The sequence below is a fragment of the Lissotriton vulgaris genome, chromosome 4_1, assembly GCF_964263255.1.
Source record: "Lissotriton vulgaris chromosome 4_1, aLisVul1.2, whole genome shotgun sequence".
Classification (NCBI taxonomy): domain Eukaryota; kingdom Metazoa; phylum Chordata; class Amphibia; order Caudata; family Salamandridae; genus Lissotriton; species Lissotriton vulgaris.
The window spans coordinates 818,034,147-818,178,325 of NC_141691.1; positions in this window are offsets into that span (position 1 = coordinate 818,034,147).

Consider the following 144,179-nt stretch of genomic DNA (forward strand, 5'->3'; position numbering starts at 1 on the left):
CCACTAGGTACCTCAGTTAAGTGCCATTGCAGAGAGGTGTAAAAAGGGGCACGGCCTGCACCACCTCTCTGCAATGCAGCACAGTGGCGCTTACTGGAAGCACCTGGTGGGCTAGTTGGCCCCCAGGGTCCCTCTCTATTGAAGGGGAATTATTTCCCAACTTAAAACGCGCCACAGGGCGTGTTTGCACATGTCACCTCAGGCCCCGTCCCTTCACCAGTGTGTGAATGCGCCCTGAGGCCATTTCTAAGTTGAGAGATTAAGTCCCTTGAATCCTAAGGGTCCCTAGGGTCAAACTAGCCCACTAGGTACCTCCAGTAAGCCCCACAGAGCTGCCTTGCAGAGAGGTGTAAAAAGGGGTGTGGCCTCTGAACACCAGTCCGCAATGCAGCTCCCTGGCACATCATGGGGATACCTGTTGGTCTAGTTGGCCCTCAGGGACCCTCAGTATTGAAAGAAAATTCATTCCCCAACTTACAACTCACCACGGGGCCAGTTTGCACAATGGTGAAGGAATGGGGCATGGCCTGAGGTGACATGTCTGCAAACCCACCCTGTGGCACGTTTTAAGTTGGAGAATTAATCCTCCTCCATCATGAGGGTCCCTGGGGGCCAACTAGCCCACCACGTACCTCCAGTATGCACCAGAAAGCTGCATTGCAGAGAGGTGTTCAGAGGCCACGCCCCTTTTGACAACACTCTACAACACAGCTCTGTGGCAAATACTGGAGGTACCTGGTGGGCTAGTTGGCCCCCAGGGACACTCAGGATTCAAGGGAGTTAATCTCCCAACTTAAAACGCACCAAGGGGCGCGTTTGCCCAGTGGTGAAGGGAGGGGGTGGAGCCTGAGGTGACATATGAGCAAACACATCCTGTGGCGCATTTCAAGTTGGGGAAATCAATTCCTCTTCAATACTGAGGGTCCCTGTCGGCCAACTAGCCCACCAGGTACCTCCAGTATGCGCCAGGGAGCTGTGTTGCAGAGAGGTGTTCAGAGGCCATGCCCCTTTTTACAACCCTGCAATGCAGGACCCGCACACCCTGCGCGGATTTTGCTGATTTAAAAAAAACAAAAAAAATTTTGGGGGTCCTGGGAGTCCTTGTGGGACCCCCTAAGGAGGCCTAGGGTGTCAGGGGGTTTCTACCCTGCCCCCTTTTTGTGTTTTGCGCCTTAGTTTGACTGATTTCTTGTGCCTCAGTTTTACTGAAGCACAATATGGCTGCCAACACTTCCTGGTTTAGAGTGTTGACAGCCAATTAGCATAAAGCTTAATTTCTAATTTCTAATTTAAAATGCTTATAAAGCGCAGCATACACCTTGCGGTTTCTTGGCGCTGAAGGTTCAGTGGCTGAGGGGGGGGAAGACCAAGGAGAAAATTTAGGCGGGGAAAGCCTGGCTAAATAGGAAGGTTTTCAAGTCTCCACGGAAGGAAAGGTACTGAGTTGCGGAGCGGAGGTTATCAGGGAGAGAGTTCCAGAAGGAAGGGGCCAGAGTAGAGAAATTGGATCCACCCCACTTTTTGCGCGAGAAGCGGGGGATCAGGAGAAGGGACTTGGAGGAGGACCGGAGATTTCTTGCGGGGACGTAGGGTTTGATAAGTGAAGTGATGAAAGCAGGGGCAGTGCCCTGACGGGCCTGGAAAACCATGCACCCGATTTTAAAGAGGGAGCGTTGTTTCACGGGGAGCCAGTGGAGTTTCTTTAGAAGGGGGGTGGAGTGGTGATGACGTGGAAGGCCAAATATCAGTCTGGCCGCCTGGTTCTGGATGGCTTGGAGTCTACGCAAACTATAGGCAGGGATGCCATGGAAAAGAGCGTTGGCGTAGTCCAAACGCGAGATTACCAGGGCGGCCATGATGGTCTTGAGGGCCTGAGGGGTGAAGAAGCGGGAGACAGAGCGGATGGTTCGAAGAGTGAGGAAACAGGAGGAGACCATGGAGCTAATGTGTGAGTGAAGAGTGAGCTGATTGTTCATTTTGACACCCAGTGTTTTGACAGTGGTGGAGGGGGCGGGTGCAGGGCCAAGAGAGGGGGGCCAGAAAAGAGAGTTCCAGGGGCTGGACGAACCACCAGTGAGAACCAGCTCAGTTTTATCGGGGTTCAGTTTAAGATGGTTGTGATTCATCCAGTCCCTGATGAATGTCATAGTAGACTGGAAATTGGAGACCGAGAGAGAAGAGGGGGACAGATCAAAGATGAGCTGGAGGTCGTCCGCGTAGTTGAAGACGGTGACCTCCAGCTGCTGGAGAGCGAAGATGAGAGGAAAGATATAGAGATTGAAAAGAAGGGGAGAAAGAGAGGAACCCTGGGGAACACCGCAAGTGACAGGGAGGGGGGTGGAGGTGAAGTCGCCTAGACGGACCGCCTGGGTGCGGTCCCTCAGAAAGGAGGAGAGCCAGACAAGGGCTGATCCCCCGATGCCAGCCGCCTTGACACGGGTGAGTAGGATGGTATGGTCCACCGTGTCAAAGGCGGCGGAAAGATCGAGGAGGACCAGTGCCTGGTGGTTGTTGTCATCCATGCCCTTTCTGAGGTTGTCTAGGACGGCGACTACGACCGATTCTGTTGAGTGCCTGGGGCGGAATCCTGCCTGACGAGAAGCCAGCCCCCCATTCGCCTCAATGTGAGTGCTCAGAGCCGCGGTAACATGGCGTTCCATCACCTTGCCCAGAAAGGGCAGCAGGGAGATGGGGCTTCTGATCGGGAGGGTGGTTGCACGCAGGGTGCGCACAGGGTGCGCGGATCCACTGTGGGCATAGAAATCCCTATCTTTATTCCTTAATTTCGTAAAAACTACTGAACGGATTTACACCATTTTTAAAGAGGTCCCTTTCTGAGCAAGCAATACATTTTTGCCAAATTTGGTGTAATTCCGTACAGCAGTTTTGGCTATAACAGTGTCTAAAGTTTCCTATAGGAAAATGATTTTGTCACCAAGTGTTAATTTCACAATGCTTTTCGATTTCATCCGAAAACTTTTTCATGTGAAACGTGCCAAGCAACAAGGCAGTGAAAATATAGCCATAGTGAACATAAATAAAGGACACAGTTAAAATTGCGGCAGACATATTGGAACGGTTGAATTAATCAATCAATCAGAGATTTGTATAGCGCGCTACTCACCTGTTAGGGTCTCAAGGCGCTGGGGGTGCGGGGGGCTACTACTGCTCAAAGAGCCAGGTCTTGAGGTGCCTCCTGAAGCTGAGGTGGTCCTGGGCCAGTCGTAGGTGGGTGGGGAGGGAGTTCCATGTCTTTGCTGCCAGGTAGGAGAAGGATCTTCCTCCGGTGGTGGCTCTGCGGATCCGTGGGATGGTGGCGAGGGCGAGGTCGGCTGAGCGGAGCTGGCGAGCAGGGGTGTAGAGCGTGAGTCGGCTGTTGAGGTATTCCGGGCCCGAGTTGTGGAGTGGTTTGTGTGCGTGGGTGAGTGGTCTGAACGTGATCCTTTTGCTGACGGGGAGCCAGTGGAGGTCTCTCAGGTGGGTTGAGATTAAGTATGGGCGGAAAATCCGTTACGCTCGCGGATTTTGCGGATTTTCGGTAAATTCGCAATCCGCGAGATTTGCGAATTTCCCGCAAAATCCGCAAATTCGCACGCAGCGGATTTTTTTTGCGGCGCGCGGCGTTGGTGATACAATTTTTGCGGCGCGCGGCGTTTATCATCGTTTGCCGAGTTGTTTTTCTCGATATTTTGCGAGTGCTGCGCCATTTTAGATCTTGCTGTGTGATCCCGCGGGAATTTGGCGAGCGCGATTACGTCATCGCGGCTTGCCAACTTGCACAGCGAGAGTTTGTCAACGCGAGTACGGCGAGATCACGTCTTGCGGTACTTCACAATTGCGAGATTTGAGATGCGGCGAGCAGCAACAATCTCGCACAAGCGAAAATATAAAATTTGCAATTCTGCACAAGAAATCCACCAGCAAGCAGCATAAACCTTCTTGAAATGATGATTTTTATCTGAATAACTCCTTAGGTTGACATTTGCCTGCACTTTTTTAGCGAGGAGTCCATTTTGGGGAGGGGGGGAGGGGGGTGGGAGGAAGGAAGTGCCCCACAGTCTTCAACTTCCTGTTCCTGTCCAGCAGGCTCCTCCCAGTGCTTTGTCCATCTCCTGGTCACTTTTCATTTGGATCTGGAGCTGGAAGGATTACTTTTTGTGGATGCTGCTGGATATTTGGATTTGAGGCCTTTTTGACTTTCTTTGGATCACTGTTGGATTAGAAATTTTACAAGTAAGTTTGTTTGGGGCATTACAGTTGCTGCAACTACAATTTTGGAATTTTCGATTTTTGGGCTGTTTTGGGGCCTTTTGCCCAGGGGTACTCAGTGGTGGGTGGACCGAGTCTTTCTGTGGGTTGTCTTGAACTTAAACATCATGGAGGGCATGGATGGAATGGGATTGTGCTGATTTTTCAGTGATTTTCGTTTTTTGGGGCTGTACTTGTGAGTTGTGGCCTTTTCACCAGGGGTATTGAGTCTAGCATGGGCCTAGTGTTTTTGTGGGGTGTCTTGAACTTAAACATCATGGAGGGCATGGATGGAATGGGATTGTGCTGATTTTTCAGTGATTTTCGATTTTTGGGGGTGTTCATGGGGAGGGACAGGCCATGTGGCTGGGGGCCATTTTGAGTGCTGCTACAGGCCCTGGCTATGTGCAGGGAGGCAAGTGGCCATTTTGAATGCAGGCATTGTTGTTAGGCCTGCAACCATTTTGCCTACTTTTCAACCTTTATGCCCAGGGGTAGTGAGTCTTGCATGGGCCTAGTCTTTCTGTGGGTTGTCTTGAATTTAAACATCATGGAGGGCATGGATGGAATGGGATTGTGCTGATTTTTCAGTGATTTTCGTTTTTTGGGGCTGTACTTGTGGCCTTTTCACCAGGGGTATTTGAGTCTAGCATGGGCCTAGTCTTTCTGTGGGGTGTCTTGAACTTAAACATCATGGAGGGCATGGATGGAATGGGATTGTGCTGATTTTTCAGTGATTTTCGGTTTTTGGGGCTGTACTTGTGGCCTTTTCACCAGGGGTATTGAGTCTAGCATGGGCCTAGTGTTTTTGTGGGGTGTCTTGAACTTAAACATCATGGAGGGCATGGATGGAATGGGATTGTGCTGATTTTTCAGTGATTTTCGATTTTTGGGGGTGTTCATGGGGAGGGACAGGCCATGTGGCTGGGGCCATTTTGAGTGCTGCTACAGGCCCTGGCTATGTGCAGGGAGGCAAGTGGCCATTTTGAATGCAGGCATTGTTGTTAGGCCTGCAACCATTTTGCCTACTTTTCAATCTTTATGCCCAGGGGTAGTGAGTCTTGCATGGGCCTAGTCTTTCTGTGGGTTGTCTTGAATTCAAACATCATGGAGGGCATGGATGGAATGGGATTGTGCTGATTTTTCAGTGATTTTCGTTTTTTGGGGCTGTACTTGTGGCCTTTTCACCAGGGGTATTGAGTCTTGCATGGGCCTAGTCTTTCTGTGTGGTGTCTTGAGCTTAAACATCATGGAGGGCATGGATGGAATGGGATTGTGCTGATTTTTCAGTGATTTTCGTTTTTTGGGGCTGTACTTGTGGCCTTTTCACCAGGGGTATTGAGTCTTGCATGGGCCTAGTCTTTCTGTGGGGTGTCTTGAACTTAAACATCATGGAGGGCATGGATGGAATGGGATTGTGCTGATTTTTCTGGGGGGTTTTTCGATTTTTTTGGGGTGTATAACTGAACTGATGTTCCTCTGTCTTCCATTGTTTTTAGGTGCACAAGACTCAAGAGAACCACCAGTGCCAGGAAGAAGTCCTGCAGCGGTGTGTGTGTGCAGCATAACGTCACGCGACGTCACGTCTGGCCTCGGACAACTCTACAATTCGTGCAACTGCGGCCTGCTGTCTGACCTGCTCTGAAGAAGATGGCCCCAAAAAAAGGTCTCCGTAGCTCCTCTAGCAAGAAAGTTGCTAGTAAGGAGCAGAAGAAGCAAGTTACCAAGGAGGCTGGTGTGCCAACCGCCACGTTTTTTGGGAGCAAAAAAAAAAGTATGCCTGCAGCAGCAGGATCTGCTGGGGACCAGGCTGGGAGCAGCACCCCGCTCCATTGGGTTCAGTGCCTCCACCACCACGCCAACTTAAGTCAAAGCCCTTGAGTGCTTCAGAGGCAGTCAGTGTACTTCTCCAATCACCATCGACCAGTGATGTTGGCTCATCGCAAGAAAGTAGCAGCAATGTCCCTGAATCAACACAGGTTGTTGTAACTCATCTGACAAGTGTTGAACAACCACAGCCGCAACAACAACATGTGCAAGTAGTACAAGCCCAATTACATGTGGAAGGAGAGGCAGCGCAAGGAGATGCGCAAGCAGAGGTGCATGGAGGGTCACAACAAGTTCCCACAATAGTTGTCCCTCCCGAAGTAGGGGCACATCAGGAAATTGACAATCAGACCGAGGTATCATTTGAGGAAGCCACTCCTCCTGATGATCATTCATTGTCTTCCACATCCCTAGCAAGGAAAAGATCAAGGGGTGTGTCTACATCTTCTTCAAGCCCACCTCCTACTGATGATCTGGATGACGATTGGGTACCACCACGGCAGCCTGAGAGTGAGGCACACCATGATCTGACAAAGATACCTAAGCGTAAAAGGAAGGTAAACTCATAGCTATGGAGTGTGATGAGGCTCAACAAGAAGTGACGCATACTGCTGCTGATGAAGCCCTTCACGACGACGATCCAGTCATCATAATGGTCACTGCAGCCCCAGCGGGCATGCAGCAAAGAGACATTTTGACCCTATCCCGAGAAGCTGCTGAGCGTGATGATGATGTCGACGAGGAGGCAATGGAAGAAACACCACAATCATTGGAGTTAACTAGTACACCAACACCTACCGCTTCCATATTTGTTAGTCGCCAGAAGGGACCTCCATCCACCTCGACCTCAATTCGTGGTGGTGAAAGTGCAAAACGTACTGAAGTTCGGCAATCCACATCCTCCACTTCATCTGGCATTAGCAGCAGGACCACCACCACCAGTATCGCCGCCTCCTCCGGCCCCCAAAGACATTTCAAGTCTGCAGTTTGGGACTTCTTTAGTGTTTGCCCAAAAAATGAAACCGTAGCCATTTGTAGCATGTGTAAGCTTCGAGTTAGTCGTGGTAAGTTGGGTTCCAACTATGGTACCGGAGGCCAGAGAGGTCATCTTGAAAGAAAGCACGCTGTCAAATGGTTTGCGCACCTACAGGCGATCAAGGAAGCCCGAATTGCACGTAATGCTGTTTCATCTGATGATGACGAGGAGGAAGAAGACGTGTCAAACCCTTCACTTACACCCAGTACCCCTGTCAGCAGCACACCCCATGTGAGCCACACTAAGAGTGTGGGAGAGAGTGATACACCATTGCGAAAAAGTTCATCAGCGAGCGTAACTGGGTCGAAGATATCATCATCATCCCGTAAATCTTTGGTCCAGGGCAACATTAAAAAGATGTTGTTTACAGAAGCGCAATATGAACGCAACCACCCACTGACGCGTCTGTATAACACTAAGCTGGCTAAAATGCTAGCTCTGGACCTTCTCCCTTTTTCTTTTGTAGAAGGGGTTGGTTTTCTAGAATTAGTGGCAGCGCTCTGCCCTAAATGGAAGGTTCCTAGCCGGTTCTATTTTGCCCGAGTTGCGGTTCCTGCACTACATGAAGATGTTCTGAAGGTGATTGGGGCAGCTTTGCAGAAGAGTGCTGTTCACACTATACATCTGACAACAGACATGTGGACCAGTGGCGCAGGCGCTGATTACATGTGCATCACTGCACACTGGGTCTCTTTTTCAGGGGCTAAAGCAAAGCTAAACACAGGTGTTGACTCGGACATTGTTTATAAAGCTGCTCGGAAACATGCAACACTAGCCATGTTTGGTTTGGAGAAACGTCACACAGCAGAAAACATTTTGGATGTCTTTAACACAAAGGTCCTTAACTGGCTGTCCCCACTAAAACGCCAGGTTGGTTATGTGTCCACGGACAATGGCGCCAATATAGTTAAGGCCATGAGGCAGGGTGACTATTTCAGAGTGCCGTGTTTGGCGCACTGTATAAACCTGGTTGTCCAAAAATTCTTGGGTAATAAAGGCAGTGCAGCGTACAGAGTATTGGACACCTGCCGAAAAATGTGCAACCATTTCAGCCATTCTTTTAAGGCCCGGAAGCAGCTGAGGAGCCTGCTATATCAACATCAAATGCTAGTGAAAGCACTCATCCAGGAGGTGGTAACACGTTGGAACTCAACCTTCTACATGCTTGAGCGTCTGTATGAGCAGTATACGGTACCCGATCAATATTTCTTGACAGAGGGTACAGAGGACCTGAGGATGGGTGCGGCGCAATGGAACATAGTTCAAAGCCTGACACGCATGCTTCGTCCTTTTGAGTTCTTCACGCGTGCAGTCAGCAAGGAGGACTGTAATTTGGGAAAAGCTATCCCATTGTTGTACATGCTGGAGGACCAACTGAAGGAGGTGTGTTCTGTGTTTGAAAAAGATGTAAAAAACCAAGACTCTTTTGTTCTGGCTGAGAAATTATTAGAGCTCCTACTAGGTGATGAACGTCTTAAAAAGATCCACTCAGAAGAGCATTACATTTGTGCTACTATTCTGGATCCACGCTACAAAAAGGCGCTGGCAGGCCAAGCATTCTTTCCTTTTGATGATGAACATGTTCCAAAGTACAAACATTGGCTAGCCTTGTCAGCCAAGAGGTTTGAAATAGAACGGCTGAAAATTGAAGGAAATGGCAGTACATCAGCAGGGTATCCCCAGTCAAAACAATCCACTTCTGCACCTGTGGCTGTGGCACAAGTGACCTCTCAGCCGTTAAAGACACCGGCAACCGGATCATCTGCACCAGACACAACAGAAACATTGGAGGCTGAAGAGGATTGGCTAGCTCTGCGTGGGTTTGGTTCTCAAAAGGTCAGAGGCACAGCAAGAGCTAAGCAAAGTGGAGGAACCTTGGATGAGGACCTTGAGTCGATGGTGAAGGACTATCTGAATGACTCAACAGAGGTCTATGTTAATTCTGACCCATTGGCGTATTGGCATGGGAAAAAAGAATTGTGGCCACAGCTCACCAACCTGGCTTTAAACTACTTGTCTTGCCCACTCGCAAGCGTGCCTTCTGAACGTGTTTTCAGTGCTGCTGGTGGCATTGTAACTCCCAAACGGAGCCGCCTCTCGCCCAAAAATGTGGAGAGGTTAACAATGATCAAGATGAATCAGCACCTCATACCACCAGATTTCAGAGTACTAGAAAGCGCGCCGGATGAAGACGAGGTGGCCAGCAACATAGATGAGGGAATTTCTACTCTGTCAGGTGACACTGAGCTCACCCTGCCTGAATTCGCAGAGTATGATGACGAAGCCTTATTCTCATTCCTGGACCGTGATACCGAGCCCTGAAAATGAGACAACGAATCAATAACTTTCTTTTTCGTCCTTATTCACTTTTATTCCTGTGTGTCTGTCTTTCTTTGTTGTGCACAGTTAATATATTTCAAACTTTAATCAGATAATCACAAAAACAAGCCCATCAGCAGAACTGTCTTCACTGGTTTGCTAATTGATTTGAAGTTGCCGCAGTCTTCATTCCTCAGGTTCACAAGTTCAGAAGAACATGCTCCTCTATCCTCCTCCTCCAGACTCCTATTTCCATCAAACCAGAGGGCTGGTTTACGCCCAATGAAGAAAGACTCAGCACGTGTGGGGGTGTTGTTCTACCTCTTTGCAGGTGAGTTGACGGCGCTGGGGCCATTGCTGGGAAGCTCTAATACCGGATAAAAGTGGTTTGGACCAAATCTCAGGCGGAATTTTTTTTGTGTTTTTGATGACTTGCTTGCCTTTGAGGTGCTTTTAGGGGGGGTTCCGTCTGTTTGTGGGTGAGTTTCGTGGTCTGGGAGCACTGCTGGGACACTCTAATCTTGATTGCATTTGCTTTTCAGGAAATCCGTGGTGGCAACCCCGACTTATGGCCTAGCTATGCAGCGCGTTTGGACCGAAGGCCGAGAAATATTGCAAGTATGAGATTTTGCTTTTGGCCTGTTTGGGGGTGTTATGCTTTTTGGCGGGTGGGTTGGCGGGTCTTGGGGCATTCCTGGGAAGGTCTAATACTGGGTAGAAGTGGTTGGGACAAAATCCAGGCCGATTTTTTTTGTTGCTATTTCTGACATTTTGCTCAATGTAGCGTTTTCGGGGGCCTGTTTGGGGGGCTTCCTGGTGTTTGTGGGTGGGTTTCGGGGTCTGGGTGCACTGCTGGCTATATATACTTTACTTTGCAAGAGGTTTGAAGCAAATCCATGGTGGCAGAGGGGAGTTAGGGCCTAGCTGCAGAGCGCGCGCGGAGTGATTTGGGAAATTTGGGAAAAACTGACAAAGTCCCAATTTTTTACTTTTGCTCTTTGGCTGTTTGGGGGTCTTCTACTCATTTTCTCCTGGGTTGACGGCGCTGGGGCCATTGCTGGGAAGCTCTAATACCGGATAAAAGTGGTTTGGACCAAATCCCAGGCGGAATTCTTTTGTGTTTTTGATGACTTGCTTGCCTTTGAGGTGCTCTTAGGGGGGGTTCCGTCTGTTTGTGGGTGAGTTTCGTGGTCTGGGAGCACTGCTGTGACACTCTAATCTTGATTGCATTTGCTTTTCAGGAAATCCGTGGTGGCAACCCCGACTTATGGCCAAGCTACGCAGCGCGTTTGGACCGAAGGCCGAGAAATATTGCAAGTATGAGATTTTGCTTTTGGCCTGTTTGGGGGTGTTATGCTTTTTGGCGGGTGGGTTGGCGGGTCTTGGGGCATTCCTGGGAAGGTCTAATACCGGGTAGAAGTGGTTCGGACAAAATCCAGGCCGATATTTTTTGTTGCTATTTCTGACATTTTGCTCAATGTAGCGTTTTTGGGGGCCTGTTTGGGGGGCTTCCTGGTGTTTGTGGGTGGGTTTCGGGGTCTGGGCGCACTGCTGGCTATATATACTTTACTTTGCAAGAGGTTTGAAGCAAATCCATGGTGGCAGAGGGGAGTTAGGGCCTAGCTGCAGAGCGCGCGCGGAGTGATTTGGGAAATTTGGGAAAAACTGACAAAGTCCCCATTTTTGTACTTTTGCTCTTTGGCTGTTTGGGGGTCTTCTACTCGTTTTCTCCTGGGTTGACGGCGCTGGGGCCATTGCTGGGAAGGTCTAATACCGGATAAAAGTGGTTTGGACCAAATCCCAGGCAGAATTTTTTGTGTGTTTTTGATGACTTGCTTGCCTTTGAGGTGCTCTTAGGGGGGTTCCGTCTGTTTGTGGGTGAGTTTCGTGGTCTGGGAGCACTGCTGGGACACTCTAATCTTGATTGCATTTGCTTTTCAGGAAATCCGTGGTGGCAACCCCGACTTATGGCCTAGCTACGCAGCGCGTTTGGACCGAAGGCTGAGAAATATTGCAAGTATGAGATTTTGCTTTTGGCCTGTTTGGGGGTGTTATGCTTTTTGGCGGGTGGGTTGGCGGGTCTTGGGGCATTCCTGGGAAGGTCTAATACCGGGTAGAAGCGGTTGGGACAAAATCCTCGCGGAAAAGCCTTTTGGCACTTTTTGTAACTTAGGGTTCGTTAGGGTTAGCCCTAGCAGCAGGATTGCATGTGTTTCGGGGTGTTCTAGATTTTTGCAACTGAGTTCTGGGGTCTTAGAGCACTCGTGAGAATGTGTAATTTTGGTTGCAAGTCATTTGAAGAAAATCCATGGTGGGAAAGGGGGGATTTGGCATAGTTAAAGAAAGCCTTTGCCACTATTCTTAACTTAGGGTTCGTTAGGGTTAGCAGTATTTCTATTGCATGTGTTTGGGTGGGGGGGTTTCGAGTCTTGGAGCGATGCTGGCTATGGATACTTTTGCTTGGTTGCTTGCAAGTGGTTTGAATGCAATCCACGGTGGGTAAGGGGTAATTAGTAAGGGGGTACTTCGGCCTACTTTTACTTTCAAAGTAAGTTTTGTCACCAGTTTTCTGCTAGGCCTCGTTTTTTGAGATTTGATTGGGGGTCTTCTACATTTTTGCGACTGGCTTTAGTAAGGGTCTGGGTGGGAGCACTGCTGGGAAGATCTAATTTTGTTCTAAAACACAGTTTACAGTACACCTAGCTTGAGGGGAAAGATCCGCTACATTAATTTGCCCCTACTTATTTATCCTTCAAAAGGTGACTCAGACAGAGTACGCACTTTCAAAAATATTGTACTGTCTACTAGGAAAATCAAAGTGTGACTTTTTGCACTCCACAGCCTACATACCTTATATTTATTTATCAGTGGTGTTGTAATATTATATCACTTCCTGTTTTTCGTTGAATAATTACAGGCCGGGTTTCAGTCTCTGCAATGGGGAAAAAAGGATGGAGTCAGGCTTCACATTAGCGAGCCACAATTCAGCATCAGGCAGGCAGTGGACAGGGTGTCTTCTGGTCACCAACATTGATGGACGAAGCGTCAGCTGCAATGGAGGAGTGCCGCTAAAGAGAGGAATTTTGTTCTGGATGCAACTTACTTACCAAATTCAACAGGACAACTACAACAACATACAGATACAGTATCCTTAGTGTTTTTCTCTGACTGTGACTGCATTTCCTGGATCTCTCTCTGCTTCTAAATTGATCCCTTAACACATCACTTAGTCCACTCCACTATCACATCTGCACCACACATAGTCATTTGTAAGTGCTCCTACGTAATTCGCAAGTCGCAGCACGCCCCAGCCGGTAGAGGACTGGGATGGCCCCAATGATGAAGCATGTCACCAAGGGGCAACCCTGGTGAGTGTGGGGACACCTAGAAAAAAAGCAATTTCTCCTTTTCTATCTACTATACCTTCCAGACCAACCCCATTGAGTGTTGTGAATGGATTTATAGTGACCAGCAAGGCTCTCAGGTATCTGGCTACAGAGACCTTATGTTGAATATAGTTATCAATATTTCCACACACGCCCTGTACTGTCGCATTCTTTCTTCCACAGTTGTCGAAAGTACTACTTACTTTTCACTGACATGCATGCAGTAGTGCATGCACTTTCAAAGATTGATGGATAGGTTTGTACCCAAAGATTTGTTTATGTTCAATTGTTTGTCCATGCTGTGCTTTTTTTACAGGGTGTCTTCTGGTGACCAACATCGATGGACGAAGCGTCGGCTGCAATGGAGGAGTGCCGCTAATAAGAGGATTTTTTTTCTGCAGGCAACTTACTTACCACTTTCAACAGGACAACTACAACAGCATACAGATACAGTATCCCTTGCCTTTTTCTCTGACTGTGACTGCATTTCTTGGATCTCTCTCTGCTTCTAAATTGATCCCTTAACACATCACTTAGTCCACTCCACTATCACATCTGCACCACACATAGTCATTTGTAAGTGCTCCTACGTAATTCGCAAGTCGCAGCACGCCCCAGCCCGTAGAGGACTGGGATGGCCCCAATGATGAAGCATGTCACCAAGGGGCAACCCTGGTGAGTGAGGGGACACCTAGAAAAAGAGCAATTTCTCCTTTTCTATCTACTATACCTTCCAGACCAACCCCATTGAGTGTTGTGAATGGATTTATAGTGACCAGCAAGGCTCTCAGGTATCTGGCTACAGAGACCTTATGTTGAATATAGTTATCAATATTTCCACACACGCCCTGTACTGTCGCATTCTTTCTTCCACAGTTGTCGAAAGTACTACTTACTTTTCACTGACATGCATGCAGTAGTGCATGCACTTTCAAAGATTGATGGATAGGTTTGTACCAAAAGATTTGTTTATGTTCAATTGTTTGTCCATGCTGTGCTTTTTTTACAGGGTGTCTTCTGGTGACCAACATCGATGGACGAAGCGTCGGCTGCAATGGAGGAGTGCCGCTAATAAGAGGATTTTTTTTCTGCAGGCAACTTACTTACCACTTTCAACAGGACAACTACAACAACATACAGATACAGTATCCCTTGCCTTTTTCTCTGACTGTGACTGCATTTCTTAGATCTCTCTCTGCTTCTAAATTGATCCCTTAACACATCACTTAGTCCACTCCACTATCACATCTGCACCACACATAGTCATTTGTAAGTGCTCCTACGTAATTCGCAAGTGGCAGCACGCCCCAGCCCGTAGAGGACTGGGATGGCCCCAATGATGAAGCATGTCACCAAGGGGCAACCCTGGTGAGTGAGGGGACACCTAGAAAAAGAGCAATTTCTCCTTTTCTATCTACTATACCTTCCAGAACAACCCCATTGAGTGTTGTGAATGGATTTATAGTGACCAGCAAGGCTCTCAGGTATCTGGCTACAGAGACCTTACGTTGAATATAGTTATCAATAATTCCACACACGCCCTGTACTGTCGCATTCTTTCTTCCACAGTTGTCGAAAGTACTACTTACTTTTCACTGACATGCATGCAGTAGTGCATGCACTTTCAAAGATTGATGGATAGGTTTGTACCCAAAGATTTGTTTATGTTCACAATTGTTTGTCAATGCTGTGCTATTTTTTCTTGTCTCCCAAAACCTTTCCCAAAAACCCCCGTACCCATCAATTTTTCAAACCCTAACCCTCTTCCCCCGGGCTGTGTGGTTTTGATTGATGTGTGACTAAATTACAGCAATAAATCCACACACTTGCTGGGGAGGATAAGGTGATAGCAACAGGCTGGTGAAGAAATCCGAGGATATATTCTTACTCTGCTTGACAAAGACCCATGGCTAATGTCAAAGAACTTCAACCGAATTAGTAGTTATACTTTACCATTTGTTAGGCTACAATGTGGCACTGTTCTAGTGTACTTCTGTCGCCTGCTATATTCTCTATTGTACCGTTGAATTGCTCAGGAGGACAAACCAGATTTAATGTTCTTTTTTTTCATAGGCATGCAACTGCCACTGTGTCACACCACTAGTACCACCGCTATGAGGAAATTTTATCCAACCAAGATTGCCAACCTTATTCGCTGTTTCCCGTGGAGCCAGCCCTGGGTCTAGCCCTACTTTCAAACACAAATTACAGGTAAGATAAGCGTTTGGTGGTTTGGGGGTATAATGGAGTATTAGGAGAGAGACGAGAGACTGACGGTAGTACTACTAAAGTCCTAGGACTCTTGAATTCACTTCACTTACTCTGTGAGAGGCACTTAGTGTTGAAAACATTTGGGCATTTACACTTAAAGGAAGAAAATGGAACTAAACTTTCAGGAAAACAAAGTCACTGTTAAACCCCCACCCACCAGGCAAGCAGTAAAAAACAGGTATGCTCATATAAAGTTTGAAAAAGTATATTTATATCCCTAACAAAATAATCTCCCGCAAGACCCTCCCTAACCCCAACGATTGTCCTTCAAAAGTCCCCAAAAACCCAACTCCCAATTCCCACCCGCCAAAAGTCTCTAAAAAAGGGGCAAGGGACACTATGGGTGGATGCTGTCTACTTTGTGGGCCAGGGCATCATGCTCCTGGCGGAGCAAGGCGTGCTCTACGCGGAGCCCCTCCAACACGTTTGAAAAGTGGTGGAGCTCCTGCTGAAGGCGGGACACCATCAGGGTACTGCGGCGCAGGCGTGCCTTCACTGCCTTGCAGGTGCAACGGCTGTGAGAGGAAGCTGTTGTCCTTGCTGCTCGGCGGTGGCGTTTGGCTTTGGCAGCCCGGCTCAGTCTGGGTGGACCACTGTGCTGGGTGGCAGCCCGTGGGGGCACAGAGGCCGATGCAGACGACGTTGTTGTGGTCGACTGCACACTTTCTTCGTCCTCCAGGGCCACCAGCCGCCGATATTCGGCCACAGTGGCATCGATCCTCCGTTGCCGGGCCGCTCTAGCCAGCTCCTTCCTCCTTGTTCGTTTGGAAGGAGCATCTATATGAAGAAAGAAAGACATAGTCTGTAACCAATGCTCTTTAAGATTAACTCAATCATTCAGCAGAAATTTGTGTTGCAGTACAACTAGCAACTTGCAAGCGCATTACATAACTATTGAGGCCAGTATCTATCTAACCTCACACTTCTTCATCCTTGCTCTAACATTAGTGGGAGTTTAAGGAACAAATTCTACGATCACTATGGACTTCCATTGGAGTCGACTATGAAAGTACACCAGTCTTAATCTTCTTCTTGTCTCTTGTTTAGGAAAATTGGTACGTTATCTTCTGCAAGCCGGCATAATGCCAGCGCAGTAAACTTGCACCCGAGAAAAAGAGACGCACGCCATGATGAGTGACCTAGACTTGCGTTGCGTTACTGTACCCGTCCAGTACATGCAGGTGGTGAAGCTCTTACTTTTCTATTACGGGTGGCACTGAGAATACTCTGTTACAAGGGCTACTGCTTAATTAATTTAACTTTCACCCTACAGTGCAAATGAGTACTAGAAATGGAAAATTGAAGAAGATAAATAATCTGATTATCTATCACTTCACATGGGATGTTTTTGCTTATATATGGGATGACTTTAGGTGCTTTGCTTTTTATTGAGTGACCAGTGATACATCCACACATGAATGACTGAGTACTACTAAACTTATTAAGAGAGGTAGGGAGTGGCCACCGTAATAACCGGATCTATGCTGTGCTTGCAATACAAACTACTGCTACTATTGATGGTAGTATTTGGACAAAATTAAAACTTCTTTTCCTTGCTTTTCCTACACTGGAACGGACGTGCGGGTGCAGTGTTACATGCTCTTCAAAGTTACACTTAGTTCATCCACTGACCGTCTACTCTCTCTAGATCATGGGTACTCACAAACTTTCTCTAAGGGGCTAAATTTACAGTGTAGTTTGTGGCCGAGGGCCGCACTGGTGGGGGCGGAGTCAGAGGGGGCGGGGCTAAAGCAAAACGAAAACTTGTGACCATGAGGTTGCACACAGGTCCCTGCAGCAGATGCCTTCATCCACTGAGCCACCAGACCCAGCATTTACATACATCTCTCTCACTCATGCTCTCCCTCCTGCCCTCCCTCTCCATATCTCTCTCTCTCCTGCCCTCCCTCTCCCTCCCCCTCTGTCATCTCACTGTGTGTGTGTCTGTCTGTGTCAGCCTTCAGCCCGGGCTGAGACAGCTTCCTCAACGCGCACACACAGACAGCCACACCAAAGTACTTAACAGGTCTTTAAAAGACCATTAACATATTATTGAGGCTTTGTTTGTTGTAGCGCCCCTGCATCTCCACCCTGACAATCACTGCTTGCCCGGCCCCACAGAGCAGAGGCTTTGTTCTATTTCACCTCTTTGTGGCCCCGCATCTCCACTCTGCTCTGTGGGGGCCGGGGGAGCAGTGATTGTCTGCAAGGTCTGCACACCGCCAAGAAAGGCTTGCCGGGCCGCCACCGGCCCGCGGGCCGTACTATGAGTACCCCTGCTCTAGATACACATATGCTATCTAAGAGTCAGATAGTAGCATGATCCAGATATATGGACACATACAGTTTCTGTGTCACCCACCCAGGCTGTTGTCCTTCCACCAATCATTGCTTCATCATTCACCCAGCCATGCATCTCATATTCTTTCCTTCCCAGCCACGTCTTCAATCTCAATAAGTAAGGAATATATAAGAGCTTACCTCTGCCCGCCACCACCACCGTCTGAACTCTCACAGCCGGCACTGGAACCGCCGCATCCTCCCCTGAGGAATTGCCCTCCGCCTCTGTGTCGAGCACCACCACCTCCGCGTTGGCCCCGCCACCAGATGTTCCACCTACAAAGTACATTTAAGAATGTTAGAATAAACCACTCACTAGTATTTGGTCTAGGAATGAAGACATGTGAAAACAATGTAATGCAGCACTTTTTGGCACAACTGATGAAGGCTGGCTTTTTAACACGCACCATTTTTTTCCACACAGACAGAAGATGGACTTCTAACAACAAGATCAAGTTGAAACAAGGTGAGAGCTCGGCTCGACCACAAGAAATGTCTTCAATTAATCGTCAGCACTAACCACTTTTACATTCTCAGTTAAACGTTTCGTTTTTTTATTATGACTTCATTTTAATAAATGTGTTTACTTTTAATAAAGCTTTTAAACTTAGAGAGACTCTGTGTTTTTTGGTTCAGAGTGACTAGAGTGACTGAGCGAAAGGTTTTGCAATTTTTGCAAGCATGAGTCCGTGCCTCTGACACTTCTTGACTCTGACTCCGTACTCTTCAGCTACGTTGGATAATAATCATCATTGGGGATCAATGATCGATGAATTCGGGAGGTAAATGACTGTGCCACACTATGTAGTCAGTCAGTAACGACATTGGGGGTTCAAAGTCTGTTATCACAGAGGTATGTGGAAACTCTAACAGCGCCTATTGTAATTGATAAGCAATGCACTATTTATTGTCCATAGTTCTGTTTCTGCAGAAGAATTGTCCACGCCACTGTAGTGGTATGGATTGTCCTCCTATCCAAACCAAAAGGTAGTATCTTATTCTTTCTTGGTGGTCATTCACATTTTAAAGTTGGGAATTTTCAAAGCAGATAGAACACTTCAAAAGACATTATGGACAATCCCAGAGGACTGCACTAAGTTGATAGAGCTATTGCTGACTAGAATGGGAGTTTCGCCAACCGTGCAATCTTAGTTAGCTACACAGACAGACTAATAAGAATAATCTAGTTATACCACAGGGAGTCATAGTAGAGGCAGGATAAGAATTTAGATACAGTCTACAAGAAGATCAAGGACGATTTTGAAAAAATCAAATGAGGAAAGCTAGGAAAAATAGGTACTAGTCTAAAATGAAAACTTACTAGGGCCAGCAAAGGATCCCTCACCTGCCCGATCCTGGCCCTGTTCAACAGCATTCGCCGCCTGCTGCTCCTGTGTCCTCCCCTCGCCCCTGGGGGGAGCTGACGTACAACATGAAAGAAAGAACAGAAAACATGGATGATTGTTGCTTGTCAATGTCAACCAAATCAAACATTTAAAAAGAACAATAACAAAATATTTCCGCGAAATTATATTGATTAGGGTTAGTTTTCATTTATTTGCGGACCTGTGACTTCGAAAGTCACGTAACTCACTAAACAAAGTACTGAAAGGTTCACCTAGGACTGGCAGGCAGCAGTCCGCAGGCAAGACGCAAAGTGACAGACAAACTCCATTGTGATTTCAGTCAGATCAGTGACAACACTAACAGTTGCCTGCTACATTACCAGTCATTTAAATAGTCAAACTATCAATCCACCGCCACTATTTTTCTTATTGTCAGGGGTACAAAGGAAGGGGCAGATTTAAGCCCCTTGCGGCTCTTTTGCTCCGTTCTTGCGTGACTTTTGTGACGCAGCAGCTAAACAAAAAAGGGTGCCATGGTGCGGCGTATAATATTATAACAACGTGACGCATTTGGGAGATGCATCCCATTATAAAGCCCTGCGCCATCAGGGGGCGTTCCGGCGCAAGGGAGGGCATTCCTGCTCTGGAACACATCATAAAAGTGGCTGAGGGAAATCTACAAAATTTCAATCAGTCACCTTTAGGACAATGATGCGTCACACAAACCCTGCACCTGCTTGAAGCAGACGTACGGCTTGACCCAGCATTGGGGAGATAGGGTACACCAGAGCATTGCTGGAGCTGCGCCATCATTGCGACGCAACTCCAGCAGTAAAGCTTCGGTGACGTTTTGGGCCCATGGTGCGCCGCATTGCAAATATGCCGCACCATGTTTGGTGGTGGTAGCGGGCTGCCCAATTAATGGCGCATCCCTGCTACTTTGCAGGGATGCGACGGTAATTGCAATTCTTACTTACGCGTTCTGGCGCATCTCCAGAGATGCGCCAGATCAAATGCGTCACGCAAAACTACCCTTGCGACACGGCAGATGCGCCTCATTTACAATGCGGCGCGCCCTGGCGCAAGGGTAGGCACTTGCGTGACGCATCTCGTCACGTAAGAGCGGCGCATCGCTGGAGTCACGTCGCCAACGCAATGCAACTCCAGTAATGCTCAGGGCCACCCAATACTTAACATGCTGTGTCAGTCCTTACGCCTGCTTCAAGCAGGCATAAGGAATTGAATTGACGTAGCAGCGTCGCAGAAGTGCCTGCGTTAAATCTTGTAGATTTCACGCAGGCAATTTTGCGAGGCGCACAGCCGCCGGACCGCCCACCCTGCGTACTAGGAACGCACCCATTGTGGTGCAGGCCCATGGCTTTATAACGTGACGCATCTCCCTAGATGCGTCATGCTGTAAATGACTCGCAGGGATGCGCCACGTTTACGCCGCTGTTGCGTCACGCAAGGCAACGTAAACGTGGCGCAAGGGGCTTGTAAATGTAATCTGCCCCCTAGTGTCTAGCATTACGCAGTTTTGTAAATTAGACTCATACATAATAGTTACTCAGGCCAATGAGACCACAAAATAGAAAACAAATAAGCATAGTAGCAACGCCACTGAGAAGGAGAGCAGTGCACCTGAAATGCACAGAAGATTTTGAAATATAATTTAACTACAATGTAATCGTCATCAGCGGCATTATTGGCTTGCTCCATGTAAAAAACAAATATTTGCAATACAACAACACAGAGCAGGAGAAAACATCATAGTAGTGAGTGATGAAATAGCTACTACTACTCACCAAGCCCGGGGATCTCCAAGCCGAGCTGGTCCAGCAGGTCGCGCTCCCGGTCCAGGAGGTCCGTCCAGCGATGGGTGACCTGGCTGTAGGTGCGCTGGACCCCGTAGAGGTGGGATATGGCCCAGCACACCTTCTCCCACCGCTTCCTGCGCTCCCGGATGTTGTAGCCGCCGGCCGCGATCCTGCCGCCTCCCGCGATGGTCCTGGGCAGGCGGCGCTGGACGAAGTAGACCAGCGCGCCCACTTCCTCCGGGCTGAAGATCTCCCGTCGCATCACCTGCTCCCCCCTCAATCGACCGCATGGTGTCCTGGCACTGGGTCCAGGACTCCTCCTCCCCGCCGCCGCTGCCGCCCTCAAGTGCCTGGGCAGCTTCACGGCGCCTGGCTTCACCATGGTCTGGGCAGGTAAGGTAGGAAGTAGAAAATTAAGAAGGAATAGGATAGGGAAGAAGAAAAGAAAAGAGTTTAAAAAAGTAGTTTAAAAGTAAAGAAAAATAGCAGAAAAGACAAAAATATACAGCTAGGAAAAGAGAGGGATAGATAAGAAGCAAAATCGTTCAAAAAAAACTGAAAACAAGCAAAGGATGGCAAAGATAGCAAGAGGATTAAACACCATGCCCAGACACAGGAAATGAATGAAAAACAAGATGGCCGGCGCCCGTTCACGAGCGCGAAAGTAAGTTCGCATGAGATTTTCCTCGCGATCTCGTGCGAACTTGTACTCGCAATGCGCTTACTGCGCAGGATTATACATAGCGGGCGGAAACGGAAATACGTCACGCAAACAAAATGGGCGCGCCCGTACTCGACCTTGGGGTAAATTCGCGTGTTGCGCTGCAAGCGGCTCGCGAATACTGCAAAAAAACTCGCGAAACAACAAGCCGCAAAAAAATATAAAGCTCATTCGCACGAATTGGCGGCTACCGCGGTCGGTTTCGCACGACGCCGCGCCCCGCGAATAGCGCGAAAAAAACGAAAAACGATTTCTGCAAAAGCAATGAGCAGGTGCAAAAGGTCAACCTCATGATTTGTAACGATTCCCTGTAGTGCTTCCTGAGGAGGCCCTCCAGAATTCGGTTGCCTGCTTGCAACTATTGTGTGACCCTGCTCTGACCTTAACTGTATGCCACAAAGGTCCTGATTTACAGCTAAGGGAGCAGACAAGCAGGTGCCAGGCTGGAACTTCAAATTCAGTGACACATTAATTAGCCCCTAATTCATTATTGTCAGTTGGGGCAGGGCAGGTGTTGTTAATAAACTAACCCCAAATTAATTCATGTCAGTTCAAGCAGGGCAGGTGGGCTTGCTTTTCCACCCCATCTTCTACAGTGATGATGAACCAGAGGGTGGCATTGATGTAACAGAGGGTGGCATGGGTCAAAGAGAGGGTGGCAGTGGTGAAACAGAGGGTGCTGGGAGGCTGTGATGATGAACCAGACGTAGAAACAACATAGTCGCGACCGTTGCGAGCCGACAAGTAAGTTCGCAATTGCGAACTAGTACCAAATCCTCGCAAACTGGCAGAAACACTTGCGAACACAAAAAAAAATCCGCAAATTCGCGGGAATTCGCGGATTTTGCGGATTGCGAGTTCGCAAATCCGCTAAATTCGCGAACGTGAGATTCGCAAAATTCGCCCATACTTAGTTGAGATGTGGCTGTGGCGGGGGATGTTGAAGATGAGTCGTGCGGAGGCATTTTGTATGCGCTGGAGACGGTTCTGGAGTTTGGCGGGTGTTCCAGCGTAGAGGGCGTTCCCGTAATCCAGTCGGCTGGTGACGAGGGCCTGGGTGACTGTTCTTCTGGTTTCGGTGGGGATCCATCGGAAGATCCTCCGGAGCATGCGCAGGGTGTTGAAGCATGAGGAAGAGACGGCGTTGACTTGTCTGGTCATAGTGTGCGAGGAATCCAGGATGAAACCCAGGTTGCGTGCGTGGTCTGTGGGTGGGTGTGGGTGCGGTGCCCAGTGCCCCGGGCCACCAGGAGTCGTCTCATGCTGAGGGGGATTGTCCGAGGATGAGTACCTCCGTCTTGAGTTTGAGACGGCTGAGCTTCAACCAGTCAGCTACTTTTTTCATTCCTTCCTGGAAGTTGGATTTGGCGGTGGCTGGGTTCTTGGTGAGGGAGAGTATCAACTGGGTGTCGTCAGCGTAGGAGATGATGTTGATGTCGTGTTTTCGTGCGATGGTGGCAAAGGGGCTTATGTAAATGTTGAAGAGTGTTGGGCTGAGAGAGGATCCTTGGGGTACGCCGCAGATGATTTCTGTTGCCGAGGATCGGAAGGGGGGGGAGGCAGACTCTCTGCGTTCTGCCGGTGAGTAACGAGGTGATCCATACTGAAGCCTTCCCATGGATGCCCGTGTTGTTGAGGCGGTGTACTAGGGTGCAGTGGCATACAGTGTCGAAGGCTGCGGAGAGGTCCAGTAGGATGAGGGCGGCTGTTTCTCCGTTGTCCATCAGGGTTCTGATGTCGTCAGTGGGTGCGATGAGGGCGGTCTCGGTGCTGTGCTTTGCTCGGAATCCGGACTGGGAGGGGTCGAGCAGGTTGTTGTCCTCGACGAAGGCGGTCAGTTGTTTGTTGACGGTCTTCTCAATTACTTTGGACGGGAAGGGGAGAAGCGAGATGGGCCGGAAGATCTTGAGGTCCCTGGGGTCACAGTCACACAATCAGAGTATAGAGTGGAGAACTTCACCAGGAAAGTATTAATGTGCAGCTATCTATGCATAATGCGTGCGCAAGTGTATCACAAGGATCTGGAAACAAACAGAAAATAACAAAAATAACAATGATCTCCAACTGCGGCAAGTCTCACCGTAATTGAAGCGTGTATATCTGCCTTCAAAATCATCAAGCTTTAATGACCTCCTATTCACGGACACGCTCAGGATAAATATGAGCCTGGTTAAGACAGCAAACCTGCAAGTAACCGAATGAAAGCTACATTGCTAAAGCCGTGGCAAAGGGTGAATGTTGAGTGCGTGGGTGGGAGTCAGACTAGCTGATTTACACCGGGAAAATGAGGCACGACGAGGCTAAAATGACATGCTTGTAGGTGATGTGCCAGTCCAAGGTTACATTACATGGACGATATAGTTAGGCTCACATTTCACTTGTACCAAGGCAGTGAAATTCCGTAGTTATAGTTACCTGAGCTAACTATAACTCACAGCCCGTAATGCACTGCTTATGACCTTACATATTACATCACTCATAACATGGTCAGTGATATCACTGATACCATCACAGATCACATCTCAAATTGCATCACTGATGACATCATCAAGTGACTGTAAGTGTTTTTAAGAGTTTATGGGTGTTAAACATATATACTAATCTACAAAAGTATACTAGGTGTACTACAACAGAGTGATGGTACTTCTAGCATATATTATGTGAGTGGCTATGTGACTGTCTGTATTCTTGTGTGTCCGGGTGTGTGAGTTGCTGTATGGTTGTACACGTTTGGAAGTGATGTCATCAATTATGTCACTGACCATGTCATGAGAGATGCAATATGTGAGGTCATAAGCAGTACATTGCGGCGCCCTAAATTACAGTTACAGATAACTATAACTGTGGAATATCACTGGTTTTCTATCAGTGAAATCTGAGCCTAACTACAACATCCATGTACCGTTTGGTTATTTCTGTGAATATATATATTGGAGATGTCATCAGTGGTGTCATAGCCATGCATTGCAGAGTCGTGAGATATAATTAGATCAGGTAACTATATCTCCTGAATTTCTATGGTTTTATACGATGAAACCTGAGCATAACTATAACGTCCCTGTAACCCTTCGTTTTTTCTGTGAATTTCAAATATATTCTTTATTCTATTTCTTAACTATAACGTCCCTGTAAACTTTGGCTTTTTAAGGGAAATTCTAAGGTTTTTCTAATTCGATTTCCTAACTATAATGTCCCTGTAAACTTTGCTTTTTTAAGTGAATATATATACAAGCGTGTTTGTATGGGTGTGTGTCTGTGTATCAATATATATGTGTGTGTGTGTATATATATATACGTATGTGTGTGTCTATATATATATATGTGTGTATATATATATATATATATATATTCTCCTAAAAAATACTTATGTGTGATAAAAAAGATATGTGTTGTTTTTTAAACACCACTGAAATTCACAAAAAAAAACAAAGGTTAAAGTAACGTTATAGCTAGCTGAATTTGTAAGTGACAAAATTAATGTTTTGAACTGGAAAAACACAGAAATTCACTTTCTTCAGTTAGCAGTGATAACTATAATTTGCGTCCCCAACATGCAGTGCTTATGAACTCACATATGACATTGCTCATCATATGTTCTATGACATCATTTATGGTATCACTGACGACATCTCAAATTACATATTTTATGACATCACTGATACTACTAATGCTGCTCTCTTCATTTGGGAACAGAATTTTGGTTTAAAGTCCGCTCCCACTGGACGGGAGCATTTTCAAAGCTCCCGCCCACTAGCAATGGACTTGGTTTTTGCTCATGCTGGGCAGGAAATTTAAAAAATGCTTGTACCAAACGAGAACAAACGCAGATTTCCCTGCCCGTGGCACTGCAGGCAGGAAGCCGCTTTGTCCTGGAGGAGGGCTCCACGGGGCATAGCTTGCAAGCCGGACCTAGGGAATTGGGTCCCTTTGGCCATTAATGGCTCAGGTAGGGGGGCTGTGCAAACTCCTACTCCTTAAAGTAACCAGTTCCGGGTTGGGCTCTCCAGGGCCATTTGAGGCTCAGGGAGAGGGCAGCAGACCCCCTCCTATTTTTGCTACATTTCGGTCCAAAGGGTGGGCTTTCCTGACCTTTAGAGGCACGCCCCCCTCCCCATACAAAGAACTTCTCCTGATTACAAATAAAACACTTTCCCGAAATAGAAAAGAAAGAAGTGATATTTCCAAGTCCACCTTACACTCCCCAACTGCTAAAGGGTCTTATCCCAAAGAAATTCTGGCATATGTAAAGTAGTACTCCTATAGTACTCTTTTACGGACTCTTACATGCCTTTATGAATTGGCCCAAAAACATCTAAAACGTGAATTTTTTGTGAATATTTGTATTCAGTAAATAGAAACAGAAAGGGATATTCTCCCTTTGCACTTTTACTAAGAGGTAGTTGGACATTTCTGGGCAGATTCGAAAAGCATGAAAGAGTATGTAAAAGACTCTCCTATGTAAAGAGTACTCCTTTAGTACTAGTTTCTTAATCATAAATATTTTTGCTAATCTGCCCCAAAAGCCCTAAAATGAACTGATGTCATGAACTATCACATGGGGCCTAGAATGACCCCCTCCACATCCCCTGGAATTACCTCTAAGTAATTCCAGGGGGAGGAGATTACAAAGGATTATGAGGTGTACCCTGGGATACATTCAGACATGAGGAACTACTGGTGGAATATGGAGTACTGCATCTGATTCCCTGAATCCCCCATTTCTCTCAGAGATTCCCCTGACGGATCAGCTGCTTTCAGAATCCAAACAGTTGATTGGAAACTCAATGGATCCGAGAAGTTACCCCAGATTTTGTAATCCTGATGAGGGCAGTAGCTTTTGTAACCAGCCTCGCCAGCCACTCAGAATAAGCCACATAATCCTGAACTACTTAGCTAGCTATGTGTGTGTTATCCGCCGCTCAGTATCAGCTTGGTTCAAAAAACACACACCTACCACACATAGTTGACTTTACTCTTTTATAAAACAAACAGCTATCACCCCCCCTTAAACTTTCACAAGTATCACCCCTCTCAAAAGTATGAAAACAAAGAGAAGAACAAAAGATGCTTGTCAGACGTGGGACATAAATATACCTTCTCTGCTAAATGCAACATAAAACTCCACAGAGAGCAAAAAGTGAAAAAAGCAAGCAGAGAGGAGCTAATGATGCATCGCTGAGTATCATTCAGTGTTGCAAAAGGGTTTTCAAGTGCACTTGACCCCGTAATAAAAATATTAGTAACTGTTCAGTTTAGGACCGCATACATTATATAACATACATGTTCTGAGATCTACTCCCACCCTCTGTATAAATTCAAACACCCTACTTAGGTTTCAACATCACAACAGAACCTCCTTTGAAGAAAAAGAGAAAACTTTATCGGATCTGCTTGGCAAACAAATAAATATGGCGACATGAACAATAATAATGACTCATTTATGAGATTAAAATTAGGGATGTGACAAATCGTGCGACTTTTTGGCACAGTACATAAAACTGAGTGAATCTAGGCAAATGCCACACGGCTCAAAAGGGCTTGCTGTTACATCGCAAGAATTGTTCACAAAGCATCCCTCTCATCAAAAAGGCATGTGACATATTAAGAGTTAGCAGAAAATGTTGCTTTGTGAGACATTTTATACTCGAATCAGTCTCCCACTAACAACAAGCATTTGCAATGCAATAGGTCTCGCATTAGGAAAGTTTGAGCTATTGGTATTGTAAATGACACATTTTTTATTTATGTGTTGGTTTTTAAAATAGCAAACTTAATAGCTTTGTCGTTTACAATGCCAATAGTTTTAACTTTCGCAAATGTGACACTTATAGTATTTGTAATGCAATATGTGTTGTATTTACGTGACATTAAAGGTGCTATTTTTGGTTGGCGAGGGAGGGAGATGGTTTTAATTTTTTGGCCACTGGGTGGCAGTAGACTTCACTTTGGCAGCAGCCTGCCTTGCTTAATACTTTCTTCCCTGGTTGAGCACTCTATTGTCTGTCCCTCAGTGCACACAGGGGGCTGGAGCTGCTGCTGTGACCCGGTGAGTCTCTCTCCTTCTGCATATTTTTCTATTGGGGCAGAGAGGCACAGGCACCCGATTGCTCCCAGTGTTGCATAGGCACAGGATCATTGTTCGGGCACATTCTGTGTAAGGCGGCGCTGGCCGCATGCAGGCTTCTCCCTCCCCCTCGCAGCAGGCCAAATGTTCACGGGCTGCGGGGGGGGGGGGTCACTCAGATCGCTGGAGGCAGTCCTGTCGGCTGTTGCTCTCCCCGCCCGCGGAAGCCCTAGACTTCACTCGTTCCGCGAGGCGGGGGAGAGCCGGCGCTGCAGCTGAGGCACTGTTCGTCCTCCGTGCATTCTCCCCCCCTCCCTGCAGCAGCTTCTTCGTCCACACGCTGCCGGGGGGGGGGGGGTGTACACCGGGTCGCTGTGTGTTCCGTGCTGAGCGGGTGGGCTCCACTTCAGCCGTGTGTTGGAGGGTGTTCAATGCCCGATTCAGGGCACCGCTAGGCAGTGCGGGCGGCAGTTACTTCTCCCTCTGTCCTCCCTGCCCGCGGCGGCATCTAGCAGTCCTTGCGCGGGGGGGGTGATGCTGGGGTCTTCGTGTCTTGTTGCGGGTGGGCTCCGCTTTTACTACGGATTGTCTGGCAGGGGGTCGCTGCACTCGCGGGTGGGCTCCGCTTGCAGTAGACCTTAGACAAACGTTGCGAGGGGGGTCGGGAGGCGGTTAGCTACTCCGCTCCCTCCCCCTCGTTATTCTTCTTGATTGCGGGTCTGGTCACCCCTTCCCACGCCGTCTCTAGTCTCTGTGCCCCGCCGCTTCCACTCACACACGCGGCGGGGGCAGGGGACGACTCGGGCAGGCCGCGGGTGGGCTGCCTTTTCGAAAGTAGTAATGAGGCGGCGGCGGAGGCGGGGGCGGGGGGGAAGGGGGTCGGGTTTCAATGTGTGTGTAAGTGCGTGTGCGCGCGTGTGTGTCTGTGTGCATGCACTTGCGTTAGGCTGACTTGCTGCCAATGTGGACGGAGCCGACGTGCGCGTGCACACAGTGAAATCCAGATGGAGAGAAGCGCGTGGCAGTTTCTTGTCCTTCATTCCCCCGAGTCAGCTAGCTATAGTTCTCCACCTGGACCGCATCCTTCGTATGCGTATTCCCAGGCTCGACCTAAAAATGACTAAAAACATGCATATTACTAAATTCCATGAATTTTGCATACCATAAAATTCATGAATTATGCGATCATAATGAAAAATGTCACCAGGTCGTACCATTTTGATTTCTGGAAACGTTCATTTTTGTTAACTATATTACTATGGTGATTTCATTCAATGACCTTTGATGGGCATTAATTGCTATTTTAGTTTGAGTTATTGCTTGGCAGAATGCTAGAGCTTTGTGTGCCTTATGTCACAGAGCTACACATCCTTCATGGCCTTCTGTCAAGTTTAACTAGTTTATCCAATCCCTTTTACATTCTGCTTATTATCGCTTTTCTGTTCTCATTCTAAGTTACAAAGGCTAAAATCTAAAGAAATAAGCATTTGCAATGCAATAGGTCTCGCACTGGCGAGAATTTAAGCTATTGGCATTGTAAATGACAATGCCTTTTATGTATCTGTTTTGATAATTAACCCCTTCGATGCTCATGACGGAACGGTTCCATCATGAGGCACAGTGGAGCTGTGCTGATGACGGAACCGTTCCGTCATGACCACTCCCATTATCATTATACTCTAGCACCGGAGGGGAATATGTCTAGCAGCGATGAGGTTAACACATACATACAAGGCATTTTCGTTTACAATGCTTATAGATGAAACGCTTGTAAATAAGAGACCTATTTCACTTCAAAGAAGCGGCCACCATTGTCCTGGGCTGCTTGGAAAGTGAAAGCATGCATTTGACACTGAGTGGCTTATTTAAAAGAACCTTGCGCCACCAATGCGTCACTTTTGCCATGTTAGAAATGACGCAAAAGTGGCGCAAGAGGCTTGTAAATAAGTCCCTGAATGTTACAGGAAAGCATATGGTGCCTGCAGTAGGAGAAACAAACTGTGCTATTATAGTCTTCAAGTGAGAAGAAGAAACCCTTTTTCTGAAAAGGGAAGGGTATTATGCAAGTAAAAGTAAGAGTTCCCTATTCATACAATTAAAGAAAAGACTTAAGTCTCTAGGGGGTTCAGGGAAAGGAGCATGGGGTGAGCCAACAACCGTATTTAAAGTTGCAAATGGATTAACAAATTCACAATCAGTTGTAGTGAGCATTAATAAACATCATTTTGCAAATCAGAGCAGATCATACATTGATGAGAATATAAAAAATGGATATACATTTTCTTTAAAAAAAAAAATTTTTTTTATTTTTAGTTATAATTATCTGTTCATACCATCTTTTCACACAAATATGTACATTTATGTATTAAAAAATGTATTATTAAAACATTTGATATAACATTTTATCACACAAAATGACAATGCAGTTAAATTTTTTTTGATGCAACGAATTTATCAAACAAAATTATGTCGACGCGGCGTTTCGGTGATTTATGTCGTCACCTTCTTCAGGACAGTGTGTATGTTAAAATCACTATAGATTTAAAAACAAAAAGGATAACATGTTATCATTCCTCTATCATTAGTTGTGTTGATTCTTTAACAGAACAGAATTTAACTGTAGTCATCTATATTGTACAATAATCTTTTGATTATGATCTCTCTGATACCTCCTATGTAACAAGACATTCATATTCATTAAACCGTCTAGGGCATAATTGCTCACACTAGTATAATCAGGAGGGTTGTTATAATCAGCCCAGAGTGGAGCCTCGCTCCACTCTGGGGTGTGTTAGTATCATACATACCTCAGCCAAACCTGAGGTATGTATAATACTAACACACCCCAGAGTCAAGTAAAGGCTTAAACGGTTAAAGAATATAATAAACCGAATACCATTGCTTTAGCGAGGCGAGAACATAAGCAAAATATGGGAAATAAAATCTATTTCCCACCAGGTCATAGTCAAGTCAAGTCAAGTCAAGTGATTTGTATAGCGCGCTACATACCCAGAGGGTCTCAAGGCGCTTGAAGAAGGGTGGGGTGTTATTTGTCGAATATCCACGTTTTGAGTTGCTTTCTGAATGCTAGGTGGTTCTGAGTAAGGCGAAGGTGAGTGGGAAGTGAGTTCCAAGTTTTAGCTGCTAGGTAGGAGAAGGATCTACCTCCCATGGTGGTTTTGTTGATGCGAGGTACAGTGGCAAGGGCTTGGTTGGAGGATCGTAGTTGGCGTGAGGGGGTATAGAAGGATAGTCGTGTGTTGAGGCATTCGGGTCCGATTTCGTAGAGTGCTTTGTGTGCGTGGGTTAGGAGCCGGAAAGTGATCCTCTTATTGACGGGGAGCCAGTGGAGGTTTTTCAGGTGATCAGAGATGTGTTCTTTACGCGGGATGTCTAATATGAGCCTGGCTGAGGCGTTCTGGATGCGTTGTAGTTTTTTCTGGAGTTTTGCGGTGGTGCCGGCGTAGAGGGTGTTTCCGTAGTCCAGTCGGCTCGTGACCAGAGCGTGGGTGACTGTTTTTCTAGTTTCGGTAGGGATCCAGCGAAATGTTTTTTTGAGCATGCGAAGAATGTTGAAGCAAGATGAAGAAACAGCTTTGACTTGTCTGTTCATCGAGAGTGAGGAATCCAGGATGACGCCCAGGTTCCGTGCGTGGTCCGTCGGGATGGGTGCTTTTCCAAGGGCCTCTGGCCACCAAAAGTCGCCCCCATGCGGAGGGGGAGGTACCTAGGATGAGGACTTCTGTTTTGTCTGAGTTCAGTTTCAGACGGCTGTGCTTCATCCATTCGGCTACTTCTTTCATTCCTTCGTGTAGGTTGGTTTTGGCTGTGTTAGGGTCTCTGGTGAGTGATAGGATCAGTTGAGTGTCGTCGGCGTAGGAGATGATGTTGAGGTTATGTTGGCGTGCGATGGCCGCGAGGGGGCTCATGTAAACGTTGAAGAGGGTGGGACTGAGTGAGGACCCTTGAGGTACACCGCAGATGACTTCAGTAGCCTCTGACTTGAATGGTGGAAGGCGGACTCTCTGGGTTCTTCCGGAGAGGAACGAGGTGATCCATTCCAGTGCTTTTCCTTGGATTCCGATGTTTTTGAGGCGCTGTAGAAGGGTGCTATGGCAGACTGTGTCGAAGGCTGCGGAGAGGTCGAGGAGGATGAGGGCGACTGTGTCTCCATTGTCTAGTAGAGTTCGAATGTCGTCGTTGCTGCGATGAGGGCGGTTTCGGTGCTGTGCTTGGCTCGGAAGCCGGACTGTGAGGAGTCGAGGGATTTGTTGGTTTCGAGGAATGCGGTGAGCTGGTTGTTGACAGCTTTCTCGATGACTTTGGCCGGGAATGGAAGGAGTGAGATAGGGCGATAGTTTTTGAGTTCGGTGGGGTCAGCTGTGGGTTTCTTCAGGAGGGCGCTGAGTTCGGCATGTTTCCAGCTTTCCGGGAAGGTTGCGGAATTGAGGGAGCAGTTGATGACGTCTCGGAGGTGCGGTGCAATAATGGAGTCTGCTTTGTTAAAGATGTGGTGAGGGCAAGGGTCTGTGGGGGATCCTGAGTGGATAGAGTTCATCAGACGGATGGTGTCCTCAGTGGAGATTGGCTTCCAGTCCTTGAGGATGTTCAGGGGGGTGGGGGTCCTGCAGGGGATTGGGTGGGTTGTTCTCCGGGTTGGTTGTCGAAGCTGTTGTGGATGTCTGCAATTTTGGTTGTTGTGGAAGAATGATGCTAGGGAGTCGCAGAGGGCTTGAGAGGGGGTGATGTCGTTGGAGTTGGCTGAGGGGTTGGTGAATTCTTTGACGATGTTGAATAGTTCCTTGCTGTTGTGGGCGTTGTTATCTAGACGGTCCTTGAAGGCTGCTTTCTTGGCATTTCGGATTAGTTGGTGGTGTATGCGGGTGGCGTTTTTGAAGACGTCCTTGGTGCTGGTGGTTGGGTCTTTTTTCCAGGCCTTCTCGAGGGAGCGACAAAGTTTCTTGGATTTCTTAAGGTCATCGTTGAACCAGGAGGCTTTCTTGCTGCCTAGTTTGATTTGTCGTTTTTTCAGTGGTGCTAGGATATCGGCGCTGTTGGATAACCATTGGGTGAGGTTGGTGGCTGCTTGGTCTGGGTTTGAGGAGTGGGCGGGGGGCTTTTGAAGAAGCGATGAGGAGATCTGGTCGATGGTGATTTTGTTCCAGTTTCTTTGCAGAGTGGGTTGGGGGTGGTTGTTGGATGTGGGCTTGTTGTAGGTGAAGTGAACGCAGCTGTGGTCAGTCCAAAGGAGAGCTGTGGTGTGGCTGAAGGAAACATGCTTGCTGGAGGTGAGATAGGGTCGAGTGTGTGCCCTGCGATGTGGGTGGGGGTAATGACAAGTTGTTTAAGTCCGAGGTTTGCGAGGTTGTCCAAAAGGGTGGTGGTGTTGCGGTCGTTGTTCTTTTCAAGGTGAAAGTTGAGGTCTCCTAAAAGGATGTAATCCTCGGAGGGGAGCGCGTGTGGAGTGATGAAGTCTGTCTTCACTAAATTGTGCGCGGGGTCCTGGTGGCCTGTAAAGGAGGGTGCCTCTGAGTGTGGTCTTGGGATCGATGTGGATCTGGAAGTGAAGGTGTTCAGAGTTGGCGAGATTGACGTCTGAGCTGGTTGAGATGCGGATGGATTTCTTATGGACGATAGCGATGCCTCCTCCTGTGTGGCCGGTACGGTCCTTGCGAATGATCTTATATCCTTCCGGGATGGCAATGGTGATGTCTGGGGCTGAAGAGGCATTCATCCATGTTTCTGTTAGGAAGGCGACGTCCGGAGAGGTGGTGTCTAGTAGATTCCAGAGGTCGATGGCGTGCCTGTGGACCGATCGGGTGTTGAGCAGGATGCATTGTAGGTGGTTGGGGTCGGATATCTGTTGTGTGATCGTAGATGAGGAGTTGTTCTTGGTGCCGTCGAACTTGCAGGAGTTGCAGGAAAAGGGTCCATGGGTGTGGCCAGGAGCAGCTTGGACGCAGTTGAGGGAGTGGCCGGGGTTAAGGGCTAGGAGGGTGGTGGCATCGTAAGTAATGCGGGAGGGGTGGACTTTACGAGGACCAGGGGCTCTGGCGCTGGGCGCGGGCCAGGCGCGGACGGGCGTAGACGGGCTTACCTTTGGCGCACCTTCGGCGCGGCGGCAGCGCGTGGACGCTGCGTGTGGGACCATCTGGCTTAATTGGTTGGTGGTGGGGGCGGAGCGTGGGAGGGTCAGCTGGGAGGCGGGATCAGAGAGGCGGGTCAGGGGAGAGGAAAACACAAAATGGAGGGCAAAAATGAAAGTAAAAGCAGCAGCGAGGGCACAGCACAATGCTCGTAAACAGGCAGCCAAAGGCTCTCAATTCCAGCACAATACCTCTGCCAAAGCGCCACTCAAAAACTATCCACGTTGAAGCACAACACAGCAATGAAGTGCACGTTATGAACACAGAGCGCCAAACAAAATTGAAACAACCAGGATTCAAAAGCGCCAAGCGACAATCAGCTTCAAAGCGCTAATGCTGAAGTTAAGATAAACGCGGTTAGCTTCACAGGCAATGAGGCACAGAGCGAGATGCAGATAATTAAAGTACAACAAGCACAATTCAATTATGGGAAATGAAGTACTCAAAGCGCAGCGCGAGTAAGAGCTTCAGAACGCGATGACTTTTGTCAATGACAACGATACCAGGCGCAGTCAGGAATACTCGGGTGCAAAGGGCTTCAGCTGCGATGCAGGTGATGTCAATCAAAGAATCTGGCAGGAGAGCGTGGGGGAGCGACCGTTCAGGAAGGAATCCCGGCCCCCGAATAAAGGCTTGAAGAGATGCAATTGTAAGGGTGTGACCAAACTGAAGTTGCGGGATTCACAAATACTACATAGGCTTGTTTCCAGAACAGAGTACCCCCAGAGTTTACAAGCACCCTGATTATAACAACCCTCCTGATTATACTAGTGTGAGCAATTATGCCCTAGACGGTTTAATGAATATGAATGTCTTGTTACATAGGAGGTATCAGAGAGATCATAATCAAAAGATTATTGTACAATATAGATGACTACAGTTAAATTCTGTTCTGCTAAAGAATCAACACAACTAATGATAGAGGAATGATAACATGTTATCCTTTTTGTTTTTAAATCTATAGTGATTTTAACATACACACTGTCCTGAAGAAGGTGACGACATAAATCACCAAAACGCAGCGTCCACATAATTTTGTGTGATAAATTCGTTGCATCAACATTTTTTTAACTGCATTGTCATTTTGTGTGATAAAATGTTACATCAAATGTTTTAATATTCATTTTTTTAATGAATAAATGTACATATTTGTGTGAAAAGATGGTATGAACAGATAATTAGAACTAAAAATAAAAATAAAAAATTCTTTTTAAAGAAAATTTATATCCATTTTTTATATTCTCATCAATGTATGATCTGCTCTGATTTGCAAAATGATGTTTATTAATGCTCACTACAACTGATTGTGAATTTGTTAATCCATTTGCAACTTTAAATACGGTTGTTGGCTCACCCCATGCTCCTTTCCCTGAACCCCCTAGAGACTTAAGTCTTTTCTTTAATTATATGAAAAGGGAACTCTTACTTTTACTTGCAGTAGGAGAAACTCATTAAAGAAAATAGTGCTTGCAGACTAAATAAGACATGCCTTGTAACAGCAGAAGTAAAAGGGCCAGTCCTCATGGGAGGTAACAAATGAAGACAAGGCAGTACTAAGAAGGGACTAACAAGTCTAGTAACAAATCTAAAATATGGGCAGAGGGTGGTGGAGCTTCAAGTCCATACTCCAATACAGCATGCCTCACACAGCAGCACTTGTGCTGCCCAGTCTGAACCTAAAAAACAAGCATTTGCAATGCAATAGATCTCGCATTAGGAAAGTTTGAGCTATTGGTATTGTAAATGGCAAAGTAAATGGCTAAGTTTTTATTTACGTGTTGTTTTTGAAAATAGCGAAATTAATAGCTTTGTCATTTACAATGCCAATAGTTATAGCTTTCGCAAATGTGATACCTATAGCATTTGTAATGCAATATGTACTCCTCTGTAAATCTAGTATCTTATTTATCATAAAATGCAACTGGTTTCCCTTCTTTAGACCTCTGCCTAACATATATATCATATGGGGAAATGCAGAGCTAACCAGAACTGCCGGCGTACATACCACACATCTACGGGTGTGCTTTTAACTCTCACATTCCATTCCATCACAATGTTAAGCACACGAGGGAGAGTGTTGTACAGGTATTGGAAGGCGCAGGTAATCTGTGACGGAGTCAAGTCTGACCGTCACTGGGTTGCAGCGGCCGTGGCACCAGCAGATTAGGAATCCCGTTGAAGGACAGCCGCCACTGCAGCCTTGATTGATAGGACTGCCCTGGAGTGGTTCGAACTTCTCTCGTGACCTGAGGTGAGCCAGATGCCTTGAAGAGAGTCACCGCCGATGTGCCAGTCATGCAGCGATATCTGGCTGAGTCGGATCATTCAAAACTCAAGAACAGTAAGCGTTGTTGTTTTCCAGCTACTTGTTGCCGCCCACCCCGAGTGTGTGACAGTCTGTGTAATAATAATACAAATTATTCGGAGTGCGCAATCAGGGGAGGCTGCTGCCACTCCGGCAGTCTGAGAAAGTGTGCGTGCTCACTTAGACACGTGGCTCCTCATCCGTGACAAACAGTCCATGATGCTGTTTGTAATATTCCAGCGTTTCCTGAAAAATTGAATATTTTAGAGATTTAGCAAGTGCCATTGTTTAAAGTCGGGAAGGGTTGACAGGACGCAATGAGGAACAGAGGAATGGGGTCGTCGGGTGGAGCTGGGGTGGTAGAAATTTACCCCTCGCCCAAAATGGAACAAACTGAAATTACAGACTCAGAATGTCTGCGCAAAATCACCTCGGAGGCTAGATAAACATGCAAGCTAATGCTTTAGACAGCGGAGGTACCCCTATAAAACCGCCATTCCATGGTTTAGCAGCTGATTTAGGACTTGAATTCACCATAAAGAAATGCCCATCAGCTTAAACAAGTCTGCTAGGAATTGGATTACAGAAAGCATTTGGAGGATTCGCACTCCTCACGCCGGCCTGCGACCAGGAAGTCAGGCAGGCCGGGCGGGACAACCGGAAACAGGAAGTAGGTGGGCGGGAGCCTACCCCGCCTCCCACGGAAGAGCCGCAGCTGTTTGGAGCACCTGAGCAGGCAGGAGCCTACCCTGCGCCCCGGTGCCGAAGAAGGGAGGAAGAGTCCTGCTGCCAGGCCCTGCAGCTGCCGATGAGAGGAGCCGCCCCCGCACCAAGGAAGCCGGTGAGTGTGGCTTCGCCTTGTTGATGATCTGCGAGGGTGGGGGGGGCATGTGTGTGTGCGCGTGCGGCGGCGGTGGGGGGCTGTGTATGTGTGTGAGCGTGCGTGCGTGTGTGTATGTGTCTTGGAGTCTGTGTGTGTGACTGTGGGGGGGAGAGGGGGTGTGTGTGAGCGAGTGTCTGTCTGTTTGTGTATATGCGTGCCTGAGCTGCGAGGGCGGGGGGGCATGTGTGCGCGTGCGGCGGTGGGGGGCTGTGTATGTGTGTGAGTGTGCGTGCGTGTGTGTATGTGTCTTGGAGTCTGTATGTGTGACTGTGGGGGGGGAGAGGGGGTGTGTGTGAGCAAGTGTCTGTCTGTTTGTGTATATGCGCGCGGATGTGCACGGCGCGGGACGGGTGCGGTACGGAACGTGCGCGTTCGCGCACCCAAATCTGCCTTCAAAAGCTTGTCACACTTTCTTGTCCTCATTCCACCGAGTCAGATAACTATAAGTCTCCAACCTGGACGCATCCTTCGGATGCGAATTCCAAGGCGAGACCTAAAAACGGTTGGATGAGCCACCTGAAAGCAACCAGGATTGCATAGGCCTAGAGAGCCGGCGCCATAACTAACGACGTGCCCCCGGACAGAACCCCTGTTTGTGGTGCACAGAAACGCCGAACAGTAAGAACCCCTCCCCCCCCCACCCCCCGCGCGGCGGCTGCCAGATGCCAGAGAGGCGACGGCCCCCTATTTAGCCAATGGTGGGATACAAACCCCCCAATAGAGGAGAGCACCTACCTAGGCGGGAAAGCCAGTGGGGGGGGATATAAGCGTTGCTTCCCCAGGTAAGCTCCTATCTTTGTGGAGTGGGGAGCAGCATCGGCGACGGAGGTTTTTGTCCCACCCACCCACACCTAAGGAACAGCAATTTCGCAGGGCTGAGAAACAGGCAAGGCTTGGCGAAGAACTACGCGGATAAGGGTTGGTACGGAGGCACACCGCAGGGTGGTGTGCCGGAATATGACCACTCAACTTGGGATGCCTCATGGCTGGGTTAGTTGGCCTAAGGACGGTGTGTAGGACCACTTACTTTGGGATGCCTCACGGCTGGGTGAGTTGGCCTACCAAAAGGGGGGTAGCAAATGGAGATGGCGCTCGCAGCCCTGCCCCCGCCGGATGGCAGGGCACAACAAGAGTCAGACAAAGTAGCGAGTTGTGGCCTAACTCCGAGACAGAAGCTACCCCCCCCCGCGCAAAGAGAGCGCAAACCCAACCAAAGGAACGACCCAGAAGGGCCAAGAGACAATACAAGCCTGCAAAGAAGCTAACAACGAACTGTCAGTCTATTTTGCTATGGGGACAATGTATATATATGACTTATGGCAGACTTGATGTATGATGATGTGCATATGAGGCATGACGCAAATATGGCAGTTCACCAAGGAGTTTTTATGACATGACATGCAAAGTACGCAAAGTATAGACATGTATTCCGTGTATTCCTGATAAACTGCGGCCAACAAATGTTACCAAAAAGGCTAGTGTGTACGTTGGCTTATTCATGCTAAGGAATACAGTAGGGGGAATGTTACATATAAGTGGGAGTGGGGCAGAGTGCGGGGGTTATGTCAGTTCACAGTTGGAGAATTTTTCGTAACCAATCCGCATCTAAAACAGAAAAACCTTTTTTTTAAATAATATTTTGTGTGTTTTGATATTCAGCGATGGATGTGAAGGAGCCAGTTTCCACGACAATGCTTCAGAAAGTGAGCCAAAACATGAGCGCTCCAGCAGATTTCTTAAAGTTCAAAGGCAATGGATGCTAAGCAGATACCTGATTGCAGCCCCACTGAGGACCCTTATCAGAGCAAAGCGACCAGTAACGTGCATGGAAAAAGGAAGAAAGCACACGCACCCCGACGCGCAATCTGCACCGTTATCTGGTGTTATTCTATTTTATAACGGAAAATCTGACTGAAACTGACTTTCCTTCAGGGTGTCGCAAGAGAACTTCTGCCCGGCTAAAGGGTGGGAAAGCGCTATATCAATGCTAATATAATAAGACATAGCTCTGTCCTTCCAGTGTATGTTGGAGGTTACTGTTACAGCACTTACGCCCCATTTTACAGTGAGTAAGCAGGAACGAAGCAGCTTAATTTATATTTTATGTTTGTATTGCTTGTGCTTGAGGACAATTGTCAGGAGAACTGATGGGGATTGATAGGTAAGAGAGGGATGTGGCTGTGGGGCAGATAGGGTGCACGTGCAAACACTGCTTTCCCCAGTTGGTGGTGTGACTGCTCTTGGCACCAAGATTGGGCAACAGATGTTTTTCTAGATTGCACATCTCGAAATCTGAGTTCTCACAGAATTCTTAAAAGTTGTGGGGGAGCCCCTGCAACAACACAACACAAAGAGGAGGAAAGTGGTGCAAACAGCAGCAAAAATCAACTTTCGTGCAAAATCTATTTTGCACCAATAGTTAGCTTTTGCACAGCACTCCAACAACCCCGCTAAGTTATGCACTGGGGCATGTGAGTAGCTTTTGGCACAAATCCATAACTGCTAATGTAACATAATCTGTTTTTTTTTAAACGGACTTCAACGCCAAGTTAAAGAAGGTAAAAGCAAGAGATCGAGTGGTATATTATATTGCCTGCTGAATATTGCCTGCTTGCAACACGTGTTCTTTACCCTAAAGCAGTAGTCTTCAAACTTTTTCCACAATTATTTTATTACATTGCAATGTTTAAATATGTCTATACATATTCGAACATTGCAATTGCGTTCTGTCACTGTTTTAAAAATGCAATCAATTATGATTTATATTGAAGAATATTTGGGGCAGATTTACAATAACTGACGCATCCCCAGGGATGCCCCAGTTATTGTGCGCCGCAGCTCCGCCACCCATGGTGCGCCGCATTTACAATGCGACACACCATGGGGCAAAAACGTCTAAGATGCGTGACACATCTGAGCAGTAAAGCGGCGCATTGCTGGAGTTGCGTCGCTAGCGCGACAAAGCTCCAGCAAGGCTCGGGGGTGTCCTATCTGTCCAATGGTGCGTCAAGCCTTACGCCTGCTTCAAGCAGGCGCAGGGTTTTGACGCAGCATTGGCCTAAAAGTGACTGAGTGAAATCTTGTAGATTTCACTCAGCCACTTTTGCCAGGTGCACCTGCCCCGGAACGCCCACCCTGCGCCGGAACGCCAACATGTGGGGCAGGGCTTTACAACGTGACGCATCTCCCTAGATGCGTCACGTTGTAAATGCCTCGCAGGGATGCGCCACGTTTACGCCGCTGTTGCGTCACGCAAGGCGGCGTAAACGTGGCGCAAGGGGCTTGTAAATCTGCCCCTTGGTGTCCCTTCCCTTTTGACACCTTCTCCCAGCCAGGAGTTAAATGACAACCGATGCTAGTGATGGCCCATTACAGAGCTGCTTGGTGCCCTCATTTTTTTCAGCTTAAAACAAAGCACAATACTTCTTTTGGCCAGAGCTTGGCGCATCCCCCCCCGGGATCCCTTGAGTCCCCCACTGGGGGGCCCACCCCCCAGTTTGAAGACCTCTGCCCTAAAACATGCATCTTACATGTCTGACCCCTGCACTCTTGCCTCCAAGCTTGAATTTGTGCAGGACAGTTAACCTCGAATGCAAATCCCAAACCAGGCAATGCTCGCTCACTATTGTGTCATTTCCCAAGGCTTCCCTGTAAATAAAAAAGCCATTTCTAATGCAAGAGCCTCCAATGATGTCATTGGTTGGTCAACAGTTGCTAAATCTGGTTATGCACTATTTTTTTATCCTTCCCACAACGCAACGCTACACATTTTCACACACCTCTGTCACATAAAGGGCAGGTAATCAGGGCGCATGATTCTCACATCCTTCTTAAGGGGTAGGGCGAAGGCTCTGAGGGCAGTGTAGCTAATGCTGCTTTTATGCAGGGACAGCGGCGTGCATACGGCCCTCATTATCAGAGGTCCAGGTGTATGGGATGTTAATACCTCATCAAGTAGAGGTTTTGGTAATGCAAAGTACCGCTAATACTAGGAGTTCACAAACTTATCCTGTATCTCCAGCAGTGGGAGTTGCCGGGCCCATCGTATGTATATAACTAGCAGCCCGCCCCAGCGTTGCCTGGGGCAGAAGGGGGCTCGGGCAGTATTTATAGATACATCGGGTCAAAATAGTTTGAATAATAGGGAAATTATTAAGTCAACATTAATATCTGCCTGAAGACAACCATGTATTCCTCTAAGGGCTTCTATAAAAGTGCATCTATCTAAATCTAACTCGCACATTATAGCAGACCGTTTTCTAAGCGTCCATCAGATATGTGCCCGCCCAGATTACGTGCATCCTTCTGCTTACACTTTTCAAAGGTGTGTGAGTTTTGTGTCTCTTGTCCATCATTTCTAGGATCATTGTCGTTAACATGGCACTTGGTGTGGCTTGCCGTGATTTCGCATTTTCATTGGCACACACCGCTTTTATATTGGTTCAGCATTCAAATACAGCCCCGACATTGCCCAGACGGCCTCCCGCCTCCCGCCTTTGCCTTTGCCTTACCTGAGCCGCCGCTCTTCCCCGCGCTCCGGACTTCACCGCCACTCCTCGCTGCTCGTCACCGCTCCTCCCCGCCTGTCGTCATCACGCAGCCGGCGCTACTTTTAGGGGACTATTTTGTTTTTAAAGTTTAATTTTTTAATTTACTTTTTTATTTTATTTTATGCAGCCTATCTCCATCTACACACCCTGAGGATTACAACAATGTATTGGGTGTGTGGATTGGCGCTGTGGTTCCCGAGTTTACCTTGCCAAAAGGTTTCTGTTCTCTCTTTATAATAGTAGTATAGATTATACAGGTATAATCATATAGGTATATTGTGCCTCGTATTAGGACTCTCTATCTGCTTGAGATCAAGCAAGCAGACAGACGGTCTATATACTACTTTTTAGCATGCCTCTCAACCAATCCCGATTCTTGGCTATACACCAGGAGAGGTGGTAAAGACTGAATAATGTGAGGTCTAGAAAGACTGGTCCAAACCACTGTAACCAGGCCCCAAGAGGCGCTACCATGTAATCGACCCGCCCACCTGTTAGCCAATGGAGAGCCTTTCGCACAATTAATATTTCAGAAACAAAGACTTAATCTAAAAAGGCAGGAGGTGGGGCGGTGGGTGGGAGTCAAGGGACAGTATAATATTAGACTGCTGACTGAAGGGTAATCAATGGTTAGGGGGGAGCGAAAGGTGGAAGAAAACAGACAATGAAAGTGGACGAAAGTGGATGGGGAGGAGGAAGGGAGGGAGCAGAGTGAACAAACGGGCGAGAAATCGGAAAAGAGTAGCAGTGAGTTAAAACACTGCAAATGAGACAGGTTTAGAGCAAAGCACGTTGGCGAGGATGGAGAGGGCCTCATGAAGAGAAGGACAGCCATTTTGGTAACACAGAAAAATATTTCAGCCCTCATAGCAGAACTAAAGTCTTTACCACAAGTGAGTCTGAAAAAGATTTTCCTCAGCGAGACCCAAATGGGTGCCAATGACTGTTTTTGGTGATAAATGCAAGGGAGCTAACAGTGGCCTTGGGGAACTGTTTAAAAGGGCAGGAGAGAGTGATGACCTATTAGAAGGCTTGCAAGCTTACTGGAAGGGTTCGTAATACTGTACGTTGTGCAGAAAGGTCATGCTATGAAAAATCTCATGCCATCTTGAGAAATGGCAGAATTATTAAGGGACCACATTGTGGATGTGTTGAAGCTCATTACTAGGCACAGCAGACAATGAGATGGCATGTGGGCCACTGTTGATGCATCAAAAGAGAAATATGTGGTTGGACTCTAGGGCTAAGTAAGGATTATTATGATACATAAATGACTACTGGGTGCTGCTTGCAGCAGACTTTGAGCCAACAAGTTGCTACAATGGAGGTGAAAGGAAAAGAGTGCACTAACAAGTGTCTTACACTATCTGCCTCCTATTCACAAAGGTAAATTCAAGCTTAAGTATAACTTTACGACAAAATGGATATTTTTTATGCTTAATAGAAATTCACAAAGTGATTTGTGACAGTCGTTAGCCCATTTTCGTGTGCAGAGTTCTCACTCACATGAACTGAGTTTCACTTAGCCATCATTCCCTCTGGCGAGGTGGGTATATGGGCTTACGAAGGCATTGCAAGGCATGACTAGTTATTAACAAACTCCTCTTGTTCCACTTTTCATTCTGGCACACTGCTGGCATAAATCCCTTACCAGGGTGGGAAGAGGAAGGAACTGCCCTCATATTTTAGGGAGTGGAACGTATAGTGTCTAGATAGACAAGTATGTGTCTCCCGACACATATTTTGTTTCCCACCACTCCCTGAGGTCTGGCTTTACAGCCACCTCCGCCAATCCAATACAGTTGTCACAAGCTACGTGACCCTGTCAATAAAAGGGCCTGGGCGCTCATGGCAAGTTCTAGTACCATTATTCTGGTGTCTGTGCCCTCCGTTTATCTAGCATGTGGGCCTACGGTCCAGAACCCCACACCACATGGGCAACAAGGATTCTGACCCCATGCTGTGCCACATTGCAGTTCACCTCTGTGATTGGTGGGGAGATCGAGATCAGCATTGTGGCTGCTGGGAAGTGAGCATGTTGCTCCAAGAAGGGGTAAAACGTTTCCTCGCCGTGAACGAGGAGAGAGCGGAGACTGTTTGTCTCCAACACCTCATCGCAACTACTGCTCAGTGATGGTCTGCGACCGGCAAGGAGCACGAAGAAGCCAAACTAACGCCTGGACACTGATGACAGCCACATCCTGGAGCATGAGGGTATGCCAGGGCCCAGAACAGGCCATCACCATGCCTGGTGAGGCACCCATAAGCTGCCCCCGCTTGCTACCACCTGTCCCAGTGTGAGGAGGAGAGAAAAGCGCTCCTGTAGTCGACCGTGGCACCCCAGCAGCAGGGGGGAATGACTGAGCCAGCACCAACACTGAATGTCCCTCCACATCTGCACCAGCAGGGGTACATGTTTGCATTGTCCAGCATTTCGTCCATCAATTTTTTCCTTTGCTTTTACAAAGTTGCACAATGCAAAGCTAAAATCACATGGAATTCACTACCATTTATGCACATGAGGCTGGGCATTGTGCTGCTCCGGTACCATGCTGCATGCTCAGCTTGAGTGTTTGAACATTGCATTTTTTAGCTGCCTTCTTTAAAACAGGTTATAGTTTAAAAAATGGCCAATGCAAGGTCACGGGTAAAAAAAAATGTGTATGGCATTTCTGGGCTCCAGATGTGTACTTAGGCAAACTTAAATAAATGTACCTTGTAGCCTTTTCCGAGTTTCCCGTCCCTTGTCACCTCATCCCCTGTACAAATACTAGGTATTAGAACCAGGCTTTCAGTCCATCCTAACATCCGCTGTAGAGATATTTGCGGACAGAACACTGATCTCTCCTCTTTCCTGGACTTAATGGAAGTCCACCTCCAAGATCCTAGTCTGATGGTAGGATTTTTAGTTTGCACAGGGCCCAATTTAAATAGTCTGCATGGTGGATGATGTTGTCCACTTCATTCCAGTTCTTGAGGACCAGGGCAGCCTGCTCTCACTCGCAGGGAATGTTCAATAGCATCAAGGATCCCTAAGGCCTATACTCTTGGCAAACATGTCCCCATATTTTTATGACAATGGTTGGCAGTTTGCTAGGGTGTTGTATATACTGAGGTTCATGGTTGTTATAAAAAAAATTGGGTAACCTGGTCCCTTCCTTTGGAAGGTTGTGTCAAGGTACATGAAACCTTGACTTGCAATCTGCATTTTCTTCCAGTTGGAAATCAAGGTCAGCAGCTTGATAGTGGACAGAAGCAGTACTGCGATCTTCAAAAATTCATATTTAAATCTGCTTTTGGTCGAAATATTTTATTCCCCTTGGAGTTTAGAAGTTCCATTTGGATAGTTGCTGCTGGTGGGTACGCGAGTGTAACTCCAGAGCCTGATATTTTTTGAATCAGTGATCATGGATGAACAATTGTTTTGCCTGTGGGACAGTAAGGGTTTATGGCGCCCTTCTGGATAGGTTCACTGGGATGTATGACGTTACGACGCATACTTTGGCATGCATTGTAAAAGCATCTGCGATGTAATGTCATGCGTTGTGAAGGCATTCGTTGTAAAGGATCCTGCGTTGTAGTAGTTGCGTTGTAAAAATAGTTTGTTGTAAAAGTTGCGTTGTAACGGTTGTACACCGGTTCACTGGCTTTCAAGGCAGGAGGCCTTGGGCTCAGTATAAAGGAATCATAAATCTCGTGTTCAGGATTTGCAAGGAGCCCCTAGTGTTTATTCTCTACACTTCTAAAATCTTCACAAAACATTTGTATACACCTAAATAGGGCATGTGGGACATATGCCAAGTATGTGTGAATAACTTGCATCACCAAGCTCTCCAGACAGAGTAAATACTCTAGAGCTCATCGCTTAGAATGCTGTATCATCTCCACAACCATCACTTTCCTTTACTCAGGCAACATCTGCAGTCTCCAGCATGTTAGACACAATGGGCCGACGTCCATGGAATCTTCACTTGGTGCCTCAAATTGTGGATGTTTCTATCTCTGTAGTCAGCCATACAAACCTCTTGGGAAGGACTCCACTCCATGCCTCACTGACTCATGTGGATCTTTGAAAAAAGTATTTTGAAATGCACTGCCCCATGCTGTGCTAGACATACACACAGACATGCAGATGCTGATGCACTTAGCTCCCTACTTGGGGAAGCCTGTGATTTAGCTATTCACGACTTACAAAACAACAGTTTTGCTCACTTTTGAACTACTGGGTGCTCATCCAGTCATTGGGACAGACACAGGCACTCACACAAACTCATGTACACAGACACTCACATGCACACCTTCTTTGCACACATTCATAATGTGTATTTGCAAAAGCACACATACCTAATGTGTATTTGCAAAAGCACACATTGACCCCATGGGGTATCTTGGCACTGAATTAAGAATGTATATTTAGGTCCAACCTAATACAACCCATTTTTTCATCTCAAGAGGATGAAAGGCTGATTGAAGGTGCTGAGATTTGGAGACATATTTCTGCATGGCCACAGGAGCACATACACACAATCATGTGCGCACATGCACATGTGCACACACGTATGTGCACCGACACTCATAAGCACACACTCTTTGCACACATAGTACTCACTTTCTCGACCTTAGAACGAGGAAAGGCTGTGTGAAGCTGCTGAGATTCAAACACATATTTCCAAACATGTGCACAGACACTCATGTGAGGCACACACACACTGACAAACACATTCACACTCATGACACACACGTACACAATATCATGTCCATACATACTTGTGCCTACACATACTCCTGAGCACACTCTAATGCACACACACTCACAAACTCAAGGGCACATTCACCTGCACGCATGATTTAATGCGTGCACACTCACATATGCACACACGGGTGCGTGCATTCAAAAACTCACATGCACAAACACATATGCACAAACAATCGTGGACACACACTCATGGGCTCTCATGTTCACACACAGATGTTCACACTCACATGCATACACTTGTTCTCACACACATGCATAGACACTCATACACATTCAAACAACAATAAATATGTTTACTTGCTGTAGCAGATATATGTTTTCTGTGGGGACAAAGCAGCAGCCTCATCAACATCCCCAGGCACCAACAGGCAGGCCAAGCACCCCACTGCTTGAACACAGCAGGGCGGTCGACTATGCTGATAACCCGACTGAATGTTAGAACAGGGGGATGCAGAAACAACACAAGAGGATGGGTGACTCATACAATGACTCACTAGATTGGGCTCAGACAAAATCCTGTGTTATTATGTCTTCCCGAGAAAAGTTATATTGGTGAGAAGTAGAGGAAACCCAATCAAGCAAATAGGTTTTGTCTGTGACTCCGACCATCAGAGGTGAATTCCATGGGGTCAAGGTGACAGGGGCCTCTCCATGCACAGCGTTGATTTCAGGCCACACCTACGCCTTGCCTTGAGATCTTTCACAGCATCATACTCTTGGACAGTTGAACTGGGGTGGTGTGGAGTGCAAAAAACGATGGATTTAGGCCCAGATCTCTGTACTGGGGTGAATGTATGACATTGTTCTGCATTCTGTCCATCAACTGTTATTTTTGCAGTTGAACAGTCACCCTGCACATACCGGACACAACCAGTAGGCCAACTGGGGCGCATTACCCAACTGGCAGTAAATATTGGTGGGGTGTTCCACCTCACACATCCCCCTAAAGCTATGCCCTCTGTAATGGTATTTAATACATGTGCTAACCACTCCACCTCACTCTGCACAACTCATCATCAGAGCCCAAGAGGAGAGCTATGGACACGATTGATCAGGGTGGAAGTTTAAATGATTTGATGGAGTATAAAGACTGCTCCTGCCTTTCAGCATCTTCTACAGGGTACCAAAGCCCACGCTCATATGTTGTTTTGCAAGTCAGCAACGAACAATGTCTCTTTGTCGAGTGACATTTTGTATCTTTGTATTTAAATACGATTGAAGTAAAAGGTAGCCAATGCCTAGCTTAGTTCATAGCCTAGTGGGTGGTGTACGTGGTACCTGCAATTGATCAGTGGCTGAGGCGTACCGCTTGAAGGCCTGCCTGAGCCATGTTAACTAGCTGGCAGATGTGGCCTTTGTGCAGACTCTAAGAGGTGGAAGTCAAGAGCCATTGACGTGACTTGAGGGAGCGCTGGTGGCTAGACCATGGTAATCAGCACTTATCGGTAATCCAGTAGGTTATGTTCAAGCAGGTTGTTTGGAGTGGTATTCAACCAACTTACCGGACTGGTCAGTTTGAATATTGTGATCTATTTGTCAACATTCTTGGTGGTTGATTCAAAGTAAGACAACCTATACTAGGGGGTTTGACTTAACTATTTAGCCCTCTAAATCAGAGCGCTTGGACTGGAATAGGGCCTTGTTAAATTCAAGCCAGATTTGTAAATCTTGACTGTCTCTGAGCTCAATTTCAAGCTGGGTGTTTTCCATGATCAGATGTCATCAATGTAACAGTGTAGGGGAAAGGAAAACAATGCAATCTGCACATGTGGTCCGCCTCTCCCTCAATTTCAGTAAGATATGCTGTGACAGTTAAAACCAACCATGTGATGTTGCCGTAATGTGTCTATTGCCTACTGAGGCAAGTGAAACTATGAGTGCTTGACATGCAACTGCTCGCTAAGCAGAACAAAGGATGCGACCCATGGATAGCATCCTGCCAGAGACTATGCACATGCAAGGAGGATAGACAGCCTCAGTGAACTGAGCATGAAAGACTACCAACCTTATTGTTTTGACACAGTGAAACAGAAATGACCCAAATGTAGATGCTGTCCACCTACAATGTATATAGACATTATTAGTAACTGAAAACAGAAGGCTGCCTAGTTTGCATTTTTCAGATCCTGCTTAACCGCAGGATCCTTAACCACAATGAATGAAGCTCAGCACTATTGGGTTCACTTCTAATGTATTTCTGTACCAACCAATAAACAACAGTCCTTGAAAAAGGTCTGGGGACGAAACACATGTTGGTTAATAATCAAATTTGTGAAGATCCTTCATTGAAAACAAAAAGGAATGAAGAAAGATGAAGCATAGCACTCAGGTCGTTATATACATATGTTGGACAATTTGACTTATCAATCTTAAATCTTGCTATAATGTAACATTGGTGCACAAACAACAGATATTGTCAGTTTAAAATTAAGAGTGTGTTTTCTACGCGTTAAAAATTAATGTTTTTCAAAGAAGTCCGTCAATGTACCACGTTTTTAGGTCTCGCCTAGGTAGCGCTTGCGGTGTCTCATCGGGACATGCTGTATTTAGGATATGGGCATAAATCTCCACCCAATTTCCACCCATCTTTTTAATTGGCTCCTGTCCCTTGTAAATGATTGCTTTTCATTTGTCAATTGGCTTAGTAGTCCCTCTTTAATGCTGCCTTGTCTCTTCTTGTAACCTCCCATGAGGACACCCACCAATAACAAGTGTTGTTACTCCCTAGGTTTTAATTACTGTGCACTATTTAATTACAGAGCATTACTTTACTCACTAGCACATCTCATATTTATATGAGACCTTCCATAAATTTCCCTTTATCAGCTATACACAGAGTACAACCTGATCTCGAATTAATATAATAATTATTTTGTCACATTTCAAAGCTACTAATTGTATATATGAACATAGCTATTTGGGTGTAGTTGTGGTATTGTCTTGCATGCAATGCATTATGGGTAGGGTGGATTTACCATATCTTCAGCAGGGTGCAGTCCGATTTGTGACTAAAAGCTGTCACATGGTACCTCTTTTGGCCACATAGGGTACTGCACCTTGCAACATGACTCGGTAAAACACATTGCCATTTATAATGCCAATAACTCCAATTTTGCAGGGTGAAGTACTATATGTGGCCAAAAAAGGTCCCATGGGACCTCTTTTGGCCACATATGGTACTGCACCCTGCAACATGGCTAGGTAAAAACATTGGCATTTATAATGCCAATTACTCCAACTTTGTAGGGTGCAGTACTATATGTGGCCAAAAAGGTCCCATGAGACCTCTTTTGGCCACATATGGTACTGCACCCTCCAACATGGCTAGGTAAAAAACATTGGCATTTATAATGCCAATAACTCCAAATCCAACAAATTCGAGACCGATTGCATTTCAAATGCGATAGGTCTCACATTTGTTAAAGTTAGAGAGCTATTGGCGTTGAAAATGACAATGTTTTTTACTTTTGCTTTTTTATGCCATTGGCATTAGTGATATAACAACTCTACTGCAAATAAAAAAGTAAAAATCATTGTTTTTTTTACACCAACGGATCTAACTTTAACAAATGCGAGACCTATTGCATTGCAAATGTGTGTTAATCTTTCTAACGCTGCAATATTCTGATCGAAATTTAATGTATCATAGATGTTAGCAACTCGGCTTGGAAGACTATATCCATATATCAAAAATACATGGCTCTGTGCTGTGGGCTGTGTTTTCTTGATTTTCGCATTTTCATTTGTGGTGCTTTCTGCACACTTCAGGCTGGATACGACCCCCTTGGGCCCGAGAGCATGTGTTGAGCTACAGTGCCTGTCAGTCATGCTGCCGTCTGAGTTATACCTGAAAGCGCTTGGTAATGTAAGTACCTTGCTTGCAGTACATCAGTTACACTCTGAGGACACTAACGAATTCTGCAAGCCCGAACGGCTGTTTTTCATGGCTTCCTTTGCTTTTTTCGAATGTTTTTGTTTTCCCTTATGATTTATTCGCCTCTTCACAGAATGATCGTTCCTTCTCCCCGTGACCTCAAAGGTCAGCTATTTATACATGTGTCTGTTTGGCCCTGTGGTGGAGCTGCGCGTCTCTGCCTCCGAGACTCTTTCCATCTCTTTATGTAATGTCAGGTGGCGGTTCGGCGCAGCAAGTTACTGCAAGCTTGCCCACTTCCTTCACCCACATAGACAGCGAGGCAGTTAGCAGGCAACATCAATCAGAGAAAACCCACAGACACGGCTCACCGTTAGGGCAGGTGCAGAAGGGTTGCACCACGTGATCGAGGTATCCTGTCAGAGAGCAGGTAGTTATCGTTGGTGTCAGTCTGGGCGCACCCGCCTGCCGAGAAGAAATACGAGATAGTAATCTATGTTTAATTTACGAACACGTTTAGGCCTGGGGTTCCAACTGAGAGGATCTGATAGGAAGCTTAACGTTTACATGTGCGTGCGTGTGCATGAGCGTGTAGGGTCGCCTGAGGCAACTTTGCCACTCCCTGCAACCCTCCGTCCCTAGGCCCCTGTTAAAGGGCCAGGTTTGCCCGATCTTTTAGTGACACTTTGCGACCGAGGGGTTGAGAGTCTGAAGTGTGCTTGCAATAGAACCAGCTGAGCTGTAATGCTTGTGTCTTGTGTATTAAACAGCAGCTGGTGTGTGTGTGTGAGTGAGAAGGAGGAAGAGGAGAGGGGAGATAGTAAGATAGAAGCGTTCCGAAACAATGTGAGAGTGAGAGAAAGAGAAGAGGAGAGAAGAGAAGAGAAGAGAAGAGAAGAGAAGAGAAGAGAAGAGAAGAGAAGAGAAGAGAAGAGAAGAGAAGAGAAGAGAAGAGAAGAGAAATGAAATGCTGAGAGCTCAGGTCGAGAAAGGAAGAGAAAACTAAAGACAGAGTGGGGAACAAAAAGAAAAAGGAGAGGCAAAAGAGGAAATTAGAGACAGAGAGGATAGAGAAAGAAACAGAAGTAGGAGCTAGACGGTTAGGGAGAGAAAGTAAGAAAAGAGAGGAAGAAGTAAGGCAGTGGAAAAGACAGAGAACAGGGATATGGAGGAAAAGAACAGAGAATTAGAGAGAAGAGACAAAAAGAAAAGACAAGGACAGAATGCAAGATGGAGAATGTCAGGGGTGGTGTGGGGTGCATGTTTGTATTGCTCTGCATGGCATAGACCCACTGCCTTGTCTTCCTATTGCACACAGTACTTTGCACTAGGTAAAGGAATTTGTTTTCTGCCCCAATATGGGGGATTGCTCAAACATCATGCAGTTGTGCCCTACAGACTCGGCTGTTGAAAATTAGGAAAGTATAATTTGTGCGCAGGCATGGACTTTTTAAGTCGAGCCTAGAGCCAGCGCGCATGCGCTTCATAGAAGCCCAGTCCACTCTCCGCCCATATTTGCCATTGGCTTGTGCCATTGTCTGTCCTAAATGCTGGCTTCTTATTTGTCAGCAGGCTTGTTAGTCCCTGCTTAGTTTCGCCTCTTCTTCATTTGTCACCTACCATGGTGACTAGCCGCTTTACTTCGGTTTGTCACAAGGTACTTGTTATTTAGACTATGAGCACTATTTTCTTTAATGAGATTCTCCTACTGAAGGCACAACATGCTTTTGGTGCCTTCTTTACTCCCCCCTCCCTCATGTTGATTCTCCCCCCCGGTTGTCCATGCCTTCTCCCCCGCCTGCCCTCCCATTGTCCGTGCCTTCTCCCTCTGCCCACCCTCCCATTGTCTGTGCCTTCTGACCCCACCCTCACTCCCGCCCGTTGTCCGTGACTACTCCCACCCTTCCATTGTCCGTGATGCCTACCATTTTCAATGCAATAGGTCTCACGTAAATGCGAGACCTATTACATTCCAAATGCTTGTTTCATGAATACGTCAGGGGGCACACAAATAGTGCAGGAGAAACAAAGCTAATGGGGATAATGACCCGTATACTTGCCCCAAAAAATATCACACTCCTGTGCTTCCTATTTTAATGTCCAGGTCATTATCACCTATCAGTATCTACGCTTTGTTTGTATCATTGTCTAGTAGCTTTCGAATAAAGTTTTTTCTATAAGTCATACCAGGACAATTTTTAACATCACTTTTGCTTGCACTCCACACCCAAAAACTAGCTCCACTGTAGTCAGGTGTTGCAGCACACCCGGATGGCGCTCGGCCATCTGGGTGGACCCAGATGATGAAGCATGTCACCAACCAGGTTGGTGAGTGAGGGGTTTCTAAACAAAAGGTCAATACTCTTTTGCTTCCTTTTTTGACATCCCATTCAGAACCTCCCTAGGTTCTTCTTTGGTGATACTCCTCTTTTTATTTTGTTTATACCATATCTCAGTCCTGGGGACAAGGAGTACCATCCGCTCACTGCGGTGAAGAATCCCTCACTCTCTCTTTTGTTGCTACGCACTGAAAATAGGTACCATGATTACAGCAAATGAGCTGTACCAAAAGTGGAGTGAAACGTGCAAAGTCACTGAAAATTCGCTGAAGGGGTCCATCCCAGAGGCAATGCAGCTCGGCAGGGCAAATGTCATATATCTAGGGGCCTGGAAGAAATCCTCATGGTGGGACACAGTGGAATAGGAAAGTGCTGTGAATGGCGAAATGGCTAAGAGGGGCACTGAGAAGGGGCCTTACTAAAACACAGATCTAAAGATGGGAAAAGGAGAGAGGGGTCAGAGACTAGTTGGAGTCTGTGCCGTGAAGCTTGTTGAGATAGAGGGTAGAGACTGCTCAAATTATTGCTGGATAGTTGCAATCAGGGCGGTGGTGGTGGGGAATGCATGGGAATAAATAGAGGAGGGATGAATGTCCCTGAACAGTTTAATGGCAAAGGGTCAAGTAAGACCAGAGCAATGAAGCAAGGGTCTGGGCAGTGATGAACTCATGTGAAAGGATGGTATTTTGAAAAGCAGCAGACAAGGGTGTGGCATAATTGATGGGAGAATGTTACCTTATAGGTTAATTTTGATAAGCCTCTATGGGCACCTAATGACATAAGCATACAAATGGTAAGGGCAACGCAGTAGGGTGAGCCCTTTGAGGTATTTAAAGTAGCTTCATGCAACACACAGAAAGGGCTTCCGCCTATATACTTAGGGTACCAATGGTACACTTCATTAGCAGGCATCAGCTCTTCTGCATCCTGTCCTGCTTGGATAAGAATGACATACCAAATAATTAGATGAGTCTAATGGTGACTGGAATGCAGTATGTGTAAGTTTGAACCTGGAATGGTAATGTCAGCTTTTAGGTTTTACATTGAGAGGTCACTCTGGTACCAATAAAAGGAAAGAGATAGTGACTAGAGCAGCAACAGTGTAATGCCATTGGCACAAAGTATACTGCTGGCTGGAGTTGGATGAGGTATGCTGATGGCTTTCGTACCTGGTTGCGTTACTGGTTAAGACAACTAAAGAATTGTGACACATACAACATGTACTGTGGGTTGTGGGCTGTATCGATATCATACTTTTAATATTTGGACTGGGAAGTATTTGGGGCCACAGGATGGTACTTAGGACTGGTGAGAAGATGTGGTATGGGGCAGCTAGGCACAAAGTTAACTAACAACGTAACTACTATGCACAGGAGAAGCACATGTCTGCTAGTGCATATTCTCAAGTTATGAAGTATAGAGGAAGACCATACAGCTGGAGTTGCTGTGTCAGGCATTGGGTTAGCCCCTGGTCAAGGGAAGTGGCACATTAAGGGCGGATGGAGATAGGGCTACTAATGGAATTGATTAATTTGAAACCTCCAGTCAACCATCACTTGTATATTACACTTAGTTAACTTTTCTTTCACTAAGAATTTATTTTTCTTTCAATAAAAAGAACACTAATCATTTCAATATACCAGTAATGGAATGGTATAAATGTGAACATATTGAATAGTTCCAAACTTTCAAAGCCCACCAGCAAGTTATAGTGTTGAGATAGGAATGTCCCCTACATGTTAAATGGATTTGGTTGTGTACCCCTGCCCTGAGTGCCTGACTGCATGCGAATCCTGGTACCCTGACTTTTATTTTGGCCCTGGCATCACACCAATTTAGTGTGAGTGCAGAGGCACTGAGCTGCCATTGACAGTGTAAGGCCCAGGACCTGTTTTGTAACCATGAAGGGTGCACCAAGCATGCCCTCATGGTGGAAAGTGGATGTCGATCCCTGTCCTAGGTATAACACATATACAATGGTGGTGGCAGTGTATCATGTTTTATGATTTTGTGGTATGAACAGACATTTTCTTTGTGCTATTGAAAGTTCCACTGTCATATGAGGCCCAGACTCTTTAGCTGACCTCGTGTGTGCATGTTGAATTTGTGTGCATGCACAGTGAACTAAAATCCATCTGTAGCAGAACTATGTATGCATGTGTGTGTCTGAGTTTTGAAACCACTGGTATCCATTTAGGATGTTCCTGGTTTACTATAGCACAAAATGGAGGATGAGGATAGCCTCTACAGACGGCAGAGGTCTATTGCTTTTTTACCTGGCTCGAAGGTGGCGATCCAGGCACCAAAGTGAGGAGAATGGAGGCAGGGCTACCGGGAGCTATTCCATGAAGACTTTATTAGCAGGGACTGCTGATTAGTGTTTCCTGAGCACTGCCATTTTGTTGATGGTAGGAGATGGGAGTTCTGTTGCTCAAAATGAGGACGTTTTTGGACCAGGGCTGCCCTTTTCTATCTAATTACTGCTTCAGAAAGGATGATGACAGCTGGGTCCAGAGAACTCACACTTCATTGTGCCCAAGCTTTGGTTACTTGTAGCCAGCCCCAAGCTGGCTCCAAGTTGTGGGAACCCTCACTCTACAGAAAGGCTGTCTGGAAAGCAGTCAGTCAGTAAGTAATATTTGAAAGTGAACCAACCCAAAACAGTTTTGAAACCTCAGTCAATGGATTCAGTTCTCCTTTCTGGAAAATGTGCATAAAAGTGGTATTCAAACCACCTCACTTCGTGCAAGTTCTTCATGGCCAAAGAAGGGGGTTTTCAGAAGAATACTTGAAGGGCTGCTGCATGACTAGGCTGAAGGCTGTACTTTCTGCTGGAGGAGTTGAGGGTCTGCCATGTGCCTAAAGGCTTGTCTGCCAGCTGACAGAGGGAAGGAATGTCACAGGCCATGTCACAGGCCGTGCTGCAGGAGAAACTGTCCAGGAGGGCCCAACATTTGCAACACCCAGATAAAGCAGACTACTTGAGAGAGCAAAGCCAGTTGTGGCACCACTGCATTAACTATTATGGAAGATATATCGATCATCTCCTTTTTTATTTGGACAGGCAGTGAGACGCAACTTTTGGACTTTTTTTCTTATATGAATAATAACTCATACTTGACCTATCAAGAGAGCCATATTGGGATGTTATATCTCAACCGTTAGATAAGAAGTTGTACCACCAGTTTAGAGTGGGCGCTCTGCCCTTGAACACTTTTCTAAACAAACGGTCTACAGGGATATCGCCCTACTGTACACGCTGCCCAGGTCATATTGAATCTGAAGGACATTTTCTTTTTGCCTGCCCAAGGTACGGTGCACCCCGAAAGAAATGGTTAAAACCTTTGTTTCAAAAACTACCATTTAAAACAGCGATGGAAGCCATATGGTTGCTTAGGACTAATACCTCAGAACTCTTTGTGGTAACTTTGGCAAAGTATCTGGGATGGGCTTGGCTCCTAAGGCTAAAAACCAGCATGCCTTAGCACCAAGTACAAAGGTGATCTGCAATTGATCATAATCTGTTTGATTATGTATCTGTTAACTATTCCATGACTTAGTTTCATCATCTGTATCCCTTGTTTCTTTTCCTGCCATACAAAGGGTCCGTTTACAATGAATTTGAACTGTAATGTCGACCTTTTAATGCAATGTTATTTATTTTCATACAAAATATTCAGGTTTCTTTATTCACTAATTGAAATTTAATCCTGTTTTATCCATTTGTCATAAAATGTCCTTTATTCTCATTTGCATACTTATTTGTATATCCTTTGTTAGTGCTTAAACTTCTTTTTATAGTATTGTTTTTTCGGTTGTTTTGTTTTAATTTTAATTGAATCAGTCACATTCTTTTGTATTTTAATGTGTCTTTTACGATTTGCTAAAAATCGAAATAAAGACTTTAAAACCTGAACCTGAAACCTGAATAACTCATACAACGTGACTTTTACCATCAACTACAGCCAAACTGAAATAGTCTTCCTTGACTTGACACTATATGTACATGATGGCAAACTATACAGTAAATTGTTTAGGAAGGAGACATCATGTAATTCAGTTTTACACAGTAGTAGCTCACACCCGAAATCCCAGATCAATTCAATCCCATATGGGGAGTTCTATAGAGCCCGACGTAACTGTACTGAGGACACTGAATTCCTAACTTGTGCCACTGATATTGAAAACAGATTTTTGTCTAGAGGGTACAGACAGGATGTAGTTAAGAGGGCTAAAAACAGAGCTCTGAAGCTAAAAAGAACTGAAACTCTGCAAATAAAATCTAAATCTGTTAGAAATAAGAATCCAGTTAGACTCATTGCAGGCTATAGTGTTTGGTCAACACATATTTACCAAATTTTAAATAAATATTGGTTTATGCTTACATCAGATCCCTCCTTAAAAGAACGCATATTGGGGCACATGCATCAACCTATTTAGGAAGTGCAAACGGTGCGAATCGGTAAATTCGGCCGTTTGCACTTCCTAAATATGTGTTTGGGATGCATCAAGCATTTTTGAGTAATTCGGTATTTTTACCGAATTCCAAAAATGCAATTGCTTTTAAGGAATTGCAAATTTGCAATTCCTTAAAAGCAATGCACCATTAAAAAAAAATTGTGATTATTCAAATTGGAAGTGCAAATTACCACGAGGTTCAACCTCGTGGTAATTTGCGAAATTGTTTAAAAATGCTTGAAAATGCATTTTTTAAACTGTCCAGTTACAGACACACATGTCCTTAGGACATGTGTGTGTGAAACATGCACTTTCAATTGCATTTCAGGGGTGCAGGGGGGGGTCCTTTGGACCCCCCCCTGCACCCATGAAATTTTCTAAGTGCCACTCGCAATTTGCTACTGCCTTCCAATTGACTACATTGATTCATATGGGCCTCTAGGCCCATAGGAATCAATGTAATGCCATTCCTTAATTGCACTTCGCAATTAAGGAATCGCAATTTCCGAAAATTAAGAAATCCTAAAAACTTTTAGGATTTCTTGATGCATAGCATTTTGCATTTCCTAAATAGCGATTCCTTAATTTTCGCTATTTAAGAAATGCAAAATCCTAGATTGATGCATGTGGGGGATTGCCTCATCCATCGATTACATATCGTAGGGGTACTACAATTAGAAATATGATCAGTCCCAGCTACCCTAAAAATAATTATAAACCATATTGGCTACATACCCTGAATAAGGGCTCTTTCCGTTGTGGGAATTGTAGTATGTGCAGAATGTCCCTTCATGGTACTCGATCTTTTGAATACAACGACTCTGGCACCTACCATATTAAAACACACATAGACTGCAATACAACTTATGTTGTATATGCCATCCTATGCAAATGTAAGAAGGTATATATAGGAAGTACCATTAGGAAACTCAAAGATAGGGTCGGTGAACATTTTAGAGCTCTAAAAAATAGAGATGATAGAGTTCCAATAGCAGTGCATGCTATTAACTGCACGTCTCAAACTGATCATTTGACAATGTCATTTCATGGCATAGAAACTGTACCCATGGATGATAGGGGTGGAAACCGTGAACTCAAATTGAGACAACAGGAGGAACGCTGGATCATGCGGGTCCATGCGGTGGAGAGGGGGTTAAACTTTGATGATGAGATGCAATATTTCTTATGTTGATTATCATTGGGACCAATGTAATCTTCACTGTGACCCCTTACTGCATGCTTTTTTGAGAATCAACCAGCTTGGCTTAAATTTCAAACCTGTTTTTGTATACCCCTTTTTTATTATTGGATCAACTTACTTTTTGATGAAATTCATTTGTATGACTCATAATATTGTTTCTCTAATAATGTTATTTACTTTACTACTGTGTATTATTGACTTATTTATGCATATGATCTTTTTCTCTGCTTTATTCTCTTCCTTTTCTGTCTTTTTATTCTAGTAATGATATTTCGTCCGTTATAATTATTGACTATAAACATATGATCGGTCCTTTTATTTAATATAACATCCTTATATCACAACTGATCTAAATATTATTGCTCTTTCTGAAGGTTATTTACAATACATCGTTTTGAACAATCACTATACTCCAACTATAATTGGGTTACTCGTTTGGAATGCTGGCCATTATAGTATTTGAACGGTATGTCCTATACATCTATTCTTTCAATCGGACATTCATCTTGTAAATAATAAAAATACATTTTAGTTGTTCTTACTTACGTATCCGTTTCAACAACTATATGAATATTTATTTACTTAGGAATATTCATACTTATTTTAAAATTGTCATTTTTTCATTCGTTTGAAACTTAATTACATCCTATATTTTTGCGGTGTAATGATGTTTTATCAGCTAATACAGGAACTGACTTGGTTAGTTTAAGCAATATAAACATACTACAAGATGGTAGAAGGTCTTTTTACTCATAGTATTAACCGCTTACAAGGACTTCGTCAGTCCTCTTTTCATGTCTATTATCATAGAATGGAAACTAATAGGAGCTGACTAACATGGCGTGTTTGCTGAACGCCGTCTGTACCGGATTACTAGCGGGCTTTCTCTGTACTCGGAGGTAAGGCCAGCATCGAATGTTCTGTGCTTAATATTCTACGTGCATACTTTTAGACTTGTTAAACTTGGGAATACGGGTCAGAACCGTTGCCCCTTTATGTCGCGTTTTTAACTTAATTATGGTTATGTTACTTTGCTCTTTATTTAAGTGGTTTTAAGATTGATGGCTGTTAATGGGGGCCGATTATTCTCATGATAGCAAGCAATACCTAATCTTTCAAACGATTGAGGCTTTGTTACTATTAATACGGACGCAATATTTAAAATTGGATATATTCTTGTACTTTTAGGACACTGCTGGACTCCAAACCCCATTACGGGTAGCTTCAATATACTTAAACCTCTGTTGGCACAATAATAACTTCTTGACTTTGAAGATCGGTTATTTTCTATATACTTGGGAATTTTGAAATACCATTTGGAACGTGGAAACACTTATGAATAGTGAGTGCTCCTTTTTATTTGGTCTGATTTATTATCACTTCTATGTATGTACACTGACACCCGTTTTGGGGCTTGAAAATAAAACTAAGCTCATGCTGTAGACCTCGTTTAGACACGATGGATGAACAAAATTATACGATGATATATTACTCCCTTTTTGTTCCAGATTATATTGGTGGATGTCGTGGACCTATGTAGGCACACCTTTTGCTTCTCTAGTATATTTTGATTCTAGCCATAGGTGAGCAACGTGTGCTTTCTTCTTTACTGTTCTTCTTTTCTTTTATCTTATCTGTTCACCCAACTCTTCAACTATGATGGTTAATTTTCTACTACACTTTTCGGGTAACACAACTTTCGGTGTCTTTTGTACACGTTTACGGTGTTTAATAGGAATATGTGGCTTTTTGGTTACTATTCTTATGTATTCTAACTTTCACGTTCCGGTAGGGTTACTATTTTTATGACCTTGCCTCTTCTCTTATTTTAATCAATCTCCTGGGATCATATGTGATTTTTCCCTTTTTTTAAAGTTAGTAATTGGGGGAATATAGAATGACTTTTAAAATTATTGTATGATATTAATACATATATGACCTATAACTTTGAGACTGTTATATTGTTGACTATGTCTGTGCAAAGGATCCTTGATGGACCTTATTAATTGAGTTTTGAGGTCATGGTATGTATATACAAAATTGTTTTGACCTTAATTTGGCCACTTTGTCTTGTACGGATTGTTCTATATATTGGATTATGTGACGCAACATGTATGGTTTCTTTTTGAGTAGACTTGTGATTATATTTATTGTGACATTTCTAGCCCTGAAGAAGTCTTTTGGTCACCAGACCAAGACGAAACACGTGTTGGCAACGGCTAATGTATGTTCTCTTGGTGAAGACTGGATTACCTAATGAACTGGAAAATAAATGAAGATGAAATGAAGACAACCTGACTCATTGGATTTAATTGATAGACTATGATATTGATTTTTTAGCTCAGGATATACCATTTGTTCCCCAGTTGTGGCCCACATTGTCAGTTTCGGTTGAGAACTGCAGCAAAACACTTCACAACTACAACTACCATCCTATCCCAGGCCAGCCACTGAGGGCCATGATCTAGTGCTACTACCACCTACAGAGAAAGAAGACACTTTGATGATAAAATGGATGCTGATCAGGTTGGAAAAGCAGCAACAGCTGAAGACATATCCCTGCTGAAGGATTGTCCAGAGGAGCACAACTTCCTTGCTGTAGAACCGGTCTTCCCGTGGTTGGGATGTCACAACTGCCAAAGATGCTTTACTACTATGTCAGGACCTGCTGTACTGAACTCATCTGCTGATTTCTGCTCTGAAAGGATGAAAGCTGCACCAAATGCCCCTGCGCCATGTGCAGATCTATTTAAGCAGGCAGAATAGGTCGTAGTCTGCAGATGAAACAGGTGGACTACAAAGCTCACCAAGGAATCGAGTGCAGAGACTTTAGAATTTCTGCCCAAATCTAAATTTGGATCATAACTACTAAAGTGAATTGTGCATCTAAACCTGTAAGAGTCCTTGTAAAGTAATGTTTACCTAATGAATTAATTTGTACTAGTATTTACTAGTATCAGCAAGGGAGAGGAAGAGTACTGGGAAAGGAGGGGTGTAGCATTTAATTGAGATTGTAACAGGCCGATCCGAATACATTGTGTAATATTTAGTTGTACTGTGTGATAAAAGTACTTTCTATTACATTAAAGAAAGCCACTGACTTGGATATGAAGTTAGTGTGTCTCTTGGTTGACTGTTCAGTTTTTGGCTCTTGCTCCCCACACCACCGCTCTGAAAAACCTTTGACTGCTACCCTGAGTACCAAGTGCTGAAAGGTTTGTTTTTGGGTCAGTTTGCTGAGCCATAGTAGAATGGACCCCAGTACACCACTGGGAAAGGACCTTAGCCACCACAGTTGAGGGCCTTCAGGCCCTGACTCCCCTTTGAAACTCTCTCAACATTTAACAATTCCTGAAAATTGGTATAACAAACAATAATGCAGAGATACAGCCATAAAACAAAAGGAATCCATTACACCTTAGCACAGAGTTCAAAGGACCAAATATAGAGAACTGTTGTGAAGCATTTTAGAATCCAAGCGTAATTTTCCGATTCATGCCCTTATATAGGTATATTTCACATTGCCCTTATATAGACATAGAAATCATAGCCATATTTAGACATAACCCATCCAGTCCAAATACAGGCATGGCTACTTCTACTTGTTCCAAAAAGCCACAACGATTTCTTGGAAAACTCGGCTTCAGCAGTCAGGGACATCCCATTGCTTGAATATTGATTTGTCCTAGAAATCATGGAGTTTTCAAAGAACTACCAATCCCTTGGGGCTCTTTGATGACGTTATTATGTCCGACTTTACGTCAAACTAGGCACCTTCAAGGTATAAATATGACTCCACTTGCCCTAGCAAACACCCGGTGGTTCGGAGCAGCTCGACTATCTACTTGCCCGATGCAGCTCGCTACAGCAAGTGCCGAAGTAAGCCGACCCTTCAGCTGACGCACTGATCGAGAAGCTATCCTTTCTCTCGCTGACAATCCAGCTCCAGTGTTTCCAAGCTCCCCTCGTGGGGTGTTGGGAAATCAAGTCTGAGACAGAGATACCAGACCTCCTTCATTCTAAAACCAATGTACGGAGCTGATTAGACCCTAAGAGAAATCTTGGTTAGATTCTTGGCAAAGAAAAACTAAACCTATGCTACACCTCACTTACTTCTTCCCTCATACTAGACTTAGGTTAGGTACATTGGGGTAGGCGTATTTTAGAAGCACCAGTTGAGTACTTTTAGCCTTTATTATTTATGTATGTATTTATCTATAGTTTAGAAACCATACAATGCTTTTACAGTATTATTTGATAATAATCTTATTACTGTACGCATTGTACTTTGCAACCAGTATTACGATTGTAGCAGTTCACTTTACTTGCATGAGAAAGAAGACTGTTCAATAAACCCTTTTATTGAAAACGCCCGTCTCTCTATTTCTCTGCACCTCTGATGAAACGAAGCATGCACGATTGACTGAGTAAAATATCTATCTATTGTTTCCACTACTCTGAAGATCAGTTTTATTCTTGGGGAAACAAAGTTGTCATGTTTATGCGGTTGTCAGAAACAAATCCCTTCTTGTGTATTCGAGAAAGTTTCTGTGACCTCTGAGCTAGATGGCACTCACAATTAAGTCTAATATATTCGATAGAGACCTGGTCGACCTAAGTCCTACGTCAAATCTATAGGATATATTATTCCAATGCGCAGAGCCTATTGGGAATATAGGAACCACACTACATGGCGTCCAATGTTTGGTAAGGCACTAATTTAAAGCTAGATGCTAGAGTAACTCAGTCGTCCTTTTCACAGAGACTCCCTTTTCCCTTAAAATACTCCAATAGACATCTGGGGTGGGTAAAAGGATAAAATATCCCCCATAACTGAGTAGGACGAAAATCCTATGTATTAGTTTTTGGTTTGATTAAACGTTGGAGGATACGGTGTTCCAAAATAATGTGCACCTTATCCTTGTTTCCTTGAAACTTGTTCTGCAAACTTTCATTTAACAATGTCGCTTGACGGCAATAACGCAACCGGTGGAGCTGCAGCAACTGCAAACCAACCGGGTTTAAACATTACAGGCTTCCAAGAAACCGACCCGGATGCTATAATCATACCGGAAAACCTAAGGAAAACCATCGCTATAAAGCTTATAACAAATGGCCTTTCACCTAGAGGTGGTAGGGTAATTTTGGTCATAGAGGCACACGAATATCGGCAGACAGAAGTATTCTCTTCATGGATAGTCTTCCCTGAAGCAAATGCAGTATCGCATGTGTTTCACTTCTACAAAGTAGAGGATAATCCAACGGAATACGTTCCTTTCGAGGACATTGAAATTCCACTAACTTACCAAGAGCATCAGCTCTGGTTTAAAGGCGCCCTACAACATCAAAATCACATTACCAGGCTCGGTCCACTAGGTAGACCAGGAGCAACATGGCCGGTACTAGCCAGCGATACACCTCATCCTGACATTGAAGAAATGCCAAGGGAAAAACTATTAGTTCAACTAAAACAACTAATAAAAATACATAGGCTATTGGTTCAATATGTCTTGCAGACTCTAACAGTACAACCTCCTACAAGGAATCCACAACAAACCCCTCATCAGGGGAACACAAATAAAATCACACCACATACTATACAATCAGTAATTGGTAAATTACCCACCAAAAATGGAACCAATTCCATTCTGGATAGCTCAAAAAATTACTCAAACAGAGGCAGTATTTCCTGACAGCACACCTCATGAGAAACACAGAATTTTAACAATCTGTTTACCATTGGGGATTGCACCACACCTGGAAGACTGCGACACTTGGGGTACAGTCTTTGCTGCAATCTACACAAAAACACATGGTGATCCATCTATGGCGGTGATACCAGATGTCCTGAAACATATTCAAAATTAATATGGGGCAGAGCCTGCTTAAACTCTGGGTATGAAGTTATTGAAACATTTCAAACAGGTCTCAGCTATAATATTAGCTAATATTAAAGGTGAAGCAGCATCCTTGGCGATTCAAGAAAAAAAAAGATAAATTGATATGATTGAGCAACCAGTTGTGGCCCACATTGTCAGTTTCGGTTGAGAACTGCAGCAAAACACTTCACAACTACAACTACCATCCTATCCGAGGCCAGCCACTGAGGGCCATGATCTAGTGCTACTACCACCTACAGAGAAAGAAGACACTTTGATGATAAAATGGATGCTGATCAGGTTGGAAAAGCAGCAACTGCTGAAGACATATCCCTGCTGAACGATTGGCCAGAGGAGCACAACTGCCTTGCTGTAGAACCGGTCTTCCCGTGGTTGGGAGGTCACAACTGCCAAAGATGCTTTACTGCTATGTCAGGACCTGCTGTACTGAACTCATCTGCTGATTTCTGCTCTGAAAGGATGAAAGCTGCACCAAATGCCCCTGCACCATGTGCAGATCTATTTAGGCAGGCAGAATGGGTCGTAGTCTGCAGATGAAACAGGTGGACTACAAAGCGCACCAAGGAATCGAGTGCAGAGACTTTAGAATTTCTGCCCAAATCTAAATTTGGATCATAACTATTAAAGTGAATTGTGCATCTAAACCTGTAAGAGTCCTTGTAAAGTAATGTTTACCTAATGAATTAATTTGTACTAGTATTTACTAGTATCAGCAAGGGAGAGGAAGAGTACTGGGAAAGGAGGGGTATAGCATTTAATTGAGATTGTAACAGGCCGATCTAAATACATTGTGTAATATTTAGTTGTACTGTGTGATAAAAGTACTTTCTATTACATTAAAGAAAGCCACTGACTTGGATATGAAGTTAGTGTGTCTCTTGGTTGACTGTCAGTTTTTGGCTCTTGCTCCCCACACCACCGCTCTGAAAAACCTTTGACTGCTACCCTGAGTACCAAGTGCTGAAAGGTTTGTTTTTGGGTCAGTTTGCTGAGCCATAGTAGAATGGACCCCAGTACACCACTTGGAAAGGATCTTTGCCACCACAGTTGAGGGCCTTCAGGCCCTGACTCCCCTTTGAAAATCTCTCAACATTTAACAATTCCTGAAAATTGGTATAACAAACAATAATGCAGAGATACAGCCATAAAACAAAAGGAATACATTACACCTTAGCACAGAGTTCAAAGGACCAAATATAGAGAACTGTTGTGAAGCATTTTAGAATCCAAGCGTAATTTACCGATTCATGCCCTTATATAGGTATATTTCACATTGCCCTTATATAGACATAGAAATCATAGCCATATTTAGACATAACCCATCCAGTCCAAATACAGGCATGGCTACTTCTACTTGTTCCAAAAAGCCACAACGATTTCTTGGAAAACTCGGCTTCAGCAGTCAGGGACATCCCATTGCTTGAATATTGATTTGTCCTAGAAATCATGGAGTTTTCAAAGAACTACCAATCCCTTGGGGTTCTTTGATGACGTTATTATGTCCGACTTTACGTCAAACTAGGCACCTTCAAGGTATAAATATGCCTCCACTTGCCCTAGCAAACACCCGGTGGTTCGGAGCAGCTCGACTATCTACTTGCCCGACGCAGCTCGCTACAGCAAGAGCCGAAGTAAGCCGACCCTTCAGCTGACGCACTGATCGAGAAGCTGTCCTTTCTCTCGCTGAGAATCCAGCTCCAGTGTTTCCAAGCTCCCCTCGTGGGGTGTTGGGAAATCGAGTCTGAGACAGAGATACCAGACCTCCTTCATTCTAAAACCAAGGTACGGAGCTGATTAGACCCTAAGAGAAATCTTGGTTAGATTCTTGGCAAAGAAAAACTAAACCCATGCTACACCTCACTTACTTCTTCCCTCATACTAGACTTAGGTTAGGTACATTGGGGTAGGCGTATTTTAGAAGCACCAGTTGAGTACTTTTAGCCTTTATTATTTATGTATGTATTTATCTATAGTTTAGAAACCATACAATTCTTTTACAGTATTATTTGATAATGATCTTATTACTGTACGCATTCCACTTTGCAACCAGTATTACGATTGTAGCAGTTCACTTTACTTGCATGAGAAAGAAGACTGTTCAATAAACCCTTTTATTGAAAACGCCCGTCTCTCTATTTCTCTGCACCTCTGATGAAATGAAGCATGCACGATTGACTGAGTAAAATATCTATCTATTGTTTCCACTACTCTGAAGATCAGTTTTATTCTTGGGTAAACAAAGTTGTCTTGTTTATGCGGTTGTCAGAAACAAATCCCTTCTTGTGTATTCGAGAAAGTTTCTGTGACCTCTGAGCTAGCTGGCACTCACAATTAAGTCTAATATATTCGATAGAGACCTGGTCGACCTAAGTCCTACGTCAAATTATAGGATATATTATTCCAATGCGCAGAGCCTATTGGGAATATAGGAACCACACTACATGGTGCCCAATGTTTGGTAAGGCACTAATTTAAAGTTAGATGCTAGAGTAACTCAGTCGTCCTTTTCACAGAGACTCCCCTTTCCCTTAAAATACTCCAATAGACATCTGGGGTGGGTAAAAGGATAAAATATCCGCCATAACTGAGTAGGACGAAAATCCTTTGTATTAGTTTTTGGTTTGATTCAACGTTGAAGGATACGGTGTTCCAAAATAATGTGCACCTTATCCTTGTTTCCTTGAACTTGTTCTGCAAACTTTCATTTAACAATGTCGCTTGACGGCAATAACGCAACCGGTGGAGCTGCAGCAACTGCAAACCAACCGGGTTTAAACATTACAGGCTTCTAAGAAACCGACCCGGATGCTATAATCATACCGTAAAACCTAAGGAAAACCATCGCTATAAAGCTTATAACAAATGGCCTTTCACCTAGAGGTGGTAGGGTAATTTTGGTCATAGAGGCACACGAATATCGGCAGACAGAAGTATTCTCTTCATGGATAGTCTTCCCTGAAGCAAATGCAGTATCGCATGTGTTTCACTTCTACAAAGTAGAGGATAATCCAACGGAATACGTTCCTTTCGAGGACATTGAAATTCCACTAACTTACCAAAAGCATCAGCTCTGGTTTAAAGGCGCCCTACAACATCAAAATCACATTACCAGGCTCGGTCCACTAGGTAGACCAGGAGCAACATGGCCGGTACTAGCCAGCGATACACCTCATCCTGACATTGAAGAAATGCCAAGTGAAGAACTATTAGTTCAGCTAAAACAACTAATAAAAATACATAGGCTATTGGTTCAATATGTCTTGCAGACTCTAACAGTACAACCTCCTACAAGGAATCCACAACAAACCCCTCATCAGGGGAACACAAATAAAATCACACCACAAACTATACAATCAGTCATTGGTAAATTACCCGCCAAAAATGGAACCAATTCCATTCTGGATAGCTCAAAAAATTACTCAAACAGAGGCAGTATTTCCTGACAGCACACCTCATGAGAAACACAGAATTTTAACAATCTGTTTACCATTGGGGATTGCACCACACCTGGAAGACTGCGACACTTGGGGTACAGTCTTTGCTGCAATCTACACAAAAACACATGGTGATCCATCTATGGCGGTGATACCAGATGTCCTGAAACATATTCAAAATGAATATGGGGCAGAGCCTGCTTAAACTCTGGGTATGAAGTTATTGAAACATTTCAAACAGGTCTCAGCTATAATATTAGCTAATATTAAAGGTGAAGCAGCATCCTTGGCGATTCGAGAAAAAAAAAGATAAATTGATATGATTGATCAACCATGTGAACTGGCCAGAGTAATTGAAAAATCCTATGACGAACTAGGTAGAGATAGTTTGGGTGGGAAACCAGTAAAACCCCCAATTAACAGAAAATCCTGAAAAAGTCTTTATTAGAAACATTCTTACTACTCATAAAAAGAAGTGGGAAAATACTAAACAAACTTCTAATGAAAAGCGTTCTCAGTCCCGAGGAATGTCTCCTCAAAAGGAGTCCTCTGAAAAAAGGTATAACCTAAGGAACAGGGATAATTTGAGAAAACCTGATAGATATCACGATACTGATACACGTTCCTCTCGTACATTTCAAACTTCCTCACAGAAATCGGAAAGAAGAGGACGGTCAGAAAACAAGGAAGAACACGTAAAGTCCAAAGATGATCAACAAGTTCCAAAAAATAACAAAACCCAATTTACCAAAAAGAAGGTGGAAGGTCTAAAGATCAGACATGCCGAGGATCTTGAGGACACAACTCAAGAACGGGGAGTGGGCCCAGATATAGGTATAATTCCCATTGCCCTTATATAGACATAGAAATCATACCCATATTTAGACATAACCCATCCAGTCCAAATACAGGCATGGCTACTTCCACTTGTTCCAATAAGCCACAGCGATTTCTTGGAAAACTCGGCTTCAGTAGTCAGGGAAATCCCCTTGCTTGACTATTGATTTGTCCTAGAAATCATGGAGTTTTCAAAGAACTAAAATTCCCTTGGGGTTCTCTTTGATGACGTTATATGTCCGACTTTACGTCAAACTAGGCACCTTCAAGGTATAAATATGCCTCCACTTGCCCTAGCAAACACACGGTGGTTCGGAGCAGCTCGACTATCTACTTGCCCGACGCAGCTCGCTACAGCAAGTGCCGAAGGAAGCCGACCCTCCGGCTGACGCACTGATCGAGAAACTGTCCATTCTCTCGCTCAGAATCCAGCTCCAGTGTTTCCAAGCTCCCCTTGCGGGGTGTTGGGAAATCGAGTCCGAGACAGAGATACCAGACCTCCTTCATTCTAAAACCAAGGTACAGAGCTGATTAGACCCTAACAGAAATCTTGGTTATGTTCTTGGCAAAGAAAATCTAAACCTATGCTACACCTCACTTACTTATTCCCTCGTACTAGACTTAGGTTAGGTACATTGGGGTAGGCGTATTTTAGAAGCACCAGTTGAGTACTTTTAGCCTTTATTATTTATGTATGTATTTAATCTATGGTTTAGAAACGATACAATGCTTTTACAGTATTATTTTATAATACTCTTCTTATTGTACGCATTATATTTTGCAACCAGTATTACGATTGTAGCAGTTCACTTTACTTGCATGAGAAAGAAGACTGTTCAATAAACCCTTTTATTGAAAACGTCAGTCTCTCTATTTCTCTGCAACTCTGATGAAACGAAGCATGCACAATTGACTGAGTAAAATATCTATCTATTGTTTCCACGACTCTGAAGATCAGTTTTATTCTTGGGGAAACAAAGTTGTCATGTTTATGCGGTTGTCAAAAACTAATACCTTCTTGTGTATTCGAGAAAGTTTCTAGTCACCTCTGAGCTAGCTGGCACTCACAATTAAGTCTAATATATTCGATAGAGACCTAGTCGACCTAAGTCCTACGTCAAATCTATAGGATATATTATTCCCTATTGTGAATATAGGATCTACACTACAGAACTTTCTATGTATAATATGGTTTTCCTAATGTGAGTATAGTCACTTTTTTTAATATACTTGATATTTAAAATTTTTGTTTTTATAAAATATTTTTACCATCGTATTGATTAGGTTTTATTCTTTTTTTTTTTTGCAGAGTTTTATATAGCGCGAACTAGACCCTAACCAAATTGGGTATCAGAGCGCTTTACATAGCACCAGTTACGTTACATGAGGACACACATTCATTTTAGGCATGGGGAGTTTAAGTGATTTGCCCAGAATCACAGGAGGTTTTGGTGTCATTACTGAGACTCGAACACAGATCCCCAGGTCCGATATCGAGCGCCCTACCCGTGAGGCCAACTAGAACCCCTGAAGAAGGGATTTTTTCCCAAAATGCATTGGGTGATTTGCATTAAAAACGTGGCATAAGGAAACAAGGATTCTCCTGTGTTTTTTGAAAAGCTAAGGAACAAAGCAAATGGATATAATGGATTGAAACATAACAGAGTGAAGAAAAGATAGAAGACTTTTGGTTAAAATTGAAGAACAATAAAAAAGAGTTGAATACGAATTTAATTCATTAAATTCATTAATAATAGGTTGTGCAGCTATATGGAGACCAAAATGTGTCTCCTTTGCGTTTTTCTCTCGTTTGCAGTGCGAATGGGCGGAGCATGAAGAGCGAGCACGCCGACAAAGTTAAAAATGGACAGTACAAATACCGTTGGAAAATCAAAGAAGAAATACGAGTGCATCTCTCCACTACTTATGCATCATAGTCACTTTGTCCCACAGAGGGGGCAGAATTAGCGTCTTTTTATTTAAAGTATTCCCGTTGATCCTCAGTTTGCAGAAAACTTTCCAGCTTTAAGGAATATGTTGATACATTGCATTTCGACCTTACCTTATTGTGACTGAAAGTTGACACAGGACTTTATCAGGACCAGTATTAATTGTGTGTTGTAATGCCTGTTATACACGGTACTACAGAAAATGTTTAACAAAACCATTTACAAGTGCACAGCTTTTATTAAGCTTTCATATAAAGCATAGGATTAGTCAAGGCTAACATCCTGGCATCATAGTGTAACACCTGCGGTCTAGGGATTATGCAGCTGTCTAGTTCCTCAGTAGAAGCCATAGAACATACTTGTATGCCTGGGGGGTTTGAGAGGAACAAAGGAAACATAGGTAGAGTGTCTGGTAAAGGCACTGATTTTGTGGCTAGCACTTCACAGGCCTGAACCAGGGACATCTTAAGGATTGTGGGGGGACCAGAGCCAAACGTATTTTGGGGTCCCTGTTCAGAATAGCTTTGAAGTTATGATCCAATTTTAGTTCTTTCATGCCCTCTTTAGCCAGGACACTGGCAGTACACAGGCACACTGGTCCACATTCTAAATGTGTTTACATGTAATATTCAGGGATAGTGATGTGTGTTTTCAATATTGTAACACAGCAGCTGCTCACTAATATTACTACAAATAATATCCGTAACACCCTCCCATTCCTATTGTGTAAGGTCCAGGGTTGATCTAAATCTTATAGATGCTGCATGAAACATAAACACATCTTCTTTGTATAATGTCTGTAATAGACTCTCACACACGTTATATGAAAATGAAAGTAAAACGGTATTTAAAACAATCTATTTTATAATCATTATAGGCCATCAGGGCAAGTCTCTATGCAGAATAGATCTGGCACTATAAGTGGGCCTCCACAAAGCATGAGCTCTTGGGCCACAGCCCCCTTCCCCCAAGCCTTAAAACGTCTCTTGCCTGAACCTATCCCTTTTCCGGTGGACGCAGAGGGAATCGCACTTGACTTGTGCAATGCAAAAAGCCCACCACTGTCCTTTGTAAGTGGGTTTGGGGGAGCAGTCTATGTAGACAGGACATAGTGTGTTTCTCACAGTCTAAAAATGTGCTGTCATAGGAGGTAGATGGAGACAGAAAGGCTCAGGAAAAATAAAATGGATGTTGGGTAATAAGGAAAAAGGAGGAGTTAATAAAGGTAACGCTCGTCCAAGGGCAGGTAGATTCACCGTCATGACATTAGGTCAAAATTCATGTAGGAATGGTGGAACAGAACGATAAATGTGGTCTGGTAAGCCTGGAAATATCACTAAAAAGTTGGGAAAAGTGGGTCAGGGGTGTTGGAGTCAAAGGTGGTTAGTTGATTTGTTTAGAGCTACAGTAAATTCATTGTATTTGTTTGGTGAATGGGGTATGACTTCTGTATTTGGCAGTGGGCAAAGAATTGAGAGCTTTATCATGTGTCCATAACAAAGTCAGAGACGTTTTAAGGCATGAACAAAGTGAACTCTGGGTCAGGGCCCCTGCCTTTCAGGAGGCCCCCTGATGGAGCCAGCTCTGTTCTGCACAGTGTTGCAATAATGACCTTGAATAATTCTTAAACAGACTATTTTACTTACAGTTTAGCTTTAATTTGATTTTAATGTGGGTGATATGTTAAAGACTATTATAGACATTTTACAGAGAAATGGTGTGTTCATGTTTGATGCAACATCCATAAAGAAAAGTTTCATTTTGATCATGATAGGACACGGAATATAAGAAATGAGAGGGTGTCACACAGATTATTTGCAGTAATATTAGTGAGCTGCTATTGCTGTGTTACAATATTGAAACACAGGTCATTATCCCTAAATATTAGATGTAAAGACATTTATAATTAGGACAAGTGTTTCAGTGCAGTGTCAGTGGCCTGGCCAAAGAGGGCATGAAAGAGCTGATATTGAATCATAAATACAAAGCTGTTACGGACAAGGGCCCCGAAAAAATGTGTTTAGCCCAAGGCCCCCAAAATCCTTAATGCCTGGGCAGTGAACTCTGCTCCGTTTGCATAGGTTGCGATGTTTTCTGCACTCCGCGATCCACAGAGCTCACAGAGTGCAGAAAACTCCACTCCGTGTAGTGCACAGAGTTTTTTCCCCGCTCGCGAATGGTAAGTTGGTGAGAGCGAGCTGCAGCTCGGGTAGAATTTCTGCAAGAGCGGCAGAAAGATCAGCACAGACGGCAGTTCGCACTGTACTCAGCCACTTGCATAACTCCGCAGAGTTTTTTTGTCACTTTGCGGAGTTCCTCATAGCGAAAATCCGCAAACTATGCCCAGGGCTTAATATGTCCCTCAACAATGTGACTGTTTTCACAAACTCAAAAGCTAGTCTGTGTATCAGAGATGGTAGCATGAACAGTCAGATATGCTGAGCTCATTTGGACCCTGTTTAATTCCTCAATTGTTTACAGAATGTCCATTGGCAATTAAATCGGACCTGCCGGGATGGGGTGAGGGGCGACAAGGAGGGTCTGTTGGGAAATACTGCTGCTGCTTGTGTTACAGGGGACCGATATTGCAGCACTGGTGCAAAATGCACCCCCAGAAACAAACACAGCCCCTACTGCTTTAAAACTGATCCCCACCCTTCCGGCCCATTAGGAAAATGCCCGCTTTATCCAGTTCGTCTTTGATCATTCTTCCTGCATCACGCCATGATCTTCCTCTACTCACAGAGCATCACTGGAGGGGGCAAAGGCCTGCCATGAATTGCCCATTAACTGTTCCTCTTCATGGAAAAGCTGATACATATGTACCCTCTTAAAGAGATGGGTTATTTTTTCCCAATTAGTTTCATGTGTTAATTTTTATGAAGTGCTTTGCCTATTTTGAGTGAGCTATTATTTTCTGTTATTCAAAAAGGAAAAGCACACAAAACATGGAATTTCTTGCCTTTCTTATTGTCTTTTCTACTGAATTAGGGTTAGTTAGACTTGTTAAATAAGCACTTCCACAATTTTAATTTCTCATCTGGCAGAAACGTCATAACCACTACATTTAATGGCTCTAAATCAACTCAAGCGAGTAACAAAAAGTAAGCTGCCGCTGCCTGCCAAGTCCAAAGTTGTTGAATCACATGAGCTGTCATTTTAAAAGATTTTAGGAAAAAACCTGCTATACACTTTAACACTGATGCTATTAACACAGATAATAAACATATCTAAAGAGATAAGGCAGGTCTATCTTTGAGAGTTTCTGATAATAATATTAAAATTAGAGATAAGATATCAAGAGTTGACCACTTCTCACCAGCGGTGGCCCACATTAACCCACTGAGGGAGCTCATTATGGATTTAGAACATAGAAAAAGGCAGTACGACCTTCACATTTTTAACATTCTTTAAAATATTGAAAGTCAGAATTGCAAGCTGTGGCTAAAAAATCTGCAACCGAAATTGCTCAATATAACATCCCTTGAAAAACTTGAAACTGACAAAGTGTAACATAACCCCTCTTATCAGAAAGCACATCAATCGAAACCCAGGTAAATTATATGTAACCCTGTAACAACTTTGGGGCTTATTTATGAGCCCATGCGTCACTTTTGCGCCGCCGATGCTTCACTTTTTGTGACGCACCACCGGCGTTAAGAATGTGCCATGGTGCGTCATATTTACAAAGTGACGCATCTAGGTAGATGCGTCAATTTGTAAACCCCTGCGCCACATTATACTTGCGCCAGGTATAATGTATGCAGGGTGGGTATTCTGATGCAAGTAAGCCTTGTAGTAGTGACGGAGTGAAATCTATGCGATTTCACTGCGTCATCTTCTAGGACACAAATGTGTCAATATCTTACGCCTGCCTCACACCAGGCGTAAGACTGACGCAGGCACATTTGAAATGGGACTTGCCTATGTGAAATGACCCATTGCTGGAGTTGCGTCACTTTTGTAAGCAAATAAGAAAGGGACCCCCTGCGACTAGTAACAAGTTCCTAGGTCAGGGCACAATATTCATCAAAATAACAATACCTAGGCAACTTCGGGGTCCTGCTAGGATATCAGGTATACAAACACATTAATAATAAAAACACAAATTCGTTGTGCAATGGAGCAGTGGTTTTTTTTTGTGTGACACACTCCAGCAATGCGTCATTTTTGCGCCTACAGATACGTCAGAAATACTGACTTATCTGTAACTCCTTGCAAAATGATGCGTCATACTGTAAATATGATGCATCATTAGTGTTGCAAGGGGGACGCAATGAAAAGTGATGCATTGCTGTTGTCACACAGCGATGCGTCACTTTTCATAAATGGGGCCCTGAGGCTTTTGCAATCCTTGTGGTGAGCCCTTTTTTATGTTTGTATTTACAACAAGGGGTGGTGAGGGACAGAGTCTCTGAATTAAGCAGAAAGCTCTCACCCAGTCAAGAGATCAGGGCTAGATCCAACACCGTTTTTTAGCTCACTGCACCATCCCAGTTTCAGAACCTGGCTGTATGCAAATTAGTCTGTTCCTGTCCCAGTGCATGATGGGAACAGGGCAAACCAAACTACAAAAGCCAATTCTTACACTGGGAAGGAAACAAGCTCCCGGGGACCGGTTTCTGGCATTACAGCCGTCTTCGGCCCGGTTTGCTTGAATCCTGATGGTGCAATGAGCAAGGGTCTCACATCTGAGAATACCCTTCCACGCTTAGGGTGGACAAAAATATTTACAACAAGGGGTGGTGAGGGACAGAGTCTCTGAATTAAGCAGAAAGCTCTCACCCAGTCAAGAGATCAGGGCTAGATCCAACACCGTTTTTTAGCTCACTGCACCATCCCAGTTTCAGAACCTGGCTGTATGCAAATTAGTCTGTTCCTGTCCCAGTGCATGATGGGAACAGGGCAAACCAAACTACAAAAGCCAATTCTTACACTGGGAAGGAAACAAGCTCCCGGGGACCGGTTTCTGGCATTACAGCCGTCTTCGGCCCGGTTTGCTTGAATCCTGATGGTGCAATGAGCAAGGGTCTCACATCTGAGAATACCCTTCCACGCTTAGGGTGGACAAAAATATTTACAACAAGGGGTGGTGAGGGACAGAGTCTCTGAATTAAGCAGAAAGCTCTCACCCAGTCAAGAGATCAGGGCTAGATCCAACACCGTTTTTTAGCTCACTGCACCATCCCAGTTTCAGAACCTGGCTGTATGCAAATTAGTCTGTTCCTGTCCCAGTGCATGATGGGAACAGGGCAAACCAAACTACAAAAGCCAATTCTTACACTGGGAAGGAAACAAGCTCCCGGGGACCGGTTTCTGGCATTACAGCCGTCTTCGGCCCGGTTTGCTTGAATCCTGATGGTGCAATGAGCAAGGGTCTCACATCTGAGAATACCCTTCCACGCTTAGGGTGGACAAAAATATTTACAACAAGGGGTGGTGAGGGACAGAGTCTCTGAATTAAGCAGAAAGCTCTCACCCAGTCAAGAGATCAGGGCTAGATCCAACACCGTTTTTTAGCTCACTGCACCATCCCAGTTTCAGAACCTGGCTGTATGCAAATTAGTCTGTTCCTGTCCCAGTGCATGATGGGAACAGGGCAAACCAAACTACAAAAGCCAATTCTTACACTGGGAAGGAAACAAGCTCCCGGGGACCGGTTTCTGGCATTACAGCCGTCTTCGGCCCGGTTTGCTTGAATCCTGATGGTGCAATGAGCAAGGGTCTCACATCTGAGAATACCCTTCCACGCTTAGGGTGGACAAAAATATTTACAACAAGGGGTGGTGAGGGACAGAGTCTCTGAATTAAGCAGAAAGCTCTCACCCAGTCAAGAGATCAGGGCTAGATCCAACACCGTTTTTTAGCTCACTGCACCATCCCAGTTTCAGAACCTGGCTGTATGCAAATTAGTCTGTTCCTGTCCCAGTGCATGATGGGAACAGGGCAAACCAAACTACAAAAGCCAATTCTTACACTGGGAAGGAAACAAGCTCCCGGGGACCGGTTTCTGGCATTACAGCCGTCTTCGGCCCGGTTTGCTTGAATCCTGATGGTGCAATGAGCAAGGGTCTCACATCTGAGAATACCCTTCCACGCTTAGGGTGGACAAAAATATTTACAACAAGGGGTGGTGAGGGACAGAGTCTCTGAATTAAGCAGAAAGCTCTCACCCAGTCAAGAGATCAGGGCTAGATCCAACACCGTTTTTTAGCTCACTGCACCATCCCAGTTTCAGAACCTGGCTGTATGCAAATTAGTCTGTTCCTGTCCCAGTGCATGATGGGAACAGGGCAAACCAAACTACAAAAGCCAATTCTTACACTGGGAAGGAAACAAGCTCCCGGGGACCGGTTTCTGGCATTACAGCCGTCTTCGGCCCGGTTTGCTTGAATCCTGATGGTGCAATGAGCAAGGGTCTCACATCTGAGAATACCCTTCCACGCTTAGGGTGGACAAAAATATTTACAACAAGGGGTGGTGAGGGACAGAGTCTCTGAATTAAGCAGAAAGCTCTCACCCAGTCAAGAGATCAGGGCTAGATCCAACACCGTTTTTTAGCTCACTGCACCATCCCAGTTTCAGAACCTGGCTGTATGCAAATTAGTCTGTTCCTGTCCCAGTGCATGATGGGAACAGGGCAAACCAAACTACAAAAGCCAATTCTTACACTGGGAAGGAAACAAGCTCCCGGGGACCGGTTTCTGGCATTACAGCCGTCTTCGGCCCGGTTTGCTTGAATCCTGATGGTGCAATGAGCAAGGGTCTCACATCTGAGAATACCCTTCCACGCTTAGGGTGGACAAAAATATTTACAACAAGGGGTGGTGAGGGACAGAGCCTCTGAATTAAGCAGAAAGCTCTCACCCAGTCAAGAGATCAGGGCTAGATCCAACACCGTTTTTTAGCTCACTGCACCATCCCAGTTTCAGAACCTGGCTGTATGCAAATTAGTCTGTTCCTGTCCCAGTGCATGATGGGAACAGGGCAAACCAAACTACAAAAGCCAATTCTTACACTGGGAAGGAAACAAGCTCCCGGGGACCGGTTTCTGGCATTACAGCCGTCTTCGGCCCGGTTTGCTTGAATCCTGATGGTGCAATGAGCAAGGGTCTCACATCTGAGAATACCCTTCCACGCTTAGGGTGGACAAAAATATTTACAACAAGGGGTGGTGAGGGACAGAGTCTCTGAATTAAGCAGAAAGCTCTCACCCAGTCAAGAGATCAGGGCTAGATCCAACACCGTTTTTTAGCTCACTGCACCATCCCAGTTTCAGAACCTGGCTGTATGCAAATTAGTCTGTTCCTGTCCCAGTGCATGATGGGAACAGGGCAAACCAAACTACAAAAGCCAATTCTTACACTGGGAAGGAAACAAGCTCCCGGGGACCGGTTTCTGGCATTACAGCCGTCTTCGGCCCGGTTTGCTTGAATCCTGATGGTGCAATGAGCAAGGGTCTCACATCTGAGAATACCCTTCCACGCTTAGGGTGGACAAAAATATTTACAACAAGGGGTGGTGAGGGACAGAGTCTCTGAATTAAGCAGAAAGCTCTCACCCAGTCAAGAGATCAGGGCTAGATCCAACACCGTTTTTTAGCTCACTGCACCATCCCAGTTTCAGAACCTGGCTGTATGCAAATTAGTCTGTTCCTGTCCCAGTGCATGATGGGAACAGGGCAAACCAAACTACAAAAGCCAATTCTTACACTGGGAAGGAAACAAGCTCCCGGGGACCGGTTTCTGGCATTACAGCCGTCTTCGGCCCGGTTTGCTTGAATCCTGATGGTGCAATGAGCAAGGGTCTCACATCTGAGAATACCCTTCCACGCTTAGGGTGGACAAAAATATTTACAACAAGGGGTGGTGAGGGACAGAGTCTCTGAATTAAGCAGAAAGCTCTCACCCAGTCAAGAGATCAGGGCTAGATCCAACACCGTTTTTTAGCTCACTGCACCATCCCAGTTTCAGAACCTGGCTGTATGCAAATTAGTCTGTTCCTGTCCCAGTGCATGATGGGAACAGGGCAAACCAAACTACAAAAGCCAATTCTTACACTGGGAAGGAAACAAGCTCCCGGGGACCGGTTTCTGGCATTACAGCCGTCTTCGGCCCGGTTTGCTTGAATCCTGATGGTGCAATGAGCAAGGGTCTCACATCTGAGAATACCCTTCCACGCTTAGGGTGGACAAAAATATTTACAACAAGGGGTGGTGAGGGACAGAGTCTCTGAATTAAGCAGAAAGCTCTCACCCAGTCAAGAGATCAGGGCTAGATCCAACACCGTTTTTTCCCTTTCTCACTGCTCCATCAGGATTCAAGCAAGCCGGGCCGAAGAGGCTGAAATGCCAGAAACCGGTCCCCGGTAGCTTGTCTCCTTTCTGGTAAAGAATTGGCTTGGTAGTTTAGTCTGCCCTGTTCCCATGATGCACTGGGCCAGGGACAGACTGATTTGCATATAGCCAGGTTCTGAGCTGGGATGGGGCAGTGAGATAAATAACGGTGATGGATCAAGCCCTGATCTTTGGACTGGGTAAGAGTGGTCTGCTCAATTCAGACACTCTGTTCATCACCACCCCCTTTTGTAAATCGATTTTGGCCACTATAGGTGTGGCAGGGTATACTCAGACATGAGTCCCTTTCTCACTGCTCCATCAGGATTCAAGCAAGCCGGGCCGAAGAGGCTGAAATGCCAGAAACCGGTCCCCGGTAGCTTGTCTCCTTTCTGGTAAAGAATTGGCTTGGTAGTTTAGTCTGCCCTGTTCCCATGATGCACTGGGCCAGGGACAGACTGATTTGCATATAGCCAGGTTCTGAGCTGGGATGGGGCAGTGAGATAAATAACGGTGATGGATCAAGCCCTGATCTTTGGACTGGGTAAGAGTGGTCTGCTCAATTCAGACACTCTGTTCATCACCACCCCCTTTTGTAAATCTTTTTTATGTTTGGGCACTTTGCACTTAGTCCTTCTCAACCTTTTCCCACTAAAGGTATTAAGGCCAACCGTGCATCCTTTATTTCCCATATCTTGGGGATTCTAAGGCTGCCCAGGGTTTGCGAAATCTCATGCTGGGAAAAGAAAATATAGCCAAAATATACCACAGTTTGGGTTTTATTGGAAACATTTCAAAAAGTGTTATGCAAGATAGGGTGAGCAGTGTGTGAGTGTGCAGGGTGAATGTTGTGTGAGTGTGCAGGGTGAACAGTGTGTGAGTGTGCAGGGTGAGCAGTGTGTGAGTGTGCAGGGTGCGCAGTGTGTCAGTGTGCAGGGTGAGCAGTGTGTGGGTTTGTAGGGTAAGCAGTGTGTGAGTGTGACGGGTGAGCAGTGTGTGAGTGTGACGGGTGAGCAGTGTGTGAGTGTGCAGGGTGAATGTTGTGTGAGTGTGCAGGGTGAGCAGTGTGTGAGTGTGTAGGGTGAGCAGTGTGTGAGTGTGCAGGGTGAGCAGTGTGTAAGTATGCAGGGTGAGCAGTGTATGAGTGTGCAGGGTGAGCAGTGTGTGAGTGTGCAGGGTGAAGATTGTGTGAGTGTGCAGGGTGAGCAGTGTGTGAGTATGTAGGGTGAGCAGTGTGTGAGTGTGCAGGGTGAGCAGTGTGTCAGTGTGCAGGGTGAGCAGTGTGTGGGTGTGTAGGGTGAGCAGTGTGTGAGTGTGTAGGGTGAGCAGTGTGTGTGTGCAGGGTGAGCAGTGTGTGAGTGTGCAGGGTGAACGTTGTGTGAGTGTGCAGGGTGAGCAGTGTGTGAGTGTGTAGGGTGAGCAGTGTGTGAGTGTGCAGGGTGAGCAGTGTGTCAGTGTGCAGGGTGAGCAGTGTGTGGGTGTGTAGGGTGAGCAGTGTGTGAGTGTGTAGGGTGAGCAGTGTGTGTGTGCAGGGTGAGCAGTGTGTGAGTGTGCAGGGTGAAGATTGTGTGAGTGTGCAGGGTGAGCAGTGTGTGAGTATGTAGGGTGAGCAGAGGGTGAGCAGTGTGTGAGTGTGCAGGGTGAGCAGTGTGTCAGTGTGCAGGGTGAGCAGTGTGTGGGTGTATAGGGTGAGCAGTGTGTGAGTGTGTAGGGTGAGCAGTGTGTGTGTGCAGGGTGAGCAGTGTGTGAGTGTGCAGGGTGAACGGTGTGTGAGTGTGTAGGGTGAGCAGTGTGTGAGTGAGCAGGGTGAGCAGTGTGTGAGTATGCAGGGTGAGCATTATGTGAGTGTCCAGGGCCAGCAGTGTGTGAGTGTGTAGGGTGAGCAGTGTGTGAGTGTGTAGGGTGAGCAGTGTGTGAGTGTGCAGGGTGAGCACAAATGACATGCTTTGGTGCCAGTGAAGTCCAGTGCTTTCACTGGGACGTTGTTCTAGGCACCTAGAAGACCTGGCACATGTTACTTGAGGCACACTGGTGTGGTGGTGTTAAAGACAGGGGCACTGCTTTCAGAGTCTTTGACTCCTAAAGGGGGATCCCAATCACCTGCCAGCTCTTTCACAGGAGCGCAACATTTCCATGCTCCTTCATCTGACCAAAGCTTCCATTCCAGACAACAGACCCCGGTGTCTCACAGAGGATCACACAACACCATACAGACACACATCACACACACACACCACACACACACACCACACACAACACCACACACATACAACACCACACAGACACACAACACCACACACATAACACTACATACATAAGACCACACACACACACACCAACACACACACACACCACAGAGACACACACACACACACACACACACACACCACACGCACAAAACCACACACACACAACATCACACACACACAACACCACACACATAACACTACAAACATAAGACCACACACATTAGACCACACACACACCACACCACACACAACACCACACACTCACCACCACCCACTCACCACCACACACTCACCACCACACACTCACCACCACACACTCACTACCACACTTTCACCAGGCACACACCCACACCACCAGCCGTCAGTGCACGCTTTCACCAGGCACATACAACACCAGCCGTCATTGCATGCTTTCACCAGGCACACACATCACCAGCCGTCTGTGCACGCTTTAACCAGGCACACACACCACCAGCCATCTGTGCACGCTTTCACCAGGCACACACACCACCAGTTGTCAGTGCACACTTCCACCAAGCAAACACACCTCCAGCCGGCAGTGCACGCTTTCACCAGGCACACACACCACCAGCCATCAGTGCACAATTTCTACAGGCACACACACCACCAGCCATCAGTACACACATCAATTGTTAACGCATCCACAATTAACTATTGTAGCAATCACAGTATGGCACACTTTACTTTTAAACATATTCATCTAAAGCGCAGCATGCCACCATTGCTACAATTCAAATCCAACCCACATAATTCCACTACACACCACATGCGTACACTCCATAACGCATGGCGAAAAGACATTGCGATTTACAATGCCATTAGCTCAAACTCAAATAAATCCGAGACCTATTGCATTTCCAATGCTTGTTTGTATTTTTTGCAGTTTCAACCTACTTGCTGTTTTTAGTGGAAACAGATGTTAAAGCCATAAGTGTACCTGGAGAGCCATACATTTCTAAAACTATAAAACATTCCAAATTTAGCAGGGGGTCATTTGTGTAGATAGCTAATAGTTTTCTAAAATAATCTAATTGTGGAAATAACAAATACTGAAAATAGGTAGGAAAAATACCAGTCGTTCACAATATTTTCATCCGTAGTTTTTTCGTACCGAAAGGATGATTTACAAATGTAACATACCATTACATCCATCAGCCTCTTCTGGTTTCAGGAATCTTTTGGTTGTCCAAAAGCATGTGATTCCCATAGCCAATAAATGAGCTGCTGCTTATCACGATTATTTACTGTGTACAGATCATACAGCAATTCTTATGGTAAAATCTAATGGATGAAAAATGGGCATGAAGGAAATCGTTGAAGTTTTGAAATGAACGCAAGATTCTGCCTCCAGGAGTAGTGTGTATTTGTACACCTCTGAATTTGGGGCTACCTATACTATTGTGATTTAGAGAGCATTTTTCAAATGTGGTCTTTCTTGCACAGTGTCTTCTATTTGGAAGGCAATAACGAAGAGAAACTAAATTTAAAATAAATATGTTATACAATTACGTGTTCCCATGCTTCTCCCGCAACCCCACGTCAGGCTAGGCCGGCGCCCAAGACACAAAAGGCCCCAAAACAAAATGTGGGGACATAATCATTGCCTGTCAAAAAATTACCTGTTTGAATATGGGGTAGCTGCAGTATACATACAGACCTGGGCCTAGCCATCCCCCATGGAAACATCGCAAACCCATACATTTTGGTAACTAGATGCTAAGTAGAGTCCTGGATGGTGTGCATTGCATAGATCTCACAACATTTTCTTACCCACAATGCACTGCAAACCTCAAATGCTGACTAAAATATTGCGGGGCAGATTTACAAGCCCCTTGTGACAACTTTACGCTTTCGTTGCGTCACTTCTGTGACGCAGCAGCGTCGTATACAATGTGCCACATTGCAACATCTATGGAGATGAGTCACGTTGTAAAGCCCTGCACTCCATTATACCTGCATCAGGTATAATGTTTGCAGGGCCGGCATTCCGTCGCAAGGAAGCCTCGTACAAGTGATGCAGTGAAATCTACAAGATTTCCGGGAGTCACCTTTACGACAACACTGCGTTCAAACCTTGCACCTGCTTGAAGCAGGCGTAAGGAGTGACGCAGAATAATGGGAATATGCATTGCCGACCATTGCTGAAGTCACGTTGTGCTTACGACACGTCTCCTGCAATGCGCTCCCTTTCCGCCAAAAGATGCGTCATGCATCTATCTATCCTTGCGCCATGGTGCGCCGCATTGTAAATGCGACGCATCCATGGTGGTGCAAGGTTTTTTTTACGTGATGCAGCAGAACTGCCGCATCTCTGCTAATATGCATAAATGCACCAGTTCTTGTAAATCTGTCCCCCTATTTTCTGCACATTTCTGTGACAGAAACCTCCAGAATCTGCAAGGATCCACAAAATTCCTACTATTCTGGGTACCCACCACCAAAGAAATGAGCAGAGAGGAACCCCAGGTCTTCAGTGTAGGGCCTGCGCACATTACGCTAAATTAGCATGTTGGCCTGACAAGTGCTACCACTTGTCAGGCCTTATTTTCCCTTTTGCATACTCATGGGGCACTCCTGTAGGACGTCCTGGGTAACCCCTAGGCAGGGTGCAGTCTTGGTAAAAGACAGGACCTGTGCCAGTATGGGTGCTAGGACCTAACATTGGAAAATACTCAATTTCATTTTCCCTAGTGAAAGGCCATTCTGTCCATTTGACAGAATGGGGGAGGCTGGGTGTAGTATTGTTAGCCTAGTTTCCCAAGAATTGGAAATGGAACAGTGAAGTTTGGTATGTCTGAACTTACAGCATCATAACACATCTTTTTGGGTAGATGGTTTTGTCGCTGTGTGTCCAGAAACCGCTGTTTGAGAAAATGGCCGAGTTGGTGCTTCAGACCTTTTTGTGTGCCTCAGCAGAATGTGAATTGCCTGCCTGGATCTGGGAGAGGTGAGAAAGGCTGAGGGAAGTCATGCGACAGGGGAGGGGTGGAGACGGCGCCAGGCTGACCTGCACCTGGAGCGGGGGGAAGGAGAGGCCTTGCGAGGTGAAGAGGCCTGGTTCAGAGACATAAAAAAATAGACCCATCTCCCTCTGAGTGATTAAAGATCCAGGCCCCCAGTATCAAAGAGAGGATGGTGACACTGGCGGGAGATACGCAAGACTGATTTAGGGAAGGGGTCGGGGACCCCTGAGCACAAGGAAACTTCAAAGACAATAAGAGTATAACTGGAAGAAATGTAATCCCCAAGACTTTGGTTATGTTGATAATGTAGTCGAGAACGGTCTCGGTATCGTTCAGAGAAGTGCAGGGAGCGCTTTGAAGACGCTGTGGACTGATCGAGTCTCTGGCGGCTTTGACCTGTCTGCGAGTGGGAAGAAAACCTCTGCATCAGGAAGAGTTGCTGAATAGGCTGCGGGAGACACCTGGCCCTTGCTTCGTGATCTGGGACTTGTGGGCAGTTTGTAGCTCTTGACCGAGGAGAGATTGAATGGGCGCTGCAGTGGGTCGTGTCCCCCTTCTTCCTGAGCAGGACTTTGCTGTGTGCGGCGTCCTGTACCCAAAGGGCCCGAGGTGAGCTGGCTCACTGTTCAGAAACACAGGAACATAAACGTTTCCAGGAAGTCTCAAGTGGCGCGGTGGGGGAACCGTGTCGTGGCAGCCTGAGACCTCCAAAGGGGTGCTTAAGGTGATCGTGGGCACCCAGAGTGAATCAAGACTCTGACGCGGAGGGTACGTGTCCTGGTGAGGCTACAGGTGTTGGAGCGCCTGTGGATTGTGAGCATCATGGAAGAGAGCCAAGATTCAGGACGCGTAGGGGGTGCGTGTCGCAGTGCAGTCCGGGCACTAGTGAAGAGTGCTGGGACATCGTGGGCACTAAGAAGGAGTGAGTCTCTGACAAGTGGGTCGGCATGTGATGGTGCAGCCAGGGCATTAGTGGAGAGCGCCAGTTACCTCGTGTTCACCAGGAGGAGAGGTGAGACTCAGACACGCAGTGTGCGTGTTGTGGTGCGACCCGGGCATTAGTGGAGAGCGCGTAAAGACCGCGTGCACCAGGAGACGGAGTGAGTCGCGGACTCGCCAGGGGTGCGTGTCGAAGGTGCCACCGGTGGAGCTGGTGAGGAATACCGAGGAGTGGTGAGCACCAGGGAGGAAAGAAGTCCTAACAGCGCTGGAGAGGAGGGCCAAGTGATTGGGCCCTCGAAAGGCTACGTGAGGTAGCACCAGCACTGGGTAGAAGGCTTTGTGGAAGGAGTTTGTGCTGAACGTTGGCGGCCCGGACCGGCAGCCCCGCAGGAGCTGAACTACCAGCCCGAGCATGCCTTGCCAGTGGTGACAACGTTCTGGAGTGAAGCCAAGCCGCTGCGGCAGGAGAGGAGAGTGGTGTTGTGCTGCCCAGGTAAAGTGGATCATCACCTGGGGCGGGGTGCGGGCCTGTAGAGACACTTTCTCGGCCTCTTGCTGCTGGCAGCTTTGTGCGCCTGTTGTCCCGGCCCAGATCTCGGTCAGTGCTGGTCCCGGACAGGGCAGTAAAAGGGCCAGGGCCCTGAGTGGAACTTGTGTGTCATTGTTGAGCCGTGTTGAGGGCAACCGGTCACACAACTTCTAAAAGCAGTCGTATAACACAATGCATATTTGCTGCTAACAAACTATAGAACTATTGGATAACGTCTGACACTAGAGGTGCTTAACAAACTCAGGGGTTAGTGAGGTATGCACTATGTTATGTTTCTCTTGCTGGATACAGGATCATAGTGTAGCACACTGCATTGGTTGTTTACTGCACTGGACTGAATTGCACTGTGACGCATTACCTTATTCCTTCCTTGCACAGTGCATGCTGGTGGTTATACGCACTGCATTGTTTTCCTATTGCACTGTACGTAATTGCAGTGTGACACATTGCTGTATTCTTCCTTGAACAGGGCATGCTGGTAGAGAACCGAGTTGCATTATCTTGTGTTGACTCTGTACATGATCTTGACGCTACGCATTGCATTGTTTAACTATGGCACTGTACAGGAACCCATCGTTAGGTAGTGCAGTATTCCTTGTATTTTGCAACATGTGTGAATCTATTGATACTATGTACCTAACCTGTTGAGAACAGTTAAAAGTTAGCGTAACTGTTGGTTAGGGATTAGGACCGCCCAACCCACCGGAAACTATATTACCTAGTGTATATACGTGGGAGTTGTATTGTGTGGTCATTTCGTATATCTTTTTATATAAAGTATACTCGTTTTATACAAACTTGTGTGAAGTCCATTTGTGGTGACATCATTGGGATTGCAGTGGGGATGGTTGCACATACTGAACGCTCGTTCCTTGGAGATAAGCCTGGCTGCTCGTGTCAAGCTACTAAGGGGGTGAGCAGGGCTGTCTCGGACGGTGTCCTTTCTTGACCTAATGTGGAGGGTCCGGGTCACGCACTTGACAACAACGGTGCCCACGGGAACTCCAGCTTCTAACAATCTATGTTTGAGACAGACTAAGCATGGTTTTCTTTCATATTTATTTTACTGTTTCGTCAGTGCACTTTGCACACTGCTTGTTACAGCAAAAAAACTAAACTAAGGACACGACACACAGGAAACATTTCCTTTGCATCCCAACTCTTATTTTGCATCTGAATTTTGATTTAAACAAATGCATATGGTATTTTCACCAGAAACATTTTCTTTTCCAGTACGTTTGGATGACCCGCTGACATCCACCATACTGTGAACCGCAAGAGAAAAATACCAGCCTTACTAGTGGAAGGAAATAGGATTGACACCCAGCAAGAGTTCTCCAAGGAAACAGTTAATATCTGTTCGAAATTCACAGCATTGAGAGCAGGGTGCAAATATGGGTAATTTGATATTTTGCTATGAGACTCTCCAAGAATGACATCTAAAAGTAATTGCATGCTCCATCAAATCTACTTACCTACCAGATCAATGTGCTCCTCTACCAATGGACTCACAAACATTAGAGGATCTTTAAAGTTCTGCTCTATTTACATGTATTATATTTATATCCCTTTGTCTTTAATTGTATCTTAATTACAGGAATACCTTAGTAGTTTAGTCGTGCTTGGTTCCTGCCTTCGCTTTTTCCACTTGCCACTTTTATGTAGTAACTATAGAGCTTTTTTTATGTTGTCAATCTGCTTTGTCTCCTTGTATGTGAGCTATGGCTTCCTATTACTACTGACAATAGCTTCTTCTCATGGCTAAGCTTTCTTTAATATTCCCTACTCTCACTGGCCAATACTAGCAATATTAACATTGCCTCTCTGACATGTAAAGGGTCTGTGGACTCCTATCATTAGAAAGAATACTGCTGATTATCTAGCTAAACATTAAGGTGATGTATAGCTACTTCAAGAAACTCCTGTTAATAACAAAATCCATACACCTATGTTGTTGTGCTGAACTGATATGTTTGTCTCCTATTAAAGGTTGGAAAAAGTGTGTTGCCATTTTGTATCTCAAAAAATCTTCAGATCCCAATAGTACACAAACCTGGTAATTCAGATTATACAACCACACTTTTTTTTTAATAAACCTCTATGGATTTACTACTGATAATCCTGATTGCGTGAGGTATATTACTTTAAAAATGATTAATATTGATAAGGTACCAATTATTGTTTGTGGTAATTATAATTAGATCAGAGCTCTTTATTCAAAATGACATCTTCTTTCAAATTCAGGACTTTAAAAATATTTTACTTTATTTAAGGACTTCTTTAAACATCCTAAATAGATTGCCCACTGGAGACAACACTTTCCAAGCACCAAGGAATTCTCTTTTTTTCTAAATCACGTTCCATATATTCTAGAATTGATTACTTTACTCAACGAGTATATTCCATATTATTGCCAAATATGAAATAGAGCAATTTATTGTATCTGGTCATGCTTAATTCCCCTCTTTGTTAACAATAATAATTTTAATATTACCAATACCAAGATGGAGAATAAACTGTAAATGTAGTCTTAATGATCATAATGGAGATCAATTGTTACATGCTATTAATGACTATGATATATCCAATATAACCCATCTGCATGCAATTCGTTTATGAGCCAATACTTTTATATAGTAGCACATAAGAATAAAATATTTCATGATAACATCTGTTCTGGTGAAGAAAATTGTAAAATCTGAGATTTTTTTTATTACTTTCCGGCACAATAAATATTTAACTCATTTTACAGAATCTGTGATATGTATATAATGCTTTACTTAAAAAAAATAATATTCAACACTAAGAAATCCAGTAAAGTACTAGCCAATTACCTGCACATTAAAATGACAAGCCTAAGATTTGTGCTGTGATCGTCATTTACTTCTGTCTTCAAAAGATATTACTAATGAATAAATTATCTTTCTATTTAATGCACTATCATCAATTGATTGATAATCAAAATAAAATTATAGAAATAAATCTTGTCATGTAATTCACCTACTTTATCACAAAATGAAGCACAATTACTAGAAGCTCCAACTGATCATTGTGAATCATTACATTTCTCAGTTCTATGAAAACGTCTGGTCTGCATGGCTTACCGGCGCATTTTTATAAAACATTTTCCACACATTAAGTTTCTTTTTGCATGTTGGTGTTCCTTTTGCTAAAGCTATTATTGATGCTCTACACCAGGGATTCTCAACATCTGGGGCCGCATGCGACCCTCCTGACCTTTACATGCAGCTCCCTGATCATCAGCAGCATTAGGTTCAATTCAGCACGATCATTAAAAAAATGTTGAATAAACAGGCAAGCCTTTATTAAAAGTTAATTGAAGTTAACAAAAGGAAGTAAGTAGGTTGTCCTGCACCACTTCAATTTAGGACAACTTCGTTTTAAAAGCAATCTTGCAGCAAATTAGTAAAAATATGGTAAGGCCTTCAAAATTCAAAAAGTGTATTTCATTGACATGCAGAACCATTTAATCTTAGTATATCAGATTATATTAGTGCGCTGAGAAGTATTATTTTATAGTGATATGTGGTACTGCAAATTTGGACCCCGCTGTTTTACAGATATCGAGGTCCAACACTCGCGTCATAAAACATCATCGTACCATGACGAATTTGGTATCTACGAAACGGTAATGATCAGGACATTATCCCTATGTATTTGCGTCACGATTGAGTGATGCTAACACCCCTAAATCGTAGTTTCCGTCCAGAACCCTCGAACTCCATTTTGTAAACGGCATCCATCTTAGGACTTGCCCTCATATAAGTCAATTGATTAAAGCCGATCTAAAGGACACGTCCTCTGTAGCTGACTTCCCCATGACCTGGCCGAAGCTGCCTCCACTGCCTCCAGCCAAGCCTGCTCGGGCAGCTCCTCGCCCAGTGGCCGAGCAAGATATCATCAAGGCACAACATGTCATAAACCATTCACTACATACAGACTATGTTTTTCACATCGATATCTGATGGGAGTTCTGGATTTGGCGGGGTAATCCATCACCAACTGGACATCTGAAATATGTGCTGACCAGCATGACTTCGCTCTTTGTATTGTTACGAAAATATGTGTATAGCCATATCATAAACTCAAGAATTCTTGCCTACAGCTATTATTTATGTATATAAGGAGAAGGCTGGTTCTGTAAAAACGAACAGTCTCCTGAGAACTTACGGCCCGTGTTGTCGTACTTCTAGGACGCATGTTACTTGGTTGCAGCCAATAAAACTCGATCATTGACTTCACCTAGAAGACTCCGTGTTTCTGTAAGTCCAGAACAGGGAGAACTCAGAGGTCTTTGGGTGTGATCCCCTGGCACCACCGGGTCTCTAAAAACCCGGCACCTCAGTTGGCGCCCAACTCGGGGCGGTATCAAGCGGTGATGGTCCAAGCCAGATGTTCGTGAGGAGCTTCGTGTGAAAATTCCGGAGGATGGCCAGCCACTTCAGCGACCCCTGCATGTCGACGTCGTTTCGAAGGTCTTTGCTGCGAGGTTCCCCGCGTCCCGACGGCTACGAAGGACTGCTGCCCTGACTATCGCCCTGTTTTGGACCCAGTGATCCTTGGTAGAGCGAAACGATAGACGAGTCTTCTAGTGACGTCACCGATCTTCAATATTCAGTTAAGTATAAGTGGAGCGTCTCCCAGTTCTTAGTCTAGTCCTTAGTTTGGTTCTTAGCTTTGGTATCCTAGAGATACGATTTGTATTGGTTCTTGGTTCTTAGTTTGGTATCCCAGCGATACGGTTTGTATTGGTACTTGCAAGCACCAAAACCGAGGGGTTCGTGTATTCACGACAATATCGTAATTAAATAATCCCTTGAAGTTTGAAGCTAGACTAGTGAGCGAAGATGCCTGGTCTCAGCAGACTTGGAAACTTGTTTTGTCTTGGTTGTAGTAAGGACTCCCGATTAGAGGATTCGTGTCCGGTTCCTCCGATTGGGACTCCAACATATGAGTTATATATAAAACATGGAGTAGGTCCTATCACGTATAACGAGGTATGGATGAAATACACCCGCAAGGATGGTGTCTTAAAATGGCCCCAACATGGTAGTTTTGACTCAGAAATATTAGACAACCTCGAGGTCAAATTGTTCAAGAAGAAAGCCCGGCCGGCGATGTTTGACTCTTTTCGCTTATGGCGCAAAGAGGCCAAACAGAAGGAAATAAAACTAGCAAAGAAAAATAAAAGAGGCATGTCGATGGTGCAAGCTGCCATCGCATACAGGGATAATGAGGAAGAGCAGGAAAGTGAACAAATGCTCAGAAGCAAGAAACTAGTAATAGATAAATGCTACCCGATGTTACCACATGGGGGACAAGACTCAAAGGGAACATCCGAGAAAGATCCATTAATGTCCCATTTATTGAACTCACCACCCCCATATACATCAAGTGTTGTTGGACCGCCAAGGCGTATTGTTATACCACGCCCTAGCGCACGAAAAGCAGCTCTTGCACAAGCACCAGCTCCTCTTCCGCTGGTTCCTACTTCTCCGGCGCAGCCTTCTCAAAGGCCGCCGCCTTTGCAACATACTCCTTCTACTTCTACAACTTTGCCTACTGCTCCAACTATTCACTACGATACTACGTCTGCTACTGCCTCAACTTCCTCTGCTGTCGCCTCGACTTCCTCTTTACATCAGCCTGTCTTTTCTGGCACATCTGCTTCGCCGCAAGCTTCTCCTTCTGTCAGACAGAGAGTGACAAGTACTGTCACTGGTCTGTTCTCGCCCTTCTTTGGGTCGCCTAAAACGACCCCTAAACCAGAACGTAGACAGTTGCGTAGTCAACTACCCGACTACGAGGAAAGAGGAGTACTGAATGAGTTAGCACGCAAATGGGTTACTGATACTGAAAGGTATGATCTTCAGTCTGTTATGGAAGTCTTCCGTCAGTGGGATCCAGCCACTCAAAGATACGTATTTGAGGAAATGTGTGTATACCTCTGGGAAGACGTACAAGACAATGACCCAAAACGCAGAATGCAGGAACTAGCCCGCATGCGATTCAAATTCTATGAAGGCATGATTATAGGCGCAGATGTTGAGAAAGCAATGGATTTGCTGTTATCTTATAGGAGCACAGGAAACAGCTCTAGATCGTTTGATGAGGACGATGTGTCTGGTAGGAAAAGGGTACGACAGTACCCCATGAGAGAGGTTCCCCCGGTATGGAGGGAAGGCGATGCGAACGCGCAACCGCCTGTTCCACCGCATTTCCAGCGTGTATGGGTACATGTCCCCTGGAAAAGACCCGAAGTTTTAGCACTCAAACAGACACTACTCGATCCCCGTAAAAACCCAGCAGGATATTACAAGGAGTTGTCACAGACTGCCAGCTCATGTGTAATGAATTTAGCAGATATAGACATGTTGTTTGGGAATGTTGTCCCGCATCCCTTATGGAGTAAATTTTGTCATACAGATCATGATCAAGAACTAGGTGACTCATGGGCTAATATTACAGCTACTGATGCCAGACAAATTGGTGGCTCTAAACCCGAGCCTTTAATAGCAGATCTTCCCGGTAGGATTATTGCGTACATGAAAACGTTGATGCCAGAATTACGCGTAAATTGGGACAAACTATCTGCGTGCAAGCAAAAGAAAGATGAGAATGTGTCTGACTTTTTCACCAGGTTCGAGGAGACTTTCACCGATCACAGTGGTCAGGACATGGCTACCGAGGGTGGCCAAAGATTGTTCGTACACAAATTTGTACATAATCTGCTTCCTGAACTATGCAATAAATTGAAAGATTCAGAGAGTGCTTGGGCTGTCTCCACGTCAGCACAGATTTTAGCCACAGCCCAGTACTATGAAAATAGATGCAAAGACGAGCTAGATAAGTCTGAGAAAAAGACTAAAGAACTAAAGACTAAGTTCTTCTCCAGCAGGCCTATCCGCCTCGCACTCCTAGTCAGCCCAATTATCAGCAACCGCAGCAGTATTCGAGAAACGCGCAAGGGAACGAGTTTTCCCACCAGCGTTCTCCATATGGCCCGAATCAATGTGCATATTGCAAATAAGAGGGTCATTTCAAAAGTAATTGCCAAGCTCTTGCACGACGTTTAAACGGTGCCTCCGGCGCAAGAGGTAGAGGTGTTCAACAGGCTCCTAGAGGTAGGGGCCGTGGAAACTTCCCCCAGAACACCAATTCCTTCCCGCCTCAGAATTCTATGAATAGCTTTGACCAACAGAATAATGCATCCTCCAGGTCAGCTCAGTACTATGCAGATGACTATTACGCAGAAAACGAGAATGAGGGTAATAATTGCTAGGACAGCCATGGACAAAGAGAGGGAGTTGTTTCAGTTCCAGTAGATCAGAATGGACCTTATGTCGAGGTGATCACATCCGGAGTGTCGGAGCCATTTCTGCTGGATACTGGTGCTACAAAAAGTTCGATTATGCACTCAAAACTTCCTGGCGCACCTTTGTCCGGCGAAATGAACGTTTCAGTAGGTTTTTCTGGCGCCCCTGTTAGAAACCCGATCTCCAATCCCATGCCCCTTTCTGTTGGCCCATGCGAATTAGAAGCACCCCTCATTCTTACAACAGGTTGTGGCGAAAATTTGTTAGGTTTGGATCTGCTGAAGAGATTGTATGCAACTTTATACTGTTCTCCTTCGGGAGTACAACTCACCCTTGGTAAGAAAGTGATTTCCCCGATGTATTTGGCAAAGGAGAGCATTCCGACTGAGTTGTCATCTCTTCCAGATGTACTTTGGGCGAAGGGTTCAAATGATGTAGGTCGTTTGGAGATAGCACCGTATGTCATAACATTGAAAACTAATGTCAGGTTGCCACGCATTCCCCAATATAGAATGTCAAAAGAATGTGAAAAGGCTTTGCTAGAAATAGTCCACGATCTAATTGCGAAAGATGTCATTGAAGAAACTACAGGCAACATTTGTAACAGTCCTGTTTTGCCTGTCTTAAAGCGTACCGATCCTTCACAGCCCCCTGTGTACCGATTTGTGATTGATCTCAGGGAAGTGAATAAGATCGTTGTACCGCAGTTTCCAGTCGTCCCCGACATCACTGCCTTATTGACAATGGTTCCAGCCTCAGCCAATTGGTTTTCAGTGATCGACCTGAAGAATGCCTTCTTCAGCATCCCGATCGCCGAAGAGAGCCGAGACATTTTCGGCTTCAATTTAGGAGGTCGAAGTTTCCGCTTCAGACGCGCTCCCCAGGGCTACTGCGAGAGTCCATCAATATTCAGTCAAGCTCTGAAAACGCAACTTGATACGATTACTCTACCTGGTGGCGCGACTCTGATTCAGTATGTAGACGATTTACTGATCGCTACAGATACTGAAGAGATTTGCAAGCAAGCCACGTTGTCCTTGTTGCGTCATTTATGCGACATGAAGCACAAGGTCTCACTTTCCAAATTACAATTTTGCCGACAAGAAGTAACCTACTTAGGTCACATCTTATCGAAGGAGGGAAGGAGACTGACCCCAGAAAGAATACAGGCAACTGCAGAATTGAGTATCCCAAGGACACAAAGAGAAGTGCGTGCCTTCTTGGGCATTACATCATACTGTAGACAATGGATACCGAACTTCTCACTATTGGCCAAACCCTTGCTGACATTAATGCGTAAAGACACACCCAATCCTTTGCCTTGGTTTGAAGATTGTCAGGCGAGTTTCCATGAATTGCGTGATGCACTATGTTCGGCTCCTGTGTTGGGCAATCCCGACTACAGTAAGCCGTTTACATTATATGTCCACGAGAAGGAAGGTTGCGCATTATCAGTCTTGACGCAACGCTTTGGGGACAAACAACGCCCATGTGCATACTTCTCCGCGACTCTAGATCCCGTAGCTAAGGCATTACCGAGTGGCTTGAGGTCCACTGCCGCAGCGGCTGTCTGTATTCGACAGTCGGCTTTGTTAGTCATGAATAATACTCTGACGGTTATGGTTCCGCATGCAGTAGATATCCTACTGAACAGGACAAAAACAAAGCACCTAACTAGTGCTCGACTGTCCAGCTACGAATTAACCCTGTTAGCAAGCCACGTTCACATAAAGAGGTGTGATACACTCAACCCCGCTACGTTACTACCCATTCCACCTGCAGAGACGGATGAGGTCGACAAACATGATTGCTGCTTTAGGACAGAGGAAGAGACCAAAGGGAGAGTAGACTTAAAGGACACTCCCTTCCCTGAATGTAATGATAACTTATGGGTTGATGGTTCATGTTTCAAGTTGCCGAATGGTGATACGACTGCAGCATATGCCGTGACAACATTACACACGATTGTAGAGACAGCTCGCATCCCCCACAATTCTGCACAAGCAGCAGAATTAGTCGCACTCACAAGAGCGTGCGTGTTGGCGAAAGGAAAACGAGTGAATGTGTACACTGATAGTCAGTACGCCTTTGGCGTAGCCCACAGTTTTGGAAAACTGTGGCGTGAACGCGGGTTCCTGACGTCGCATGGTGCAAAGATACAACATGGCCAGCTAGTACACGACCTTCTCGAGTCACTGACCTTGCCCCTACAGGTTGCAATTGTGAAATGTAGCGCGCATAGAAAGATCTGAGATGATGTTGGTCGAGGGAATGCATTTGCCGATGAGGTCGCGAAAGAGACTGCAAGGAACTCAATGAGTCGGATGTATGTAGTAGGCCCTGCTAGATGGACCCCTGATGTGGGTATGTGTGAAGACACCATTGAAAGTGTAAAGACTATACAAGCTGATGCTACAGAGAGAGAAGTGAATGAATGGAGAGAAAGCAAGGGTAGGTTAGACGCGAATGGTTGTTGGGTCGAACTGTCAGAACATCAGCGATGGTTGTTACCCGATGCTTATGTGCTCGCAGTGGTAACGATGGCCCATGGAATGGCACACATCAGCGTGAAAGGAATATGTAAGCTGTTGTCCCCAGTATGGCAGAATAGGGGTATCCCAAATGTGCAGAGAATCTGGTCAGAAACTGTAGGGTGTGTTTGAAACACAATCCCGGTAGGGGAACCCCAACCCCAGCTGGTCATTTCGCCCCTCCAACATACCCGTTTGAGGTCTTACAACTCGATTTCATTCACATGGAGAGGTGCAACAACCTGAAATATGTCCTTGTTGTCGTTTGCGCTTTCTCCAGGTGGGTGGAAGCATACCCCCTTAAGAACAACACTGCCTTGTCAACTGCTAAAGCCCTTGTCAAGGAATTCTTCCCTAGATTCGGCATGCCTAGGATTGTCTGGAGTGATAATGGAAGTGAATTCGTGGGACGAGTGATGAAGAGAGTGAGTGAATGTCTAGGCATCCGCCAAAAGTTCCATGCTGCAAATCATCCCCAATCGGCAGGATTAGTAGAGTGCTATAATGGCACTTTAAAATTGAAACTGGCCTAGATCCAAGCCAGCACAGGCCTCAAGTGGCCAGATGCCCTGCCTTTGGCACTCCTGTCTACCAGGATGATTGTCCATTCTAGACTGGGACTTAGCCCACACGAGATCGTGTTTGGGCGCCCAGCTAATATATGGGGAGTACCGAGGACAAGAAAGCTCAATGAGATCGAGTACCCTGTACTATTTGACTATTTGCACGAATTGACAACTAAACTGCATACTTTACATCAACAGGTCAACAGCTCCTCTCCTCCGGCGTCCGACGTTCCGGGCCACGCCATCGAGCCCGGCTCCTGGATCCTGATTCGGAATTTCAGACGTACCAAGAACGAGGAGCCTCGCTGGACCGGACCTTTCCAGGTTTTACTGTCTACCCGCTCTGCAGTACGTGTCCACGGGAAAAAACATTGAGTGCATGGCGCCCACTGCAAAAGGGTCCCGTTGCCCCTTCCATACGACCGATGGGTCCAGCAAGGAGTCGCTGACTCCGAGACTGAAGTCGTACCACGTTTTGTCCCCTTCAGCGATGCACGATTGAAAGGAACTGGTACTGACAAGGAGAGTGACTGTATTTTACAAGGATCTGTGCCCCCGTCGATGCAGTTGGACATTACAGAACCTGAAACATTGTTTGAAGATCACGCCGTGCCTGGAAAGGAACAATATAATCTGAGGCCAAAACCGAGGAACTGACTTAACCGAATTTGTGCGATTTCCCCCCCTCTTCCCATGAACTATTTTTGATTCCACAGCTCTCTCGCCCAGGGAACTAGCTCATTTTTGATTTTCGAACCGCCATCCGGTTCTGCTGCTAAGGCCGCGGTTGAAGTCTGAGGAGTGCAGCCGGGGACGCCTAGGTCAACGGTTCTGGTCAGTCTGAGGGAATCACCCCAGACTGGACAGAGCGCACATCTTGGCAGAAGCAACCTCCCACCGCGGGCAGCAACCAGAGGATGGAGTTTCCAGGGGTTGAGAGACCTGCTAGACACATGACCTTTGAAAAGAAAATATGTACTATAATGGCAAGAAGACGAACTCTAGTGTTAAGCATCTTAATGTTGTGTAGTATAATAATGTTTTTGACTGGCTTTGCTCTGTCCATCTTTCAAGTTCCATTCATACACGACACACAACCCGCACCTTCTCCCACTGATCCTACACACCCCTTTCACCCTCTACCTGAACACGAGTCTGCCAGAAGACTGGAATTCGCAAATAACTCCTTTGTCCAGCTCCTACACCAGCACCAGTCTATTATGAACACATCGAACTGTTGGATATGCGGACTCATGCCACACACTGCAGATAAGGGCATCCCTTATTTTGTCCTGCCATTTAGTTATTTCGGTTCCCTGTGGGCTTTCCAGACTATGTTCCTGTATTCCCTTGAACCCTACATTCGAGGGGGGAACTCAAACAATAAGGCACTAGTGGCAGGGATCCGAAATATGAGTAGAGATATTGACACGGTTAGAGCAACTCCCAAGGATGAGTTTACCCCATACAGCAGGTGGAACATCACCAAGTATGGGATTTCCTTAAGTGAGAGCAGAAATCAACGAAATCCTCCCCAGTCTGGATAGTACCCCACCGAGTTCACTTATGTCTGCAAGATATTGGCAGGGATCCCAAAGCGCAGTTGGGGAAGAGCATATGTACTGAGACGTATGTGTTCGCCTCCCGAACTTCCCCTCCATTCTTGGCGGCTAAAGGCACCTATTTTGTCTGCCATGACAAAGCCTACACTTGGTTGCCCCCTGACTTCTCGGGCACATGTTTCATCTCGTTTCTGCTGCCACCCACCTACACGGCCGGGGCAGATTACCATCGGACAAGGATAGTTAGGGGTGTCGTGAGTCAAGACGACACCGCGGGTCAGGAGTTTGGAGACTTCGCAAAGGGTTTTCTGCCATTTTGGGGGCCCATGGTGAACAGCAGGAACATTAGACAACTGACAAGAATAGTTGAATCCGCCGTGACTGAAACGGCCGGTGCCCTTAGCAACTTAACAGCTGAGCTTCAGTTGGATCGACTTATGACCCTTCAGAACCGGGTTGCCCTAGATGTCATACTTGCAGACCGTGGTGGTGTATGTAGAGTGATCCAATCTAGTTGCTGCATTTTCATCCCCGATAATGCTCCGACAGTGTACCAGGCCTAATCCAAATTACACAAAATATCTGATTCACTTCACACAGAAAAAGGGGATTGGTCTCTGCTAGGGTGGTTCTGGGAACTGATCTCTGCCTGGGGATGGAAAACTCTGATCTTCATTGGGATGATCTTAGCCGTTCTGTTTATGTTCTGCCTGTTTGTGCAGTGCGTTCCTGCAATATGTGGCCTCTGCGCCACTTCATGTGTAAGGAAGCCTGTGTCAAGGGACGAATTGAGCAACAGAATGATGCTACAGCAGCATCTCCGTGAATTCATCAATACAGACTTGGACTCAGATTAGTGTGAGTTATTGCCTAATATGAGGGCAAAAGGAGGGTCTGTGGTACTGCAAATTTGGACCCCGCTGTTTTACAGATATCGAGGTCCAACACTCGCGTCATAAAACATCATCGTACCATGACGAATTTGGTATCTACGAACCGGTAATGATCAGGACATTATCCCTATGTATTTGCGTCACGATTGAGTGATGCTAACACCCCTAAATCGTAGTTTCCGTCCCGAACCCTCGAACTCCATTTTGTAAACGGCATCCATCTTAGGACTTGCCCTCATATAAGTCAATTGATTAAAGCCGATCTAAAGGACACGTCCTCTGTAGCTGACTTCCCCATGACCTGGCCGAAGCTGCCTCCACTGCCTCCAGCCAAGCCTGCACGGGCAGCTCCTCGCCCAGTGGCCGAGCAAGATATCATCAAGGCACAACATGTCATAAACCATTCACTACATACAGACTATGTTTTTCATACACACACACACCTGTCCATGATTCTTGTTTATGACCCATTTTATGATGGGAGGGTGCTCGACCTTATTTGCATTTCATCGATATCTGATGGGAGTTCTGGATTTGGCGGGGTAATCCATCACCAACTGGACATCTGAAATATGTGCTGACCAGCATGACTTCGCTCTTTGTATTGTTACGAAAATATGTGTATAGCCATATCATAAACTCAAGAATTCTTGCCTACAGCTATTATTTATGTATATAAGGAGAAGGCTGGTTCTGTAAAAACGAACAGTCTCCTGAGAACTTACGGCCCGTGTTTTCGTACTTCTAGGACGCATGTTACTTGGTTGCAGCCAATAAAACTCGATCATTGACTTCACCTAGAAGACTCCGTGTTTCTGTAAGTCCAGAACAGGGAGAACTCAGAGGTCTTTGGGTGTGATCCCCTGGCACCACCGGGCCTCTAAAAACCCGGCACCTCAGATAGTTTTAAAATATGAATTTAGAAACATTCATTTTTCTCCCCACTCTGACAGTAATGCCAATAGTGAGCTTAGAGGCAAGTCAGTTGTCATGTGCACTATTAGGTTGCGCTAGATACCTTATACACATGAACAACAGTCTAGTTTATTAAATCAAACACAGGAGAAGGTTTTCTACAGCACACATCCTGAGGTATTGTAATTTTGAGGTCCTCTTAAATGTGATAATGAAGAAAAAGGTGGGATAGTGAAATAAATCAATTGCCTGAGATCACACAGTTCGGTGACGAAGCTGGGATTAATCCCAGGTTTTCTGGTTTAACATTGTGCCATTCAGCCACTAGATGTATAAACTTTGTTTCCCTTATACCCACCTTACCCCCCCTCCCCCTGGACCACCACTCAGCTGTCTTTAATGCGGCCCTTGTTCACATCGCAGACCAAACTTAAAGGCCCTTGAGAAAGTGTTTGCGAGTACCCATGCTCTACTCCAACCAGATAACAATAATTACCTTTTTCTAGTTACAGTTGAAGGTCCATATGTACAAACATTAAGAATAATGATTTTCAAATAGCATTTTTTTCCACCTTGCTATTTAGTAGTCGCTATTCTAAATGTATACATTTTTATTTTTTGATTACCGATTATTAGTAGGTTAAAAATCAACCTATCTTCTTAAAATTATGAGATAGGTCGCAATTTGCGACCCATTAGGATGAGAGCCATCACAGGCATGTTGGCCTGCTGAGGCCAGCAGACTACCATGTATGCGATTGTTGTTAAATAATGCAATCTTTTTTTAAATGCAAACTATTTTCTTTAAAGGAAAACAGGAAGTGTAAAGTGGTCCATTGGACATATTTAAAATAAGAGAAACTATTTTTTAATGGTCTGCATTATTTCTGACTATTTGGTTTCAGATTTAAACAGTTAAAATAGGATTAACTTCTAAAATCTTACGTTTACTAATTATGTAACAAATATAGTTTCCTTTCATCTTTTATTAAAAATATAATAGTTTGATTCTGAAATTTATTTGGAACAAGAAACCTACAAAAATTCCTTATGGCAAACTTAAAGTTGGCAAAGGTAGTAAAGAAAATTGAGTCCTAGGCTCCACTGATTTTTATCAATACCATTCCGAATTTCTGATTAAATATTATTTCAGATCCTATAAATGCTCCTAAATGGATATCAATTAGACTTACTTGTATTAAGCCATTTCCTCTGTCAGCTATGTTATCAATGTCCAATACAAGAATTTTGAACATTTTTCTGACCACGAAGGGAACTAAATCTGTCTTATCCTTTATTTATCACTGCAATTAATTTTTCAAACTCATCTCTTTATGGCATAATCCCTCCATAAAGTTCACAAAGAATATAACATTTTGGAAAACTTGGATGAATACCACACTTTCTTTCCTACCCGATTTATGTCAAGGTATTTTATTCTTCTTTTTCCTAGTGTTGTAGAAGAAAATCAATTTGCATCAATCTGGTACAAAAAACGATGTAAAATAATTGTTGGTAGCTTTCCAAATGTTCTCCCTTTCACAAATTTTGCACTAACAGAATTGGTTCTCAAATTATATAGTATCTATAATCATGTCACTTTTCAAGTATATGACATGTTCTTTTCTCTAATACCAAAATTATGCAGTTTAATAGTAATTGGTGGAATAATGATTTTAATCTTTACAACGATGGAGGAAGATGTGGCTATGCTGTGTCTTTGGTTGGCTACCTGTCTCATTATATTAAACACATTTCTATGTTTGATATAATTGTCTGTGAAGTTCCTGTAGACTTCACAAAGCTTAGTTAATTGGCAGTCCATTATGGAAGCATTATAAAGTTAGTATAGGTTTCCTAAAATATTTATCAGGTGAATGAACTTTTACATTTGACTTTGGGAGATTATGTCAAAACCCTTAAGCTTTCCAAACCTGTTTCTTATAATAGGTTTATCATGACATCGTCTATATTGTCAACTTCTTTTCCTATATCATCAATAAAATATTTGTTTTTCTTATTTCTTCTGCATTTAAATCCATTGCTTCTAATTGGAAGGATGCTAATGTTTTATTAATTCATACTTGTTGGTCATGGATTATTTTTTACAAAGAAAGGTTATAATTTATTGGTACGTTTAAGCCTCTTACTTTCTATCAGATATGTTGAAAATCTCTAGATCTCTATTTTGAAAGCTTACTTAATGAGAAGATGCAATATATTTCTAATTTGCATTCATTTTAACAATTCGCTGTTTATTTTATATCAGTACCTTTTGTAATGATTGCATACAGATAATCGTATCTTCTAATAATTATGCTTTAACTTTATTCTCTGATAGTTGGTGTATATGCTCTATGTTGATTTAATTTTTTTTTATATTGAACTAAAAATGCAAGTTCTGTGTGGTTTGTCCATCTCCAAAGCACCATACACACTCAGTGCTGTCTGGAAAGTGCAGTGCACAGTTTTGCACTCCTCGTGAAGAGAAACCATTACCACACTCCAATTCGTGCAAAACTACAACACCTCTTGCTAGTTTACTATGTATTGTAATTAAGCAGGAAAAAGTAGGAAGACAGTGTCATGAAAAAACAACCAATTTATCATTGCCAATAATGTGAAATGTCCATACATTATTGTGCTGATGAACACTGTCACTGCATTATTTTAGAAAAAAAGTAATTTGCTGGGTTACATTTGTTCATTAATTCAGTATAATTAAATATAGGTGTGTGCGAAATTTGCGTGATTTCTTTTGCCTAATTGCACAAAATGTCATGAGAATTTTGCAAAAATATGTGTAACTATGCACAAAGAAGCTGCCACTTACCGGAGAGACGCCGCCACCGCCAGGAGTCATACAGGGGCATCCAGGCACTCGTGAGCACGCCGCCACCGCCAGGAGTCATTCAGGGGCACCCAGGCACTCGTGAGCACGCCGCCATCGCCAGGAGTCATCCCACAGCTGTGAACTCGCGCCGCCGCTCCGGGACTACAATTCCCGGCAGCCTACACGGCGGCGCGCTCTGTGACGCCGAGAGAGCGACAGGAGGCGCACAAAAACAGCGCTGCACCCGGCGGAGAGGGGGAACCGCGCACACAAGCTGCCACTTACCGGAGAAACGCTGCCACCGCCAGGAGTCATATAGGGGCATCCAGGCACTCGTGAGCACGCCGCCACCGCCAGGAGTCACTCAGGGGCACCCAGGCACTTGTGAGCACGCCGCCACCGCCAGGAGTCATCCCACAGCTGTGAACTCGCGCCGCCGCTCCGGGACTACAATTTCCGGCAGCCTACGCGGCGGCGCGCTCTGTGACGCCAAGAGAGCGCCAGGAGGCGCACAAAAACAGCGCTGCACCCCGCTTCGCGGGACGCCCGGAGCTAAGCCCGGGCAAAGGGCGGGCCCTCTACGGCCCTCATCGGCAGGAAGAGACAGGGACAGGGCCCTGAACTCTGAGCAAAATCACCAAGTAAGTTATTATCTCCTACAATATAGCTGCAGTGGCCAAGACATCCTCCCATGTTCCGCTTGACGGACTTATTTAGGCATTTTTCGACAAAGTTGCCCTTCAACATGTCTAAAGTAAAATCGACTGTCCCCCTTAACACCATACACAATTATATGGTTCAGAAAGTTGCAAAAATCAACAGCGACAGGAGATCCTCGCTGGGATTGAGTCTATCACCTGAACTGGTATTTGACAACACGCCTTTACCCACTCCTGCTTTTGATATTAGTAATGAGGTGTTTCAGACACCGGAGAACAACCCACTAACACAGCTTCTAGTAGCTATTACTGACTCAGTACCTGAGAGCACATTTAACGAAGAAATAATAGTGCTAGAAGAGGAGCCCCCAGTACCGGTCCCAGCACCAAGAGCAGTAAAGGGTTGGGAGAAGAGCACAACAAAACGGGGTGGATTTCGTTCAAGTAAAAAACGTCCAGATGCATCTCCCGTGGAAAATAGTGGTGAAGATACAAGGGGAATTTCTGGAGGGAAGGTACATTTGGATGAAGACCAATTAAAGAAGCTGTTAAATGCTCTAGATAGCAAGATTAAAACTATAACTAAGCCTCTCCTAAGCAAAATAGATCAGCTCACGGAAGAGGTGAATAGAATGGGGGGTCTTTTACAAAAATCAATAGAAGAAAAAGCGATCACTCCTACGCAGAAAATACTTATAGTTGAATCAAAAGACACTCAAACTGCCCCTAGGCTAGAATTACTGGAAAACACTCTCCTGATCCCCATGGTGACTACTGCCCTAGGGAGGGGGGGTCCTGGGGACTTAGATATCAACATTGGTGACTCTGAAGGGCTGAGTCAAAGGGACAGAATGGTAGATTCCAATCTAGAGATGGGGCCTGTAGAATTAATTGTAGAGGCATCTCCCCTGATATTGGTTTTGGCAAATGTTCCCCACCTGGAATCAGGGCAAGTAGAGAATATCCCTTCCCTGCTAAACAAATCACTCCATTGGTTATCAAGGAATATGGCCTTTACCCCAGGAGGTAGGGACCAACTGGCACAAGAAGTAGTGAAAGTTAGAAGAGTAGAATGGATCGGGGGTGGCACTAAAAAATTTAAGGGGGATTGTGTGGTGTTACACCTATCTGATCCTGAAGTACTGCCAAACATTCTAGCAAATATATATCCCCCCAGCGTAGATCCACTGAAATAGTACCGTTAACATTGGATTTTTTCTATACAAACAAGGGGGAATACCTTAAATCCAACAGTGCTTAAAACTAAATGGAACCCAGTACTAAAAAAAGCCAAAACCTTTGATATAAGGAATAATTGGGGTATCCCGATGGAAAATAGGTTCTCGGACCTTTCTGGTCTTAATGAGTGTGATTGACTGAAAGGGCGGATGAGGGTAGTAAATGATATTGCTGCAGAGATTCAAGAGAGTGGAACAGTTGTCGCAGAGAAGCTCATTGAAATAAATTCTAGTAATGGTAAGACACCTACTTCCAGTGAAGTTTCGCCTAGTATTGCAGAGTATTTGCCACCGACTCCCCGCACTATTGCATGTAACGAGGAGAGTAGCCCCTCATCCTCTCTGACCCACACTTTGAAGGTAGCACCCTTACAAGAGAGGACCACCCAGAAGAAAGCTAGCCTTAAACTTATTTCTTGGAACTTGGCGGGAATTCACCACAAATTAGAGACCCCCGAATGGGGTGAATTCATTGATAGTCATGATGTTATTATGCTACAGGAAACTTGGGCAGTGACACCTGTCTTTCGGCAAGGCTTCTTAAATTTTTTTGTCCCCGCGAAAAAGAATCCTAAAGGGCGACCCTCAGGGGGTTTAACCATATGGATACGTCAATCCTTACAATGTACCATTAAACAGAGGTTTGTGAACAACTGGGACCTACTCCCAATTGTGATTACTTGGGCCGATGGCCATAATACGGTCCTATATAATATCTATGCTAGAGGAACTCAAGGGGGCAAAGCCTCTGATGTGGTAGTTGCATTGGATAATGATTTAGAGATTCTTCCAACACATTACACTACCTTAGTGGGGGGAGACATGAACACTACTTTCGAACCACTAGGACTTGAAGATAATGAACTGTCCCTTGAGGAAGATACCAAATGGGGAGTTCCTCAACTGGATCTACCGGTGGTAAAGAAATGGACAGAGGTGGCAATACAGGTGAAGAGTTTGTGCTTGGCTAGGGGGTTGAGGGCAGTAAATGGCCGCACCCCCTCAGACCTACGGGGCATGCATACCTTTGATAATGTGAGGTCAAGTAGTCGGATAGACTACATCCTTGTAGACGTTAGAGACTGGCACAAAGTAATTGATATGAAAGTGACACCGAGATTGGAGAGCGACCACAATCCATTGTGCTTGCTCTTTATTCTGGATCAAGGTGAAAGCTCATCTAACCAGGAAAGGGGTGTTAGGACACTAGACGTTCTTCCAACTAACAATCTCCGCCACATCAAATGGGCAACTTTGGTGGATAAGGCTGGGGATATGTAGGACTTAATGGAGGTCATTGGCAAAGTGGTCAGCAGATTGCAGTTTCACTGTAACGAATTAAATTTTAACAAATTAATCGAAGAGTCACATCCTATGTTTTTTGCTAATCTACAGAGGTTTTTCTTAAAAAAACGCAGAAGAGCGAGGGTGTTAGACCCCAGAGAAAAGGAGGGAGGTTTGACCACTCTTGTAGAAAGGCGCAACAGAACCTCAGCCTTGCGCTGAGGACTAAAGAAGTTGTATTGAAGGCTAGGGATGATTACAGGAATGCCCAAGCCAGAGCTAAAAGACAGTGGGATGACAATCAATGGTTAGACCTTAAGAAGGCATGTGTAGCCAAGCAGCAGAAAGAGTTCTGGGCCATCTTAAAATGGGGCAGGGGGGGAATAGCAGAGTGTCCAAAAAATCACGTAGCAAAGGAAGCATGGGTGGATTTTTTTAAGCCACAATACACTGACAATCTGCCTCCACCATCCCACTTGTCCCCTGAAAGGGTATTCTATAGCCAAGGAATATTCTCACTGAAAGATGCAAACGAGGCAATGGACGGGGTAACCAGAGGTAGGGCGCCAGGAATTGATGGAATACCGGCGGATGTATTTCTATCCGACAGGGCTAACTGGTGCAAATATTTTGTATGGCTTGCGAATTCTATCGCACAGGGAGCAATGATACCTGCATCATGGAAGGGTGCGGAGATAATACCAGTCTTCAAAAAAGGGGATAAGGCTTTACCAAGTAATTATAGGCCCATCAGCCTTATCGATTCGGCACAAAAACTGATGGGCAGGATGATACAAAACAAAATACAAGCCTGGATAGATGATAAGGATATCCTTTCTCCGTACCAAGCTGGTTTCCGCCCACTAACTAGCTCTGTTGACCAGGTATTCCATTTTTTAACTCTGTTCTGGAAAAACGTAACTTTGATAAATGGCCCATTATACGCTGTTTTCATTGACTTGAAGTCAGCGTTTGATCTAGTTCCCCGACAAAAACTTTGAATTGTTTTGCGTGATCTTGGAATAAGCCCCGAACTACTGACCTTGCTCGTGTGTATGCACGAAAACAACTACGCCAGGATTAGGTGGGGAGCACAGGGGGACGTCACTGATTCTTTCCCCGTGGATCGTGGGGTAAGACAGGGATGCGTCCTGGCTCCCACCTTATTCTCTCTTTATATTAATGGCGTAGTAGATTTTTTAAAGAAATCTCCGACAGATGCCCCGACGCTAGATGGGGAGCGGGTCCCAGTATTAATGTTTGCTGATGACACTTTACTGGTTTCCCGGACCCCTAGTGGCTTACAAAAGGCAATCGATGCATTTGGAGATTTCTGTCGGATTCGGGGTCTGGAATTAAATACGACAAAGACTTGAATCCTGCTAAACAATTCAAGGGAAAAATGCACTTTGATGGGTCCTTTTTGGAAGAAGTGAATGCCTTCACTTACCTGGGTATCTCTCTACAGGCCAACATGAATTGGAAATCTCATATGGATTCTGTAGTCTTAAAGTTCCATCAGCTGGCCGGGGCTATAGCACAAAAACATAAATCTTCATTTACAAAACCCATTCAACTAACGATGGAGATTTATAGTATGAAGGTGCTGGGCGCTTGCCTTTATGGATCAGAGCTGTGGGGTTTTACCAACTTGAGCGCTTTGGTTACTGCAGAGAACAAATTTCTTCGCTGGTTGGTTGGTGTCCCGCAGAGCACTCCATCGATCCCCCTCCTATATGATCTTGGGAGGAAAAAGATCGAGGATATGGCTAGATTGCGTCCACTCCTATATTGGAGGCGCATAAAGACTACTCCAGAATTGGGCCATTATGCATCTGCTCTTAGGGACATCATTAGCTCTGATCGGTTTCATAAAATAGCCTGGCTCAAAGAAATAAGGAACTTGCTCCAAAATTGCATTTAGACCACCTATGGACTTCTGTAAACCCTACTGCCTTTCCATCTAAGGCTTTATTGAAAAAAATGTATTGGGACATGATATATAATACTGTTTTGATTTCCAATCAACCTTCCATGTTGGCATCCCAGTACTTGGAGTTTAAAACAAACCCCAATTGTGAACAGTACTGGGACTTGATTACTAAACCTTTAGATAGAAAGCTGTATTTCCAGTTCAGAATTGGCTCCCTACCCCTAAATGCTTTTACTGTTAAATGGTCCCCAGACAACGTAAATACATGTTGCCATTGCAAGGTACATGTTGAGGACATCCCACATTTCTTGTTTGTCTGCCCATTATATGCTGCCCCAAGAAGTAGATGGCTAAAACCGGTTTGCAGGAATTTGGGGATAAGGAAATATCTAGAGGCACTAAGAATATTAAGATCAAATTGTGCCCCCAATCTTGCTATTGCTATAGCCAAATACTTGGGATGGGCCTGGATAATACGCACGCGCACTTTAAATTACAACTAACTATGTAGATGGAAAATGTAACTATAAGATTAATCTCAATTTGTAAGAACTAGGCACTGTGACTCTGACTTTTATAATGTATGAATCTCTAATTGAAGAATTCGCCAGCATTTTGTAATTTGATGATATTTAATGTGTATTTTATGACGATTTTATTTTTAGCATAGTATTTATTCTGTTTAGTATAGGGAAACATGCTTTTATGACAATGCTGTCGAATAAAGTATTGAAACTTGAAAAAATGCAAATCGTTTTTTAGCACCATACTTTAAAATAGCAGGAACACCACAATTGTTGTATCCAATAGCCACTCGCGTTCTGATTGCTCCAGCGCTCTTATTTTGTCTCAAATGGCAGTCATTTCTGGAATTTCATGTAGCAAGCATAACATGAAATCCACAAAATTATAAAAAATTACGCTGCCATAATGTAAATTTCGTTCAAATTTCTTTATTTGAAAAATAACTAGTAGTGTTTATTTGTTGTTAAGAACATAACCAGTGCAAGGTCAACCACAGCAAAGCCATGGATAACCATAGTAGTCAATGAACATAAAAACGCAACTACACACATCATGCAGTTTTGAACATTGTCATGGGTATTGTTACTTTCAGAGGAATACCTATGTTACTGATATAGGCATTCAATGTTAGCAAGAAGCCCGTTTTGCTTCATTCTGACTTACTATTGAAGTTTTTCTTTTTTTTTATTCTACCAATCACTAAAGCATTCATACTTCTGAAACAATATCTGCATGCTCTGTACTTCAAGGATCTTCTTGTCCCATTATCAAAAGGTTTTTTATTTCCACTGTGTGACATGAATGCACTTCCCGGAGATAATGTTCAATGTGATAGCTGCGTGCTCTGCCACCGGAGCACTGAGTCTGTCATATTCCCTATTCAGCAATCGGCCACCCATGCCAATAGACTTTAATTAATTGACGAGGGCACTCCAGTGCAGCAATTAACAACAGAGAATCACAGATTGCCAGCGTCCCAGACACTCTGCCTCCGCCTGACTCATCCAGTAGCGCTGTGTTTGCTTTATGGAAAGGTTGAAGGCAGGGCTTTAAGTGGGATAAAAAAACTGGGGGGTCTCTCAAAGGGGCGTGGCAGTGTAATTAGGGGCGTGGCTTTAAAACACTTATACTAAAAATCTGTGTTTAGCATAGTGTGCCGCCCGACTTGTTTTTTGCTGTTTCTGTCACTGCATGCAGGTATGTGATACAACAAATAACAAATTGCCTACAACAAGTAAGGACTATTGGCTTTGTCAATTGTTATTAGTTGCATAAGATAAATAAGCTGCAACTATGGCTTGTTACATATAATATGGTAAACACTTCCAATTAAAGCCCTGGTGAACCTACCACAATGTTGCTGCTCTTGCGTTTCAGAAAGAGAAGGGAAATCCAGAAAGAAAATGACTCTTTAAAAGGATTTCCCTTCCCCCACAACCCTCACCTGGCATGATCTCATGCCGTAACTTCTCCACTAGTGAGAAGTGAGCAGTGTGGGCAGCGCACATCGATGTGCCTGCTCTCTCTTAACGGGTCTCTATCAGGCTGTTTTGCGCCCTGGCTCTTTTTTCCGGACTGGAGTGACAGCAAACTGCTGTCACTGCAGTCTGGAAAAAAACGGACCGTCTGTGCCAGCGCACAAAACAGAGCCCGATAGAGACCCGCTTCGAGGCCCCTTTTAAAAAACTGCCGGTGCTTAGACCCCTGTAGACCCGGCCCACTTAAAGCCCTGGTTGAAGTGAATAATCTTTTTGTTTAGATGCTGTGCGACTATATCTTATATACGTAGGCCCAGATTTATTTAGGTTTCGCTTCGATCTTGCACCAAGAAAGGGGGCGCAGGGCGACTTAAAACTTCTAATGAGATTTATCAAGCCACGCAAGGCCACCTTGTGGTGGTCCCTGATTGGCTTCCTAAGTCTGGTGTAACACAAGGCAGCGCAAGTCGCTGCCTTGCCTTACTCTGCGTAGTGGGTGCCATTCATTGGTAAAGCGTCGGTGTTCCCACACATCCACCCATCTATTCTGATGCATTCCCAGATTCGCCAACACCGTACACCTGGGAATGCATCAGAATTGTATGTCTTACCACAAGAGATGCAACGAGGCAAAATATCTTTATTTCTCTTTGTCGTTTCTTCTGCAGCACACTTAGAAAAAGGATCTTGGTGGAGAGCTGTAACCTTAGAAGCACTAGGAACAAACTCAGTGAAGGCTCCAAGACCTCTTTGTTTTGATACTAATTTGCGGTCATTGAGGTGTTGAACCTCTCCTAAAATTGTTTTGTTTATCAAGTCAATAGAGCCTGTTACATTACCATAAAAACAGTACATTCTAACTTCCCTTTTACTTTATAGTATTCATTGAGATCAGTGTACTAATTTATGAAAGAGCTGAACACAAAGCACTGCTACATGGTATTAAATGTATGACCAGGAATCTTGGGCTCAAAACTTGCTTCATATTTAAGAGCTTAATTGGTTATGTCCATAGGCAAAACCACAAATCAAACCTTGACCCTTCTCCTCATGGGAAGAGTCTAGCCTCATCTGCCAGGCCAGCTTCTCACCAACATGCAATGCATGCAACCTACGACCGGTTTTGCCCTGCTAAGGGCTCATCAGCCAGGTATTACTTGGTTCCTGAGGCACAGTGAGCATGGGACCCACAACTGGGCATACCCTTGCCACTTTGGGTGATACATCAAACATGCAAACGATGAAGGGAGGAAGGCTTGCAATTTGTCCTAACACTGGCAATTGTTCAGGGTAGCATCCCCAGATGTGGGTCCAGTGTTCACTGTGCCACTGGAATCAGGCTATACCTGGCTGATGAGCCCTTATTGGCGAAACAAGTTCTAAATTGCTTGTACTTTGGTTCAGGGAGGACCTGGCTTGGCAGGTTGGGCTGCACTGTTCCCAGTGGAACAGGGTCAAGACTGATTTGCAAATGGTTGTGTCTAAAATTAGGTGGCATGGCGGGCACAAAGTGTTGGACTGGGATGTGGCCAGCGCGGTTGCCAGTGGCTGAGATTAATTTAAGCATTTCATCCATCACCTTGCTGCTGCAGATCGTTTGATGAATCAGCTCATACTTGGACTCGCAGAGCCAAAGCAGACTCCCAACTTGGCTCTGGTATGGCTATGTCTATGAATTTGCTTCTAGTCCTGTTTCTAGAACAGCACAAAATATTTAAAATATCTAAAACATTATGTGAAATTCCGCATTATTATGTGAAATAGTGGGCTGGTAATTGGTGCTGTTTTTAGCGTGAAAAGTATTGATGCCTCCATTTTGGGTACGAGAATGCAGTTCTTGAAAACAATGAAGAGATATACATGGGTTTAACAGGACCCTAACTGTCTTAAAAGCAGTTGACATGTTTAGGCCTGCAACAATCTCTGTCTTAACGCAACTATTGTGCAAAGTTACTGTGCGAAAAAATAAACATACAGCCTGAGTATAATGACAAAGGACTAACTACTTATATGGCCCTTTGGTATGGCAAAAGTTTACTTCAGATACACATTGTATCTTAACCACATCGGTGCGGTACGATTTACCGCCCGGTGCTGACCCCTAATGGAAATGGGTGTGGTCATGACGGAACGGTTCCGTCATGAGCACAGCTCAACCGATGCTCATGACGGAACCGTTCCGTCATGAGCATCGAAGGGGTTAAGGTGATCTCCTTCACCAGTGGACCTACAAACTCCCTGACGACCTAGCGATTCGGCAAAAACTCCACTGGAATTTCAGGGAGTTTGTACGTGCATTGGGAAGTGGCAATCACCTTAAGATAAAAGATGTTAGACATAGCAGCCAGCATCCTGTGCATCCAGCTCTGTTGGCCATGTGCACAGGAGGTTGAATGAAGGCCTAACCTGTGGTCAGGTCCTGTACCCAATGTTCCCTGCAGCCAACCCTGAGTGCACATGGTTTTTGTCCGTGAATTCAGGGTTGATTCAGTGCCTGGCTTGTAGCGAGCTCTTGCACTTAAATGTCTCATGCAGCCACTTCCTTTTTTGGTTTTAGTCTTGTTCATATATATTTGGGTCTGCAGACCACAAGGCTTTCCCGAGAGTCCCCAAGCCTGGTCATGAAGTCCATGAATCGCCTTTGTGTATCATTGCCCTTCTGACAAAAAGGTGCTCATAAAAATTGGGGGTTTAGTGGTTCCCTTTGGACCACCCACGTTGGAATGGGTATAAAGAGATGCCCCCACTCATACTCCCTTTCAAATATTTCTAAAGATGCAGGGATCCAACCGCACATCATGAAATAGTGTCAATATTATCCTACCATGGTCAGTCAATTAGATTGCTCAGTCTGACAGACCTGTAACTATTACATGTCTGCAGACTTCCATTAAATGATGGGAGGAAATTCTCCTTTAAACAATGGGATTCGTTTGTTTTTCCTAATGATTTCTGGTCAGAAGTTAACTTTACTGGATCCTACATTGCAATTTGATCATGATGGGACTTAATTCATTCAAATACTGGAGCTCACATTGTCTTTCTAACTAGCTATTGAATTGTCTTGACATTTTCCACCCTAGTCTATGTCTTCTAACAATCACAGTCATGGTTAAGCTTGTCTGACTGCAACTAGTGGGTACATTTTTCTAAATTTGATGTCCCCACCTTGTGTTTGAAAAGTGTTCTGCATATTTTTTGAGTTTCTCTTATATTTCTATGAATTCATTGCGTTGTAGGGAGGACTGCATGTCATTCTTCATTTGAGCCTATTTATTTGTACATAATATAGTTGCGTGTTTCTATTGTAGCAGTTTGTATGGTATGGTTCTAATTATGCAACACATCATCCACAACACATCATCATTGCTTGTTATCCTTCCTCTTTCTTTTTCCTTCTGTTGGTTTTGGCCCCTATATCCTTTCTTCCCCTTCCTTCTTGCTCTGCATGCCTCTTTGGCACCATTTTATTGTTTGCGCTTCTTGCTCTTCTCTGTCAAATGACCCCCAGATGCTGAAAGTGACAGCTGCTGCAGCTCTCCTCTCTATGGCATGCACTTAGTTGACGATTCTTCACCCTGCTAGGACCCTTTGGCTGCTCTTCTCAAACTTGCATACCTACATTCTAGTTTTCCTCTATCCTGCGGAGTCCTATGTGGCTTTCTTGTCCTTTAACCACAGTAATACCCATCAGGCCGAACTTCTCAAATGTGCAGATGAGAAACACTTTCCATGGTACTTTTTCTCCTTGTTGAGGGCCCATCTGGACTTTCCCTCCGGATTCCCCTGATGTACTTTTGTTACTCGTCTTTCTATTTCAGACTCTCCTGTTCCTTGCAGTCTTTTTTCTACCCAATAATATTTTACTTCTAACAGCTCCTTTCCGAGCACCTCCATTGGTTGGACCTGTTGTGCTTTCCTATGATCTATTCCACTTCTGCAGGGTAATCCTATTACTCCCTCCGAATCTGAGCTATTTTACTTCTCTCCTTTGCTTTAAAGAGACAAAGCTTTTCTTTATTCTTAACTGATGTGTCTCTTTTCTTACTACAGCTTTGTTTTTTGTCTTTGTCCTGTTGATGACCTACTGCTAATGGTAGAAACATCGATCCAAATTACATGCAGACAATGGATTTATCTTTAGTGCTCTATTTTTCACAATAGTTAAAACCAACATCGCTAATGACTAGCCTATGTTCTCTGTATTAGACATATCTTGCTTGTCAAGCTTTCTTTTGGTACATTTTTAATTCCACATGTGTTTCACTTTCTTTTCAGCACAAAGCCTTTCAAGCCCCTTTTCACTTTATGCATTCCGTGAGATGCAACCCACAATAAACATATTTGCTTCTGCTTAGCTGCAGATTTATTTTTTTGTCATATATTTAAAAAAAAATCTTGACCATTATTCAAAGGTTTGTCTTGATACCTACACACAAAATGAATTTCTTTTCAAGTTAACTTTTCTTGTATGCATACACTAATCTAGATTCCTCCTTGGGCTAGTTGGGTAGCCCTTGTTTACATGTAACCTAGAGGGTGTTGCCTCATGGGCTCTGCCAAGATTTAGAGATCTATACCTGGCAGATAGGCATTTCACCAAAGTGAACAAAATAATACATTTCCACCACATTAGTTTAAGAATTTAGTCAAGGTAGTATGGCAACTCACAAGGTAAAAAGAATGCTCTCAAGCCGGATTCATATATATTTATATGTGAATTTATCCGGATGTTTCATAGCGTGATAGAATTTACATTGCAAACACTTCACAGAAGGTGCAGTTAAAATGTGTGTAAGGGTGAAAATTGTCAATGATTTATGGGGAGCGTGGGTTCCTCATGCCATAGTCGGGCACCACGGAATCTTGATAGGAAGATGTACTCATTCTGGGACATGCACAAAACTGTTCACATTTAGAATTAACCTCTTGGTTCAGGTGAGGCTTACGCTCCTTTAACTAAATTTATTTGAGGTCCTTTTTAGAACACAGAAGAAAATGGTTATGAGTTGAAGATCCAGGTCATTCTGGTGGAGGAGGCTAAAAGGTGGACATGAATATCCTTGAGCCACCAAGTAAGGTTTTGACTTAGGATGTGATGACAGCCATGTCTGAAAGTATGCTGTGATCCTTCTTAGACAGGGCTTGTGGCTCAAGCATAAACTGGAGTCACGGAATATCAGCATTGGCAATGCTTGGACAATAGGAAAGAGCTGGGCAGAAAAGGAGAGATATTACAGCACCACAATTGGGCATGTTGGAGTACTTAAAGAGTGTCATAAATAGCTCCAATTAAGATCTTTCATGTCGAAATTAGGCATAGAATACAGGTTTGGTGTTTATCGAACTAAAAAACGGCAACTTTTTTACTACTCCTTTCCCCCCAAAAGGTTTGCCTGTCTAACTCTGCCGGGGGGCAGTTCGCATGGTGGGGTCATTCCCACTAAACTCATAATTCCAAAGCACAAACTCCTGTTTAAGCAGAGACCAGAATTTTCCCTTGTACTCAGAATTATGGTCTTCTTAGGTAAATCAGACAGCAGTCGCAAGCATGCCAATCAGCTCTGTCTTCAACACACAATAGTGCGACAACAATGTCTACCTTGTCTGGCTCAAAGCAGAAAAGGAAGAGGGCAAAGCTTTCAAAGGAGCTGCTTACTTAGTGTTGTGAAGTGTAACAGCTGCCTCTTGTGTGTGTCATTGACGTCAGGTGTGATTGTGATCATATATGATTCCCATTTGTAATGTTGATCAATGTATGTTTGTGCAACGTAATATCATGGACCGTTTGTATCCACAGAGGTTGTGCATGCAATAACCTACGACCTGTATTATCACCCAAGCACATAATATTATATTCTGTTCCACCTCTAACTTGTGTATGCAAATGGAGGCAGAACATGGGAAACCTCTAAATTCATAGTATGTGTTGATTTTTTGGGTATATTGGTAAACTGGAGTTTTACATGTGTGGAAAGTCACATTATTTATTACATGTGCATAATATTACAATTGCAAAGTTACCTCTGTGAATTGGGCCTGCAATGTATAACAACTTGAGCACATTATGAACGATCTATAAAAAAGAAATGCAAAAATAATTTTGGACATTATGGCAGACGACATGCGATGAAATTGTTTATTTTTTTCGAAAACATGAATTGAATTAAAAATGGGCTTCCTGGGAGATTACAACCTAAATTAATATGGTTGCTTTACGCTGCTGGTGCATTTTGGGACTGATCGGTTCTTCTATTACGAATGAGGGGCTTGTATGAAAATAATCTTGGGAAGTTCACGCAGCGGTTACGCCACTCTGGCGTTTAATGGAGGCAGCTCTGCTGGTTTACGATCTGAGGATCTTTCCTAATCTGGTTTTCTACACCGCACCAAGGGCACACAAGGCCAGTCAAGACGAGAAGGCCGACAGGGAAGACAAACGAGCGTCACTTCGCGGCCCTGATGCCACGCAAAAGTGAAACCTGAAAGAGCAAAGCCATGTTGTCGAGAGGAATGAGCGCTCCGTGCGAACGTGACCCCTGTTTTTTTACACAGGTTTATGATCCTGAAGGCAGACCTGAAGAGCAGGTTCTAAATCTCAGCAGGTCTCATCACGGCGCTTTCATTCCCTTCATTAAGCTGTGGTGGGACTTTAGTTTATGGTTGCGGTCGCTGAGCCTCTGAGAAGATCAGGTGCCGGGGGCTTTCTAGGTTCAAGTCATAAGTCTTGTGAGACCCCGAGACCAGAGGTCTCCAGCAGCAGGGGGCCTGTCAGGCTACAACTCGAGCAGGGCCTGCAGAAAGAAGAAAGCCGTCCCGCCTGCCCACTCTCCACTCTCGATAAAGGAGCGATCGATTTTAATTTCAAAGAAAATAAATACCCAAAATGATTATTTAAAATACATTGCATTACATTTCTCTAAATTATTAGCGTAATATATGCACATTCTCTAAAAAATCGCAGTTGGGGAGATGTTATGATCCACACCCTTAAAAGCTCTGATCAATCAACCAAAATAACTTTATTCACCTTCAAAATAGCCATAAAAGTACATACCTTAAAATCAACAACAATAAATAAGACATAAACAAATTGATAAAAAATGTAAAAGAATGCATTGCAAAAGGCTATTAAAAGCATACCAAAGCCATACACCTGATGAACTTTTCCATATCTATGCGGCATAATACTTTCCTATTCTTACAGCATTTCAAATATAATTGAAGGCATTTTCACATATCAAATAAGGGGGCAATTGTTGCAAGGCACTTAATGCTTGTTTAGCCCCTCTGATATTAGAATCACGTAATACTTGCAGAGGATAGTTTTTCCTATGCTCCGAGTAAAGCTTGCAAAATCTAACTGTTAGAAATTGGGGTCTCTAGTTGGCAGAGGTATGCACCTTTGTCCAAGAAGGGCCCCTTCCTTCTACTCAGGATAAGGGAGTTACACACTTTAGATAACCCCTGCCCACCTGCTTGGTAGCTTGGCATGAGCAGATAGGCTTATCCCAAAGGCAATGTGTAAAGTATTTGCACCCACACACACAGTAGCACAGTGAACACACCACAAATGGACACCACACCAGTTTAGGAAAATAAAGTATCTTTATCTAAACCAAACAAGACCAAAATGACTACAATAAAGCTCATAGAGACATATAGCTTCAACTGGGGCTATTGCGACGTTGTGACAGGCACAAATCCAAAGTACAGCGCCGACTGCAAGGTGCTCTGGCCGGCCATGGAGTCACACAGACCTCCAAGTAACGGTTCCTTGGAAAAACTAGTTCAATGGATGCTGCACTGCGTCCTGGAGGTGAGGCGTCAATGGGCAAAAAAAGGCCGGCTTTTTACTGCCACAAGGGAGTCGAAACGAGTCTGCGGCAAGGCGAGGCATTGAGTCTAGGCTGGCAGGGGAGGTGAGGTGGCATCAGTGGTGAGGCATCGATTCCGTTCAGCAGTGTGGGGTCCATGAGTTCGGGAAGTCACCCACATCAGTTATCGGCTCTGCAATGAAGAGAGGCAGGCTTTGGTCAAGAGAGGCTTCGGTGCGAGCACTAGCCTGTGTCGGAGAGATCAATAACTTGCAGGCATCAGAGCTGCAGTGCAGGAAGGGCAATGGATTGCACACTTTACGAGCTGTGCCCACGGCATTGGTGCAGTTTGCGGCATCATTGGAGCATCACTGACGGTGTTGGTGTTGTTTTTACTGGGGAGCAGCACCAACCACACGATCCCAAGGGCCGAAGAACTGGAACGAGCAGCCTTTGGCAATCAGGAGTCCAGCAGTGGAGTCCAGGTGCTGTTTGTCAAGTTGCAGGTGAAGTCTTTGTGTCCCTGAGACTTCAGAAAAGGAGGCAAGTCCTACTTCAAGCCAGTAAAGAATCTTCTTAAGCAGGATACCATAGAAAGGCAAAAGTTCAGTCCTTTCTGCTGCCCACAGACAGAAGCAGCACTGCAGGCCAACCTAGTAAAGCAACGCACAGCAAATGGGCAGTACTCCTCCTGACAGCTTTTCTTCTTGACAGGATCCCTTTAGTCCAGAATTAATCTAAAGTTCTGGGGTTTTTAGTTCTAAAATGTATACCCCAATTTATCTGTGTAGTCTTTGTTGCAAGAGTCTCTGAGCTCAGGAAAAAACAGTTCTCCCCTCCCTGGTCCAGCTTCACTACAGGAGGTGGAGACTGCATTGTGCAAAGGAGACACAGTCTATTCAGGTGCTAGTGAAAACTCCTCCCACCACTCTCAAGTGAATGCACTTGCCTGGTCGACCTGGCAGTCTAAGATTGTGCACGCAGACACTGCAGTGGCAGGTCTGGGACACATTTACATGACTACTCAGGTGGGTGGTACAACCAGTGCTGCAAGCCCACTAGTAGCATTTGATTTACAGCTCCTGAGCACACAAGGTGCACTTTGCTAGGGACTTACCAGTAAATCAAATAAGCAAATCCTGGATAACCAATCATAATCACAATTTACACAGGGAGCACTTGCACTCAGACACTGATCAGCAGTGGCAAAGTGCCCAAAGCATCTAAGCCAGCAAAAATGAAATCTAGTGCATAGTCAGAAATGCAGGAGGTAGAGGAAAAAAGCTGGGGAACCACGCCAAGGATGCCAAGTCTAACAATAACAAAGTGCAATGTTCTTTGTGCTGAATAATTATCACAAGGACATGGGCTAAGCTTGTCCTTCCAAGCTCTGCCATTTGGGAACGCCACCAAAGGGTCCACCATGTTTAGCCTAAATCGTGTCAGATATAATCTATGCTGAGGGTTCAGATCTGTAATTCGCAAGGCCAGGTGTTGTATACTATGCAGTCAAACCTCCAATATGTGCTGCTCATGACCTCATGTATGATGACATAAAAAAATAATTGAGAATATCACAGGTGGCATAACATATGATGTCACTAACTATATGATTGATGGCATGACTTCCATATGCATAAAACAATTAAAATAATGTGAAAACGAAAAATTTCTTTATTACAACTCAATCAGAGACTAACGTAGCTGAGCAACTTTTTTATTTTCTTGTTACTACAGACTGCAGATAATCAAACACAATACTACAGTATTGTATTTATTAGTTACAAAAACATTTTCTTATTTGAATAAAGGTTTTCATACCATAACCAATAAATTGAAACAAGATAATATAAAAATACATAATGTGTAAACGAGTGTTGTAATGCGGCTTTACTTTGTGTACTCTTTTGTGCATTAGATTGAGTTTGCTTAGTGAAAAGTTTGCACAGAAGGTGGGGCACTCTAATTAGGACATAATCTAACAGTTTAACCAACATCACAATAACAGTCATCAATTAATCAATTGATGCTTATTTCGATAAAGTTGATCAGAATAAAGGAGTATAAAATTACTTTCAATAAAACAATCATGATTATAAACTTACATTAATATCATTCCATAAAAATTTCTGAACTTTACATTGCCGGTCAGATAGCTACTAACAGCATTAAAAATTGTCTATGCAGCTGTAAGAGAAAGGAAAGCAGACCTACAGTGATCTAAATTCAGTGCTTCACTAAACCAAAGTGAGGAACCATATCTGAATTTATTTTTTATAGAAAAATTACAGGAAAGTAAAACATGCATTGCTGTCTGCATGAATCTTCTGGCACATGGACAAAAATCTGAAATCCCTAAATACAATATATACGTGAAATTTTTGATGGTTGATGCAAACGTTGCCATTTTTATTTAACATTTTCAGGGCTTGCATATTCCCTAGTTTAGAGTACTATCTTTAGATAGCTACTTTGGTGGGAAGCGCCGATTTCAGTTTTTTGTGATACATGTACAGAGGTATTCTGGGTAATGGAGTTTAACACACCAGCAGTATCAAAGTGAGTCGTTAGGTAACTCCTGTAATTCAGTGTTTAGTTTAGCATGTGCCTCAGGGCAGGTGATAGTGCAGCTGATGGTATTTAGGGTGATAAAGGCGAGCGTTCGCCATGATCAGTTTGTTGAAGCTTTCATTGACAAAATGAGTGGGAGCAGTGCGTGAGTGCTTCAGTGAGATGTATTGGAACAAAATGAAATACGAGAGGAAGTTCAGAAAAGCTTTTTGATCCGAAGGTTTAAACAGCACGTGTTACGGTAAGCGCGCAGCAGAGCACCATCATAACTGAGATCATAAACAGGCCCCAGAGGTGAATAGAAAGTCAGGAACCAGTTAGCATTAATGGGTATCTGGATTTTAGACATGCGGGTGATCGGCTAGTTGAGACGTTTAGCATGAACAGTGCTTCAAGAAATAAATGAGCCACAGACATTGAAAAAAAAAATTCTTTTTTTTTACAAAGTTTGAATAATTGTGAAATATTGTATCACAAGTATTATTATGGAACGGATCGTGATTACCTTTTTTGTATCTTAGAAACCCCTGAAGAAGGGATTTTCCTGAAATGCATTGGGTGATTTAAAAAAAAGCGTGACATGTGTAAACAGTCATTCTCCTGCGTTTTTATGAACAGCAAGGAAACGAAAATGAGTATAATGAATTGAAGAAAATTAGAGAAACAAAAGGATGAATATTATTGGATTAAACTGTGGAATAAAGGAAGAGTCGATCATGAATTTAATTCATTGGACTCATTTAAATAGGCTGTGCAGCTTGATGGGGATCGGAATGTGGTGCCCTCGTGTTCTTACTAGATTGCAGCGCAAGTGGGCGGAGCGCAGAATGAGCGAGCACGTCGACAAAGTAGAAATTGCAGAGTACAAAAAAAAAGGAACACAAATCAAATAAAAGGAGTACAAAGGAGTGCATATCACCACCATTTATTTGTTATTGAATTAACTTACTACTCTTCAAGAACCCACCCTTGGATTTCACTAGACTCTTGCACAGTCTTTGCCAGCAGCATCTTTTCTGTAGTCCTCCATTGTGGTCCACAGCGGTTTCCGGTGTAATTTCGCACCTATGCACCCAGCTTCCCTGGTGTAGGTATCCTGGTTCCTGAGGTATCCACGGGTGGGGTGACTCTCCAACATTCTGTCTTCCACTGAGTTTCCTCAGAGTCCACTAGGAAGGGCCCTTTTTCTTCAAAACTGCAACCATGACTTTCCCATTGACTTCTATTGAGTACCTGCTGTGTTGCCACTCTGCACTCAGCCTCCATGGGGTTCCTGGGTGCGTACCTTGGGTGGTTCCTTTTGTCCCCAGCTCTTCTGGGCCTCCAGTTCTAAGACCCTACTTCAGTCACCGTTTGCATTACACTTTCTAAGTATATGGTTTGGTCTCCCCCAGGAGACCACTGTGTATTGTACCTACCTCTTGCAATTGAAGTATTCTTGTGTATTTGTGTTGATCTCTCCGGGTAGGAGATATACCAATGTGTTAGTGAGTGTTGTATAATAAATATGCATATTTTTATAACTACATTGGGTGGTTCTTTTTCGTTTACCCTACACTACATGATTAGGTCTGGTATAACAAGCTGCTTAACACTCCTTCTGGACTAGGCTTGAAGGCTGCTCTCCACAGCTACCACTTAAAGAGCTTTCTAAGGTTGTCTAAGACCACTAAAATCACCATAAGGGTTGTCTGGATTAGTGCAAGGTGCTTCACTTAAATAAGTGTGCACCATATACTAAGCCAGCCTCCTACAAGGCTTCTATTTTTTGGATAAATCTGGTTTTGTGTGTGTTTAATATTGACACGCCAACTAATACTGTTGTCGAACATGAGTCCCAAACATGGGAGCACCTGGGCTTTAGTCAGATGCCTAACTATTATATAAAAAGACATTTTAGTTAATGTTTATAACCATTTTGATTATGTTAGCATTCAATTCTAATCACACGAAAACAACATATACATATATTAATTTCTTCAATACATTGATGGAGAGAGCCAAGAATATTGACTCATTGGTATACTTAAGGATTGGTATGTTCTTAATACCAACACTGTGAGTGTCCCAACTTCCCCTCTTAGACGTTTGTCCACTCTATTAATGTAGAGTGTGAAGAGTGGAGGAGACAGGACAAATCCCTGGCTTACATTCTTATCTATAGCCACTGAAACGCTACACTTACCCACTTTACCTTATCTCACAGTTGCTTCCTGTACTGTATTCTTATTGACCGCATGTTTACTTAAAATCTTTACAGTATAAGACACATAACCAACGCCCCCCACTGTTGCTACATTGTGTAGTGTTCAAAGTAGTACTGCCATACCACTACTTACTTACTTCAAAATGCAATTCACAAACATGCAGGTGCAAATCTCCACCACTGCTATATTTGTTATGGGGAGATTCCAAACATGTACATTTGCTACTTTTATATATATATATATATATATATATATATATATATATATATATATATATATATATATATATATATATATATATATATATATTCCAGCTCCAAAGTACCCAACGTACAAAGGAGCACCCGGACCTCAGCCACCCACAAGGAGCCTTAAATGGTAAGAACGCCTTCAGCACAGCGATATCCTTTAACGGTTCAAACTGCCCTGGATGCCTGACGCGTTTCGAAGTGTCCCCACTTCTCTTCAGAGGCTTTGGCAGTTATGAAGGAGCACTTGAGGCACCACACCCCTTCTTGCTTAGATGCACGCCCAGGATGGGACTTATGGGACTTGTAGTGCCTCACTTCGCGCTAATGTTCAGTCGGTAACATTTCAAGCCCACAGATGGGCCTCGCTGTGTGGAATTCGTGCAAAATCCATGCGCTGCTGTCCCATGTTCTCGGCCCGTAGTCAAGACCGCATGGCCCCCGGTTCTTTCAGGGTGGTGCTCCTTCCGCGGCATGGGTCGCCGCGTAAATATTCCAGCTCCAAAGTACCCAACGTACAAAGGAGCACCCGGACCCCAGCCGCCCACAAGGAGCCTTAAATGGTAAGAACGCCTTCAGCACAGCGATATCCTTTAACGGTTCAAACTGCCCTGGATGCCTGACGCGTTTCGAAGTGTCCCCACTTCTCTTCAGAGGCTTTGGCAGTTATGAAGGAGCGCTTGAGGCACCACACCCCTTCTTGCTTAGATGCACGCCCAGGATGGGACTTATGGGACTTGTAGTGCCTCACGTCACGCTAATGTTCAGTCTGTAACATTTCAAGCCCACAGATGGGCCTCGCTGTGTGGAATTCGTGCAAAATCCATGCGCTGCTGTCCCATGTTCTCGGCCCGTAGTCAAGACCGCATGGCCCCCGGTTCTTTCAGGGTGGTGCTCCTTCCGCGGCATGGGTCGCCGCGTAAATATTCCAGCTCCAAAGTACCCAACGTACAAAGGAGCCCCCGGCCTCAGCCGCCCACAAGGAGCCTTAAATGGTAAGAACGCCTTCAGCACAGCGATATCCTTTAACGGTTCAAACTTCCCTGGATGCCTGACGCGTTTTGAAGTGTCCCCACTTCTCTTCAGAGGCTTTGGCAGTTATGAAGGAGCGCTTGAGGCACCACACCCCTTCTTGCTTAGATGCACGCCCAGGATGGGACTTATGGGACTTGTAGTGCCTCACGTCGCGCTAATGTTCAGTCGGTAACATTTCAAGCCCACAGATGGGCCTCGCTGTGTGGAATTCGTGCAAAATCCATGCGCTGCTGTCCCATGTTCTCAGCCCGTAGTCAAGACCGCATGGCCCCCGGTTCTTTCAGGGTGGTGCTCCTTCCGCGGCATGGGTCGCCGCGTAAATATTCCAGCTCCAAAGTACCCAACGTACAAAGGAGCACCCGGACCTCAGCCGCCCACAAGGAGCCTTAAATGGTAAGAACGCCTTCAGCACAGCGATATCCTTTAACGGTTCAAACTGCCCTGGATGCCTGACGCGTTTCGAAGTGTCCCCACTTCTCGTCAGAGGCTTTGGCAGTTATGAAGGAGCGCTTGAGGCACCACACCCCTTCTTGCTTAGATGCACGCCCAGGATGGGACTTATGGGACTTGTAGTGCCTCACGTCGCGCTAATGTTCAGTCGGTAACATTTTAAGCCCACAGATGGGCCTCGCTGTGTGGAATTCGTGCAAAATCCATGCGCTGCTGTCCCATGTTCTCCGCCCGTAGTCAAGACCGCATGGCCCCCGGTTCTTTCAGGGTGGTGCTCCTTCCGCGGCATGGGTCGCCGCGTAAATATTCCAGCTCCAAATTACCCAACGTACAAAGGAGCACCCGGACATCAGCCGCCCACAAGGAGCCTTAAATGGTAAGAACGCCTTCAGCACAGCGATATCCTTTAACGGTTCAAACTGCCCTGGATGCCTGACGCGTTTCGAGGTGTCCCCACTTCTCTTCAGAGGCTTTACACGCGGCACCCCCCCGCTCAAAAAACCACAGGGGGTCATGGGCCGGAAGTCGCCGAGCCTACTGTGAAGCAGCAGCCGAGGGATCAATGGACATCTGCATCCCGGGGCCCATCCAGGGCTGTGAAATGGCAGAACACGCACCCATACAGGGAAGAGACACGGACTATAAGTCCCACAAAGCAGTGCGAGTGGGAGTGTCAAAGCGTCAACTCAAGTCGAGCCTCTGAAGACGAGCGTAGGCTCAGAAACGTGTCAGGCTTTCAATCGAGACATGAGAAGCTGTAGACTGGGATGCAGTGATGTCCTTTACCCGCTGAAATAAGGGCTGCTGGATGAGTGCATTCCTTACCTGTGGGTAACTTGGAGCTTTCATTTACACGCGGCAGCCCAGCCGCGAAGGTATGCACCCCCCCGCTCAAAAAACCACAGGGGGTCATGGGCCGGAAGTCGCCGAGCCTACTGTGAAGCAGCAGCCGAGGGATCAATGGACATCTGCATCCCGGGGCCCATCCAGGGCTGTGAAATGGCAGAACACGCACCCATACAGGGAAGAGACACGGACTATAAGTCCCACAAAGCAGTGCGAGTGGGAGTGTCAAAGCGTCAACTCAAGTCGAGCCTCTGAAGACGAGCGTAGGCTCAGAAACGCGTCAGGCTTTCAATCAAGACATGAGAAGCTGCAGACTGGGATGCAGTGATGTCCTTTACCCGCTGAAATAAAGGCTGCTGGATGAGTGCATTCCTTACCTGTGGGTAACTTGGAGCATTCATATATATATATATATATATATATATATATATTACCTACTGGCGGTCGCCAGTAGGTATATATAGTTAGGATTTTTTCTCTATGGCATTTCTGAAAATTCTATGTCTAATAACTTTGGCGTTTGTGGACGGAATCGGCTGAAAGTTTCAGGAAAATGGCACATTTTGTTTCTGAGCAGCCCCTGAAAATTTGGGGGGGGGGTCGTCAAGGGGGGGCCGAGAAAAAAGGGGGGTCCCAAAACGCGTTTTTCCCATGTTAATTTCCATAGGGCGGTTGGACTCACTTTTAGCCCGAACGGCTGAATGGATTTTCACGAAACTTGGCAAAATTGTAGGGACTGTTAGCCCGATGTGCCTTTGCTAGGTCTCAATATATGTGCTTCAGTGGATTTTGAGAAATTAACGTTTAAATCAAGATATATATCTGTAACAGCGCTCCGGGCAGCGATCCGGTCCGCTTACTTTTCGCGTTTCGGAACTTTGCGCGCAGAAAGCTGATTGGCTCTCCGGTGTCTGTCAACATTCTAAACAGTCCGGAGCGGCCGCCATCTTATCTCTCGGTAGGATCGAGAGAGAAGAAGAGGTGAAAAACGAAGGGGGAATTTATTGAAAGGGGGCAAGGTATACCCCTCTTGACCCCCTAGGAATGTTGTTGGGGTTATTAAAGGGTCCCGTGGGGAAAAAAAAAAAAAAATGATTTTTCACGGTAGAAGCGCTTCACGGGCCGCGAACTGGGCCGCAAACTGGTAGCGAAACGGGAATTCGCCATTTTGTGCTTCGTTAATTAAATTACTAGGTATAAGGGGGTGCGGGAGACGTATCCTAATCCCCTATGTTTCCTGAGGGTGGCTGAGGAGGCTCATATATGTTGATACATCTCTTCCAGCGGCTGTGCGTGAGCTTTTTTTTTTTGGCTGCGTGACAGTCCGGAGCGGCCGCCATCTTATCTCTCGGTAGGATCGAGAGAGAAGAAGAGGTGAAAAACGAAGGGGGAATTTAATGAAAGGGGGCAAGGTATCCCCCTCTTGACCCCCTAGGAATGTTGTTGGGGTTATTAAAGGGTCCCGTGGGGAAAATAAAAAAAAAAATGATTTTTCACGGAAGAAGCGCTTCACGGGCCGCGAACTGGGCCGCAAACTGGTAGCGAAACGGGAATTCGCCATTTTGTGCTTCGTTAATTAAATTACTAGGTATAAGGGGGTGCGGGAGACGTATCCTAATCCCCTATGTTTCTTGAGGGTGGCTGAGGAGGCTCATATATGTTGATACATCTCTTCCAGCGGCTGCGCCATCTTGCCTTTTTTCCAATGCCACAATGTTGTCGTGCACGGCAGCCATTTTAGATGCCAGGCTGGTCCCAGGCTATCACCTACCCCTGCGGATGTAGTTTATGGCCCCAGCTGTAGAGAATTCAGACATGCCAACCCTCCCGATTCAGGCGTGTGACTACTGATTTCAGTGCTAGTCTCCCGCCTTCCGATTTCTGCAAGCAAAAACCCGGGGGCATATTACGAACAACTAGCGATAATTTTTGTCTCTAACTTGTTTAGAGACAAAAATTATCGCCGCACATCGGCGATTTTTATCGCAGATAAACTTTGCTATTATCGCAGAAAAGTCAGCGATATTCATGTATTATCGAGCAAATGCTCTTAGCCATGTTATCCACCTCCCATTGGATAACATGGCTAAAAACTGCTCAGGGCAGGTGTTAGATTTTGGAGATATTCGCGCTTAGCGCGAATATCTCCAAAAGTTGGTAATAGGAGATAGCGATGTTAGGGACCGTTTCCAGTGGCTAACATCTTGGCACGCCCACTTTGCATGTCATTAGAGATAAATATCACTGACATGCAAAGCGGGGCCCAAGATGGTCGCTATCTCCTTTTAGCTGTCACTAACTGGTGTTAGCGACAGCTTGGTAATAGGGAGATAATTTTATCTCCGCTTTCTTGGCTTTTAAAGCCAAAAAAGCGGAGATAAACCCCCTTGATAATATGCCCCCAGATTCCTCGGGGGTTTCAGCTGACAAGGCTTGGTATTGTGTTACGTGGTAATTTTTCCAGGAAACGTCAGAGGGTCGATGCAGGGGTTCTAGAAGGGGTGATAAACCATTTAAGCCTCATGAACAAGCGCATGGTCTTTTAAAGATCTGTGAAGTACTCGGGGCGGCGGTGTGTGTGTGTCCTCTTTCAGGAGCGGGCGGGGGTGGGGGGGGCACTGCCAGCAACTTGCCAGGCCAGGCAGTGTTCAACACTTGCATCACCCTTTCTCTGCCTGCTATTGCGCTCCATGCTTCGGAAAGGTAAGAAAAAGAACGTGCATTTGAGTTTGAAATGTCCGATCCTGTAGCAGTACACTTGCAAAGCCCACACATGACAATAACCCGATTCAAGGCCCCATTCACCCGATTTTTTAAAAATATATAACACTGCAACAAAGTAGGATTATAAAACTTTATTAACTTTTAAATATAACGAACGGAACAAAAACTGTAAAAACATTTAAACATTTTTGACAAAAAAAAGCAACAATGGTCAGAAGCTGTCTTTTGTGCGAATAGTCCCAAGGCAGCACAACGTGCTGAGTTCTGGACGGCACCCAGGTGATGTCACCTGGGTGCCGCACTGGTTTTTGGGATCCTACAATGCAGCTCAGAAAAACAGCGTGGGGCGTCCCGGGTGGTGCGGAGGGAGGCCTCGTCAGTAGCGGTCTGTTGTGCGAATAGTCCCAAGGCAGCAGAACGCGCTGAGATGTGGATGGCACCCAGGTGATGTCCAGTAAACTGCCGCACTGGTTTTGGTATCCTACAATGCTGCTCCGAAAATTGGCGTGGGGCGGCCCGGGGGGGGCGTGGGGGAGGCGGCGTGAACGGGCCTCCCCAGGTGGCAGCCATCCAGCTGAGTTGCGCCCGCTCTTGCGGCTACAGCCTCTCGCTCACCATGTTGTTGAGTTGCTCCCACTCTTGCAGTGCAGCGATAGGCGGCTGCCACAGGACTCTTAAAATGGCGGACGGCTCTTCGGTTTTGGGCCTGGTCCACTAAAATGGCCCTGGGACACCTTGGAACTCGGACGCTTGCCTGCTAGGGCTTGGGCTCCATTCTCGAAAGCGTCCCCTCAGCCGTGAAGATTCTACAAAAGTCTTGGGGGCCCTCGACTCCTGCAGGCTTCCGGTGGGGAGCGGCTGCCATGATGGCTCGCGGAATGACCACGACGGAGCCACGAGATGGTGGTGCTCTCATGCTGACGCCAGCTTCAGTCTGAATCATCCAGAAACAAGGTGGGGCTTTCATCGTTTGGGAAAAAAAAATGTTCTAAACCAATGAAAAGTGTTATTTTTAGGTCATATGACCAAGCCTTCCATCTTTAGGAAACCAAAAGTAAAATGAACCAATGAAAAGTTTTATAAACAAGTCACATGACCTGTTATGCGGCATAGGGCTACAAAAAGCGTAGAAAATCCGTTGGCACGTGAGGCGGCGTCAGTAGCGGACCGATGTGCGAATAGACCGAAGGCAGCACAACGCGCCGAGATCCGGATGGCACCGAGTTAGTGTCCAGCAAGTTGCTGCACTGGTGTGGCTATCCTACAATGCTGCGGCGAAAGTCGGCGTGGGGCGCCCCGTTGGCCTGTGAGGTCGCGTCAGTCAGTGGGGGCTGTTTGAGGATCTGACTGCATTGGAAAGCAATGTGATGCTGTGCGTCGCCCCCAAGATGGAGGCTCCTCGGCTGCAGTGGGGCGCCCCTTGGTGTTTCACTCGCTATCCATCGGCTACAGTAGGCCGAAGGCAGCACAACGCGCCGAGATCTGGATGGCACCGAGGTGGTGTCCAGCAAGTTGCCGCACTGGTGTGGCCATCCTACAATGCTGCGCCGAAAGTCGGCGTGGGGTGCCCCGTTGGCTTATGAGGTGATGTCAGTAGTGGACCGATGTGTGAATAGGTCGGAACCAGCACAAGGCGCCAAGATCCGAATGGCAAGTCCTGGATGTTGAGTGCCATAGTTGAGAGTTCTGAGCAGTGCTTGTAACACTGTCTGAAGCTTATTTGCACCTGCTGCAGCTTCACTATTGCCCTGGTGTGGCCAAAGGTCACACATGACATAGGCGGCCGGCTCCCGAGGTCCGGCGGAACTTTTTTCCTTTTCCTTTTTGCTTCTTGTCCCACAGTCCGTTTCATCTGAAGACACGACCAGGTCCCTGAATGTGTGCAGGGGGACGTTATTGATTGAATCAAAATGGCGGCTTGACACAAAGCTGACTCAAGCGTTGCTGTTGATGCTATACAGACAAAAATTGGTTTTCAGTTTGTATATTCTTCAGGATTTTTTTTTCCATCCAAGGCTGATTGAGAGTTTGTAGAAAAATGGCTTCAGATTTTCCACATACTACTCTTCAACATTCTTCCTAAATGTAACAATGTGAGACTCACTAGGAGAACGGCTGTTTATCTTTCCTTTCAAAATGCTGCCAACAATATTTTCTGAATGGAAGACACCATCTTGTAGCATAAAGGGCCGAAAGGGGTTCTGGTCTGGCCGATGGTTGGTGGAGACATTTTGACTATATCTTGGACCTGCCCGGCCTCGCCCAAAATGGCGCCGGTATAAATGGGACTCGTAACTCCTTGTTGTGTACTGGTTGAACAACCTTGATATCACGAGATATGAATGCAGTTTTGATGCTCATGGCGGGCGGGGACGAGAATTGATTGAATATTTCGACATCCCTATTGATATTAAGTTCTGATGTGTTATTGATTACTGTACTATTGAAAGTTCGAATTAACGTCACCCATGGTACTTGCACGCAAATGTATATCTAGATAACTTTTTTGTAAGTGGCCCTGTCGTATTTTAATTACAAAATGTACGTCCACCGATTCCGCAGCTGTTAGACACCTTAGTTCTTGCAACCTAATGGCTCGTTCGTTACGTTCCTCTATAATGTAAATGTCTCCTCATCATATACGATTTCAGTTTGCTCCGTGGCCGGCCCACGTGGTTATAGGCCCGTATTTGTATACTGACATTTTCACAATAAAGGTTTTTAAAACAAAACATGGTAGTAGTATTTACATTGGTAAAGTTTTTACTTTTAGTCACTGTTTTCGAATCAGTAAAAGGCAAGTGAAATAAAGCAGTCCAATTACATGACGGATAAAAGGTATAATATGTAGGAACGCAGTAAAGATAAATGGTCAAGGGCAGTTGTGTTTTCCACTCCTGCAACATAAAGTGATCGATAAGAATCTGATAATCAGGCGTATCGGCGACTAAGACAGCAGGCCGAGTCTCTTTTACTCAACGGCTCCGTCATGGAACGAACAAACGCCCTTTTTCTCGAAAAAGGAATATATTTTACTTGCAGGACAGTTGTAAATTTTCCGGGAAAGTACATTAGCCTGGAATATTATAACATATATGTTTTAAAAAAAAAAGTTCGAAATCAATAAAAAGCGTATTTTTTAGGTCATATGACCAAGCTTTTCATTATTAAAATAACAAAAGTAAAATGAACCAATAAAAAGTTTTATTAACAAGTCACATGACCTGTTATGCTTACGTTGCGCGCCGCGCCCCGGATCACTTCCGGGTGCGCTAACGCGGCGTGTCATATAACGCATTACGCGACAACGTAGGTCAAGAATATAGTCAAAATGTCTCCACCAACCAGCGTTCGGAACACAACCCCTTTCAGCAGTCCAAAAAGTTCTGTTAAATGACAACAGAGGGGACAGGCAACAAGAACCATCAGTCAAAGAGGGGAGGGCAAGTTCTTCTCTTCCGGGTCATGTTGGGGCGCTACCGGAACTGATCGAATTGGTAGTCTACAGTGTTTCTGGATGTTTCAGACTAAAGCTGGCGTCAGCATGAGAGCACTACCATCTCGTAGCTCCGTCGTGGCCATTCCACGAGCCATCATGGCAGCCGCTCCCCACCAGAAGCCTGCGGGAGTCGGAGGCCCCCAAGACTTTTGTAGAATCTTCACGGCTGAGGGGACGCTTTCGAGAATGGGACCCAAGCCCTATCAGGGAAGCGTCCGAGTTCAAAGGTGTCCCAGGGCCATTTTAGTGGACCAGGCCCAAAACCGAAGAGCCGGCCGCCATTTTGAGAGTCTTGTGGCAGCCGCCTATCGCTGCACCGCAAGAGCGGGAGCAACTCAACTACATGATGAGCGAGACGCTGTAGTCGCAAGAGCGGGCGGTAAACAGCTGAATGGCGGAAGAGGCACAGTGTAGCAAAAGCGGGCGGAATGGCAACTGAAACGGTAAAGGGGCGCCCCACTACAGCGTGTCTTCAGGTCAAACGGATTGTGGGACAAGGTCCAGAATTGAAGAGTCATCAAAAGGCAAAAAGTTCCGCCGGACCCCGGGAGCCGGCCGCCTATGTCGGGGGCGATCTCAGGCTACACCAGTGCTATAAGACTTGGGGAGGGTGTCGGAGCCAAGCGTCCTCTCCGAGTCCATGGCCATCACACCGCCCCTCAGGGGCCTCCGTCAAGCTGTTTAGGAAGGTAACATATCACATTGTTTTCTAATGCAGTCAGGTCCACAAACGACACTCACTTACTTTGAGAATAGTGAAGCTGCAGTAGGTGGAAATAAGCTTCAGACAGTGTTACAAGCACTGCTCAGAACTCTTAACTATGGCACCCAACATCCAGAACTTATGCCATTTGAGAATGGCAGTGACATTGAAGCAACTCAGGGACCAAAACCATTAACGTACTTTCACGTATGAAAATCTTACTTGGGGAGGGGGCAGGAGCGAAGCGCCCCCTCCCAGTCAGCGCCACCACACCGTATGTTGAAAATCTGAAGCCATCGTTCTACAAAGTCAACCAAACTTGGATTGAAAAATCTAGAAAAATGTACAAACTGAAAACCAGTTTTGGTCTGCATAGCATCAGTAGCAACGCTTGCTATCAGAGTGCATGAGTTTCATGCTCGATCGATTGAGCTAGCCGGATCGGGCAATAAAAAGTATAACATAGTTATGTAAATAGTTATTTAATAAAATGTTTTACCCTGTTACTTTGCTGGTGTGTTGTCTATATTTTTAATATTTGCATAGGGTTTGTCGTTATTTTGGGCGGGGTGGGTGACGGAGTCGAGCTGTCTTGCAGCCCTCATGGTGTGGAGCTCAGTTCATCTCACTATTTTCGTATTTCTCATGAAGGGTTGTTCCTAATATTTCTATTTTAGCGAGGTCAAAAAGAGATCCAATTAGTGGCCTACTGATTTTGCTCGATTACTTTTATTTTTTTACACGATTTTTCACTATCTGCAAAGACTAAACAGAGTATTGCGACTTTGTGCTTGTTTGTAAATAGAGAATGATCCAAAGAGAACCAATTCTAAAACAGTAAATGCTTGGATAACAATCAATCAAATGGAGAGACAAGCAGGCACGACGGATTACAACGGGGGCAAAGGCCTGCGTTAACTACCGTTCACTATCTGCAAAGAGAGAGTACTACTAAGAGAAAAGAGGGGAGGGGGGGGGGTGCAGCGTTCAAAGCACATCAGCGTGCATAAATACGAAAATGTTTTTATCTATCACGTACTTGACATTTTAAAGCTTTTCATATTTGCTATTAAAAAACCAATGAAATTCACAGAAAAAACCATAGGTTATAGTCGATATATAGTTAGGAATTTGCATTTACAAAACCTTGAAAATTCAATGAAAAAACCATTGGTTTTAGGCCATATATAGTTAGGGATTTGCATTTAGAAAACCTTATTTTACTCGCATAAAACCATTGAAATTCCATATATAGTTAGAAGCGCTAACTATATATCGCGCACCCACAATCTACTGCTGATGATGTCACATATTACATCATTCATGACATGGTTAGTGACATCACTGATGACATCACTGATGACATCTCAAATGACATCACTGATGACATCACTGATGACATCTCATTTGACATGACTGATCACATCACTGATGATATCATTCATGTGATAATACCATGAACCTCTTTAGACTCTAATATAACCTTAGATACAATCAGTGTAAACAGACAGTCACAGACTGTCACTCATCCATGGAGTTACTCACACACCTAGTCAGTTATGCCAAAAAACAATCACACCTCCATTTTCTCAACTATACAGTTATACACACCTTACTTATTCAAACATATACTAACACATATTTACTTTACTCTCTTATACAATCTCTGATACATGTTCACAATGATCCATACAGCCACTCACACATTCACTGGCTCTTATGCACAGTTATTTATAGATGTCAACTCTCACATGTACTGTGTTTTACATATGTACTTAATTTGACATGTAGCACTGAGATATCCATTCACTCACTAATACACTCATGCACAGTCAACCGCCCATACAGCTGTTTCCACATGCACTTTTGAATCTATACATATAGTGAATCAACTACTCACACATCTATGTACAGAGTCACACACCTCCCAGCCACCCATACACACACACTCAGTCTCCCATACAAGTACTTGGGCAACCAATCAATAACCCATATAGTTACTCATATAGCTACTTATCAACACATGCAGCAGTTTACAGAACAACAGACATAATGATGCACAAATTAAGACAGTTTAGTCACTAACCCATGCACTCAGTGAGACACATTTAATCACTCACTCATACAGTCAGTCATGCACCTACTAAATCCTTCATCCAGACACTTATACATCCACTCATTCTTCAATATGTAAGACATATTTTAACTTTACAGAAACATACAGTCACTGGATGTTGTCTTCAGTGATGTCATCAGTGATGTCATTTGAGATGTCATCAGTGATGTCATCAGTGATGTCACTAACCATGTCATGAATGATGTAATATGTGACATCATCAGCAGTGGATTGCGGGTGCGCGATATATAGTTAGCGCTTCTAACTATATATGGAATTTCAATGGTTTTATGCGAGTAAAATAAGGTTTTCTAAATGCAAATCCCTAACTATATATGGCCTAAAACCAATGGTTTTTTCATTGAATTTTCAAGGTTTTGTAAATGCAAATTCCTAACTATATATCGACTATAACCTATGGTTTTTTCTGTGAATATATATATATATATATATATATATATGTCAAAACAAAACCCTTTCAGGCATAGAGTGACGCATAAATTATGCAAAAAAGAAGGAGAGAACTCTGGGTAGTTCTCAAGTTTAGGTGGAAAGCAGCCCCTCTTAGAGCACTCTCAACACCAGCGACACTCTAGATCTGCTCACCTCAAATGTCTGTTTTTCTATCAAAGTTTTTAAGCATAGGATTAGCACAGTGCTATCCACGCCGAGATAGAAAATGACAAAGTCTTTTGCAATTTATACAGCAAAGTCTTTAAGCATAGGACTAGTACAGTGCTGTCCTTGCCGAGCTGTAAAATTACAAAAGCCATTTATCACTCCAGGCACAATATTACAGCTTTGAATTAGTGAAATACCAAATCAAGCCAACCTGAAATGAGTAAAAGCAACCCAATGGTACAGAGCTCCGCACGTATGTGACAAGTTTCTAGTAGTAACTTTACACTCATAATTTTGGCTCCATTTCTGGTTCAGGGGGTGGAAACAAGTAAGTCTACACTTTTTGGTAAATTTACACTTGTAAAATGGTAAATAACTAAAAGTAGTAAATTTACTTCAAATTCTAAAAGCCATTTTACAGATGTAGGTTTATGGATGCATGATTTTGCCTTCTTGAATAGACCCCAATGAACTAGTAATAACTGTGTATACATCTCAGTTAAGAGATACAAGTTCAAGCACTTCTCAAGAGTTCCTAGTCCTGCACAAAATCCATACCGTGTTTCTGGTAGCATACCACCTTCCTTTGCAAACAGTTCAATTCTACCCATTAAGATTCTTCAAATTATTTTTTACCATGGAATCAATGGGAGAAATAGTGTGGTAAAACATTTCTCCTTCTTACCCTTAATGAAGATGGGGATTTAGATCAAAATGCTGGAATTTCACTATTACTGGACACACATAATGCTAGTAAATATTGATGTCCAAAATTACAGGATTGAATTGAAACATCTACATGAGTACGCCATATGGGCCAAGCACTTTACTCCAAGAACTGTAATAAATCCCAATCTGAACTTTTTTAAGTGTAAAAACTGTAGAGGACACTTGGGAAATATTGGCCATCTTTACTTTCTTACAATGCGCTCTATTTTATACATTTCTGAAAAACAATTAATGCAACGCTTTGCTCCATAGTCCGTCAATTTTCACCATGTGATATATCATTTATTATTTTCCAAATCCTGGCAGAATCATTCTGTGCACAGGAATGATTCAGTTCCTCCCAGACTAATCTCTTTGTTCTTTCCATGACAGCTTTGGTATAAATGCTTCTGCACTTTTTGACTTCTTCTGCACTCCCTAGTGTTTTATTTTGTGTTCTCAGTCAGTCAGTACCTCCAAGCTTGACTAAATGCAATATCCAGCCATCTCTTGGGCAGTTGAACAGTCACCTTTCTTACCTTAAATATTAAGGCACCATTAACTATTTCAGTGATCTTGTCTGCTATTTGCCTCTCTGTCCAAGCATGCTCTAATTGAAGAAAGTGTGCTACTGTTGAGTCAGTCACATCTTTAGTATCTATGGTATGCCACCTTTTCCCTCTAGCGTCAATTACTTTCCTGTCTTCACAGGGTGCTAAATTGAAGGAGTTTCACAGTCTATTGTGCAATCTTACTTTCATTGCCAAAGGGTTGTGATCGTTGTCAGTAATGTATAGAACTTCAAAGGATACAACCAGAGTAACACATTTTTGGTCGGAAAATGTAATCTGGCAGTTATGAGAGCTAGAGGTTGGAATGAAAGACCATCAACTACCCCAGATGCCTTCAATATTTCATAAATTACTTTTCATCAGAAACTCTTTCAACACTTCCCCATTTAGACCCTTTTGACATTCTGCAGGAGAAGCTGCTAGTATTAGCAGGGGAGCAATATAATCATTAGTGAGGTGATCACTATGGATTTTAGTACCAGGTATAGCATTAAAATTGCTTGCCAATAGAATCAACTGTCTAGTTCCATCTCTACAATGATTTTTCAGTACAATTAGTTTACAAAAACTGACAATTCGAAATTTTGAATAATGAGATATATCCCACTGTCTATTGCCGTATTTAGTAATGAGAGAACATGATCTCCTGTCGCAAACATAAGTAGCAGGGCCAATAAATTCAGAAACACAGGTGTTAAGTGTCACCTTTAAATGAAGAGAGGCGAAGAGCTGTATTGGTAGGCCCCTGTTAGCCCTGTCTCTTTGCAGTGAAGTGGCTTGAGAAGCATACGACTAATAGCCATTTATGTGAGCGTATCTAGGGGTCCAAGTCTCTTGCATTACTCATTGATTTCTAATGCAAAGTCCTCCTTTTCTGCTCCAAACGTTGATCCTGCTTTATTATGATTTAATAAACAATTACTTTTTCCCTAGCCGGATGCACTTGTCTTTAAAAAATATCTCCACTGTATTCAAGTTGGCCAAGTCCTCAGGCTAGTGTAAGTGGCATCTTCTACCCTTTATATTCCTTTAACACAGAACATTAAGAGTCATCAGTTGGCCTTTGACCCTGATTCAAGCACAAGACAGACCATAACTTTCTTTGACCCTGTTGAAATAACTTGCTGAACATCAAAAATCTAAAACAAATTGGGAGCATAAGGTTGTAGTTTTAGCACTTTGCCATCCACAAATGATGATGGCATTATAAAACAGTTACTTTGCAACTGAATATCTGGTCATCAGTTCCTTTCAAGTTCCTTTGGGGGACTTCACATTTAAGAGTACTTTTATATCCCCTCATGGAGGATTTAAAGATTCATAAGATGTCTCGTCTGAAAGGCAAGACTATCAGGAGTCGAGAGGGTTACATTTTTAATCACTGATAACATAAATATGATGCTTAAATTCCTTTATCACCTGTCGCCAAATTATCTGAAAATTTGACCATTCTTTGTGCACATTTGGATGCCAAGAATAAGCTTTTTATGCGAAGACCGTTTTTAGTCAAGCTGCAGAACTGTAATATCTATGAAAGCCAAAATAGTTCTGAAGCTTCAGTGAATTAATGTATAAAATAGGTAAAACAAAAATTGTAAAGTGGAAGGGCCCACTTTTCCATGGCAGACTATATTCCTCTGGTAAAATTTCTGCACCACAGAGTTAGTGTAATTTGCGAGTGGCATGTTTGAACTCTGATACAAAAGGTTAGTAAATTAACGAATTGGCCAAAGAGATCTTTGTGTAAGTCATATTTTCAGCGTTTGGATTACAGCAAAATAACTCCCAGAAGATAGCAGAGTAGATCTGCTTGTGAAAAAGCTGGTCACAGCTCGGGAGGTGGAACCTATCTATGGAATGGCTCCATATTGTTTTTCCCTCAAGCTAAATTGTGCAGGCTTGTTGAGATGCAGTTCAGGTCAAAAACTCAAAAAGGGGTAGGAAACAAGTGTGACATGTGAACCGTGCCACAGCATCACACAGATGTGTAGATGGTAGTGTTTTACAAAACCTTTATAAAATGTATGAGAAAGTGATATATTCATGATTAAGTACATTCATTTAAAAAACACAAGTTTGGCCAAACCTCCTGAGAAAAAAGCTCTGCAGTCCATCGTTTAACTACTACGCTATTGAGTTCAGCAACATCTTTCGGAGTTCCTTGCACTCTCTTATTCCAGTCCAGCTGTGGTCCTTCTTACACTAGACATAGGAAGAAATCCCATGTGTGGGATGATTTTTCAGTGATTCCATTGCAGATCTGTGGATGGAAAACCAAACTCCTTTGGTAAAAAGCCCTCTTCCCTGCAATGCTTATAATTCAAGAAATGTGACAAGAAGTCTTTTAAAAAAGTATTGTCTCCCTTCTTCATTCTCACTTGGCGTTCCTAAGATCAATGGGGGGTGGGGGGAAGGGGGGAGGAATCTTGGTTCATAATATGATGACTAGTTGAAAGGTGCCAGAGATTACAAAAACAACAGCAAGAGCTTTCCCATTCCTGTTGTCAGTTTCACTACCTTGACTGAGTGCTGTGGAGAAGAAAGCCTATGGGCAGAGCATCACATATCGGTATCCATTGCATGCTTCTGGGACAGAATAGGGATCAAAGACAGTGCAAAACAGCGAAATGCCCATTTTATGCAATGTCGTCCTGGACACTCTCATTAGCATCAAGACCTGAAAGCTGTTTCCTTCTGATGTCATCAGGAAGCTCCCAAGCGCTCAGCCACACAGGGAATCCAGAAGCCTCCAGATGACTGTAAGGTTCACAACTAGCTCAACATCCCCAAAGCATCACACTGGTGCAAGTCGTGACAAAAATACTGTGGTCTGTGCAATGTGTCATGTCACCAGTTATATGATTAGTGATGTCATCTGTGAGTTCATGAGCAGTGGAGTGAGTAGTCAGTTGCACAGTTTTCTATAACTGGTAAATGTCAGTCATTTGTAAAGTTTGGCTCATAACCATAACATCCCTTCAGCTGAAAAAAGTTTGAAAACTGATATTTTAATTCCTTTAATTGCAGTGGGACTATTATTTCTGCTTATGTTCTGCATCCTACTATCAGACACAGGGCTTCACTTGAGGATATGTGCCTTACGCTTATATTTGCCATCCAAAAACCGCCCAGAGCCATTTTTGATTAGAAAACAAATCAAGGATGCCCCATAGGTATTCTAATTCTCTGTATGTCAATTGCTTCCTTGTGCTGTTTGTGCATCATTTTATATACTTTTCATAGAGCTTTCCTTACTTTCAATCTATTCTCCTCTGCATTTGGGAATAGAAGAAGAAGAGGCAAACACTGACGCATCACAGCTTCATGCTTAATGATTGCAGTAATGAAAAGAAGATGTAGAGTTAATGATTACATTACTTAGAGCTAATTCCCATCAGGACAATTAATACATCCATTGCTTTAGGGAGAATGTGATATCAGATGGTATCAATAATTTGTAATGAGAGACACTAACTAATTTCCAAGTTGATGCTAATTTTTTAGGATCACAATGAGTAGAAAACAATGGTTTATGGAAATTTAGTGCTTGGCAAAGTGTGTTATTGCAGGAATTGGAAGCCCTAACTTTAACCCAGTGATTAGACATGCATACAGCAGCATGATAAAAAAAATCCAGTGATCTGCTTAATAGTGAAAAGTAAAGACCATGAAAAAGAAGTTGCGGAAGCAAGAGGTGTGCTGCAGACAGGAACTGGAGATCAAGGACAGAACACAAGGATAGCTTGAGCCCACTGCACCAAGATATGCCATACGGATATCCAGAGAGATAGGAAAAAACTAAAATAGAACAGAACTGAAACTACAAAATGAAGAGAAAGCAGAACAGTAAATAACTTTATTAACCTTTTTAAAACCAGTCGGAATGTTGAAAACTGTGAGTGATTGTTGAAAGTCATAGAAGCGGTGATGCAAGAAAAAAAAAAATTCAGTAAAATATGTAGACTTAAAACTATACTTGAGTGGAAAACAAACTCAAAAGAAAAAAAAAGGTTGACTGAAAAACAACACACTAATGTGGCCTAGAACGATTGGAGCGACCATAGCTGAAGGAAGAAGGCTCAGGGGAAGATAATTTAAGAATGGGAAGAATGGCAGTGTGCTGAACTTTGTCCTAGATGTATTGAAGATGTTTAGGCTGAATCATGCAAGGTCATTCTATCTGCAAGATCCAACAAGCAAAGGACAGCTCGGAGAAAAACGAAACTGAGATCACCAAGGCAACAAGGCCAGATCTGATCAGCTTGTGGTAAAGGGCGAATACAAAAAGCTTCAGTAGGATGGTCGCAGTTGTCAGCACTAGCCAAAACCAATGAATAGGTGTATTCCCTTTGTGGGACACCTGACCAGGTAAGTGGTTCATAGTTGCCCCTTCCCTCCAGTGAGCTGACATCAGCTGTCTAATTATAAAGAATGACACATTGATGCCAACTTTGACTTTGGATTGCGAAGTCCCACAGTGCATTGACATGAACTCTGAACCATCTTCAGACCTTGTCTCAAGACATGCTACATTAGCAAAATATATTTTGCACAAATGATATTTAATGGAAGGAAGTGTTCAAGGGGGTTGGCACAGGGGCAAAAGCCATGCGACGTGGATGGGGGAGGTTAATGTAGTACAAGGCCCAGTGTCTTGAACACGTTAGGCAAAATCAAAGGCCAGAGCGCTGTGGGTGCAGGAGAAGACTTCACGGTCAGGGCTCAACATATATAAATATATGGCTAAAACAATTAAGTGAAATAAAACTTTGTTAACCAAATGTTATGTTTGGCTGCTAAGCAAACAAACTAACATAAGGTAATACAATATACACATTCTGATCTGTAATTTCTATTGAAAGACTTTTATAGCTACGACTCAAAACTCTGGACAAATCAAATTCAAAAGAAATAGTTGAGCAATCATAGCATCGCCCCAATATACTGTTCATTACCACACACAACATGACAGATGACATTATAAATTTGATCATAAATAACATCAATGGCAACGTCACAATTGGCATATTTTCTGACAGGGAAAGAAGACTTTTCTGTTCAAAATTTCAACAAGGACAGCTAAATGTTGAGAGCAGAATGGCAGCCTTAAAACTCCTGATTGGTATTTTTAAAGATGTGTATTCTTGGGAACAGTAATGCATTACAGTTTATTATTGACAGTCCCTCCATGAGAACGTCAAGTCAGTTCTTCCATCTAAATTTAGGGCCCGATTACGATATAGTCAGAAAAGGCTCTGACCCTCGGTCAGAGACTTTCCGACCACATTGTAATATGCTGGTCGGAATCCTTTCCGACTACCTCATTATGATGGAGGTGGTCGGAAAGGAATTCTGATTGAGCACTCCGGAGAGCACGTCGGTTAGTTGGAATGCGGCCAGAAATCCCAAGGGGGGCTCTATCCGCCCTAGGGATTACTATGTCAGGTTTCGACAGCCTTTCCTTGATGGCCTTTCTGACACAGAAAGGCTGTCGGCAATCAACTTTGGGAGCCCCCAGCAGGGCAACCTTTGTTGCACTGCCTCCCTGCACCCTGTGGCAGGCACCTAAATTGGGAGCATGCATTCCGGCCAGTTTATGGTCCCATTGTAAAATGTAGGAATGCGACCGAACGATGTCGGCCGTTCCCATGGCTGAGACGATGTCGGGCGGAGGTAACTCTGCCCAAGATCGTAATCAGCCCCTTAACATCTGAAGATATCTGCCACTTCAAAGTGTTTATGGTCTGAGCATGTCATAAAAGGACATCGTTCCCACGAATAATACATTTCATGTAATGAGGTCTAGATCATTAGCTCACCGGCTAATTAGTCTCTTTGTTAGCCAATGCCTTCAAAGAATGAAAACTTCAACATGACCAACCTGCTTTCATTATTGATTTTTGGTGTAACCAGCATTCTCCATTTGAAAGTAAAAAAAACCTAGCCAGTAGCTTGTGAGTAGCTCTCCCGTATGCTGTCCAGCCTACTGAATTAGAAGCTTTTGCTTGGTTGAATTAATATATGAAAATTAAAATAGAAAAGTGTGTTTTCGAGATGAAAATGTGTGTATTTTAAGAACTCGTAATTTTCAAAATATACTTGAATCTAATATTTGACGGATAAATTATACAACATTGGAGACTATTTATTTATAATATTACCCTGGTGCCAGTGGTATTGCAGCTATGGATGTTATTAACCATTTAGAGGCACTTTGAATTGACAAACATTAATACTGGCAACCCTGCACTGAGGTGATCACTGCTGCTAATTTTGCATATGTTGAACACTAATTTATTCTTGTCTGATGTAGTCACTAGTAACAACACTAATAATAATAGTACCTCTGGAGGATCTCCATTGAACACAAGAAGCCCCTTTTACTGTAAAGTTTGGAGAGCCTTGACCTAGGCATTCTCATTAAAATCAGTACTCTATTGTAAACTGAACATAACAAAGTACAAATACAGAACCCTTCACCTGTACATACTTTGACAGATGACAAAAAGTTCAGTAAAAGTCCAAATCCTGACATATATCAATTAACATGTATTTGTACTATTATTATTACAACCAATGAGTATAATATAATTCCCCCCAATAACATTCATTGGTTTACATATCAATGACTCCATCTGTAATATATAATTTAAAATAAATAATAAGTGAAATTATGTTCACATAAAATCAAGTTTTGGTGCAAAAACAGCTTTTATTTTACCAATTCACAGCCATGAAGGATTCTAATTGGCTGCGAAAGCTTCCTATTGCTTCGCCTGGCAGCATCATTATATAAAACAATTTGTAGGAGTGACCTGGGGACTTAATGAACACATCCTAAGCTGGGAGGTGTTGAGGACATACAACACAGGGAAGAAAATGCACATTTTCCCTGATAAAAAGTCGAAATTATGATCCAAGTTTTGTGAACTGAGTTCCTGCCTACAAACCCAAATGTACACATTTTTGCGCCATTCTCAACTAGAGTGAAAACATCCCAATGTGCTTCTTGTTTCACTTATAGGTGTGTGAACTTGCTCTCTTGTATCACAAACTCTAGTCTACGGGGTCTGACCTATACGTTTTTCATAAATTGAGTACATTTTAAGATGTAGTGTTCCGGAAAGAGTTTGTAATGAGTTTGCACAAATTCGTACATCACTATGAAAATTTGAAATTATCCTTGCTCTGGGGCAGGAGAATTGGGCGAAGGGCATGGTGAAAGGCCACACCCTCCACAAAGGACTCACTGAGCATGGACAAATGCAGTGACATCTCAGTTCCATGGGTTAAGCTGCCATACCTGCAGAATTTGGATTCTATGAAACTGCTGCAAAACAACAAGCTTTTTCACATTAACAACTCTTTTTCTACTACTGGGTGTCTCAAAAGTCACTTGAAATCCCACTATCTCATTACGATATGGAAGTAAAAAAGGTATATGTATGCAGGCAAATACATTTTTGGTTACATTTACTCTTGCACCTAAGTGAACTTTTTCAGAGTGTAGATTGAAAGCTAATGCAGGCTTACATGTCTCTTCCCCCTTAATCCAGGGGGTGATTATTATAAGGGGTGATTATGATGAGGGAAGGACTGCCACCGCCGGGCCGGCAGTCCTTCCGCCATTTTGCAGAAAATTCCTACCGCCAAATTAGGATGGCGGTGGGAATCACAATGGTTCCACGGTGGACGGAAAGTCCGCATGGTGGACGGAAAGTCCGTCCGCCATGGTTCCACAAAGCGGTCCTTTTCTGGATGCCTCACGGAACCCAGAACCAGGGCAACATTGCGGCGGTGCCATGCAGGCACCGCCGTAGGGATTACGGTATCCCTATCCGCCTGTCTTTTTGGCGGTGGATATCCCACCGCAAAAAGACAGACGGAGACTGGCTTTGGGGGCCCGTTGCAGGCCCCCTCTGTGTGGGTCGGTGCACTGGGAGGTACCATGAGTTCCATGCACCAAGTGGCAGGCACTGCGTGGTGCCTGCCACATGGTGCAGGAAAATGCAGTACATGCACTTTTATCATTGCGGACAGTGCTGCAGCCAACAGCACCGCCAGCAATGATAAAGGCCCACGATGCACCCACCAATATGGCTGGCGCATCCTAATAGCAGTGGTGGGACTGCCGCACGTCTGGCGGGCGGTCCCAAACACCGCTATGGTGGCGGGCGGACTTGGCCATCATAATGAGCCCCAAAGACTGAATTTAGGAGTGTGAAGTTACTACTCAGAATGTTTCACATAGAAGTGGAGCTCTCTACATAGAGGTGGGGGTCTCTGCCACTGTGACACAGACCACCTTATGGAAAATTACATTACAAAGTTTATTGCTCTTTAAAATTAATGTATTACAATATATTCATGTAAAATAATTGTAAATGTTTATTACTAATATAAAACATATGAAGCAAAATGTTACTCCACATTACCTAATTTAATTAAATGATTATTTAATAATTATTTTAAATGTATTCATTTAATTAATACATAATATTTCTAAAGAATAAGTTACAAATCTAAGCCACAGTAACTTTTTGATTTGTATTTAATATGTATTACTTGCAACAGGGGCTCAACCAGCTGTAATTCATTAAAGATGTACAGGCTGCATTTTCATTGGAGAATGCTCCATGACCCTGGAGGGAGGGCTGCCAATTCTGGTGTAGTACTAAGTTACTTGCACCGTAGCCTACACAGTCCTCCCAATTATGTTACGTCACAAAGGTCAACAGCCCCTTTCATTGCATAATAATTAGACTCCTAAGTCTGCCTGCAGTTCCAAAATGTGAGCCCATTTTAGCGAGTCAGGGTAAGTAACCCATTCCCAAGCATAATAATGCCCCTACTCCTGCCATGGTAGAAACTTCAGTCACTGTGGCTGGCTTCCTCTCTTCTTTATAGTGCTCTGTTGTACAGCTTAATGCTGCTCTCCTCTTTCCCCAATGCAAACGTGATTAAGTGAAACGGCTCACCCTGCAGCCAGGCATCAGCTGACACAGGTTATAGTACCGTGCCGAATACCTCTTCCCTCCTAGGGGGTGCTCTGTGACCCGTCGCTCCATACAGTCTTCCATATATATTTTACCTACTGGCAGTTGCCAGTAGGCAGTTATAGTTAGGACCTAGTTTTAATAGGAAACATTTTATTTGACGTACCCATACCTTTGGCGGCATGTGACAAATCTTCATGAAATGTTCAAAACAAAGTGTCAAGTTGGGTATTGCTGTGCATGGA